The sequence below is a fragment of the Podarcis muralis genome, chromosome 1 (assembly GCF_964188315.1).
Source record: "Podarcis muralis chromosome 1, rPodMur119.hap1.1, whole genome shotgun sequence".
In the NCBI taxonomy this organism is placed as follows: Eukaryota; Metazoa; Chordata; class Lepidosauria; order Squamata; family Lacertidae; genus Podarcis; species Podarcis muralis.
Genome location: NC_135655.1, coordinates 126,540,220 through 126,684,010, shown reverse-complemented (window position 1 = coordinate 126,684,010; position 143,791 = coordinate 126,540,220). Strand labels below are relative to the sequence as shown.

At 45.2% G+C, this 143,791-nt stretch overlaps 2 protein-coding genes across 4 annotated transcripts; one reads left to right on the top strand and one right to left on the bottom strand.

Annotated features, from left to right (window-relative positions):
- Nucleotides 1-23,529: 23,529 nt before the first annotated feature.
- On the bottom strand, nt 23,530-87,880 carry CDK15 (cyclin dependent kinase 15). Of its 2 annotated transcripts, XM_028701549.2 has the most exons (13): nt 86,801-87,880; nt 86,189-86,338; nt 85,090-85,187; nt 82,467-82,546; nt 77,193-77,287; nt 75,417-75,479; nt 73,417-73,540; nt 70,102-70,222; nt 66,807-66,900; nt 65,178-65,241; nt 46,153-46,201; nt 39,855-39,994; nt 23,532-25,140 (listed from the first exon to the last, which is right to left on the bottom strand). In XM_028701549.2, exons 1-13 carry the CDS (start codon nt 87,047-87,049, stop codon nt 25,031-25,033), a joined length of 1,437 nt encoding a protein of 478 aa, XP_028557382.2. In that variant the 5' UTR covers nt 87,050-87,880; the 3' UTR covers nt 23,532-25,030. The 2 variants fall into 2 exon arrangements, 1 of the variants encoding a protein (XP_028557382.2); XR_013390552.1 differs by lacking the exon at nt 46,153-46,201 and having other exon boundaries at nt 23,530-25,140.
- A 3,776-nt stretch (nt 87,881-91,656) lies between these two features.
- ALS2 (alsin Rho guanine nucleotide exchange factor ALS2) lies at nt 91,657-140,291 on the top strand. Of its 2 annotated transcripts, XM_077918029.1 has the most exons (35): nt 91,657-91,807; nt 95,772-95,841; nt 96,698-96,852; nt 97,927-98,837; nt 104,182-104,542; nt 106,245-106,413; nt 106,774-106,870; nt 108,242-108,319; nt 110,405-110,587; nt 111,721-111,892; nt 113,844-114,024; nt 115,278-115,343; nt 118,445-118,607; nt 118,961-119,092; nt 119,385-119,513; nt 120,691-120,761; nt 122,582-122,648; nt 123,819-124,021; nt 124,564-124,629; nt 125,780-125,878; nt 126,370-126,534; nt 127,175-127,286; nt 127,845-127,922; nt 128,035-128,168; nt 130,228-130,395; nt 131,617-131,734; nt 132,449-132,606; nt 132,888-133,010; nt 134,648-134,824; nt 135,845-135,890; nt 136,050-136,085; nt 137,424-137,485; nt 138,112-138,261; nt 138,770-138,866; nt 139,250-140,291. In XM_077918029.1, exons 2-35 carry the CDS (start codon nt 95,822-95,824, stop codon nt 139,286-139,288), a joined length of 4,986 nt encoding a protein of 1,661 aa, XP_077774155.1. In that variant the 5' UTR covers nt 91,657-91,807; nt 95,772-95,821; the 3' UTR covers nt 139,289-140,291. The 2 variants fall into 2 exon arrangements, with proteins under 2 accessions (XP_077774155.1, XP_028557359.2); XM_028701526.2 differs by lacking the exon at nt 136,050-136,085.
- The last annotated feature ends 3,500 nt before the right edge of the window (nt 140,292-143,791 follow it).

Genomic DNA, 143,791 nt, shown 5'->3' with positions numbered 1-143,791 from the left:
TTCCAGTGAGCACTCAGGGCTGATTTCCTTCAGAATGGAGAGGTTTGATCTTCTTGCAGTCTATGGGACTCTCAAGAGTCTCCTCCAGCACCATAATTCAAAAGCATCAATTCTTCAGCGATCAGCTTTCTTTATGGTCCAGCTCTCACTTCCATACATCACTACTGGGAAAACCATGTGAAATACACCCTTGACTCGATTTCACGGTGAGTCTGCAAGTGACTGTGGAGGCCAATTCTGGATCCACACGTCTTTCCACAGTGGGGACATAGGTTTCTGGGTGGGAGTTGATCACGGTGAGAGTTTGCCAAGCATGCCTTTCTCTTAGCACATCTTAGCACCTCTTCCTTTCGTCCTAAGTTGGAGCATCTTTGGTAAAGGCTGTTCTCCGATTGGAGCACTCGCATGCCAGTGTTTCCCAGTTGTCAGTGTTTATACTACATTTTTAAAGATTTGCCTTGAGACAGTCTTTAAACCTCTTTTGTTGACCACCAGCATTACGCTTTCCATTTTCAAGTTCGGAATAGAGTAGTTGCTTTGGAAGACGATAATCAGTCATCCTCACAAACAACCAGTCCAACAAAGTTGGTGTTGAAGAATCATTGCTTCAACACTGGTGATCTTTGCTTCTTCCAGTACACTGGCATTAGTTCGCCTGTATTCCCCAGTGATCTGTAAAAAACTGCTTGGCAAAAATGGGAAGTGGCCTACATCTAGAGACTTGCTGAGGGATCACGAAGGGAAATGGAAATTAAAAGATTATGAGGAAATTAAAGATCATTTTCAGAGTTGGTTACACTATAGACAATTACATGAGATGTATAAGGAAGATATCAAGAAAGGGTTCAGTTACACAACTTCCAGATTTCAGAAGGAAGTTATAGAAGAAGTGAAGCTGTTGAAGAAAGCATATAGTATTCTGCTAGAATGGGAAACAAAAGATGAGGACGTCAAATCAGTCATGATCAAATGGGCACAAGATATAGGACATAATATACAATTTGAGGACTGGGGAAAACTGTGAAAGGTAGATCTGAAATTTACAGAATGTTCTGTCTTGAAAGAAAATTATATGAAAATGATGTACAGATGGCATACCACACCAGTACAAATAGCAAAAATGTACAAAACTGGATCAAATATATGTTGGAAATGTAAAGAAAAAGAAGTTACCTTTTATCATATGTGGTGGGAATGTAGAGAAGTTTAAAAAAATAATTGGGAAATGATATATAATGAATTGAAAAAAATGTTTAAAATGACTTTTGTAAAAAAACCAGAAGCATTTTTATTGGGGATTGTAGGACAAGACCTGCTAAGAAAAAAAAAGAACAGTGGTGCCCCGCAAGACGAATGCCTCGCAAGACGAAAAACTCGCTAGACGAAAGAGTTTTCTGTTTTTTGAGTCGTTCCGCAAGACGAATTTCCCTATGGGCTTGCTTCGCAAGATGAAACGTCTTGCGAGTTTGTTTCCTTTTTCTTAAAGCCGCTAAGCCGTTAACAGCTGCTAAGACGCTAAGCCGTTAATAGCCGCTAAGCCGCTAATAGCCGCTAAGCCGCTAATAGCCGCTAAGCCGCTAACAGCCATGCTTCGCAAGACGAAAAAACCGCAAGACGAAGAGACTCGCGGAACGGATTAATTTCGTCTTGCGAGGCACCACTGAACTTATTTATGTATGCTACAACAGCGGCAAGAGTCTTGCTAGCACAAGGATGGAAGAATGAGGAAATCCCAACGAAAGAACAGTGGCAAGAAAAACTGATGAACTATGCAAAATTGGCTAGATTGACATACAAACAGCATGATAAGAACAATTGTGACTTCAAGGAAGAATGGGAACTTTTTACAAACTACCTAAGAAGACAACAAAATGATCTGGACTCCTTGGCAGGTTTTGAATAAACATCGACAAATTTATTAGTTGAACATATGGTGGACAAAGCAAGGGTATGTACAATTTTATAACATGCAGAGAACAATATGTGTTAAAGAAACCAGAAAAGGGAGCTGAGGGAAGTCGGGGGGGGGGGGGAGGGAGGGATGGGAGGAAGGGGGAAAATAATGTAATTGATAATTTGGACGGATAATTTGTTATGTTGAAATAAAAATATTTATAAAATAAAATAATAATATATTTTTTGAGACACCGTTGATGGAAACTTGGGGGAGCTGGAGGTGGGGTTGGAGTGGTCCATATATCACAAGCATACAGTAAGGCTGGTAGTACAATAGATTTGTAAACAAGCATTTTGTGGTATTGCTGAGTACCACAGCCATAGCTCCTAACAACTGCTTGCAATATCAGATCCTAAGTCAGGTTTCATGAGCGTTTGGGACAGGGGGTGTCTGCTGAAAAATGTTGTCATTCTTCTTTTTCCTTAATCGCCATTGTCTTCAGAAAGCAAACAAATAGATGTCAAAGAGAACCACAACTACCAGACTTTTAGAAGACATCTGAAGGCAGCCCTGTTTAGGGAAGCTTTGAATGTTTGATGTATTACAGTATTTTAATATTTTTTTGGGAAGCCGCCCAGAGTGGCTGGGGAAGCCCAGCCAGATGGGTGGGGTATAAATAATAAATTATTATTATTATTATTATTATTATTATTATTATTATTATTATTATTATTATTATTTATTATTATTATTATTATTATTATTATTATTAAAAAATACCTCACCGTTGCAAATATCTGCCTGGAATGATGCGTCTACTGTTTTGGCTTTATCCATTTCTCCTTCCGTAGAGTGTACAGACTGATTCTCCCCTATCCACATTCTTCTGATTCTCTAAAATGATACAACAGCAATATTTATCAAAGGTCAAGAATGACCTGAGATTCATTTACGGAGCAGCCTTGCAAAAACGCTTCTCCTCTTGATTACTGCGTGCCAGGTATTTTAAAAAGCAACAAGTTGCAGGAGAATATAGAATGTGGCGGTCGTTTGTTCTTTTCCTTTGATGGCGGTGGGAGAAGAAACAGGAACCAGCGTCCTTTGTGAAAGTGCAAGCTTATCATTTGCCCCAGCACATTTCCCAATATCCCTTTTAAAAAAGCCCTGCTATTCCAGAGTAAAGGAAACTTTCAGCAATGCATCTGTCAAATGTGGCATCTTGTTTATTGCGTTATTTCCAAATGCTGTTCTCAAAGGGGAGAGAGAAAGCTTGGACTTCCATGGGTGGGCAGTGTATTTATTTAAAATATTTGTTGGCCGTCTTTCAGCAATGCTCTCAGAGGGCCTACAGCAGGAAAGAAAAACATTTTTTTAAAAGGTCCAGTTGTACCTTGGATCCCAAACGCTCTGGAACTCGGACGTTTTGGCTCCCGAATGCCGAAAACCTGGAAGTGATTGTTCTGGTTTGAGAACGGTCTCTTGGAACCCGAACATCCGATGGGGCTTCCGCAGCTTCTGATTGGCTGCAGGAGTTTCCTGCAGCCAATCAGAAGCCGCAATTTGGTTTACGAACGTTTTGGAAGTCAAACGGACTTTGGAATGGATTCTGTTTGACTTCCAAGGTATGACTGTATTATAAAAATTTGAATACAACATGACACTGCAGAAACTGAGCAAATAAATTGTTTTCACCTAGCGGTCTCAGGGCAGGTCTGAATATTACTTTCTGCAACAAAATCCAAATGTCAGGATTTATAGACTATGCCAGGTGTGAGGGACATTTTGGCTCTCGAGGCGTTGCTGAACTACAACTCCCATCATCCCTTGCAAGCATGGCCAAAGGCATGGGGAAATGGGACTTGTTCTCCAAAGGTTGTCCACACCTGAGATGGTTGCTGCTGGGTTTAAAATTATGTTTGCATCTTAATAAAGTTGGATGCCCCATGAATAATAATAATAATAACAATAATTTATTATTTATACCCCACCCATCTGGCTGAGTTTCCCAGCCACTCTGGGCGGCTTCCAATCAAGTGTTAAAAACAATACAGCATTAACTATTAAAAACTAATAATAATAATAATGAAGTTATACATTGCCAGTAGGAGGCAATTCAGGAGCAGAAGAGGTTGTGGCCTTAGCAAAAAAGTGTGCAGAACAATGGGTGCCGGCTATATCCCATCAACAGAGGTTTCTGCACACAAACACCTCTCCATTCATCGAGGCAAGCGAGAGACATGATCACAGTTCAACTCCTCCCACTGAAATGATTGTCCAAACATCAGCCTTCTATAACTCTTAAAGGTAAAGGGTAAAGGGACCCCTGACCATTAGGTCCAGTCGTGACCGACTCTGGGGTTGCGGCGCTCATCTCGCTTTATTGGCCGAGGGAGGCGTTAAACAATCAAAATAAGTAGCATTGTAAGAGTTATAGAACAGGGACGCGGGTGGCGCTGTGGGTTAAATCACAGAGCCTAGGACTTGCCGATCAGAAGGTCAGCGGTTCAAATCCCCGCGACGGGGTGAGCTCCCGCTGCTCGGTCCCTGCTCCTGCCAACCTAGCAGTTCGAAAACACGTCCAAGTGCAAGTAGATAAATAGGTACCACTCTGGCGGGAAGGTAAACGGCGTTTCCGTGCGCTGCTCTGGTTTGCCAGAAGCGGCTTAGTCATGCTGGTCACATGACCCGGAAGCTGTATGCCGGCTCCCTCGGCCAGTAAAGTGAGATGAGTGCCCAACCCAAGAGTCGTCCGCGACTGGACCTAATGGTCAGGGGTCCCTTTACCTTTACCTTTTGATGAACTCAGATGAAGAAAAGGAGGAGAAGCACTTGTTTTTTAACTAAGCAGCCGAAGTTCTTCACTGCCTTCTGGTTCTGAAACCAAACAGGATGGTGTCAGGCCAACTCTTTCTCCCCATCCACCCAAAGTGGAAAGAAATGCTGTATTGAAATTAAAAGTGACCATTTGATGTTATTCAGAGGAGCCTGTTCTTCATTTAGGGGGCATTAGTCGTAGTAACAGAAGCCTTAATATTTCAACAACAGTCCTGATTAAGAACATAAGGAGCAAAGTGGCAGCTAATCTCCATCTAAAAAGAACTATAACTAGTCCATCCTTCCCCCCCCCCCAACCCACCCTACTATGCTGTCGCATTTAAATACCATGAATATTCACTGCTTGGCACCCAGCTGGCAGCTGAGCTGTTTTGATACAAAAAAGCCCCTTCAAACTCAAAAGAGTTTTTAATCAGCTGCAAGAGAAAGAAGAAGAAAGTAAAAGAAAGGAATAGGAACAGAGAGAGGGGGTGGAAACACCCCTGAATCAATGAGTTCAACAGAAAAGATAGGCAGAATCCAGTTAACCCCTTTGAGACCCTCTTGGTTAATGCGCCCTGAATTCCTGGCGACAAGCTGCCCTCTCTCTAAACCGGGCAGGGCATGCAAAGGGTGCTTCCTGCCATATTTTTTTACATCAGTACACCAGCTCCCTGCTGCGCCGCCAGTGCTCAAGGTCACTTGCGCAGAACTTCCTTTTCTGTGGCTGTCTGAACCATCGGGAGCTCACTGTCATTTCGCAAAAGGCGAGACAGGCGCCGCTTGCCTTCTGGGATCCAAAACGTGTCAGATTCTACATGGAAGCTGATCTCTGGCACCGAATCTGGAGGCCACAAGGGTTTCGCTTTCTATAAAACAGCCACCACAAAGCGTCCCGCCTCTTCACGCGTTTGAAATCAGGCCACTTCACATTGCGATGGAGTGCAGAGGCAGCTGTGCTTATCTTGAGACAGGGCTGAAGTTGGGCTGTTTGTGAATGGCCTCCGATCCAACAAAAGCTCAAATGTGCCCAGGGTGTCTGCAATAGCTCCCCAAAAATCTATGGCATGTGAGAGACTCTTCCCTCTTCCCGCTCAGTTCCTATTTGCCTTGGTTCTGCCTATCCCTCCAACATTTCTCCGATGAAAATAGGGATGTCCCATTCCATAATGATAATTTTGTTATTTATACTCCACACATCTTACTAGGTTGCCCCAGTATATGTGGGGCAGCTTCCAACATATATAAAAACATAATAAAACATTAAACAATTTTTAAAAAACTTTCCCTATACAGGATTGCCTTCAGACGACACAGCGATTCTTCAAACAGCTCTTGTTTATTCACAGGCCAGAACAGAACTGAACTGAAGGGTTCAGCCAACCTGCTTATATAGAGCTCCACTACAACGCAACAGTAACCACTTTCTGTAGCTATCCAATCACTGAACGTCACTTTCAATCCCCTATTTGCATATGTGGACCTGAGTGAAAACTATCTACAGTATCCCCCTGCTGGCCCAGGGTGAGAACTTCAGTACATAACAGCCAGGCACCTGAAGGGCAACAGGGAGGAGAGCCTGTCAAATTTGAGCTAGGAGAGAGCAACACCCGCAAAGATCTCCATGATCCGGCCGAGATATAAGGGATTGGATGGTTTTAAAGTAGTAATATGGACCAATACATTACTGTTCTGGAAAGTAATTGAAAGTAACTCCATTCTAAACGTTAGTATTTCGTTTCAGCCGCACGCACGCACGTCAGAAGTCTACCAATACAACCAGAAAAAGTAACACGAGAAACTATCAGTTCATTTTTAATTAAATACAAGTATTTTTTCTGAATAGCTCAGCTGCCCTGAGTCCTGGCAACCTTCTGCAGCAAATTCCCTCCCCAAACTAAATTAATTGAGAGCAGAAACTTTAAGACAACAAGGTGAACTAGCCTTGCTGTTCCCTTTAAAAGCTGCTTTCCTGACTTGGGCTGTTTTGTAGCCCTTTCTTGGTTTGTGTTTAAGGTACTGGTTTTGACCTTTAAAGCCTTTTGACCTTTAAAGGCCTCGTATTTATGGGACCACCTCTCCTGGTATGCCCTGCAGAGGACCTTAATCATAATGAATAATCCATGAATAATCATAATTTAGAGGTCCCGGGCCCTAAGGAAGTCAGATTATCCTCCACCAGGGCCAGGGCCTTCTCAGTGATGGCTCCGACCTGGTGGAATGGTCTGCCCCATGAGACCAGGGCCCTGGAGGATTCAACTTCCTTCTGCAGGGCCTGTAAGACAGAGCTATTCTGCCTGGCTTTCAATTTGAACTTAGCCTGATCTTTTATTCCCCTTCCTTCCCTCCCCCTCCCCTTTTTATGAAGATTACCCACTCTGGGATCCCACAGCTAATTCTCCCCTGGTCTCCTCGCTGGCCCAAATAGGACTAATTTAGCCAGCTAGCCCTGGGGATCATCTAATGTTTATTGGATGGATTTCCCCCCTAAATTGATTTTTGAATTCTGAATTTATTGTTATTCGCGTTTTATACTGTATTCAATGCTGTTTTTTGTCGCATCCATTAAGCGTTTTAAATTTGTTGTTAGCCGCCCTGAGCCCGGTTTTCTGAACCAGGAAGGGCGGGTGTCAGAGTTGCTTCAAGATCCTAGCTCACAGAGGATCACGCTAGCCAACGGTCATTAAGTAAAAGTCTTTATTGAGTTACAGTTTCCATTCTCAAGCTGCTGCGTGCAACTCTACGTCTAGTAGCTAGATCGGCGAAGCTCCGTCTGAATCTCCGCCCCTTGTACACCAACTTAATATCCTAGCCCTGCTCCACCTTTTCCGCCTGACTGTTCTTCTCTGGGTCCCTCTGCCCCCCTGGGTCTCTTCCTTCCGGGATTCTTCTGACGCTGACCCCCCGGACCCTCCTGTCTCCTTGCGCCGGGCTTTAGGACCTGGCTCCCTTTCCGGGCTGCCTACTGCGCCGCCTTCCTGTGCATTTGAACTTGGCGCGCGCGCCCAACCTTCCACCTTCCGTCTGACCGTCTCTTCGCTCCCAGATGGAGGTGTGGCCACCCCTGACTCGTGCCCTCCCTCCTGTTGTGAGCTGCCAGCGCTTGCCCCCTGGCTCCCTTTCTCTTCCCTGTTCTCTGGCGGTGACGCTGGTCCCGATCTCCAACTGCTCTCCTCTGAGTCCCCTCTGGCTCTATCTTCCTGGGGTGCCCCCCTAAACTCCCCCCTTGCCTTGGCCACTGGTGCTCCTTTCTGTGAATCCTCCGATTCACTGGAAAGACTCGGAGATCTCGGGTCGTCGTCATCACTCATCTTTTCTTCTGCCTCCTCCCCTTCGCTCTCTGTTTCCTCCCTTGCCCTTGCCTCTGCTCCTGAACCCCTGACATCCATCCCCCCCTCGAAGCCCCCCACTCCCCCTTCCCCTCCTTCCGGTGCTGGAGCTGGGTGCTGCTGTGTCAAGGGGACGAATGTCGGGTACCGTTCGCTTCCCGTAGCGGGCCTCCATCCGAAGTCTTCCGGTTCTTCCTCCCTGCTCTCGTCGACGACGGTCACCTCTGCTTCCATCTCTGTGCCGTCGTGCTCGAAACCTGGGTCGTCCCCGAAAACGTCCATGTCCGTCTCTCCCTCACTTCCTCCTGGCGGCGTTGCTCGTCCTGGACCTTCTTGCCACTTCCTGCGCCACTGCTCCTCTGGTCTGTCGTCCCACCAATACGAGGGTTCTGAGGCAGATCCCGAGGGTGACCCCTCCGGGGAACGGACGTCTCGTGTCGGGTCCTCGTCCGAGTCGAACCCCCGGAACGTGCTGGCCGAAAGCGTGGGCGTGAAAAGCCAGTCGTTGAAAAAGTCTGCTGGCATCGGTCTATGTGGGAAGAGGGCATGAAACTCGTCTTTGAGCAGAGGTTCGTCCAAGGCGTAGCCCGGCACCCAGCTGTTCGCACTGGCCGGGGTGCCCTCCTTGGCGAGAAAGTATTCTACCCCTTCTTCCCCCCATCTGGAATCCAAAATTTCTGTGACTTCGTTGATGCGCTCCTTCTGTGCCACTCCTGCGTGCCCTGTTCTGTCTCTGACCGGACTCGGCGCCGTTCCGGGTTCCTGAAACCTGTGCGGTGCCTTGTAGGGAGTGAGCACCGATCTGTGGAACACCGGATGCATTCTGGAACCCTCCGGAAGCGCCAGCCTGAAGGCCACCGGGTTGACCTGCTCTTCGACTTGATAGGGCCCCAGTTGCTTATGCCCTAGTTTCTTCTTGGCCAACGACCTGGCCGGCACTGCGTGGGCTGCTAACCAGACCCAGTCTCCCACGTGGAGCTCTTCGCCAACCCTTCTGCGTTTGTCCGCTTGTACCTTGTATGCGTGCTTGGCCAGCTCCAGGTGGCGCCTCAGCTGATCGTGGACTTCCTGCAGCTCCGACGCGAACGCATCTGCCGTCTGCGGCTCCCCCTCCCCCAGCCTTTCCAGTCCCGGGAAGGTTCTGGGGTGCCTCCCGTTGTTGGCGAAGAACGGCGTGACCCCCGTGGACACGTGCTTCGTGTTGTTGTAGGCGAACTCGGCGAGCGGCAGGTAATCCACCCACGTCGCAGGCTGTTGATTTGCATAACACCTCAAGTACTGCTGCATGATGGCATTGACCCGCTCCGCTTGCCCGTTGGTCTGCGGGTGTCTCGCCGACGCCAGGTTGATCTTGACGTTCAGGAAGCCCATCAGCCTCTGCCAGAAATTCGAGATGAACTGCCGCCCCCGGTCGGACAGAATAGACCGTGGCAGACCGTGAACCTTGAACACGTGGTCTATGAACAGTTTGGCGGTTTGCTCCGCCGTGGCCACCTTCGCACACGGAATGAAATGTGCCATCTTGGAGAACAAGTCCACCACCACCAGCACTGCCGTCTTGCCCCTCGAGCTGGGCAGATCCGTGACAAAGTCCAGGGCCACTCTCTCCCAAGGTTCGACCGGAGTTTGCAGCGGTTCCAACAGTCCGGCCGGCGGTCTAAGCACTGGCTTCGCCCTCTGGCAGGTGTCACACCTCGCCACGTAGTCCGCGACTTCCCCTCTCATTCCAGGCCACCAGAAATCCCTGGCGACTAATTCCACTGTCTTCTCCTTGCCGAAGTGCCCTGCAGTGGGCGCGTCGTGCAGCTGCTGCAGCACCTTGGCGCGAAGTTCGTCTCCCGGCACGTAGATGGCCCCTTTACGGATGAGCAATCCATCTCTTAGCTGGAAACCGTCGGCCGCTGCCTTGCCCCTTTGCACCTCTGCCATCTTTGCTTGCGCGAAGGAGTCCCCCTGCAACGCTCGTCGCACCGCCTCCAGATCCACGGTTGCCGCGGCGCACGCCCACACTGTTGGTGCGAAGATGTGCATGGCGGCCGCTGGCGTTGCGTCCTCCAGATACTGTGGCTTGCGAGAGAGAGCGTCCGCCATGATGTTGGTGTCCCCCGGGACATACTCTATTCGGAAGTCGAAGTTCGCAAAGAACTCAGCCCAACGTATCTGCCTTTGGTTCAGGAACTGTGCCGTGCGCCAGTGCTCTAGGTTCTTGTGGTCCGTGCAAACCTGCACCGTGTGCTTGGCGCCGATCAGAAAGTGCCTCCACGCCTTGAACGCTGCATGAATGGCCAGCAACTCCCTGTCCCATATGGTGTAGTTCTGCTCGGACTTGCTGAGCTTCCTGGAGTAAAACGCTCCCGGTCGCCACACCCCCTGCGGGTCTTTCTGCAGCAGGACCGCCCCCACGGCTCTGTCCGAGGCGTCTGTCTCCACCCTCATCGGCTTGCTGGGGTTGACATGAAGCAGCTGCTCTTCCGACGCGAAGAGACGCTTGAGTGCCTGAAAGGACTGTTCCGCCTGCTCTGTCCAAATGAACTTCTTTTTCTTGGAGCTAAGCGTGTCAGTGATGGCCGCCGTCTGCATAGCGAAGCTCTTGATAAACTTGCGATAGAAGTTCGCAAAGCCGACAAACCGTTGGACCTCCTTCCGGTTGCGCGGGCTCTTCCAATCCAACACCGCTCGAACCTTGGCGCTGTCCATGGCGAGCCCCTTGTCAGACAGCTTGTAGCCCAGAAAATCCACCTCCGTCACGTCAAATTGGCACTTCTCCAGCTTGGCGTAGAGCCTATGTTGCTTTAGCCTGTTCAGCACTTCCTTGACGTGTTTGTCATGCTCCTGTTGCGACTCCGAAAAGATCAGGATGTCATCTAAGAAACAGACGCACGTCTTGTAGAGAAGTCCCGCCAACACGTGATGCATGAATGCTTGAAAAACGTGGGAGCCATTTTGCAATCCAAAAGGCATAACTCTATATTCGTAGGTCCCCAGTGGCGTGAACATGGCTGTTTTCCACTCATCTCCCTCCCGCATGCGAATGAGGTTGTACGCCCCTCGCAGGTCCAACTTGGTGAACACTCTGCCCTTCCGCACCTTTGCGAGGAGGTCGTCAATTCGGGGCATGGGGAAGTCCGACGGCTTAGTCACACTGTTCAAGATCCTGTAATCCACTACGAGTCTCTTTTGGGGCGTATCCCGCTTCTTAACGAAGAACACCGGGCTGCCTCCCGCCGCCTCGGACTCTCGGATGAAACCGCGCTCCAAATTATGATCTATGAACTCTTTGAGTTCTTGCAGTTCGTCCTCTGACATGGAATACAGTCTCCCCTTAGGCAGCGCCGCCCCTGGCAGCAGGTCAATCTTGCAGTCATATGGCCTGTGAGGGGGTAGCCTGTCTGCCTCCTTCTCGCAGAAAACTTCCAAAAATTCTGTGTACTTGTGGGGAATCGCTTGCAGCGTGCCTAGCAGCAGCTGTGACTCTTCTTCCTCTCCTTCCTGCCTGGGCACGATGCAGTGTTCAGCACAAAAGGAAGAGCCGAAGGTCAGCTGCCTCTGGTACCAAGCCAGCGTTGGGCTGTGCTTGTCCAGCCAACTCATGCCCAACACAATGGGCGTGTCCGACAATTGAGTGACGTTGAAGCTGATGACTTCTTTGTGATTCCCAAGTCGCATCACCATTGGGGGCGTCTGCTGCACCACTTGCCCCCCTAGCAGCTCCCTGCCATCCACCGTGACAACCTGCAGGGGCAGTGTGGCCGGCAGCAACTGTATAGCATGCTTGTTGACAAAGTCCTGCCCTATAAAGTCCGCATTGCTGCCTGAGTCAATGGTGATTGGCACGTCCATGGTGATGCCATTGGGCAGCTGGAGCGATGCGGTGAGCCTCACCACTGGTTTGGGCGGGAGGGGGTTCACGGGCTGTAAAATCTCTGGGGACTGCATCATTAATACGTCTGGCTGGGCCCCAGTGCCTCTTCCTCCAGCCAGACTGCGTCGTTTCCCTGCTGTGGTTCTCCTTGCTGCGTTGCTGCAGTCGCCATTGCTGAGGCTGCAGTGAGCTTGCGGAGCCTCTGGGGACACTCTTTCGCCATATGCCCTGGCTCCTCACAGACATAACACTTCCTGTTCCCTCTAGGAGGCTTCGCTTTCACTGCTGCTGGTGCTAGGGCTCTGGTTGCTGACTGAGCCCTGGCACCTCCAACCTCCATCGGTTCAGCTCCTCCTCCTGGCGGAGGCGTGGATTGCGTACGTGCTGCTTCTCTGGGAAAGAAGGAGGAGCCCCTGGCTGGTTCGCGCCCTCCACGCCCTTCGTCCCTGCTCCACGGACGTCCTTCCAGCCGTACCCCCACTGCCAGCGCCCTCTGCACGACCTCCTGGGTGGTCCGGGGTCTCTCCCCCCTCGCAATTTCATCTTTCACAGAGCTGTTTAATCCCTCCCAGAACAGGTCTCTTACAGGAGTCGCATCTCTGTCCCATTCTAGGGCACTGGCCAAGGCGAAAAAGCGGGCATGGTACTGCCGTACGCTGGCCCTTCCCTGCTTCAGTCCATGAATCTGTTGCCGAGCAAGATCCACGTCAATGCTTGATAAAAAACACCCATCCATCGCTTTAATAAAGGCATTCGCATTTTGGAGCGCCGGATCGTTATCCCTCCACAAATTGCGCAGCCATGCCCTGGCATCCCCATGCAAATAGGACATGATGAATCCCACTTTCTCCTGCTCATCTCTAAAATCTTTATTCAGCAGTTGCAGTGCACACAGCACGTCTGCTCTAAAATTGGGATACTGTTGCAGGTTCCCATCGAAGTGAGAGACCAGACCGCCTGTGCGTCTCCCCAAACCAATCCCCTCTGGTTTGGGTGTCTGTTGCCCTTGCTTCGTAAGCACTTCCAACCTGACCTGGAGATCCCTGTAGGCGGCAGCTGCGTCCTCCTCTCTCTTCCTGGATGCGAGAGCCTCGGCATTCAGCTGTGACACTGCTTCTCTGAGTTCCGCTATCTGCTGTTCAGCCGTCATGTCGGCTGCCGTTCGTGAGCTCGCTAGTAGGCACCTGCTTCTCTCCTCTCCTCGAGGCTGTATATGCCCACAATTCTGAGAGACGGAGCTTACTGTCAGAGTTGCTTCAAGATCCTAGCTCACAGAGGATCACGCTAGCCAACGGTCATTAAGTAAAAGTCTTTATTGAGTTACAGTTTCCATTCTCAAGCTGCTGAGTGCAACTCTACGTCTAGTAGCTAGATCGGCGAAGCTCCGTCTGAATCTCCGCCCCTTGTACACCAACTTAATATCCTAGCCCTGCTCCACCTTTTCCGCCTGACTGTTCTTCTCTGGGTCCCTCTGCCCCCCTGGGTCTCTTCCTTCCGGGATTCTTCTGACGCTGACCCCCCGGACCCTCCTGTCTCCTTGCGCCGGGCTTTAGGACCTGGCTCCCTTTCCGGGCTGCCTACTGCGCCGCCTTCCTGTGCATTTGAACTTGGCGCGCGCGCCCAACCTTCCACCTTCCGTCTGACCGTCTCTTCGCTCCCAGATGGAGGTGTGGCCACCCCTGACTCGTGCCCTCCCTCCTGTTGTGAGCTGCCAGCGCTTGCCCCCTGGCTCCCTTTCTCTTCCCTGTTCTCTGGCGGTGACGCTGGTCCCGATCTCCAACTGCTCTCCTCTGAGTCCCCTCTGGCTCTATCTTCCTGGGGTGCCCCCCTAAACTCCCCCCTTGCCTTGGCCACTGGTGCTCCTTTCTGTGAATCCTCCGATTCACTGGAAAGACTCGGAGATCTCGGGTCGTCGTCATCACTGATCTTTTCTTCTGCCTCCTCCCCTTCGCTCTCTGTTTCCTCCCTTGCCCTTGCCTCTGCTCCTGAACCCCTGACAGCGGGGTATAAATAAAAATTTATTTATTATTAATCGCTAAAGGACCCCAGCTTCAGGCCCCTCCAGAACTTTGTGGGCGAGGCATGCAAATTGTGTGAAATTAACTTTGTAATCAACTCCTACCATCGAGGGTAGTATTCTCCCTTCGCCCCTCCCTCACCAAACATAAATTAATACTTAGGCTGTTCGGGAGGATAATTACTTTGAACAGAGTATTCCCTGTGAAGCATGCCTGGAGCAGGATCAAACCTCACATGCCATACTGTCAGACTGCATATTGGAGGAGACTCACAGCTGGATTCCTCATTTCCCCTCCATGCTACAAAAATAAAAAGGCAGTGTCCTCACCTCTTGTCTCTTCTACCTTAGCTTTGTCTGCCGTTGCACTGCATTTTCTGTTTCCCTTCCAAAAGAGCAAAGAATTCATTCCCCTAAGAAACAAGGGCTTCGGTGGAATTGAAATAAGAATTCACTGTGGGCCAAAGATTTGGGGTATAATATACAGCTGAGCGATTGGGTGGAATTATGGAAGGAAGGTTTAAAATTTACTGCATGCAATGCCCTAAAAGAAAATGTGATGAAAATGATGTATAGATGGTATATTACACCTGTTAAGTTAGCGAAAATGTATAAAGTTAGTAATAAATGTTGGAAATGTAAAGAAAAAGAGGGAACATTTGATCACATGTGGTGGGAATGTAAAAAGGTGAAATACTTCTGGGAGATGATATATAATGAGTTGAAAAAAATGTTGAAATATACATTTATAAAGAAACCAGAAGCATTTCTATTGGGCATTGTGGGAAGTGATATAAAGAGAAAGGAATGTAAGCTCTTTTTATATGCAATAACAGCAACAAGAATATTATTGGCCCAAAAATGGAAGCAAGAAGAGTTACCGCCAATTGAAGAATGGAGGATGAAGTTAATGGACTATGCAGAATTAGAGTCATACCTCGCGCTGAAGTAGCTTCAGGATAAGTATTTTCGGGTTGCGCACTGTGGCGACCCGGAAGTAACGGTGTGCGTTGCTTCTGGGTTTCGCTGCTCACGCATGCGCAGGCGGTCAAAATGACGTCACGCGCATGCGCGGAAGCGGCAAGTTGCAACCCGCGCACACGTAGATGTGGGTTGCGTTCGCTTCTGGATGTGAACGGGGCTCCAGAATGGATCCCGTTCGCATCCAGAGGTACCACTGTATATATATGATAGTAGCATTGATGCATAAGAACTGTGTGGCTTCTGTTTGTTTGGGTCCACAGAGCTATCATATTTTCAACCGTCCTTAAACATACAGGTGAGAAACTTGAAACCTTACATCCATTCCCCTCCCTCCCCTCCCTTCCGCGTGGCCCCAGGCCCTGGCAACACACGCTACACCACCAACCAAAACAGATTTCGGAGGGATTAAATTGAAAGTGCTCGTGCGTATATGAAAGCACACAAACGTGCACATGGAAACAGTCAGCCATGTATACACAGTCATGCCCTAGTGTGGACGCAGCCTAGGATTACACGGTCAGCATATGTCCAGTGAATTCTTATTTTTTTTTAATAATATTTTTTATTAATTTTAACATATAAATTATAAAATGTACCACAAAACTTATCACTTATACAATCTTTTTGGACTTCCATCAGCACCTCTGATGATCCACCGCTTTAACCACTTCTTATGCATTTCTTAACTTTATATTGCCTTTACATCTCTTAACAAATCATCCTCCCCCTTCTCCATTTTTGCAATACTTCTAATAATACTCCTCACAAAACTTCTTGCAACCCTACAAACGTTGTCTGTTCTTCACAATTACTTTTCAAATCGTCCGTAAATTTACTCCAGTCTTCCGTGAATTTCTGGTCTCGCCGGTTTCGAATCCTTCCTGTTAGTTTATCTAATTCTGCATAGCCCATTAACTTCACCCTCCATTCTTCAATCGTCGGTAACTCTTCTTGCTTCCATTTTTGGGCCCCAGCTGGGCCTTCTCACAGGAGAGACAAGAAGGGAAAAAACAATAATCCCACTTCTTTTCTCTCACTCTGAGGGAGATTGGGTTGCCCACCACCCTCCACACCAAGCTGGGCTTCAGTCTGGCTAGAACCCCCCCCCCCCGCCTCTTCAGCAGCAAGATCCATATCAAAGGCCCAGACCCCACAGAGTTCATTAGAGAGCATTGATAATTTCTGCATTTTCTTAGAGAGTGGGTAGCTTTTATTCACAATGCAAATAGGTTGGCCTTAATTTCAACCCTCCTTCCAAGCTAGATATTTGGGGGGGGGGCAGTTATTAAAACATATTTTTTTTCTTCTACAATAATAAATCATTAAATGCTTTTGCATGGTGTACAGTTTCTGTTACATCCAGCTTCTAGGAAAGCATACTGATATAAGGAAAAACAGAGTATGGGGGGGGGACACCCAACCCCCCTGGTTAATTCCAGAATCCTCATTTTGCTCTTTCCCTTGCTGATTAAATTGTGTGCAAATATTGAGCCACATCGGACAAGAAGGCTAACCAACAGTTTCTCACAAGGATGTAAGAGTCGCTTATACAGTGGTACCTCGGGTTACATACGCTTCAGGTTACAGACGCTTCAGGTTACAGACTCCGCTAACCCAGAAATAGTGCTTCAGGTTAAGAACTTTGCTTCAGGATGAGAACAGAAATCGTGCTCCGGCGGTGCGGCGGCAGCAGGAGGCCCCATTAGCTAAAGTGGTGCTTCAGGTTAAGAACAGTTTCAGGTTAAGTACGGACCTCCGGAACGAATTAAGTACTTAACCTGAGGTACCACTGTACAGAAAGCTGCCATGTTGACATTCCCTTTGGAAGGAGAAAAGCAGAGAAGGAAAAGATGCAAATGGCCGGGAACGAAAGAGGAACTTTTAGGCTGTGAGCATGTTCCTCCGGGAGGGTATGATAGCTGGGAAACCTTTTCTAAGACTGTGAAAATTTGTCCAGCTGCCAAATGCCTGGCTTGATCAGAGATCAGTTTTGGTGTCATGAGTCACTTGCTTCTTTCAAACGTTTGTGTGCCGCACTCTTAAGCCGCTGCCCTCGGGGGCCGAGAGGAAGAGGCTGGGGTTCAATTTCTTAAGCAACCTTCCCTGCAGTTGGCCTATTCATGCTTGTTACAGTTGTGAACAGATTAATTTGCTGCCAAGCTTATTCCAGGTAATCGCAAAAGAATGCCTCTTGTCAGTGACGCTAGGGCTTCATATATTTGGATAGAGCTGTATATCGAAAGCTGTCGGTACTCCAAAAGTATGAAAGCATTTAAACCTGAACGGGAGCAATGCCGGTTAGGTTAGTGCAAAGTCACTGCACCAAGCAAGGGGGGGTGGGGGACTTTCACAGCTCAAGGGCCGCATTTCTTTCTGAGAAGCTTTCTGAGGGCCACATGCAATTGTGGGCAGGGCCAGAGGGAAATGCAAGTGGAGCAAGGTGTTAAGTCGTGGGTGAACATATCAGACGACACAGCGATTCTTCAAACAGCTCTTGTTTATTCAAAGGCCAGAACAGAACAGAACTGAAGGGTTCAGCCAGCCTGCTTATATAGAGCTCCACTAGAACGCTACAGTAACCATTTCCTGTAACTATCCAATCACTGAACGTCACTTTCGATCCCTTATTTGCATATGTGGACCTGAACTATCTACAGTATCCCCCTGCTGGCCCAGGGTGAGACCTTCAGTACATAACACAAGGAAATTAAACTTTACATTTGTACATTTGTACAGAAGGCTAGTTTCTATGCTCTCACCCACCCCTCCCGATCCTTCATCCACGAATCTGATCAAGTAGCCTCCAGAAATAACATGTTTCACTCAGAGTTTGTTAATGAATGTATTATTTATTTAACATAATTGAAACCCCCGGCCTTTCCCGTTAATAAACAACGTACAGTCATACCTTGGGATAAATATGCTTCAGGATGAGTATTTTTGGGTTGTGCTCCGCGGCGACCCGGAAGTAACGGAGTGCGTTACTTCCGGGTTTCGCCTCTCGCGCATGCGCAGATGGTCAAAATGACGTCACATGCATGCGCGGAAGCGGCGAAACGCAATCTGCAGATATGCAGACGCACAGTCACATCTTACGTTCTGTTCAGGATGCGAACAGGGCTCCGGAATGGATCTTGTTCGCATCCCGAGGTACCACTGTACTCAGAGCGGCCTGGAATAAAGTCATACAACAAAAATTTTAAATATATTAAAACAACAGCAATAGGTGAGTGTATCTGAGATGCGATCCATTTGATCACTGCATGCTCATGTGAAAATATCCTTAAGGTAAGCGGACCTCCCCAGTCTACCGCGCTTTGTAAAATCTTGCAACTGAGCAGATTATATGAGAAATACAAAAGGTAAAGAGGTAAAGGACCCCTGACAGTTAAGTCCAGTCGCGAATGACTCTGGGGTGGCAGAGCTCATCTCGCTTTACTGGCCGAGGGAGCCGATGTTTGTCCCCAGACAGTTTTTCCGGGTCATGTGGCCAGCATGACTGAGCCGCTTCTGGTGAAACCAGAGCAGCGCATGGAAATGCCGTTTACCTTCCCGCCGGAGCGGTACCTATTTATCTACTTGCACTTTGACGTGCTTTTGAACTGCTAGGTTGGCAGGAGCTGGGACCGAACAACGGGAGCTCACCCTGTCGTGGGGATTCGAACCGCCGACCTTCTGATCGGCAAGCCCTAGGCTCTGTGGTTTAGACCACAGCGCCAATTGCGTCCCCGAGAAATACGTAGACAGGTGTAAATCATGTTTCATCTGGGGTATTATATATAAAAGGACACCTGGTTTGTAAAATGTTCTTCATACAACAGATTTTTATATTGAACTGCGCCGCAACTCCCCATTATTTTTTCTGCACCCCACTGATTCAGAGGCTCACACAGAGGGAGGTGCCGAAACTGAGCCTCAAAATGTTGGTGTGCGGTGAAATCTCCGAAATCGCAGGCTCTTTTTACCAAAAGCACACAATAAAGGGCATTCCCCCCCCCCGCCCATTTGCTATTCCCCATCTCCGAGTCAATCAGCTACTTTGACATGGCTCCATCACTCCCAGCACTAACAGTGTGCAAACAAATAGAAAATTATTTCCCACTGGCAAACATGCTGTTTACTTTCCCGGAAAAATTGCACTTTTCAGCCTGACAGCTGATCAAGGGCTCTCCCTGCCGCTGTCAGCAGGAAGAAGTGTTTAAACACAGGGATGGGAGTTTAAACATTTTCTCATTATCAGAGAATAAAAAAATAATAATAATAAAAAAAATGCAAGCGTTGAGAGCCACAGGACCACCCGCTGTGCGAGTAATGAAGCTGTGTCTCATGACCAGAGCCAGGGGACTTTTATCTCTGTCCCTGGTATCATTACTGAGGTGACACCTTCCCATGATCCAAGACGGGGCTTTTTTTTTTAATCTGCGTTTCCCAAACGCAGTCGCAGGTTGTGTGAGGCATTTTTTGCTGGGTTTCTGAGAGAATATTGCCCATTGTTTGCCGTTCTGGCTACAGTTGTGTCAGTGTTTAGACAAGAGATCTGTGGCTTAGTTCTCCTTTGGGTTGGTTGTGTTTTTTTTCTAAGAAATGGCCATGAAATTTACTTTGTGGAAGAGGAGGAGGAAACGAAGAAGAATTTCATTTATTTTATTTTATTTTTAAAAAACCACATACTTGTAAAAATAAATAATAATGATTTTTTTTTGTAAATAATACGATAGTCAATTTGTTTGTTACTCACGTATGCTACTTTAGCACACAGTCCAATGGTCTAGGGGTGGGGGAACCCAAAGGATATTGCAGTATTTTGCTTCCACAAGCCAGTACTTGAATTGACTGAGGAAAAATATGCCCCCCTCCTTTCCCCAAAATGTTAGCATTGCTCTGATAAAGGCCTTTTTTAAAACGGAAGAAAACCCTATTTTGGTACATCTTAACGCATACTTTCTCTCTCCTTCGCCACAATTTCGCTCCCCACACCCTCCATCTTCATGCATGACATAGTTCCTCATGTTGGTATATTCTCAAATTATTTGAAGGTGCCACGAAGTTGTCAGAGGATGGGTTTGCTGTGATCCCGTTGTGAGGTTTTTGTGAATGACCTGTACCAAAAAAATGTCTCTATGAAAGGCTGGGGTTTGGATTAATCCTGATGAGAAAATGAGAAATGAGAAAATGGCATGATAAAGTCAACGATCAGGTGGCTTTACCTCACACAGCCCACAATAGCATAAAATAATATACAAGGTAGCTAGACAGCATCTTAAAAAGTAGAGACATCACCTTGCCAACAAAGGTTCGTATAGTAAAAGCCATGGTTTTCCCAGTAGTGATGTATGGAAGTGAGAGCTGGACCATAAAGAAGGCTGATCGCTGAAGAATTGATGCTTTTGAATTGTGGTGCTGGAGGAGACTCTTGAGAGTCCCATGGACTGCAAGAAGATCAAACCTCTCCATTCTGAAGGAAATCAGCCCTGAGTGCTCACTGCAAGGACAGATCCTGAAGCTGAGGCTCCAAGACTTTGGCCACCTCATGAGAAGAGAAGACTCCCTGGAAAAGACCCTGATGTTGGGAAAGATGGAGGGCACAAGGAGAAGGGGACGACAGAGGATGAGATGGTGGGACAGCGTTCTCGAAGCTACCAGCATGAGTTTGACCAAACTGCGAGAGGCAGTGGAAGACAGGAGTGCCTGGCGTGCTCTGGTCCATGGGGTCACAAAGAGTCGGACACAACTAAATGACTAAACAACAACAACAAAGCTAAATTACCGGTAAAACTGGAGCACGGACCCTAATTTTCCCTAGCACTTTCTCTAGGTATTCATGGTTCCTTGTGTGCATTATGATTTAATGTATGGATATCTATGGTTAATTTGTAAGGCACAGGGCTATCTAGTTCAGACTTTGCAGAATAATCCTTTTGACTAATTGTGGCATGATTTAGGAGCGTACTCATGCAAACAGGCTGGGGTTCTTAGTTGTCTAGCCAGCTGTGGTGAGTAAGAATCACCTCAAGGCAATCTTTTTTTTAAAAAAAAATTGTTTCTTTTAGGCCACAAATGACTAATACAGATCTGTGTGGGCAGATGGGCAATTAACTTTCATGGACTTAGTTATATAATTGCTAATGACTTTTATCATCTCTATATTTATTTCCCTCAGTTGTGGGCCTGATTATTTGGAGATAAGCAAGTTTGCCTTGGCTGACTGGAGGAAAACACAAGAGCAAGCCTTGAGTTTTCTTCTTCTCTCTGGAAACGAATTCTGATGAGAAACGCTGTGAGAATGCGCTGTCTATGAAAGAACTCAAAAGATGCTCCCACCACATCAGAAGTCGCTTAAGAGCACCTTTCCTATTGACATTCTGTCATTCTGTCAAGAATGGCGAGATCAAGGAGATTAAATATGTGCTTCTGACTCACTCCGCTGAAAACTTCCACCACCAAAATTCCTTGGCTGGATCCATATAAGCTCACTTGCCATCCTTTCCTTTTTCAAAAACAGACATATTTAGGATGGAACAGTTGAATTTAGCAAAGTCATCCACCCACTCAGCACGTTTTGAATACTCCGTTGAACTGGTATAATGATAATCCCATTAGCGATGGTGGAAGGTCTCTCTAGGACAGTGTAACAAATATTAAACAATTCCTTTTGTTGACTTCATCCAATGAGCCATCTTTCCCCGGAGACTTGACTTTAATCTAATCCTCTCCTTCCTCCAGGAATCCCTTTGTTGGGAAAGATCGGAAACCAACCCCAGGAATGACAAGTCTGTCCCTAAGCCTTGGATCAGTCAATACATTCTTGAAATTATCGGCTCCCATCTGTTCTGTTTGTCCACCCAGACCCTGGTCTGGCGATCTCTTTATCAAGGGACAGTCAGATTTATCCTAAGGGTCCAGAAATCAGACCGCACTGTTAACATCTCAGTTGCCAAGTCAATCTTACTGACACTGCTTTCTAAACAAAAGATAATACACAACTCGAGACATCTATTTCCTCTGTTACTGCTGAGATGTGTCGTCAGAGAAGGAAGACATGGCCTGTAACCAGATTCTGTTAGCATCTATGCTGGTGTAAGTCAGCCATAGATTGATGTAAACATCAGAGATCCGCTAATTACAAAGCCCAGCCAAATTCAATTTATTTTTGTGATAGAAAATGTCTTTTCTCTTTTAAAAATGGAAAAAAGCTTGGCTTTGGCTTGACCCAAATGAACTTGCAGCTCAAACTATCCTTCACTGTTGCTTTTGCTGTGTGAGTGTTGTTTGTACTGTGAAAACTTTTGCTGTAGCACTCAGTAAGTGCGTCCAGTAAGGGACGCGGGTGGCGCTGTGGGTAAAAGCCTCAGCGCCTAGGGCTTGCCGATCGAAAGGTCGGCGGTTTGAATCCCCGTGGCGGGGTGTGCTCCCGTTGTTCGGTCCCAGCGCCTGCCAACCTAGCAGTTCGAAAGCACCCCCGGGTGCAAGTAGATAAATAGGGACCGCTTACTAGCGGGAAGGTAAACGGCGTTTCCGTGTGCGGCTCTGGCTCACCAGAGCAGCGATGTCACACTGGCCACGTGACCCGGAAGTGTCTCCGGACAGCGCTGGCCCCCGGCCTCTTGAGTGAGATGGGCGCACAACCCTAGAGTCTGTCAAGACTGGCCCGTACGGGCAGGGGTACCTTTACCTTTACCTTTAGAACTCAGTAAAAATAAAGTTGAGAGTGGTGAGCCTCTTCAAAACAAAGGGAAAATGTCCTCCTTATAACTCATAGCTAACACAAAGTGCAGACCTTGGACTTAGGAGCTGTGGGCTTGCTCCAGTGTTGCGACAGTGTGGCCAAAGCCCTTTCCCCAGCAAGATTAGCTCTCTTGGATCACTACAACCACAGTCCCTTATCCACCTCCTTTCTTGGTCTTCTGAACAATGAAAGAGCACCGGATTATGATTCAGGCTGGATCTGAGGCCCAGCTCTGTAGGCCTTCATATATACATCCAGTCTCGCCGACCTTGATTGGTGTTGGTGCCAGCTGGCCTCGGTCCAGTATACCTGAAGGAGCGTCTCCACCTCCATCGTTCTGCCCGGACACTGAGGTCCAGCACCAAGGGCCTTCTGGCAGTTCCCTCACTGTGAGAAGCCAAGTTACAGGGAACCAGGCAGAGGGCCTTCTCGGTAGTGGCACCTGCCCTGTGGAATGCCCTCCCACCAGATGTCAAAGAGAAAAATAACTACCAAACTTTTAGAAGACATTTAAAGGCAGCCCTGTTTAGGGAAGCTTTAAATGTTTAATAGGTTATAGTATTTTAGTGTTTTGTTGAAAGCCGCCCAGAGTGGCTGGGGAAACCCAGCCAGATGGGTGGGGTATAAATAATAAATTCATTATTCTTATTCTTATTCTTCTTCTTATTATTATTATTATTAGTCCCCACCCTGCACTCGGCTCCCACCTGTGGCTCTTAGCATCTGGCCATGGGATCTTAAGATGGCATTAAGAAAGTGGCAGAGGGCCACCTGCCCAGCTGTCTTGAGCCAAAGTGGCAGCAGTAACAATGGGTGCTGTTTCCTTCACTTCGGTCCATTGTGGGCAAGAGCAGCTTCCACCACTGGGATAGAGAAACATTCACTGAAAGACTTTCATCCGGTTATATGCTGGTAGAATGCAGCTGCTGGAGTAACACAGCAGTCGGGAAAGCATGCTTTGTAGTGTCATTATGCTGACTACGTCTGGAGAGCTTAGTATTGCTAGTAGAGTGTTGGTGCTATTTTATTGTTACAAAAGTTGAGTGTCACCCCCCACTCTCTGCAAGATTCCAGGGGATTCCAGGGTCTGTTTTCCTTTGGAGAACTGAGACATGCTGGAGACTGTTGTAGATTTAAGAACTATGGTTTATTCACCCACTGTATTTACACCTTCAGTCTGCATGGAGGGGGTCCAGATCTTACAGCATGGTCATTTCAAGAGGGGCATGTCTCCCACAGCAGTGCAGCCAGCCTTCAGCCAGCCTGCCCAAGATGGATCCCAGTCTTTCTTCTTCTACCCAGAACACCTGCTTAAAACTCTATTTTCCTGTTGCCTCACACCCAGTTACCCTGGCAACCTTCCAACTCCCCAGGCTCTGTTCACACCTCAGGCAAGCGGGGAGGACAGTTCTCTTGCATTGCCAATGGTCCTGTTTTGTTTCTTAATGGCCTTAGCTTGGCCAGGTCATTTTGCATGGGCTAGCCCAGGAGTTCCTCTGCAGCTTGTATTTCTCCCTTCACATTCCAGATAATCAAAATCCTACCATTTATTAAGGAAACCAGACCTGAGTGCTCACTGGAAGGACAGATCCTGGAGCTAAGGCTCCAATACTTTGGCCACCTCATGAGAAGAGAAGACTCCCTGGAAAAGACCCTGATGTTGGGAAAGATGGAGGGCACAAGGAGAAGGGGATGACAGAGGACGAGATGTTTGGACAGTGTTCTCGAAGCTACCAGCATGGGTTTGACCAAACTGCGGGAGGCAGTGGAAGACAGGAGTGCCTTGCGTGCTCTGGTCCATGGGGTCACGAAGAGTCGGACACGACTAAATGACTAAACAACAACAAACCATTTATTAATGTCTAGGATTTAGGAGGGGCTCCCCCCAATCTATTACATTATTATCTGTTCGTATAAAGGTAAAGGGACCCCTGACGATTAGGTCCAGTCGTGACTGACTCTGGGGTTGCGGTGCTCATCTCACTTTATTGGCCGAGGGAGCCGGCGTACAGCTTCCGGGTCATGTGGCCAACATGACAAAGCCGCTTCTGGCGAACCAGAGCAGCGCACGGAAACGTCGTTTACCTTCCCGCCAGTGTGGTACCTATTTATCTACTTGCACTTTGACGTGCTTTTGAACTGCTAGGTTGGCAGGAATCTGTTCGTATCGCCCACCCTTAATCAAATGGTCCCAGGACACATTGATAGTTGCACTTAATCCTGAAACCTAAAGGGGGAAAATATTTGGCTCCTTTTACTTATGCCTATAATACAGCCTGCTCCTATTTTCTATGATCACTTCTTAGTTTTAATGGCAAGCCCAGACTCAAATAGTGACGATGAACTACATCCGTTGACTTCCTCGCCCCAGAAAAGAAGTCCACACTTGCGTTTGTTCTTTTCACCAAAACTTGCTAGAGCTGATTTTGTGATGACCCTTCTCGTATGGAGCAAAGAGATCACACATTTCTGGTTTCAGCTTCACTCCGGGAACCGTGAAGATGGACTGTGCTATGAAGGAAACAAAGAAGCCAAGTATCAGTTACAGGGGAGCAATACAGGGGAGCCTGCACTGGGTCAAATCTGTCCTTGATGGTGACCCACATTGCTTATCTTGAAAGAAAACTGCTCCTATATGATGCTGCTTGACACAGAAGTAAGGTTATTCCTGGATGAGCTTCCCCAGATTTCTTGGAGAGCCTCTACACCAGTGCAAGTGGGATGGATAACCCACCGCTCTCCAAATATTGTTGGGCTCCAACTCCCATCAGCGTCAGCCAATACAGTGGTACCTCGGGTTACATACGCTTCAGGTTACATATGCTTCAGGTTACAGACTCCGTTAACCCAGAAATAGTACCTGGGGTTAAGAACTTTGCTTCAGGATGAGAACAGAAATCGTGCTCTGGCGGCGCGGCAGCAACAGGAGGCCCCATTAGCTAAAGTGGTGCTTCAGGTTAAGAACGGACCTCCGGAACGAATTAAGTACTTAACCCGAGGTACCACTGTATAGCCAATGGCCGAGGATGATGGGCACTTGAGTCCAACAACATCTGTAGGTTCTCAACCCCTCTTCTAGTGGAATCTATCATTTTAATAACATTTATGATAACTTAAAAAAAAAAAAAAAAACCAGTAGCTATGCCTTTGCAAGCCAGCAACTCTCCAGATATTTTGGACAACAACTCCTATCTGCTGTGGTAGCTGGGACTGGTGGGAGTTCTACTCCAAAGAATCTGGGAAACACCAGGTTAATGAAGGGAGTCAGGCAATCTGCCCCAGAAATTCATTCACAGACTGAAACATGCCATAGGGACCAGCAGCAAACTATTCTTGGACTCCTTCCCAAAGTAATTTTAACACGAAACCACCACTGGAAACGACAACCGTAGAAAGAAACATGTTCACTCTGCGGTTTTAGTAGTAAACCGGCAATCAGTTGATTTACTGGCAAAAAGTCACACATCCCTATTATTTAGCAAGCAAGCAGTGGGATAGCTTTGCGCGTTACAACAAGTGTCAAAAAGCCAACGTCCCAGTGACTAATGAATCCACTTTTTTGTAATCTTGAGGTTGTGTATGTGTGCATCCCTGTGAGATGTGCAAGATCTGATTGTGGGCACAGATTAGACATGTTCCCTGATCCTACATGAGCCTGGAAGCACACAAAGTGGATGAGTCAGTTGCTTCTTATCGCTGCACAGCAGGGAATGGTTCCTGAGCCATTATCCTTGGCTCCAGTTAGCCAGTTGCTTATCAGACTAAACTGATGGGGTCCCCCCCCAGTCTTCCAGGTCACTTCTTTTGATGGCTTTTTTGATGGGATGCTGGGGGATTAAAAAACAACAACTAGTCACACCTAGACTTTGTCTGACCATCAGCCTTGGCTTGGCACTCCATCTCTCTCTCAGACCATACTTTGCAGCCTGGATTCCTAACCTGTCCCAATTATGGAGCTGTTTCCCAGCCTCTTTCTTTTGGCTTAAGGGCTGGGAGAGATCCCTGTCTGAAATCCTGGAGACTTGCTCCAAGTCACTGTAGACAATATTGAGCCCAATGCAATGGGCTATAGGTCCGACACAGTACAAGACAGCCTTCCTATGTTCTTCCTGTGTGTGTGTCAAGCAAAGCCTGTCCTCCAACATCTTGCCACCGGTCCCAGTTCCCCCCAGCATCTGCTGCCTGAGATGGGTGCCTCACTCTTCCCAATGATAGAGCCGGCCCTCCTTATGCTTGTGCTTTTACTGTGCAGCACTTCGGGCAATATGTGAAGTTGGCCAGCATTTCTACATTTCAGTCCCAGTAATCCTCCCAGGGAGGAGGATGGCGCTGTGGGTTAAACCACAGAGCCTAGGACTTGCCGATCAGAAGGTCGGTGGTTCGAATCCCCGCGACGGGGTGAGCTCCCGTTGCTCGGTCCCAGTTCCTGCCCACCTAGCAGTTCGAAAGCACGTCAAAGTGCAAGTAGATAAATAGGTACCACTCTGGCGGGAAGGTAAACGGCGTTTCCATGCGCTGCTCTGGTTCGCCAGAAGCGGCTTAGTCATGCTGGCCACATGACCCGGAAGCTGTATGCCAGCTCCCTTGGCCAGTAAAGCGAGATGAGCGCTGCAACCCCAGAGTCGGTCACGACTGGACCTAATGGTCAGGGGTCCCTTTACCTTTACCTAATCCTCCCAGAAAAACAACAACCCAATTCTCTTTATAGTTACAGTGGTACCTCGGGTTACATACCCTTCAGGTTACATACGCTTCAGGTTACAGACTCCGCTAACCCAGAAATAGTACCTCAGGTTAAGAACTTTGCTTCAGGATGAGAACAGAAATCGTGCTCTGGCGGCACGGCGGCAGCAGGAGGCCCCATTAGCTAAAGTGGTGCTTCAGGTTAAGAACAGTTTCGGGTTAAGAACGGACCTCCAGAGCGAATTAAGTACTTAACCCGAAGTACCACTGTACTTTGTTTCTTTAAAAAAATGTAAAGAGGAAGAAACGCTCGTTAGTATTTTCCTAATATCATAATAAAAAGAAGCCCAGAAACTTCCACAAGTTTCCCTTTTCCATCTGGAGGGTGTGTGGAGTGAAGCTAGGATTCTCCTGCCCTCCTAGGATTCTTATCTGGAAATTCTTTTTTTTTTTAATGCCAGGAGCCCCAGAAAAGAAATAATTTGGCATAACAGTAGTGGGAATGCAGCCTGCTAATCAAAAGGATTCAAATCTTCCTATGTGCTGCCAAGCTCTCTTCTTCCCAACCAGTGGAGGGTGGGAGGGAAGGAGAGAGAGAGAGAGAGGGAGGGAGAGAAAAGGAGAGAGACAAAAAGACAGAGCAAAACCAAAAGCATGGTGGTTCCCTTCTTCAGCAATCTTAACAAATGCAAACGCTTCCACTCCACTGACTCCTCATTAACTTACCGAATCTGACAGTCTAATTATCGCAGCTGCTTTGCGCTTAGAATAAATAAATATGAAAGTGGATGTTTAAAGGAAAACGAGAAGGGAAAGGGCCGTCATCCAGGCAGTCAATAGAGAGAGAGAGAGAGATAGTTTGTTTTAAATTTTTATATCCGTGCGTATTTAGAGCATTTTGGGGGGGGGAAAGACAGTGCCATAGTTGTCTTTCAGACTAATTGAGTTCCTCACTTGGTGGATGATGGCTTGTTGTTGTCACCATTTCCAGCTTTAACTTTTAAACTTTTGTTCCCTGCGAAACCTGCATCTCTATTTTGCTCCTCTCTCTTCCTCTCCTCTGAGATTGTGGGTGGCAGCAGGGTTCAGCTCTGGCTAGCTCCCACAGCACCCCTGGCTGCAAAGCAATCCAGCCAGCAAAATGCAGTGGTGGCACATGGCAGAGCACAGTTACTCTTTAAATTATTTCTGTCCTGGGGAGGGGGGCACAAGTATAGTGGGATGGGGGGGGAATTACAAGCGCTCCGGTTTAAATATTGCCTCTGCCGCTGGAACAACAAACACAATCTATGTAGTCCTTTGAGTCTTTTTCAATTTCCCTTTTCTACAGCGTAGCTGCTTTAGAGGCGGTAATTTGAGGAAGAGGACCAGTTTGGAGGGCGGGAGAGGAATTTCTGTGCCCTTCCTCCTCACACTGTTTTTTCTGCTGGAAATCCCCTCCCCTGCAGATGCTTCTACTTCCACTGCAAAAATATATATCATCTGTATGAGTAGCTTAGGAATGGGATTCTTAGGTTGTGTAAAAATTACCACTTACTCTGGCTCTGGCACACTCCCACTGGTGGTGTTTAAAGCTAAGTACAGTGGTACCTCGGGTTAAGAACTTGATTCGTTCCGGAGGTCGGTTCTTAACCGGAAACTGTTCTTAACCTGAGGTACTACTTTAGCTAATGGGGCCTCCCGCTGCCGCCGCACGATTTCTGTTCTCATCCTGAAGCAAAGTTCGTAACCCGAGGTACTATTTCTGGGTTAGCGGAGTCTGTAACCTGAAGCGTCTGTAATCTGAAGCGTCTGTAACCCGAGGTACCACTGTAAACAAGATGTTAACCACAATCTACAGGTACAGTGGACGCTCGGGTTGCGAATGTGATTCATGCGAGATGCACGTTCGCAACCCACAGTGTCGCATCTGCGCATGCGCGGATTGCGATTTGGAACTTCTGATCATGCCCAAAGCACGATTTAGTGGTTCTCTGCATGCACGAGCGCCGAAACCCTGAAGTAATCCGTTCCGGTACTTCCGGGTTTCGGTGGTCCGTAACCCGAAAAAACACAACCTGAAGCATCTGTAACCCGAGGTATGACTGTATTCCTGTAGCTCAGTGGTCCCCAGTTAGCGAAGTACTGCAGATCCCATGCTTTTCAAAAGCCAAGCCATGGAACCCCTATTTTTGAAAATGTTGACATCTATGTGGTGAGGTTTTTGTTATGCAAATGCTGCCACCATACCCTCCAACATGTCCCAACACAAAACCAGAACATGCGTCTTCCGGGCTGCACTCCCACATGACTCACATGACCTGCGCAAGAGCACAGAAACTTTACAATGGATAGATCAGATTAGTCCTTTTTAGGGCCCCACAGCTATGTGAAAGGTTTGAAGCTTGCTCAACAGCGATCACACCAAGTGAACAGACGGACAGCTCCCTGTGCTGTTAGCGCACAAGGGGAGGTGTGCTTGTTTGCACACTGACATAGATCAAAATGGATGAGAGAGGGGTCAGGGAGGCATGTTTCCTTCCTTTAGCAAGTGCCCAAGCCACTTTAGGGGGGAACTGTCTCTCTTGGGGGACGCGGGTGGCGCTGTGAGTTAAACCACAGAGCCTAGAACTTGTCGATCAGAAGGTTGGCGGTTCAAATCCCCGCAACGGGGTGAGCTCCCATTGCTCGGTCCCTGCTCCTGCCAACCTAGCAGTTCGAAAGCACGACAAAGTGCAAGTAGATAAATAGGTACCACTCTGGCGGGAAGGTAAACGGCGTTTCCGTGCGCTGCTCTGGTTCGCCAGAAGCGGCTTAGTCATGCTGGCCACATGACCCGGAAGCTGCATGCCGGCTCCCTCGGCCAATAAAGCGAGATGAGCACCGCAACCCCAGAGTCAGTCACGACTGGACCTAATGGTCAGGGGTCTCTTTACCTTTACCTGTCTCTCTCGGAGGAGACTTCCAGACTGTTGCTATTTTGGAGTGAGATTCAATCCTGTACCAACAAATTCAAGCCGCACCATTAAAGCTGATTCTGTGCGACAAAGTCTTGTGCGACAAACCTGCTTCCCTCAAAGACCGGACTTTCCGTGACAGAAAAATGCACTGGAAAGTGTGCCATAACACTTGCTTTGAAATGGCATCTAATCTCACTGCAGGATGAATGTGGTCATTCAGAAGAGCCCAGGGTTGGTCTACATGTTACACCCAACACCTACCATGTATGTTAATCTTGGCCACCGAGTGGAGTGGAGATGGGAAGCTTCAGGTCCAGGGTCTGAATCCAGCCCCCCCAAGTCTCTCTATCTGCCCCCAGGCAACATCCCTCACCAGCCCTGTTCCGAACTCCTTGAATGTTTATGCCTGGCTGAAATCATAGAATTCCAGTATACCTGAAGGAGCGTCTCCCATCACCCAGCCCGGACACTGAGGTCCAGCTCCAAGGACCTTCTGGCGGTTCCCTCACTGTGAGAAGTGACATTACAAGGAACCAGGAAGAGGGCCTTCTCGGTAGTGGCGCCCGCCCTGTGGAATGCCCTCCCATCCGATGTCAAGAAAATAAACAACTACAGTGGTATCTCGGGTTACATACGCTTCAGGTTACAGACTACGCTAACCCAGAAATAGTACCTCGGGTTAAGAACTTTGCTTCAGGATGAGAACAGAAATCGTGCTTCGGGGGTGCGGCGGCAGCAGGAGGCCCCGTTAACTAAAGTGGTGCTTCAGGTTAAGAACAGTTTCAGGTTAAGAACGGACCTCTAGAACAAATTAAGTTCTTAACCTGAGGAACCACTGTACCTGACTTTTAGAAGACATCCGAAGGCAGCCCTGTTTAGGGAAGTTCTTAATGTTTGATGTTTTATCGTGTTTTTAATATTATGTTGGGCGCCGACCAGAGTGGCTGGGGAAACCCAGCCAGATGGGCGGGGTATAAACAATAACATTATTATTAATAATTGTAGAGTTGGAAGGGACCACGAGAATTATCTAGCCCAGCTCTCTGCGATGCAGGAATCTTTCACCCAATGTGGGGCTCAAACCCACGACCTTGAGATTAAGAGTCTCGTGCTCTACCAATTGAGCTATTCCTCAGGGGTAATATGCTCTCGGACACTGATAATGCTTCTTGCTTGCCCAGGTGAAGGATAGAAAGGGCTGGGTGTGCATATAGAAACTAGATAAAGTTGACATTTGTTGCTTTGCCCACTTTTGCCTGTGACCTTGCCCACCATTGGCATGTGACTTTGAGTAGGTTACTTAAAAGAAGAAGAGGAGGAGTTTGGATTTGATATCCCGCTTTATCACTACCCAAAGGAGTCTCAAAGCGGCTAACATTCTCCTTTCCCTTCCTCCCCCACAACAAACACTCTGTGAGGTGAGTGGGGCTGAGAGACTTCAGAGAAGTGTGACTGGCCCAAGGTCATCCAGCAGCTGCATGTGGAGGAGCGGGGAAGCGAACCCGGTTCACCAGATTACGAGTCCACCACTCTTAACCACTACACCACACTGGCTCTCCAGGGAATACTGCTCCCCACCTGTGACATAGTGAGTCTTCTGCCCATGACATAGTGAGTCTTCTGTTCTGACATGAAGCAGGGATGACAGCACTCAGTGGTCGGTGACCAGGATCCACACAGTGGTGTTAAAAACAATAGATTTGGAATGCTCGCCACAGAAAGGCCAATCTGCATTGGAAGTGGAAAATTAGGTGGGGGTGGCGCTGTGGGTTAAACCACAGAGCCTAGGACTTGCCGATCAGAAGGTCGGCGGTTCAAATCCCCACGACAGGGTGCACTCCCGTTGCTCGGTCCCTGCTCCTGCCAACCTAGCAGTTCAAAAGCACGTCAAAGTGCAAGTAGATAAATAGGTACCGCTCTGGCGGGAAGGTAAACGGCGTTTCCGTGCGCTGCTCTGGTTCGCCAGAAGCGGCTTACTCATGCTGGCCACGTACACTGTACGCCGGCTCCCTCGGCCAATAAAGCAAGATGAGCTCCGCAACCTCAGAGTCGGCCACGGCTGGACCTAATGGTCAGGGGTCCCTTTACCCTTTACCTTTAACCAACCACAGCTCCAAAATCTTTAAAGCGGTGGCAGGGATGGGAGTGCGGATCTCATGGATGAAATTCAAAGCACTTTTCTGCAAGTTAACGCTGCAATCGCCCCAAAGAGTAAGAGGATTCTTAAGTATGCAATATCAACAGCTCTAGCTCACAGCCACAATTTACTGTTTTCCCCGGTCTTTACTTAAGGAAATCTCACATCAAAGTCAGCTACTTTGGTGAACAGACTACTTGGGGTCAGCTTAAATTCTGACAGGGAGTGGAATTAATTACGGTTCGAAGAACTATTCAAGAAGGGATAGAAGGGACCCTTGTTATCACTAAACTATTGTGCTCCAGCACCAATGTGGTCTGGCAATACGAGACTGGACTTACCAAATGAAAGTAACTTTCCCCAGGGTTCATATAGTTCCATTAATATGTATGGGAAAGTGCAGCAACCTTGCCTTATAGACCTGGGTTGCACATCATGCTAAACCATGGTGTACTGAGCTAACGCTTATGAAATGCTAAACCACAATGTATTATTATTATTTGAATTTATGTACCGCCCTATACCCAGCGGTCTCAGGGCGGCTCACAGAAAAGATCAACATAAAAACCACAATATATATAATCAAAATCAAAACAACAACCCAATAATGTGGCTAAACCATGGTGTATTAAACTATTGTTTATTAAACTGTGGCTTAGTGTTATGTGTGAAGCCTGCTTAGCAGTTTAACTATAGTTTGCTTGCTGCCAAAAAAACAAACAAACAAAAAACCCTCAATTTGTAGCCATGGTTTACTGTTGGTTTACAAACCTTGGTTTTCTTTAACTGCCTTTGGTTCCAACTCTATGTGCCCAGCAGTGTGCATGAGGCCCAATGTGTTTTGTATCTGTACCGTTGGATCTGTACTTTGCTTAGCAGCTGTTAGAATTTAGCCTTCAGTGGGCCAATCTATATATGGAAGTCATTTTTCCACAAACGTAGTTATTTTAATAATTTTTAACCTGCCTCTTCGGCCAACAAGGGCTCCCCGAGTGGCTTACAGGCAAACTGGAATTTATGGGTGAAAAGCATGGTGATTGGTATGGTCTGAGGGTGATTTGTGGGCTATGCAGATTAAACAGCTAGACACACGCAGTAAACTTCAGTATGGACAAGCCACCATCCCTGGAGATGCCAAAACCTTAAGAGATGTCCAGTGCAATCTTTATACAAGTATGCTCAGAAGTAAGCCCCACTATAGTTGAGTTTGTGTATAGGATTGCAGCCCCAGTGGTTCTCTGAACACCAGATACAAGTTGCATGCTGAGTGCCTACTGCTTTTATTAGTCACAGATTATAGTAATAGTACAGTCGTACCTCGGAAGTCGAACGGAATCCGTTCCGGAAGTCCGTTTGACTTCCAAAATGTTTGGAAACCAAGGCGCGGCTTCCAATTGGCTGCAGGAAGCTCCTGCAGCCAATCGGAACCTGCATTGGACGTTCGGGTTCCAAAGAACATTGGCAAACTGGAACACTCACTTCTGGGTTTGTGGTGTTCAGGAGCCAAAACGTTCGACTCGCAAGGCGTTTGACTTCCGAGGTACGATTGTATTGCAATTAGTAGCAGACTCTTGACTGAATTCTACGATTGTGGGCTATTTGTTGAAGTCAACTTTTTCCAATCATTTTTAATTTGTTGGACTTATTGATTGTCAGATGAATTTTACTTTTCTACAAAAATATATATGCATCCCTCGCCACGTTTAGGCCATAGCTACTCAAAGCAGTAGGTCGCCGATCAGAAAGTTGGCGGTTCAAATCCCCGCAACGGGGTGAGCTCCCGTTGTTCGGTCCCAGCTCCTGCCAACCTAGCAGTTTGAAAGCACGTCAAAGTGCAAGTAGATAAATAGGTACCACTCCGGCGGGAAGGTAAACGGCGTTTCCATGCGCTGCTCTGGTTCGCCAGAAGCGGCTTAGTCATGCTGGCCACATGACCCAGAAGCTGTACCGGAAGCAAGATGGTCAGGGGTCCCTTTACCTTTACTCAAAGCAGTGGCCAGGGAGAGGTCACGAGATTCTCCCTTGCAGCAGCAGAGCAGCAGCCACAATCGCTTGGGACAAGCGCCTGCTCACCCTCTTCCCTGAGCTCAGTAGCAGCGGCACTGGCGTGGAAAATCGGGACATTTCGGGATCAAATCAGAAGCTGGGATGGCTTTCGTAATTCCGGGACTGTCCCTGGAAAATCGGGACACTTGGAACGTATGCATTTGTAGCTCCACCTGCTTCTGCCATTGACCCTGCCCAACAAGAAGTTTGGCCAGAGGAGAATGTGGCCCTTCCGTTTGAAAAAAGTTTCCCACCCGTGTTACAAGGGGACAAGAAGCCCCCCACCCTTCCTGCAAACCTCCCTCCCACCTCCTTTTTGCTGAACCAAAGCAAAACAGCCTCCTCTGCCGGCAATTCACAATCCGACGCAGTTAACATCTGATCCTTCGCATTCTTTTTAATAATCGTTAAAATCTTGTTGTTCTTGTTGTCATCATCAAAACTCATTTTTTAAATAAAAAAGCGATCTTTGCATTGTTCATTTATCTCCCTCCCACCCACCTAGTCACCCCCCTGTGGCAATTTACAGGAAAGAGTGGTCCCTGCTATAACAATTTCATAACAATGTCTGGGGGGGAGGGGATCTCTCTTTTCGTATCCTTTCAGATGAAGATAACAAGCTGATTCTTTTACCCACTGCCACTTCAAATTTGTGCTTGAGCATACGAAAGCTAATCACCAGCATCCCCTAGACTAGGCTACAGCCAGAACACACAATCTTGTATGCACTCAGAATGCTAAATTTTATGTAATTCAATTAAATTAGCTGCAGTGACCCTGGAACCCAAATGTCTTGCTTGATTGTGAAAGTACAGGCAGTTGTTTGTCAGGAGTCTTTTGTTGTTGTTTTTTTGAAATCACATTGCTGTCGTTGGGTGATATCCAATATTAGCTATATTCTGAGTAGACCCACGGAAATCAATCAGCTTCAGTAACTTCAGCCCATTTATTTTATTGGTTATGATTAGCATTAGCAAACGTAAAGGGACCCCTGACCATTAGGTCCAGTCGTGGCCGACTCTGGGGTTGCGGCGCTCATCTCGCTTTATTGGCCGAGGGAGCCGGTGTACAGCTTCCAGGTCATGTGGCCAGCATGACTAAGCCGCTTCTGGCGAACCAGAGCAGCGCACGGAAACGCTGTTTACCTTCCCGCCAGAGCGGTACCTATTTATCTATTTGCACATTGACGTGCTTTCAAACTGCTAGGTTGGCAGGAGCAGGGACCGAGGAACGGGAGCTCACCCCGTCGCGGGGATTCGAACCGCCGACCTTCTGATCAGCAAGTCCTAGGCTCTGTGGTTTAACCCCCAGCGCCACCCGCGTCCCATGACTAGCATTGGGTATCACCTATTATCGTCATTGCAATCGTAGTGAATTCCCTTGAGAATACGAGCTTGCTGGATCGCAAACTGCAACGATTTCTGCCTGAAAGACCCTGGTTGGCTTCCCAACACGTTGGGTTGCCATGATGACATCATGGACTTGCCCCCAATCCACAAAGGCGCCACGGGCTGCAATTGGGGTGAAATATCAGCCATTGTAAGAAACACTCCCAATATACCGACCCAGGGGACTGGGAAATGCATTTCTCATATGGAAATGATCCATCTCGTCTCCAGGAGTGACATGTTGTGTTCGCCAATCTGTTGCCTCCCTCCTTCCCTCCCCACCTTTTTCCCTCCTGCATTTCTGTCTCTTTGCTCTCCCCCTCCCCCACACACCTCTCCCCTCCACACACACACACACATTCTCTCTCTCTCCTTCTTTTCCTGTCTTTTGGCAGGGGCACTTTCATCTCCTCCCTCGGGGATTTGAGATGTCACTGCAGGAAGTGCTTGTCTGCCTCTCAGGCAGCGGCAGAGCCCTGTGGCTTTGACAAACCTCATTTAATTGGGAGGAAGCCAGGAGGGTTTGAAAGAACTGAAACATCCACGAAACTCCTTTTATCAGGCATAATTTAAACTCTGCATGGAAAAAAACCTATATGTATAAAGAAAAGTCAACTCCCCCCCCCCACCCTGCTGAGAGTCCTCCCCTCCTCCTCCTCCTCAGCCTCCCCATCCCCCGGCAAAGGCAGGCTCCTACGAGATTCCATCTTTTCAATTTTCTAAAAGTGTCAAAGTAGATTTGTGCTCTGTGGCTGGTTGGGTAGAAAGGGGATGCAGTTCTCTCCCTTGCTCTATACACAGAGAGAGAGGGGGGAGAGAGAGAGAGGAGGCGGGGGGGGGGGGAGTCCCATCGCACATGTGGACCTTGTTCTGTGCATGCAACAACTTCGTTTAATTCCGCCGATGAATCTCGTGGTCTTTGGTGGCGTCTGCTCAGCCTGCGACATGCCTCCAAAGTCAAAATCATTTATTTCCCACCCGCCAACCCACCCACAACCTGGGGCCGATAACAAGACGGGAAAGGCTGTCAAGAGTCGTTTTCGTACGCAAAGAATATTGCGTCCCCGTCTGTGAGGTCCAGCTTTAATTCGCTCTGAGGTATTTCTACTGCTGTCAGTTATCACGTTAATGGAGGCAGAGGAGTCCTAGGCTCCCTTGGTGGTCCTGATCATGGCCCTGAGAGGGACCCCTTCCGAGGTGGCCAAGACTGGAGTGATGGTAGAGAAAATAGGGGCGTGCCAGACAGAAGGGGACCTCATCCAGAGTTCCATGGTGACTGAATTTCGTGAAGACTTCCATCCAGACAAGAGATTTGGCTATTGCTTACATGAATTTGAGGGACAGGGAGGCCCACCCCAAGAAGAGAAGTGGAGACGAGGTGGTCTAGGCCCACCTTTCTCCCCTGACCCCAGAGAATTCAATGAGGGAGATAGCAGAGGTCCAAACCGTGGGCCTCCTGGGCCTTGGGAGGGATGGAGACCTTCAGACGAGAAATTTCCTCATGAGCCTGAGGACTATGGACCAAACAAAGATGGCGATCAAAACGATAAAACTGAAATTCTAGGAGTCAATTGTAGGAGTCAAATTTCAGACTACGGACTGGAAATTCAAAAACTTTGCTTCTTGTCGCCTTTCGCTGGCCCTGGAGGGGGCCCTGGAGGGCCGCCGAAAATAATGAATAGAGTTGGGGCGATAATGCAACCCTTATTAACACCTGATCCCACTGTGAATGTTTCACTTTGAGAGCCATTGTTATCTGCGATTGTTGCTGTCATATTATCAGAGAAACATGCAACAACAACAACAACAACAACAACAACAACAACAACAATTTATTATTTGTACCCCGCCCATCTGGCTGGGTTTCCCCAGCAACTCTGGGTGGCTTCCACAAAAATGAAAAATACACTAATATGCCATACATTAAAACTTCCCTGAACAGGGCTGCCTTAAGATGTCTTCTACAAGTCTGGTAGTTGTTTATCTCTTTAATAATAATAATAATAATAATAATAATAATAATAATAATTTATTATTTATACCCCGCCCATCTGGCTGAGTTTCCCCAGCCACTCTGGGCGGCTCCCAATCAGTGTTAAAAACAGTACAGTGTTACATATTAAAAACTTCCCTGAACAGGGCTGCCTTAAGATGTCTTCTGAATGTCAGGTAATTATTTATCTCTTTGACATCTGATGGGATGGCGTTCCACAGGGCGGGCGCTACTACCGAGAAGGCCCTTTGCAACAACTACTACCAGACTTTTAGAAGTCATCTGAAGGCAGCCCTGTTTAGGAAAGCTTTTAATGTTCAATGTGCAGTGGTACCTGAAACTGTTCTTAACCTGAAGCACCACTTTCGCTAATGGGGCTTCCAGCTGCTGCCGTGCAGCCGGAGCACGCTTTCTGTTCTCATCCTGAAGCAAAGTTCTTAACCTGAAGCACTATTTCTGGGTTAGCGGAGTCTGTAACCTGAAGCGTATGTAACCTGAAGCATATGTAACCCGAGGTACCACTGTATTACAGTATTTAATATTTTGTTGGAAGCCGCCCAGAGTGGCTGGGGAAGCCCAGCCAGATGGGCGGGGTATAAATAATAATAATAATAATAATAATAATAATAATAATAATAATAATTATTATTATTATTATTATTATTATCCCATGCGCAGGGATATTTTTTTTAGCCCTGGATACTTTTTGGTGCCTTCCCCAGCTTGGTGCCCTCCAGATGTTGCTGAACTCCAACTTCCATCAGCCCCAGCCAGCATTGTCAGTGGTCATGGATGCTAGGAGTTGTAGTCAGTGGTTTTTTCCCCAGCTGGAGTGAAGGTAGGCGCCATTGCAGGCATTGTCCCCCCCCCCCCCCCCCCCCGCTTCTTGCCTTTATGAAGCCCAAAATGAACATTTCAAGTCAAAATGGAAGCTAGCCAGCATGTGCGAGTCTACACTTTTTTTTTTTTAGATCAATGACTCCACCTAGCTCCTACCCATGCTGTCTAGGTTTGTCATTGCTTCTTGGGAGAAAAGCAATGACAAACCTAGACAGCATCTTAAAAAATAGAGACATCACCTTGCCAACAGAGGTCCGTATAGTAAAAGCTATGGTTTTACCAGTAGTGATGTATGGAAGTGAAAGCTGGACCATAAAGAAGGCTGATTGCCAAAGAATTGATGCTTTTGAATTATGGTGCTGGAGGAGACTCTTGAGAGTCCCATGGACTGCAAGAAGATCAAACGCATCCATTCTGAAGGAAATCAGCCCTGAGTGCTCACTGGAAGGACAGATCGTGAAGCTGAGGCTCCAATACTTTGGCCACCTCGTGAGAAGAGAAGACTCCCTGGAGAAGACACTGATGCTGGGAAAGATGGAGGGCACAAGGAGAAGGGGACGACAGAGGACGAGATGGTAGGGCAGTGTTCTCGAAGCTACCAGCATGAGTTTGACCAAACTCCGGGAGGCAGTGGAAGACAGGAGGGACTGGCGTGCTCTGGTCCATGGGGTCAAGAAGAGTCGGACACAATTAAACGACTAAACAACAACAACAACAAAAGCTCCTACCCACTCCTAGCCATGACTGGTCAATCCACAGGGCAGGGCCAATTCTTATTTCGTTTTCCTCAGTCCATCTCCCACCATCTCCCACGTAGTGGCGGCGAGCTTTAAGCTTTCCAGTCAGGCCTCTACCGCTGCATGTGCGAGGACCCTTATAAGCTGCCCTAGCCATCTGCCTGAATCTAGGAGAACGAGGGTGCTAGGGCGCATTTATTTGACCTGTACCAAAACCAGGGGCAACCCCCAAACCAGCTAGGGAGACAGTTTGCTGTAGTTTTTCACACTTCTGCGGGTGGTGACGGTGGCTGTTGTCAAACTGGCATCTGCTGAGGGCTGCCCCAAGCCGCCTGGTGACTTACTTTAACAACGTCATGGTGAATTCCGGCACCTATTTTTCTAGCGAGAAAAGCACTGGTTGTAGTTCAACAACGTCTGAAGTGCAGCTTGTTGAGGCAGTTAGAATATAGAATGACGTACCATCAGAAAGCTGGTGCAGCTGAGAAGGTAAAGAGTTGAAAAAAGGATGGAGACATGCTTTCTGTGCTGAGATCCTGTCCCGTGGACAAAGTTTTAGCATTCTTGTTGCCAAGTCTTCAGCTTCAGATTCTCTGCCCAGCCTAAAATAAAAAAAAAACAGAGAGAAATAACCAACACCAAAACAAGGCCTTGAGCCATAGGTTTAGCCACAGGAGAGACTCTGCCAACCTGGTGCCCACCAGATGTTTTGCACTACAACTTCCACCAGCCCCAGACATCATGACTGTGTCAGCTTGGGCTGAATAAAGCTGTAGTTCAAGGTATCAGCTTGAGGAAGGCTATCATAGCGAACTGGCCAAAGCTGGGCGAAGGTAAAAGGCAAAGGTAAAGGGACCCCTAACCATTAGGTCTAGTCGTGGCTGACTTTGGGGTTGTGGCGCTCATCTTTACTGGCCGAGGGAGCCGGCGTACAGCTTCCAGGTCATGTGGCCAGCATGACTAAGCCGCTTCTGGCGAACCAGAGCAGCGCACGGAAACAGTGTTTACCTTCCTGCCTGAGTGGTACCTATTTATCTACTTGCACTTTGACGTGCTTTCAAACTACTAGGTTAGCAGGAGCAGGGACCGAGCAACAGGAGCTCACACCGTCATGGGGATTTGAACCGCCGACCTTCTGATCAGCAAGTCCTAGGCTCTGTGGTTTAACCCACAGCGCCACCCGCGTCCCTTTGGGTGAAGGTATAGACAGAGAAATTTGAAAAATTGTGTGTTAACAACTCAGCTACAGAATTATGCCAGTTAAAGGTATATAAATGGGTCAATGGGATTTTGCATCTCCTCCAAATTTATTCCAAGTTAGGGACCTAACTGCTGGAGAATGCTTTAGACTCGTTTCCAGAGAAAGCTTTTTCCCCCCTCCTCCAAAGCCATCCATTGTGAAGCAAAATCACTACTTTGCAAGCAAAGGATTTAAATGCATGGGAAGGACCAATAGCAGACTAATGCAATGCATATTGCTTTTGTTACCATTAAATTTTGGCTTGAAATTGCAATGGTCATACTTGGGTCCAGTCCAACATTGTCCCCACTCACCCCAAACCTAAGAATAAATGTATACATTGGATTGAACAGCCAGGATTCTTTCCAAGCTGCACACAATTCTTTTACTAAATTTCTGGTTATGAAATGAAGACCCAGACCGAAAAGTATAATGTTCTGGTAAGAATAGACTATACGGAGTATTCTGAAGGTAAAGACCAACGAGGGTAGTGATAGGTTATCCGACCTCTCCTTAATAATTGGGTGACAAACAGCTTGTTTTGCTTTGAGTCAAATGCTGAACTTAGGAAATTGATTACATCATTGGGGGGAATGATGAAGTAGGAAAGGCACAATAACCTGGGGGTAGGGGAGTTGAGGGTCACGGGTGGTGCTGTGGGTTAAACCACAGAGCCTAGGACTTGCCGATCAGAAGGTCAGCAGTTCGAATCCCCGCGACGGGGTGAGCTCCCGTTGCTCGGTCCCTGCTCCTGCCCACCTAGCAGTTTGAAAGCACGTCAAAGTGCAAGTAGATAAATAGGTACCACTATGGCGGGAAGGTAAATGGCGTTTCCGTGCACTGCTCTGGTTCGCCAGAAGCGGCTTAGTCATGCTGGCCACATGACCCGGAAGCTCCCTCGGCCAATAAAGCGAGATGAGCGCCCCAACCCCAGAGTCGTCCGCGACTGAACTTAATGGTCAGGGGTCCCTTTACCTTTACCTTTAGGGGAGTTGAATGATTGTTGAATAGGAGGTGAACTGGAGCAACTGGAAGCGGCAAAGAGGGAAATCCCAGGCCGCCCCTGCGTTAAATGGAGCAGGCCACGCCCCCCAGGCCAGCCGATTGGCTGCCCAGGGGATGGATGCAATCAGGATTCCCTCAATCGCGTGGAGGCCCGCAACCCCACCTCCTTCTATGTCGGAAGTGGCTTTGTTGAATAGGAGGTGGCAGACTTAATACTTAATACCCCAAGTAAAATCTCTACACCAAAGTGAGGACACATACAGTGGTGCCTTGCAAGACGAAATTAATCCGTTCCGCGAGTCTCTTCGTCTTGCGGTTTTTTCGTCTTGCGAAGCACGGCTATTAGCGGCTTAGCGGCTATTAACGGCTTAGCGGCTTAGCAGCTTTAAGAAAAAGGAAACAAAGTCGCAAGAACTCGCAAGACGTTTCGTCTTGCGAAGCAAGCCCATAGGGAAATTTGTCTTGCGGAACGACTCAAAAAACGGAAAACCCTTTCGTCTAGTGAGTTTTTCGTCTTGCGAGGCATTCGTCTTGCGGGGCACCACTGTACTAGTAAGGGTTTGTAGAGAGAGACAACCACTTATATTAAATCAGTTGGTGCCCTTTAACTGAAAAGGGTATTCCTGATATTCTTCATTGCCTTGCTCCTTGCAATGAGAGGGCCAGTCCTGGCCAACGCACAAGTACATGCAACTCCAAATAATCCTGCAAGAGAGTGGAGGCATTTATCTGTCTACCAAAGCTAAGCCAAAGCCTCCCTGGGGAGGCTTATAAGGGAGCAAAGTCACCCTGGGTTGGGTTTTTTGGCGCGGGGAGGAGTGGAGGGGCAAACCTGTGAAATTTGTGACATGTTCCATTAACTTTGCCAGAAAAGTTAAGCATGGAAACTTTGTTGTGTCATTAGGGCATTAAAAGGGGAGCGGGGTGTTTTTAACCGCCCCGTTAATCACTTCATCATACGCGAAGAATGTTCTTCAGATGCTCCATAGATCTGACATCAGAACGTTTTATTATATAAGCGCTCTGACTTCCTAGCCGAAACCCTGTTGAGCCCCTGACATTCAGCGTGGACAGAGTTAGACAGGCCAATGGTCTGATGTAAATCACTTTCATGTCACAAAGTTGTGCGGTTCCCTTCTCTACTCCCCACAGCTATGTCTGGGCGGGCGGGGGGGACTTCAATGCCAAGTGGCTGACTCCTGGGAAACAGGACAGTTTGGAGTGTAGGAAGCAAAACAGAAGAAGAAGACGAAAACGCCGCCAAGCAAACAAAAACAGTGCCCTGAGTTTTATAGCATTTAATTTGCTTGCTTATTTAGCATTTAATTTGCTTGCTTATTCAGAGCGTCAGGTGGCCTGTTAGCCCCGGCTGCTGCGTCTCTCCTCACACCCTCCCCAGCCGGGCATTTCCCTTCCAAATGACATCACACCGCTGGGATCTGCTCACTTTCATTCTCAGCCTGGAGCCCCAACCAAAACATACCCATAAAACGAACTGGGCTCGGAGCGTGAATATCTCATGTCAGCTGCCAACGCCTTTTGAGGAGAGGGGAGGTAGTGGGGGGGGGCGCGAAAAGAAGCGGGAGCCATTTACACGCACAGAACTGAGGGCCGAATTCTACCAGAACTGCCACGGGGTGCAGATAGGAATGCCTTATTACTGAGGTTCCATCTGCCCTATACAGTGGTACTTCGGGTTACATACGCTTCAGGTTACATACGCTTCAGGTTACAGACTCTGCTAACCCAGAAATAGTACCTCAGGTTAAGAACTTTGCTTCAGGATGAGAACAGAAATCGTGCTCCGGCGGCGCGGCAGCAGCGGGAGGCCCCATTAGCTAAAGTGGTGCTTCAGGTTAAGAACAGTTTCAGGTTAAGTACGGACCTCCGGAACGAATTAAGTACTTAACCTGAGGTACCACTGTTCATTCAAAGCAGCATCATGCAGCACTACTATTCCCAGAGAGTGCTGGGAAGAGGCATTGACTGTTAAACCACTCTGAGAATTGTGGAATGCTGTCCCCTGGGGCTTTTGGACGCCTTTTGGCACCAGGCAAAAAAAAATGTTCCTCTTAAACCAGGTCTTTGGTTGATTGACATCCAATGCCCTTTTAAAATGTGTTGGGAGGGAGGGTTATTGGGTTGTTTTCATTTTTATTTTACGTATTTTGTGTTTTTATCTTGTGAACCACCCTGAGATCTGTGGGTATAGGACGATGTACAAATTTTAACAACAACGCCGCCACTTTTTAGTTCTCTGTGGGCAACGCTTCGCCCCACCTGCCCTGGGAATATGCTTCATTCTGGGATCTCTCTCTCTCTTTTAAATAATTTTTTATTGGAATTTTATTTGCAACATAACATAAAGCCCCACCCCAATACACAAATCCACCCTCATTAAACGTGAACATAACATACAGTGAGCATAACATACAACAATACAAACAACCAAATAAAAGACTTCCTTAATCGTGTATCTGGCCTCCTTATTTACTCCTTATAAACTGTTTCCTTTATGAATAATTATTCAGACTTTTTCTAACTATAACGTAAATATCCACAAAGTCTCCTGCAGACATTAATTGAAACAAGTCCAGGTATGTATTTTAGGGCAGTGTTTTGTGAAGTATTCTCTGCATTTCCCCCATGCTTTTTGAAACTCTTGTCTAGTGAGATCTCTGTTAATCTAGCCAGTTCAACATACTCTAACAGTTTGTCTTGCCATTCCTTTTTGGTTGGCACAGTTTCTTTTTTCCAGTTTTTAGCAATTAGGATCCTTGCCGCTCCTGAGGCATAGGGGAATATTTTCTGATCTTCTCATGAACCGGGTGCCTTCTCCACTTCAAATGCTTTTATGCGTGTCTACATACTTGTGCATGCGTATGGGACGCGGGTGGCGCTGTGGGTTAAACCACAGAGCCTAGGACTTGCCGATCAGAAGGTCGGCGGTTTGAATACCCGCGACGGGGTGAGCTCCCGTTGCTCGGTCCCTGCTCCTGCCAACCTAGCAGTTCGAAAGCACGCCAGTGCAAGTAGATAAATAGGTACTGCTCCGGCAGGAAGGTAAACTGTGTTTCCGTGCGCTGCTCTGGTTCGCCAGAAGTGGCTTAGTCATGCTGGCCACATGACCCGGAAGCTGTACACCGGCTCCCTAGGCCAATAAAGCGAGACGAGTGCCGCAACCCCAGAGTCGGTCACGACTGGACCTAATGGTCAGGGGTCCTTTTACCTTTACCTTACGTACTTGCGCAAAAGGTAGAAACATGTGGGGGGTGTAAATCAAGGCTGCCTCCGTTCTTCAACCGTCCAACAAACATGGGTGAAAGTTCGTGGGTGGGCATGAAAAAAAGACAAACATCCCTGGACTTGAGCGGTCGCCGGCCAAGCAGCATGGTCCCAATGCACAAGGCTGAAGGAAGTTCCCATGTCCAGACACACAACCTGGAACCTAGGAAGTTGCCTTGATATGAGTCAGTCCATTGGCCCATCTACTTGAGGTCTGTCCACACTGACTGGCAGGATTTTGTGCAGAAGTTTTGTTTGCAAACTATTGTCAACAAACGGGACGTGGGTGGCGCTGTGGGTTCAACCACAGAGCCTAGGACTTGCCGATCAGAAGGTCGGCGGTTCGAATCCCCCACGACGGGATGAGCTCCCGTTGCTCAGTCCCTGCTCCTGCCAACCTAGCAGTTTGAAAGCACCTCAAAGTGCAAGTAGATAAATAGGTACTGCTCTGGCAGGAAGGTACACGGTGTTTCCGTGCGCAGCTCTGGTTCGCCAGAAGCGGCTTAGTCCTGCTGGCCACATGACCTGGAAGCTGTATGCCGGCTCCCTCGGCCAATAAAGCGAGATGAGCGCCGAGATGAGAGTCGGTCACGACTGGACCTAATGGTCAGGGGTCCCTTTACCTTTTTTAATATATATATATATATATATATATATATATATATATATATATATATATATATATATTGCTGAGCCTGCACTAAAGATACCAGGAACTTGGGACCTTCTCAAATGCAGTTATCCCTACTTTAGAGTAGGCATGGAGGGGCCTTAGCCTTTCATTCGGAGCTCAGGAAGAACCCAGCTCATCACAGAGACCCTGTCTGATAGTAGTTATCACAGAATTGTAGAGTTGTAAGGGAAATTGAGGGTCATCCCAACCATCTGCAATGCAGGAATTTCTGACCCCAACCCCTTGAGATGTGTGTATTTAGTAAGCATTGGGCAAGCTGGTAAGTATTTCAGCCTGGGTTTTTACAGAGTGACTACTATAAGCTCAGAGACCTCTTGCTTCATACTGATGACTTGTCGTGAAATGGTTCACTTGCGGCTGCTTAGGTAGTTCATGCAAATAGCCCAATAATGATGCCTTTTTTCTTGGAATCTGCTGCTTCCACAGACTACTTTGGAGTTGCCTTATTCTGACTCCAAGTCTGGAGTTAAAAGCTTGCATATAAAAACAAACAGACCCTAAGGGAAAGCATGATAATGCTGTCATAGGTAGTTTACCTGTCACAGATCATTCCGAGCCTCCGAGGGTTGCTGGCGAAGAGCCTCTCTGGAAAGTTAATATGCAATCACCAGATTAAACAAAACCCAAGGAAACAGTCCAAACCATGCACTTAGCTTTTCAAATCCTGCTATAAAATTTGCTGTTGGTGTATTTATAAAGCTACATTGCTTCTATAAAGCATGAGTACTGGTATAAAGCGATTCTGTAGAGCTCTTTACCCATTTGCTAAAGAATATAGGCACCGATGCTTGAATTTTCTTTTTCTTTTTTTCTTTTTTTAAGAATACAGATTCTGCAACCAGGACTCCCAAATACTGCAACTGAAACAGGGTATGTGGGTACAAGTGACTGGGTTGGGATTGCTGAAATAGTGGAAGGCAGACAGGGAGATGTAACAGGAGTCATGAAAACCAGCTGATATCTATGTGTGACCATCTGTTTTCTCACATGACCTGCTACAACTGTACAGGAAGGCACAAAATCCGCAATCTGTCACTGCCTTACAGTGTCTCATTGATGAGATACAACTTTTCCTAGATTAAGATAGGCAGGAGTCTTAAGCCCTCTCTTTTTCTTGGCCGTTGCTCTGTCCTCTCTTCTGAATAACTGGAGTCTCACCCACCCCTTTATCCTTTTGGCACTGCTCCTGTGGACTAGATACACCACTCAGAGATTTTAAAAATACTTCACAGGGTTGTTGAGCTCCCTGGGAGAAAAATATGGCATATAAATGAACAATAAGTAAATAATCAGTAATAAAATACAGTGGTACCTCGGGTTACATACACTTCAGGCTACATACGCTTCAGGTTACAGACTCCGCTAATCCAGAAATAGTGCTTCAGGTTAAGAACTTTGCTTCAGGATGAGAACAGAAAGCGTGCTCCGGCAGTGCGGCAGCAGCAGGAGGCCCCATTAGCTAAAGTGGTGCTTCAGGTTAAGAACAGTTTCAGGTTAAGTACGGACCTCTGGAACGAATTAAATACTTAACCAGAGATACCACTGTACAGTAATATTAAGTGTTTTTGTATACCAGTTAGAAATTTTAAAATCTTAAGTGGTTTAGAAATTCTGATCAAGAGATGTCATGTTGTCCTGGGCTAGACATTGCCCTTGCCATCGGTTACCAACATCTTTGCGGCGAGTTTTGTGCACACTCAAACACGCTCACACACGGCGCTCTATTACAACTCAAAGTGTCAATCAAGGGTATCATGGTGAGTTTCCCTGTCAGCAATCCACATCAATGGCAGTTGCAGCGATAGAGAGGAGAATTCACAGCGTGTAACAACACTTAGGCAGGCTTTAAAGACTTTCCTAGACAATTTGAAAAGGATTCTTTTCCCTAAACTACACTTGCGCTAACCTCAACCCCGGTACCAGCGGAAAACATTCCACTTCTGTATCATGCTACTGTGGAAAACCTTGCTGACACTGTTTGTTCTCCACCGGTCCAGTCAGTCAGGGCAAACACTGCGGAGGAGGTGGAAAGCCTTCAAAGAACTTCCCCACCCCACCCCAAGGCCCAGAAAAATAGCCTTTGGGTGAAGGGATAAAGGGAAGTTTTCCTTCTGCCCATACCTGCTGCATTTTGGGGAAGCCTTGCACCTTTTCTCTTGCATTCTGGAAAGTCTTGCTTATAATCTTTTCCCTGCTTTTGCACACACTGTACAGTCCTGTTCTAAACACCAAGACATTCCCTTCTTGCTCAGCTCACCCTAAGTTCATGATGACTTGTTCTTTATGCCTAGCTGACCACATCTACAGAACTTGATTGTTATATTGTTTCGTGCCATATTAATCTCTAGTTACAATTTACCGTATTTTTCGCTCTATAACACGCACCGGACCATAACACGCACGTAGTTTTTAGAGGAAAACAAGAAAAAAAATATTCTAAACGAAATAGTGGATATATGATTTTTGTGGTTCATGCTGTGGCCACAGACATGTGATCTGACAGTGAGTTTGGAGTAGCCCAATGCAAAAATCCTGAGGATCCATGTGGATCCATGCTTTGTAACTACGGAGGAGGGAAGAAGAAGAAGAAGAAGAAGAAGAAGAAGAAGAAGAAGAAGAAGAAGAAGAAGAAGAGTTTGGATTTGATATCCCGCCTTTCACTCCCTTTAAGGAGTCTCAAAGTGGCTAACAATCTCCTTTCCCTTCCTCCCCCACAACAAACACTCTGTGAGGTGAGTGGGGCTGAGAGACTTCAAAGAAGTGTGAGTAGCCCAAGGTCACCCAGCAGCTGCATGTGGAGGAGCGGAGACGCGAACCCGGTTCCCCAGATTACGAGACTACCGCTCTTAACCACTACACCACACTGGAAGGGGAACCATGGATCCTCTGCTCACGACTGCAGCAGATCCCCCTGCCACCTGCAGGCATTCGCTCCATAACACGCACAGACATTTCCCCTTACTTTCTAGGAGGAAAAAAGTGAGTGTTATGGTGCAAAAAATACGGTAATTAGGAGGCTTCATGCCTGTCTAGTTCCAGCTTCGATTCCCAGCCTTTAATCCATCGATGATAAATGATCACATGTAATCCCCACCTCTCACATGTAATTCCCGCCTTAGTACTTATGTTAACCAATCAGCAACAAGTTTCTTTGTGTATCAACCAATCAGCCACAGGCCCACCTGTGGCAATGTTTGTAATATTCAATAAAGGAGGCTCCCAGGGTCCGCCCAGACAGACGCCTCATGTTACACCTGCCTCTCTCGTCTCCTGTGATTTTTCATTCCTACAAAGGGTGGCATAGGAATTTCATGAGCAAATAAGAAAATAAATAAATAGTCTCCTTGCCTTTGTCAGTATTTACAATATATAGGTAAAAGGTAAAGGACTCCTGGACAGCTAAGTCCAGCCAAAGGCGACTATGGGGTTGTGGCGCTCATCTCGCTTTCAGGCTGAGGGAGCCGGTGTTTGTCCACAGACAGCTTTCTGGGTCATGTGGCCAGCAGGACTAAACCACTTCTGGCGCAACAGGACATCATTACGGAAACCAGAGCGCACAGAAACGCCATTGACCTTCCCGCCGCAGCAGTACCTATTTATCTACTTGCACTGGTGTGATTTCAAACTGCTAGGTTGACAGAAGCTGGGACAAAGCAATGGGAGTTCACCCCATCACGGGGATTCGAACCGCTGAGCTTCTGATGGGCAAGCCCAAGAGGCTCAGTGGTTTAGACCCCAGCACCACCATTTACTTTTTACAATTTATAAATAATTGCAGTAAATAAACTGTTGGTTTCCCTCCCAAAGCCTATCTGGGTGTTTCTGCACTCCATTCAAGCCAAGGCTGGCCCAATACATTTTGCCACCTGAGGCCCCCCTCTCCACATACTGAAGCCAGCTGGACTGGCAGCTGAATTGTCCTTCCGTCTTGGCAACGCTGGCATCCTCCACTTCACCTGAAGGCATCAGACTAACTTAGGAAGCACACACCAAGCTACATGGCACACATGTCTCTCTGTCCTCTGACATCTCACAAACCCCAGCATGCGCAGTCTCACTTTACCTAATAGGACAGTGGCCTTGATTCATATTTTCACCACTCTGGATTCTTGCTTAAATTTTTTTTTTAAAGAGATGTTAATAATTGTCACCATGCCCATGCCTTTCTGTAATTTCAGTGCCAATAAACATGTTGATTTGCAGTATAAGAACATGTGTGTATGAGGGGAGGAGGGACAAGAGAGAACTGGTACTTTGATTACAATGACAACAAGATTCCCTTGGAGCTCTCTAATGTAATTGAAGTAGCTCTTTCGTAACCGCCAGAATGCAAGACGCTGTGACTACTGATTAGAGATAAGTGATAAAAATAATAATTCCCAGACTGGGTGGATGACTTAAAGCTGTAAGTTGAAAATGACTGATATGAAAGCACATCACACCTCTGGCATTTGTAAATATTCGCTGGAATGGGGCGGAGGTGTGCCAATAGTTCCCTCTGTGTGTGTAAAGCATGGATCTTCAACGGGTAAGGTTCATTACTGACAACTCCTGACCTAGGATTAAAAGAAGAGTCGTGTAAGGTCGCTGAGCACCACAGTGCTCACGGAGATGGGCAAACACGTAGATATCTAAATAATCCTGTCGATTGTTCAGGAAATAGTTGTTGCATATTAGGCGCAGGTGTCTGGTAGGGTGTTTGGTCTGATGGACATTTGGTGGCATGGGCTCCTATCCCCCTTTGCATTTGGGAACCTTGAAAAGGAACCCCTCTGCATTCCCAGCTCTCTTGCATGTTACTTGCCCTTCTTTCCTGTGGGGCAGGGTCTGTGTAGGCATAGCACAGCATAGGCAGGGACCCTGAACTTAATCTTGAGGGACTTGGTGCAAGATGCAAGTGTTGTTGAGTCAATTGGGAGCAGTGGCCATAGTGCTTTTAAACAAAATGTACATGTAAACAGCCACTTGCCCAGAAACCCCAGCATGGTCAGATTTGACTTCAAAAGAGGAAACTTCTCAAAAATTAGGGGATTAGTTAAAAAGGAAATTGAAAGGTAAAGTCAGGAGAGTTAAATCATTCCAAAATATGTGAGAGCTGTTTTAAGAACAATATTAGAAGCTCAAGTGGAGTTTATAAATGCAGATCAGGACAGGTACCACAAGAGTCAAGAGCAGTGATGACCAAACTCGGCCCTCCAGCTGTTTTGGGACTACAACTCCCATCATCCCTAGCTAACAGGACCAAGTGGTCAGGGATGATGGGAATTGTAGTCCCAAAACAGCTGGAGGGCCAAATTTGGCCATCACTGGTCAAGAGGATGCCAGCATTGTTAGCTAGCCCAGTCAAAGAAACTATCAGAGGCAAGAAGTCTTCCTTTGAAAAATTAAAAAGACAAAAAAGAACAGGAATTTTGGCAAAAGATGTGCAAGCAGACAGAAAGGCATGCTAAAAAATATATATTGAGGAATACATTGCTAAAAGCATTAAGATCAACAACAAGAAGCTCTCTAAAAAATTAGTAGCAGGGAGGCAGTTGGGCCCTGGATGAGGAGAGTCAAAGGTATGCTAAAGGAAGATAAGGAGACTGCAGAGAATCTAAACAAATTCTTTACATCTGTCTTCACAATGGATGATATAGGGCAGATCTCAGTGTCTGAACTAACTCTTGCAGGAAGGGAGTTTGAGAAACCTATGAAGGAGGTAGTGAGGAGAGACGAAGTTCTAGGCCTAATAGACAAAATAAAAACTGACAAATCACCAGGTTCATATGGTATCCACATCCACCTGAGAGTTCTCAAATAACTCAAATGTGAAATTGCTAAAAATATGTGACTTGTCCCTAAGCTCAATTTCCATGCCCAAGGACTAGAAAATAACCAAAGCAATGCCTATTCTTAAAAGGGGATCTGGGGGGGGGGGGTTCCTTAATGAGAAACTTGGGGGGGATGTATTGTTAAAGATAAAAGTAACCAAGTAGAAAAACAATGACAAACCTAGACAGCATCTTAAAAAGCAGAGACATCACCTTGCCAACAAAGGTCCGTATAGTTAAAGCTATTGGTTTTCCCAGTAGTGATGTATGAAAGTGAGAGCTGGACCATAAAGAAGGCTGATCGCCGAAGAATTTATGCTTTTGAATTATGGTGCCAGAGGAGACTCTTGAGAGTCCCATGGACTGCAAGAAGATCACACCTATGCATTCTTAAGGAAATCAGCCCTGAGTGCTCACTGGAAGGACAGATCCTGAAGCTGAGGCTCCAAGACTTTGGCCACCTCATGAGAAGAGAAGACTCCCTGGAAAAGACCCTGATGTTGGGAAAGATGGAGGGCACAAGGAGAAGGGGACGACAGAGGACGAGATGGCTGTACAGTGTTCTTGAAGCTACCAGCATGAGTTTGACCAAACTGCGGGAGGCAGTGGAAGACAGAAGTGCCTGGTGTGCTCTGGTCCATGGGGTCACGAAGAGTCGGACACGACTAAACTACTAAACAACAACAAAGATATATGAGAACAAGCCTTGCTGAAGCAAAGTCAGCATGGTTTCTGCAAGGGGCAGTCCTTTCTCATGAACCTTTAAGAGTTCCTTGAGACTGTCAATCAACACACAGAGGTGATCAGTTTGACATTGTGTACTTGAATGCCTTAAGCACCATTTGAACCCAATGGAATTCAAACAGCCCACCTATTCTCAGGATTGCAGATGCAAACATTTACACACCAGGTGACAGATCCAAAGTCTTGCAGTAGCATTGGGAGTGATTACTTGGCTACGCATCTACACTGATCTGCCTATCTGTCTGTCACATTTGCAGCCCAACCTTCCGTCAAGGTGAGCCTGCCATTTGTCAAATCTGCAAAGCTGCTGGATGTGAGTTGGGATTGATCTGATTTATGGCTTGGGTGCATGTTTGAGCAATCACTTGGCTGCTTCGGTGCTAAGTGTCAAATGCTGCATGGCTCTATTAAGTCCACATATATTGCGTGAACTCCCTTAATCAGATCCTGTTTACATAGCACAAACTTGGCTAATTTTTGCCTTAAGAAGGACTGTGTAAGGAGATTAGAGTTGGCGTACAATGACTTGCCCCACAATGGGTTTCATGGCTGAGTGGGAAGGGAACTGACCCTGAATTTCCCACATCTGAACTTTGAACTATTTATCTTAAATTACAGAGGCTGAAGGCACTCTCAGTTTGTCAGTGCAGAAGACGACTCTGCCAATAAGAGTTCCTTCAGGCCATGGTGGAGACAGCAAACTCCCTTGTTGATCCACACACACACAGCAGCTATGATTACTTTTAGATCTGAAAGCTCCTATGACAAGGAAGATTTGCCTTCATTTTAGAATTCTGTTTCTTTCAGCCCCGTAGAGATTTACTTTTTTAAAGGAATCAACCAAACTGGGAAAGGGAAGAAAAAGCTTTCAAAATATTAAAATACACATTCCAGATCTTGGACGTCATTTATCGAACAAATGCATTCTGTTGTTTGGCGAGACTGCGCTTGTTGTTTCTTGCTTCCATCTGCTGGCAGAAAGTGAAAAAGCAAGAGGCCCTAGAAATAAAATTAAAATAAAGCTCCTGTGCTTTAGAATAAGGGACAGGGTCTTCCCATTTTCCGAAGGCTGTTTCCACACACGGTATATATTCAAACTGTTAAGTTGTGGGTGAACATATCAGACGACACAGCGATTCTTCAAACAGCTCTTGTTTATTCACAGGCCCAGAACAGAACTGGGCTGAAGGGTTCAGCCAACCTGCTTATATAGAGCTCAACAACAAAGCCACAGTAACCACTTTCTGTAGCTATCCAATCACTGAACGTCACTTTCAATTCCTTATTTGCATATGTGGACCTGAGTGAAAACTATCTACAGTATCCCGCTGCTGGCCCAGGGTGAGAACTTCAGTACATAACACAAACCATGCCTGCAAATGGACATTTTGCAGGCAGTGTTTTGAATGCATATGAAGTCTGCGTGTGGACTTCAGAGGGGCACTCTCACAGTGCCCATCAACTGAGCAGCGCTGAGAATAAGCCCTTTTGAAGTCACCACCGGATGTCATAATGACAACAATTGACAAGTGATTGTTGGCTCATGGGTGGCTGACTGAGGTAAAGATCTGGCCCATCAACCAACTCTAGCTCCCCATCCCTAGGAAGAGGGGACCTGAGGGACTTCCATAGGGAGAGTCTCAGCAGAAGGACCCAGCTCCAAGCTTGGGTGGGAGAGCTCTGATCCATGGGCTCTTCCTTGGCCTCCTTGTGCTCATCTATCCTCACAGAAGGCCATGACAGGTCTTGGTTCAGTGTCACTACGTTGGGGCTGAGGCCTACAGGCATGGGAGCGGGGGGAAGATGGCGCTAGCTGCAGCCACCCAGCTCCACACAAACACACATCCATACTTCATTTTGCATTATGCTTTCCAGCCACAGGTTCCACATCTTTGAAGTTCCTTGTCCAAGAGGGTTTTTTGCCCCAACGCTTTACCTGGGGAAACCCGCGTTTTACCGCTCAATTGGAGCAAATGTCGATCCGCAGAAAACCCGACTGCCATTTGCTCTAATTCAACGATAAAACATGGGCTTTCCCGAGGGACGCGCCAAAACAAAACACCTACAATAGGACGCATAGCATTAAAGTTTGGACATGTGCCTAGAAACACGGGTGAAAAGGAAGTCTGGGTGACCCCTATGTCAGATGTTGACACTGGGCCCGATCATGTTGCATCATTCCCAGGGGTCATTCTGAGGTGGGGAAATAGTGTCCCCTATGGTGATCAGTAGGGACGCGGGTGGCGCTGTGGGTTAAACCACAGAGCCTAGGACTTGCCGATTAGAAGGTTGGCGGTTCGAATCCCCGCAACAGGGTGAGCTCCCGTTGCTCGGTCCCTGCTCCTGCCCACCTAGCAGTTCGAAAGCACGTCAAAGTGCAAGTAGATAAATAGGTACCGCTCCAGCGGGAAGGTAACGGCGTTTCCGTGCGCTGCTCTGGTTCGCCAGAAGCGGCTTAGTCATGCTGGCCACACGACCCAGAAGCTGTACGCCAGCTCCCTCGGCCAATAAAGCGAGATGAGCACCGCAACCCCAGAGTCGGTCACGACTGGACCTAATGGTCAGGGGGCCTTTACCTATGGCTATCAGTTGAATTCTGAAGAAGAAGAAGAAGAAGAAGAAGAAGAAGAAGAAGAAGAAGAGGAGGAAGAGGAAGAGGAAGAAGAAGAATTACCACCAGTAAATTCTGCCTTCACACATCTCCTACACCAAAGAAACTGGTGACATTTTTGCCGCCTGTGAATGGGATAGTGAAATGGGGAAGGACCACTTTAGCTCTGCTTAAGTAACTATGATTATATTTTCATATTTTCAAAACCTTTCTACCTTCAGGGACCTCTTATTTATTTATTTGTCTGCCAAGAAGTTCTACTACATTCCACATGGGAGAGAGGGAGAGAGAGCACCCAAGTGATTCACATGAGACACTGACCAGGTCTATGAAGCCTCATCATACCACAGAACCAGAGCACATCCTGTTTTTGTTTTTGTTGTTGTTGTTGTTAGTATGCATGGCCTTTGCTTTTAGAATGTACAGTATATGCAATGGTTTGGGGGGGGGATACCAAGAAAATAAAATTAAAAATGAATGTGCTGCCACATCGCTTCAAAATGAAAAAGAATAAAAACAGTGCTTAGAGGCAACTCAGTCGCCTGTGGGGATGCAGGTTTCAGTGTGATGCAAGTTTTAAACTAAGTGACCCCCAAACCCCTCAACGCAGCAGGAAGCAATTTCATTTTGGCTAGAGCTGTCCTGTCATCCCTAATCCTTTCCTATCCTTGAACTCAGGATGTATCTAGAGTCCAACTGCCTCATTCTCACATATCTAGAAAAAGATCAGGCTGCTGGCCTTTAGGTGCACAAGCGGAATTGAGAGAGGATTTACATGTCTTGCTTTTCAGCATGGTGAAACAAACACAGCAGTGGATTAATGCGAGGATTTAAGCTCACCCAGCATGGGATGTGGGGTGGGGTGGGGGGTAGCATTGTATTAAAGGAGTTTACAACTTCCTCGTTGGAAGCAGCAAAATAAGACAGCCCAAGCAAATGAACAGGCACAAGGCAAAACTCTTGCTAAAGCATTAGCAGCAGGTAGGCAGAGGAACCAGAGACCAAATTGCAAACATGCGCTGGATTATGGAGAAAGCTAGAGAGTTCCAGAAAGACATCTACTTCTGCTTCATTGACTATGCAAAAGCCTTTGACTGTGTCGACCACAGCAAACTATGTCAAGTTCTTAAAGAAATGGGAGTGCCATCCCGGGGATCGGGGCGGTGGGGGAGGCAGAGGACATTTTCCACTGCCCCTTCCCTTGTTTTGGAGTTACCGGGGGGGGGGGGGGCGCCGGGGGGATCTTTGCACGCCAGAGCCTGTCTTTGCATACAGGAGAAGTCCCTAACCCACTGAGGGTTTGAGACCCGTTGGCTGCTCTCACCTGGTTTAGCTGGCCAGTTGAAGTTGTTCCTGGGCTGTGGCTACTGTCAAAATGCTGACAGCTTCTAAGAGCCACAGGTGGGAGCCGAGTGCAAGGTGGGCACTAATAATAATAATAATAATAATAATAATAATAATAATAATAATTTATTATTTATACCCCACCCATCTGGCTGGGTCCCCCCAGCCACTCTGGGAGGCTTCCAACAAAACACTAAAATACAATAACCTATTAAACATTAAAAGCTTCCCTGAACAGGGCTGCCTTTAGATGTCTTCTAAAGGTTTGGTAGTTATTTTTCTCTTTGACATCTGGTGGGAGGGCATTCCACAGAGTGGGCGCCACTACCGAGAAGGCCCTCTGCCTGGTTCCCTGTAACTTGGCTTCTCGCAGTGAGGGAACCGCCAGAAGGCACTCGGAGCTGGACCTCAGTGTCCGGGTAGAACGATGGGGGTGGAGACGCTCCTTCAGGTATACTGGACCGAGGCCGTTTAGGGCTTTAAAGGTCAGCACTAACACTTTGAATTGTGCTTGGAAACGTAATGGGAGCTAGTGTAGGCCTTTCAAGATCGGTGTTATATGGTCTCAGCAGCCGCTCCCAGTCACCAGTCTAGCTGCCGCATTCTGGATTACAGTGGTACCCCGCAAGACGAATGCCTCGCAAGACGGAAAACCCGCAAGACGAAAGGGTTTTCTGTTTTGGAGGCGCTTCGCAAGACGAATTTCCCTATGGGCTTGCATCGCAAGACGAAAGCCCATAGGGAAATGCTGGGGGTCGGGAGCAAAGACTTTCGCCCACAGCCGGCCTTCAGAAGAGGACCTCTTCTGAAGGCCGGCGGGGGGCAAAAGTCTTTGCTCCCCCCCCCGCCTGCCTTCCCCCCGCCTGCCGGGGGCGATCTTAAAATGCTGGCGGGCGGGAGCGAAGCGTTCGCTGCCGACCCCCAGCATTTTAAAATCTCCAAGGGACAGCAGAGAAGTCTCTGTCCCGGGGAGGTTTTAAAATGCTGGGGGTCGGGAGCGAAGCGCTGCCGACCCCCAGCATTTTAAAATCTCCCCGTGTCCCGGGAAGGTTTTAAAATGCTGGGGGTCGGGAGCGAAGCGCTGCCGACCCCCAGCATTTTAAAATCTCCCCGTGTCCCGGGGAGGTTTTAAAATGCTGGGGGTCGGGAGCGAAGCGCTGCCGACCCCCTGCATTTTAAAATCTCCCCGTGTCCCGGGAAGGTTTTAAAATGCTGGGGGTCGGCAGCCCGACCCCCAGCATTTTAAAATCTTCCCGGGACACGGGGAGATTTTAAAATGCTGGGGGTCGGCAGCGCTTCGCTCCCGACCCCCAGCATTTTAAAACGCTGTTCCGAAGGGGGGGGTGGGGACACCTGCCCCAGCCGCCCCACTTCGGAAAGCTGTTCCGAAGCGGGGAGGGAGGGCGGGGACATCTGCCCCAGCCGCCCCACTTCGGAAAGCTGTTCCGAAGTGGGGAGGGGGGGCGGGGACATCTGCCCCAGCCGCCCCACTTCGGAAAGCTGTTCCGAAGCGGGGAGGGGGGGCGGGGACACCTGCCCCAGCCGCCCCACTTCGGAAAGCTGTTCCGAAGCGGGGAGGGGGGGGCGGGGACATCTGCCCCAGCTGCCCCACTTCGGAAAGCGGGGAGGGGGGGGCGGGGACATCTGCCCCAGCCGCCCCACTTCGGAAAGCTGTTCCGAAGCGGGGAGGGGGGGCGGGGACATCTGCCCCAGCCGCCCCACTTCGGAAAGCTGTTCCGAAGCGGGGAGGGGGGGCGGGGACATCTGCCCCAGCCGCCCCACTTCGGAAAGCTGTTCCGAAGCGGGGAGGGGGGCGGGGACATCTGCCCCAGCCGCCCCACTTCGGAAAGCTGTTCCGAAGCGGGGAGGGGGGGCGGGGACATCTGCCCCAGCCGCCCCACTTCGGAAAGCTGTTCCGAAGCGGGGAGGGGGGGTGGGGACATCTGCCCCAGCCGCCCCACTTCGGAAAGCTGTTCCAAAGCGGGGAGGGGGGGCGGGGACATCTGCCCCAGCCGCCCCACTTCGGAAAGCTGTTCCGAAGTGGGGAGGGGGGACGGGGACATCTGCCCCAGCCGCCCCACTTCGGAAAGCTGTTCCGAAGTGGGGAGGGGGGGCGGGGACATCTGCCCCAGCCGCCCCACTTTGGAAAGCTGTTCCGAAGTGGGGAGGGGGGGCGGGGACACCTGCCCCAGCCGCCCCACTTCGGAAAGCTGTTCCGAAGCGGGGCGGGGGCGGGAACACCTTCTGAAGGCGGGCGGGGGGCAAAAGTCTTTGTCCCCCCTGCCTGCCTTCCCAGGGGCTTTTAAATCGCCTCGGAGAGCGGAGAAGTCCTCCGCTGTCCCGGGGTTTTTTAAAATGCTGGGGGTGGGAAGAAAAGCCCTTGTTCCCCCCCCCCCCAGCCTTCAGAAGAGGTCCGGGGACAGACTGTCCCCGGACCTGGTCTGAAGGCGGTTTCCCTAGGAACGCATTAATTGATTTTCAATGCATTCCTATGGGAAACCGTGCATCGCAAGACGAAAAAACCGCAAGACGAAGAGACTTGCGGAACGAATTAATTTCGTCTTGCGAGGCACCACTGTAATTGTAGTTTCCGGGTCACCTTCAAAGGTAGCCCACATAGAGTGCATTGCAGTAGTCCAAGCGAGTGATAACCAGAGCATGCACCACTCTGGTGAGACAGTCAGCTGGCAGATAGGGTCTCAGCCTGCGTACCAGATGGAGCTGGTAGAGAGCCACCCTGGACACAGAATTAACCTGCGCCTCCACGGACAGCTGTGAGTCCAGAATGACTCCCAGGCTGCGCACCTGGTCCTTCAGGGGCACAGTTACCCCATTCAGGACCAGGAAGTCCTCCACACCCACCCGCCTCCTGTCCCCCCAAAACAGTACTTCTGTCTTGTCAGGATTCAGCCTCAATCTGTTAGCCGCCATCCATCCTCCAACCGCCTCCAGACACAAAGGTGGACAAACTACCCCAGAAGGAGCACAATGTGTCCCTCCACCAGAGGTGCTACTCCTCCTCTCCTAACACCACACACACTCCAAATTTTATATATAAATCCCCCGAAATGCCTGCGGAACTACTTCACACAACGTGCAGCGGATGTGCTTTAAATGTATGGATCTCCCCAACCAATCAAAAGAGGAAGGAAAACTGGCAGGTTTTGACAGAGTGTTGATTTCAGTGTGGGGGCTGTGCTCAGTTCCTTTTTGTGTGAGCAAAAGTGTAACGCTGTATCTGCCATGTGTCTCAGGAAACGAACTTAAAACCAGTGAATTTGGAAGCATCTCTGTCAATGATTCACTTGGTCTTACGGCGTTTTATAGCCCAGGTCAGGTTAACACCGAGCAGCAGTTGATCTTGTGTAAATGTGCCAACCACCATGTAAAAAGGGACGATAGCTTGAGAGTATCAAGTGGTGACTAATTGAGAACAGTAGGGGTGAAAGCAGAGAATCCAATCTTAAATCATGCATTTATATTGCTCTTGCCAGGCAGAGTCTTTGTTCTCAGTAGCCTTTGGAGCGTAATGTTCTCCATACTGTGAACACAGCACGTAAGTGTACACTTGAATGTGAAATAACTATATTGCAAGGCAGCTGTCAAGGAACTCTATTGATAACGTTGCTCTGGAACGCAGGAGATGCCGGCTAATTAAACCATGATTGATACTCACTGCCTGGGCAGATTTATACATTCATCAAACCGGCAAAGCCTTCATATGATGGGAGTAGTGGACATGTCGCCCTGAATTCGGCATGAATTCGGCATTAGACAGCATCTTAAAAAGCAGAGACATCACCTTGCCAACAAAGGTCCGTATAGTTAAAGCTATGGTTTTCCCAGTAGTGATGTATGGAAGTGAGAGCTGGACCATAAAGAAGGCTGATCGCCGAAGAATTGATGCTTTTGAATTGTGGTGCTGGAGGAGACTCTTGAGAGTCCCATGGACTGCAAGAAGATCCAACCTCTCCATTCTGAAGGAAATCAGCCCTGAGTGCTCACTGGAAGGACAGATCATGAAGCTGAGACTTTGGCCACCTCATGAGAAGAGAAGACTCCCTGGAAAAGACCCTGATGTTGGGAAAGATGGAGGGCACAAGGAGAAGGGGACGACAGAGGACGAGATGGTTGGACAGTGTTCTCGAAGTACCAACAGGAGTTTGACTAAACTGCGGGAGGCAGTGGAAGACAGGAGTGCCTGGCGTGCTCTGGTCCATGGGATCACGAAGAGTCGGACACGACTAAACGACTAAACAACAACAACAAAGGTCCCATGGGATCACCTTGTTGTGTCCAATTCACAAGCTTCTACCTCTATGTATTAGTGGGGATGGGGAGGACCTGCATCTCCACCATATAACAACTCTCACCTGTCCACTCACCTGTGCATCTACAACACAGGTGGGCAGTCCATGGCCCCAACCTCATTTTATGTAGCATCTGGCAACTCATGAACCTGCCCCATTCCCTCCATCCCATCAGAGTGCTTTCCTTCCTATCTGTGGTTTTTCTTGGCTTTTTAAAAGTTTCCTCCTTCTTTCTACATCGTTTCAGAACAATTGGAATGTACGGTGTTTTATTTGACATTCCAAAAAACAACAACACAAATTTTCCCTTTGCTTTTTTCCTGGTTGTATGGCTTGGGAGGAAAAAAAATTCCCCTACGCAGATTTCTGGGTAGGTTTATGCCATGTCTGTATAAAGCACACTGAAGTCAGAAATGAATTGCTTTCACTTGCTTTCCAGAACTGTATTATTCTGCTATATTAAAAAAAATAAAAAATCAGCAACCCAGCTCATGCCTCTCAGACTCACAAGATTTTGTGGTCTTTTAAAAAGCTTGTTATTCAGACATTTAGATCATTCCCATCTATAGAACTCATCAAGGTCTCTCTTAAAAGCAACAACAAATATGAGCAATGACTATCCACCACTGGTGAATATTTCGCTTACCAAAAAGAAAAAAAATGTTCCTTAGTTCTTTTGTAGTGATCTGCTCTCTCGTCCCAATGTCAGAATGTGCATCTTCTCCAATTTTGTTTTAAAGTACTTCGCTAGAGTAAGTACAGCTACCCCTGCTAGCAAACTTACTTGCCCTTCGCACCCCCGGTTATTATGTGGGGAAGATGGGACGCCGACCCTTACGTCTGCAGAGGAAGGCGACACATTCTCATTTCACGCCAGTTTGATTAATGAGACTCGGCTAATTGTGTGAAAAATTCCAGACCTTTACAATGCAAGTTTGGGTTATTGTTTAGCCAATCACGGCTAGCATGTGAAAATAAGGAGGTGTTTAGTTTTCGAGCACTGGAGCCAGAGAAAGGGCAGTTTGGAGCAAGTCACAGAACAACACCCACTTCTTTGAAGAGATGTTACTATGCTCTGCTAAACCTGCAAACCTCTGGCTGAAAGCGTTCCCCCCCCCACCGCCATCACAATTCTTGCTACTCCTGGTTTTCAAACAGCTCCCACCTCATTTCTCCAAGAGGCACACCAGCTAACACGCAGATGGATGGATTTCACATTTCAGGCTTTTAAATATTTCACTTTTAGATATATATATATATTTCCAAAAGAATGATCCTGCTGAGAGGTAGAGAATTGGTGTTGATCATTTCCCAACCCCAGCCCTCTCTGGCACCTGGGTATAGTGCTCTGAAAGATATCCCACGAGAAAACATTAAACAAAAAAAGAGGAGGGGGGAAGGAAAGGAAAACCGGGAGGTGGGGGCGGGGGGAGCCTTCTTTTCAAAGCGCACTTCTCAATCTGCCCACATCAAAATAAGAGACAACTGGCCCTTTGAAGTTCAGGACACAGAAGTCTCACCCAGTCTGCATGGGAATAAAAGAAACTTGCTTTATAAATCACATGTGCGGCTGTGCATGCGCTCTCTCTCTCTTTCTCGCTCACATTCTCTCTCACACATGCTTCTTGCCTTGCCCACATGCAAATCAGAGACAGAAAGGCAGAGGGGACCCTCCGACCCATCTCAAGAAAAACTGAACAATACAGTGATACCTCAGTTTACGAACTTAATCCGTTCTGGAAGCCCATTCTCAAACCGAACCCATTCTTAAACCGAGGCGTGCTTTCCCTAATGAGGCCTCCCGCCGCCAGTGCCCTTCCACCATTCGGATTACATTCTTAGACCGAAGTAAAGTTCTCAAACCAGGACACTATTTGCGATTTTGCGGAGTTTGTAAACTGAATCGTTCTTAAACCGGACTGTTCTTAAACCAAGGGTACCACTTTATAGGGACGCGGGTGGCTCTGTGGTTTAAACCACAGAGCCTAGGACTTGCCAATCAGAAGGTCGGTGGTTCGAATCCCTGCTATGGGGTGAGCTCCCGTTGCTTGTTCCCTGCTCCTGCCAACCTAGCAGTTCGAAAGCACGTCAAAGTGCAAGTAGATAAATAGGTACCGCTCCAGCGGGAAGGTAAACGGCGTTTCCGTGCACTGCTCTGGTTCGCCAGAAGCGGCTTAGTCATGCTGGCCACATGACCCGAAAGCTGTACTCCCTTGGCCAATAAAGCGAGATGAGCGCCGCAGCCCCAGATTCGGCCACGACTGGACCTAACGGTCAGGGGTCCCTTTACATTTACCTTTACCACTGTATAGCCACAATCTGTTTTATAGCACCAAAGCCAAAATATAATACCAGCCAGTGTATTTCAAATTTGACAAGCCAACATGATTAGCATACACAGGGATCTCTTTAGGCTGATCAGAGATCATGTCACTATTCAGTCTGTGGCCTCCACCTGTCGCCACCTCTTGCAGACTCTGCAGAGGAAGGACTGTGCGTGTTTGATGCACATGTACAGGGTCTAGCACAATGGCTGCATGGCTGACGGAAGGGGCAGACCGCACGTATCCATCCTGCTGGTGCCCCCCCCTCCAGACTTCCCTAGCCTGTGCTGTCCCACACTGCCACCATGTGGCAATGCACCCGAAGGCCTGCCATACCGAGTGGGGAAAAAGAAAGACGGAACGAACTGTAGAGGTGAGCTTTGGAAAGCTGCTTATGCAGGGCCATGGGCATAGCCAGGGGGGGCAGGGAGGGGCAGCTGCCCCCCTTAAATTAAAAAATCAATAAAAATACATAGCAAACTGAGGTTCTGCCCCCCCCACCAAAAATCCTGGCTACGCCCATGCGCAGAGCACATTTTAAACACCTTTTAATCACCTGGGAAATGGCTGTTTCCCCCTCTCAGAGCTACAATTCCTTTTTCTTTTTTCTTTTTAAAAAAGTTTTTATTGTTAAAACAATTCAGCATTAATACACACATATTGCAAATATACCAACATACAAACATACATTTTATATAGTCCTTAAAAATGTTCAAACATACCTACACTCACTCCCACAGATAATTCCTTTTCCCAACACCATCCACCACCCCTCACCCCACCTTTGTGTTAGACTTCCAATCTACTCAATTGCAATTTCTTTCCACTTCTATTACTTTCTTTCACACACCTTTAACCTAATTTCATGCTTCTTTTTCTATTACACATTGTTATCCATCTTATTTAGTATTTCAGCATTTAAAACGGAACTTGTTTATTCTAATAGGAGTTCTGATTTTTCGATATGGCTTTGCAAGTATCCTTTAAACACCTTCCAGTCCCTGTCTATCTTCTCTTTTGAGATCCTTCCAATTTCTCCCATTGTTTTGGATATATTGTAGTACTGCAATAATTTGGAAAGCCACTCTATTTTTGTCGGTATAATACCACTTTTCCAAGCACCCTCATCCTCAGGATTTTTGGGGGGGAAATGGAGCCCTGAGTGCGAATTCCTGCAGGAAGGCAACAAAGTGGACTGAGAGGCAGAGGAAACCCCAAGAAGGAGGCTTCCGTCAAACAGCAAAGGGGCTTTTGAGGGAAAGGGTGTTTAAATAAGGAACGGCAGAAGACGCCTGGGGAGCCCAGAAATGTAGGAGAGGAGAAAGGGGGAACTGGGCCAGAGAGGAGTCCAAGGAGGGGACAGAAGTAGAAACCTTAGAAAAGGGAAGCAGAGAAAACGAGAGTAAAATACATGATTAAGTAGAGGGACAGAGGAAACCAGGAGCATAAGAGAGAAAGGAAATAATGTAGGATATGCTGGAAGCCGCCTACAGTGGCTGGGGCAGCCCAGTCAGATGGGTGGGGTACTATTTATTATTATTATTATTATTACAGAAAAGAGAGGGCAACCAGGGAACCAGGCAGAGGGCCTTCTCGGTAGTGGCGCCCGCCCTGTGGAACGCCCTCCCATCAGATGTCAAAGAGATTAACAACTGCCTAACATTTAGAATGGGACGCGGGTGGCTCTGTGGGTAAAAGCCTCAGCGCCTAGGGCTTGCCGATCGAAAGTCGGCGGTTCGAATCCCCACGGCGGGGTGCGCTCCCGTTGTTCGGTCCCAGCGCCTGCCAACCTAGCAGTTCGAAAGCACCCCCGGGTGCAAGTAGATAAATAGGGACCGCTTACTAGCGGGAAGGTAAACGGCGTTTCCGTGTGCGGCTCTGGCTCTCCAGAGCAGCGATGTCACGCTGGCCACGTGACCCGGAAGTGTCTCCGGACAGCGCTGGCCCCCGGCCTCTTAAGTGAGATGGGCGCACAACCCTAGAGTCTGTCAAGACTGGCCCGTACAGGCAGGGGTACCTTTACCTTTAACATTTAGAAGACATCTGAAGGCAGCCCTGTTCAGGGAAGTTTTTAATGTGTGACATTTTAATGTATTTTTAATCTTTGTGGGAAGCCGCCCAGAGTGGCTGGGGAAACTCAGCCAGATGGGCGGGGTACAAATAATAAATTATTATTATTATTATATTATTATAACCAGAGAGTATAGCCAGAAGGGAGAAAGCCTATACCTTCCATAGCGTTATTCATCAGTCATAGTATTGTCAATCTTTCTCTGGTTCTTGTTTAACACTGAACTGTTTTATGGATGAGCCAAAAGCTCTTAAAAGTGTTGCTACCTTCATGGATTTTGCTCATATGAAAAGCAGCTTCACATAGCATTTGTGGCATATTTGCCATCTGAAGAGAGATCATACCTGGCTTATAAAGGGGAAGCTTTGAAACCCCTGGCCATGTTCCTTCGGTTGGGACTCCCAGTACCTGCATAAAGCAAGAGACAAACCAGAAACAAAAGAACAACTCAGCACACATCCAATGTCTTTTCCAAAATACATGTATGCAGACTAGATTCTAGTCTCGGTTTTGCTCCTGGAAAAGGGTGCCCAGCAAGGTTTTCTTACGAGGATGTAGCCAGGAATACAAATGTGCTTTAGCGACTGCAAAGACAGGTGCCATTTCAAATATATCAGCAGCAGTCAGGATCATGGTACCGTCTTTTTTTTACACCCAAGGTGCTCCCCTAGAGACCAGGATTGCATTGATGAGTGACTCCTGATGGTAGTAGCTCCCCCCAAATGATAGGCATTCAGAAGCCGTACACTGGCTGCGATGGAGATCCCTGCTGCTTTGAGATGAAAAGGAATAGATAGCAAACGAATCTTCTGACAGGTGTTCAAAAACCCCATCCGGGGCACAATTCAAAGACATTCTGGGCCTCAAGTATGCTGTATCTTGATGAGGTGGTCTGAGTCCACCTTAGGATTCTGCCCGCAAGCAAACAAATCTGTGCCAATGAACATGTGATACGTCCTCCCCACCAAAGCAAGCTTTTTGTTACTGGCTGAGCGAGCAATACTTCTGAATCCTTATTTGCCTTTGCAATTGGAGCAGCTACATAGCTCTGTTTTAAAAGCATCAGAAAATGCTAATAATGAAATGAATATTCATCCTATCACACTTTCTCTTTTCGCCTGGTATCTTTTGAAATTTCAAGTTCACAAAAAAAAAAACAACTCCAAATGTATAGATATCCCCCTTTGTGGCAAATTTGTGGTTCCAAACTTGAACAGATTCACAAGCAAAGCTCAAACTGATTCAAAGCTTGTGACTTGGACCAATACTTTGAAGAGTTGGCTTAGAAAATGCTAAGGATTTTTAAAATTAATATTTATCCTCTCAGTTTCTTTTGAGCATTTACACCAAGCATAGGCAAACTCGGCCCTCCAGATGATTTGGGACTACAATTCCCATCATCCCTGACCACTGGTCCTGTGAGCTAGGGATGATGGGAGTTGTAGTCCCAAAACATCTGGAGGGCCGAGTTTGCCTATGCCTGCGGTACGCCATACCATCGAGTACCACCACAAAAAAGCACTGCTCCTGTTCCCAACATAGGGCTGCAGCTTTGGATAATCTTCCCAAAACAACCCCAAAACACACACACACAAGAATGCTGTTTTACACGACACAAAGAAATACAAGAGTTTAACAAGAGGGAGCAGAAAGTGCAGCAACTCCATTTTTGTGTGCCTCCTTCAACCTGCTATCCGTTTAATTGGCTTTAAATTTTTGATGAGACAAGAGAGGCATCAAAGGGAAGTCACTTTGATTTATCTTAGTGTTTGTGGGGAAATTGCCAAATATAGACCAGCCTATTGGCTACAACCCCAAACTTAACACACTGGGAGTGAGTGAGACTTTCAATCAAATTGCCTTTTTTCTGTTGCATCCATCATTGGGGCTAGATAGATAGACGGATAGAAGCTGACCCTTTTGAGATGCTAATGATCTTTGTTCCAGTTTCCCAGATGTATCATTACACTTACCACCCAGATCTTCTCCAACTGTTCAAAGGTGTTGCAAACCCCTGGAAACAGAGGCTGACCCTTAAGCATCTCAGCAAATATGCAGCCTGCACCCCTGGAGAAAAGGTATACATTCTCTTCATTCACCCAGTCTCACACTGCGGATATTAAATACACAGATAAATATGCCTAAGTCCAGATCGAGGTGGAAGAAAACCACATGCACTACGTCCTCAGTTACATTTTCTATTCAAAGTATGAAGTGTTTCCCCAAAACATCAAACCCTCTGGCCTGATTTGGACAGTCAATGGCTCTCCCAATTAAAGACAGTTGCTAAATAGGATTGCTCAATAGGGTTTGAGCAGTGGGGTGCCCAGCTCTTTGCTGCTCCCAACACATGCACCACGTTATGCTCCTAATCAGAATCTCTTCTCCAAAGCTGCTATATTGGCCATTGGGGCGGGCAGGAGGGAGACAGGTGCAATGCAACTACCCGTATTTTTCGCTCCATAAGACGCACCGTATTTTTCGCTCCATGAGACGCACCTGACCATAAGACGGATCTAGTTTTTAGAGGAGGAAAGGGGGAAAGCCCCATTTTTTGAGGATCAGCTCACAGTTGTGCAGCTTCTTTTGCAAAGGGGGAAAGCCCCATTTTTTTGAGGATCAGACCACAGTTTTGCAGCTTCTTTTCCAAAGGGAAAAAGCCCCCGTTTTTTGAGGATCAGCTCACAGTTGTGCAGCTTCTTTTGCAAAGGGGAAAAGCCCCTTCTTTTGAGGATCAGCTCAAAGTTGTTGAGCTTACTTTGCAAGGGGAAAATCCTGTTTTTATGGGGTTCAACTCACAGTTCTGCAGCTTCTTTAGGAAAGGAAAGGGAGCCCTTTCTACAGTTTCCATCAGCAATGTCTAGGCAACACGATGACCATGTACATACGCAATAGACAATCTTTATAGAATTCCTTCAAACCATAACAAGTACAAAATGAAATCTTTAGTCTCAAAGTCTATGAAAATCTTTAAATGAAGCGAGGTACCAGACTTTGTATGATGAAAGACAAGCTGTGAAGCTTTGTATATTCAGCAAATATGATGTCCAACACTGAACAGTGATTCCGGATATTGACTACAGTTTCGCAGAATACTTCGTCAGCGTGGTGGGAGGATATAGAATTGCTTCATAAACCCAAACCCATCTTATTTCAAATGAATGTATGTAAATGAAAATATCAAATGCTGTGGAACAGTGCTCATGTAATAATGTAGCCTAGTTTCCAGACAGATAATCTAATCAGCCAGTCACATGTCACTGGGGGAAAAAACAGCCTCCATCTGCAGAACATTCAACAATGGAGGCCTGGGCAAAGGGGCGAGGCCAGAAAGGGAGCCAGCGATGGACCACACATTTGCTCCATAAGACTCACAGACATTTCCCCTTACTTTTTAGGAGGAAAAAAGTGTGTCTTATGGAGCGAAAAATACGGTATATGAGCAGCTTCCGGAATAAGGAGGGGTTTTTGGGATGGCACTGGCCTAGGCTGCGGTACAGGTTTCTCCCATATGCCCCCGGCTGTATCACGTTTCAGTGGTGACCTGGGCAGGAGCTACTCTGCAATGGCTCCCACTCAGTGAGCATAATGCAAGAAAGTACCTGGCATCAGAGGTCAAGGAGATAAATAGCTATACAACTTTTAGAAGACACCTGAAGGCAGCCCTGTATCGGGAGTTTTTAATGTTTAATGTTTTATTATGTTTTCATATGTGTCAGAAGCTGCCCAGAGTGGCTGGAGCAACCTGGTCAGATGGGCGGGGTATAAATAAAATAAAATAAAATAATAAAATACAGATAATAATTACAGGGCTTTTTTTCAGCCAGAACTTGCTGAACTTGTTTTCATATGTGTCGGAAGCTGCCCAGAGTGGCTGGAGCAACCTGGTCAGATGGGCGGGGTATAAATAAATAAAATAAAATAAAATAAAATAAAAATAAAAATAAATAAAATAAAATAAAATAAATAAAATAAAATAAAATAAAATAAAATAAAATAAAATAAAATAAAATAAAATAAAATAAAATAAAATAAAATAAAATACAGATAATAATTACAGGGCTTTTTTTCAGCCAGAACTTGCTGAAACTCAGTTTCTGGCACCTCTCAGGTGGACCCATTATAAGAGAACAAGGTGTTAATGGTGAGTTCCGCACCTCTTTTCCTAGAAAAAATAGCACTGACAGGTCTTAAATAACTAAAACGGACAGGAACTAATCATGAACAGAAGTGATCACCCGCACTGTTTCAAGTATGTTAAGTTTGTCTCTCTCTTTGCCTCACAAGAAGAAAAGCAGCAGCAATGTCAAAAATAATTCAGAAATAAAATGCTATGTGGATCGGACGTATGTGTGATTGCCTTGAAGTGGACGTAATGTCTAGCCCTCCTGCCGTCATCACTAAAGGGACTTTGTATATTAGTTGAAGAGAGAGAAAAACTCCTCTCAGCATCCTGTCAGGTGTGCATTTACCATGCTGAGATGGAGTGAGTCTTGGCATGTGTGGTGCTCCTCACCACGAACACAAGGGCATGGTAAAATATCTCACTTCTGCTTCTATGTTCTTCTGGACCTGTCTCAGTAAGAAAGAGGGAAGAATCTCCGTATCTATTCTGATAGGGACTCAAGTCCAATTCAAGTCTAGAAATTGGTGGTATCAGTTGGCTTGGGGGTAGGCATCTAGGTTCCACAAACCCCACTTCTGTGTCAGCCTTGAAAGTCGAGGAAAGTTCTTCCTTTTATTATGCTTGCAAATTTACTTTTTATGTAAAGGTAAAGGGACCCCTGACCATCATTAGGTCCAGTCATGACTGACTCTGGGGTTGCAACGCTCATCTCGCTTTATTGGCCGAGGGAACCGGTGTACAGCTTCCGGGTCATGCAGCCATCATGATTAAGCCGCTTCTGGTGAACCAAAGCAGCACACGGAAACGCCGTTTACCTTCCCGCCAGAGGGGGGATACCTATTTATCTACTTGCACTTTGATATGCTTTCGAACTGCTAGGTTGGCAGGAGCAGGGACCGAGGAACGGGAGCTCACCCCGTCGCGGGGATTCGAACTGCCAACCTTCTGATTGGCAAATCCTAGGCTCTGTGGTTTAACCCACAGCGCCACCCGCATCCCTAATTTTTATGTAGTTCAAGTGATTTTTAATGATGGTCTCAAAAAGCGCTCTTATTGCACCCTGCCAACGTTCTGTATATGCTTGAAAGGGGAAGATTGCTACGCTCATCATGATTTATAGCCTCTCCAAAGCTGGCTCTCACCAGATATCCACATCAGCAGAATAGTCAGTGGCCCCCAGCAGCACATCAGGAGGTCGGTACCCCAATGTCACCACTTCAGCAGAGTACGTTTGACTGGGAAGGGACTTGGCACGAGCAAGACCTGCCAAGAAACAAGTCCTTTAAAACCATGCATGAAATTATAATTCCAATCCACTCTCTATAGCATAAATATCACGGCCATTTCTATCAAGGTTAGGCTGCAATCCTAAGTGATATGCAATCCCGTCAATTTTGGTTTCTCTCAGTTTCTAATTATTCAAATTTCAAAATCAGTTCCACATCAGCTTGCAGAATTTTTGAAAAATCATTCATCAGCAATTTAGTGCTAACGTCTAATGTTTTACCATGTAATTTTGCCTAATATACACATTTAATAGTGTGATTTTTCCTAATGCAATGCACTCATATATACATTTAATGCATACTTTACCCCAGTACATGCCTTTTGTGGACATCACTTAGTGGGAGAAATGCATTGTAAAATGTGAATTATAAAGGATGACTGTTTCGGTTCACACATTTTTTCAGAAAGTGAAAATTAGGTAGGTTAGCCTTTAAATGCAAATAGAGCCAAATTTCTCCTGCATTCCTACCTGGAGATAAGCCTCAGTAAATTAAAAAAACAACTACAACACTTTCTTACTTCTTAATAGACAGGATTAGGGTTTTAGCCTTTATGAAGTTTTCCTTTACAATTAACTGCAACATCAACCCATTACTATTATTTTGCATCTTTTTGATGTGAATGATATCAAATGAGTTTCCAGTATAGATAGCCATGCAAGGCCTGGAACATACAGCCACTTTTTGGTGCCTTTTCAGTTTCTGAATAACCTAGAGACCCAAATATCTAAACTCTCAATATCTTACACTTATTGGCCGATGTCAGCACTGTATTCACATCGTGATGAGAAGCCTGTAGATTCTCCTCTGCAGCAAGTTTGAGCATAAGCCTAATTCCTGCTGATTTATTGTCCAAGGTTGTTCCAAGGGATCAACACTGTACCTATGTACAGAAACTGGGTTTGTACTGAGATTGTACTGACACACTGCCCAGTGGTGTTCACAGAAAGGGGGAGGATGTTGGATTTCTGTTATGCCACTGTGCAGTTTTTGGAGTCACAAGACTCTGTTGACATTCCAGACCGTTGGAAGTCTCACTGGAGATGGGAGACGGATGTTGAAGTTACTGGTTTCCTGTTTCTTTTGTTCCCTGTTGTTCTCTGTCTCTCACAGAGAGCAGATGCATGTTCTTTTCTGTCCTGCATTGTTGTTGTTGTTTAGTCGTTTCCGACTCTTCGTGAGCCCATGGACCAGAGCACGCCAGGCACTCCTGTCTTCCACTGCCTCTCGCAGTTGGGTCAAACTCATGCTGGTACCTTCGAGAACACTGTCCAACCATCTCGTCCTCTGTCGTCCCCTTCTCCTTGTGCCCTCAGTCTTTCCCAACATCAGGGTCTTTTCCAGGGAGTCTTCTCTTCTCATGAGGTGGCCAAAGTATTGGAGTCTCAGCTTCAGGATCTGTTCTTCCAGTGAGCACTCAGGGCTGATTTCCTTAAGAATGGATAGGTTTGATCTTCTTGCAGTCCATGGGACTCTCAAGAGTCTCCTCCAGCACCATAATTCAAAAGCATCAATTCTTTGGTGATCAGCCTTCTTTATGGTCCAGTTCTCACTTCCATATATCACTACTGGGAAAACCATAGCTTTTACTATATGGACCTTTGTTGGCATAGTTAGAAATAAAAGCAGCAATGTAGCACATATTTCTGGCTCCTTCTGCTGTCTGGGTACTCTGCGTAATGGGGAGCGTGCCTGAAGCCTCATTCAAAGGCTTAAGTCGTTAATCACCGTCGGAGAAGAGCCTAGATGGATTCCAAAGATACGACGAGGAGGAGAGCCATTTCAGCTCGGTTGTACAGAGGCTCCGACAGCTAACTCATCCACTGTGTATTTTGGAAAGAAAGTGGTTTGTCTGTTTGATCACTAGGCGTTCAGCCGCCTCTTGAGATATCATCGCCAAAGGGTTCCCAAAATGGGGGCGGCAGCCTTCTTCAACGTTTGGATACAAGGCGCCATTTTGAATTAAAATGGTGAACCAAAACATGACTTTGGTGTGACTTCACCCAATTGTTATTGTGACGGGTCCAAGCTTACAAATTATAACATCTATTTTGAAATCATTGGGTTTGGGGGGGGGGGGGTTCTACAAAATCCTGGGCAGCAGTGGGCACTTCCCACTAGTGTCAATATAAAGTGAGCAGCCAACCCCAACTCCTCAATTCATCTTAAGTCAAAGCACTTGGATTTAAGATAATTTCCCCCAGTAGCTTCATGGGCATTAAACTAGATTATTTCCAAGTGCTGCCACTTAATTGGTTCATTACCGGGAGTTTAAATGCCCAACGTTATGGTTCAGTTTGAACATTCTGGATGTCTCTGAGCCATTTTAATAGACAAGGACATTACATGAAGGGGCCTTAAAGTGTACATAATTGCCACCGCAGTACAAAGAGCCCAAGGGCCTTTGTACATGGAACAGCAGACTCATTTAACTCTTATTAGTTAGGGAGCTAAATTTATTACATTTATTTTATGCTACTTTCCTGTAGATTTTACATTAATGACCTCTCCAGAAACGTACTCGTCCCTGTGCAAAGATGGAAACCCAAGATACAAGGCCAGCTATGAAAATGTAGCCAAACAGATGCCAATGAAATAAATAATTGCAATAAATGAAACAACAACAACAACAACAACAACAACAATAATAATAATAATAATAATAATAATAATAATAATAATAATAATTTATTATTTGTACCCCGCCCATATGGCTGGGTTTCCCAAGCCACGCACACAAGATGTGTCATGTCTGTGTGCAGTCAACTGTTTTCACTGAGGGCTATTCCATACATACAAAAAGGCATTTTTTAACCTTAGTATTGAATGCAATGCTGACGGCTGTACAATATGCCCTGCCAATGAACTATGGATCTCTGCCCCTTACTTTTAATTTTCAACTGTTGGCAGGCATGTGTTCCCTATGGAGCTGGAGAGAATTCTCATTTGAAGTCAATTGGTTTCACCAGGGATATTTTCTAAATTCTTTGTTTATTTTATGTTATACGTAGGAGAGGGATGATGACAAAAGACATTGTACAGCAATGTGCTCCTCCAAAAGGTCAGTGAAAGCAAAAAAAACCCTGTCAATGTGGGATTCATAAAGATGGGAAAGCTGGCCTTTGCCAGAAGGTCTGGCTATTGTCCAGCAGTCTGACTATGATGGCTTACCAAAATCAGCTAGCTTAAGCTCTCCAAGGCAACTGAGGAGCAGGTTCTGAGGTTTCAGGTCCCGGTGAAGGATGCGGTGTTCGTGGATGAAAGCCAAGGCTCGCAGAAGCTGGAACATAAAGAGCTGGCAGACAGAAACAGGACATAATTGGTTAATGACTGATCAGTTTTACTGCTGCATTTCAAGCAAAAGAATAAACCCTTGATAGAAAAGTAAGCAAATACATATACCGTATTTTTCGCTCTATAGGACACAGTTTTTCCCCTCCAAAAATTAAGGGGAAATGTGTGTGCGTCCTATAGAGCAAATGCAGGCTGCGCGGCTAAGCCCAAAGCCAGAACAGGGAGACGGAGCGCTGCGCAGCGCTCCGTCTCGCTGTTCTAGCTTGGGGTTAGCTGCGCAAAGTCTCCGCAGGGCAGTGGGGTGAAGGCACCCCGCTGCCCTGCGGAGGCTTTCAAAGGCTGTCCCCGAAGCCAGAACAGCGAGACGGAGCACTGCTGTCGCTTGGGGATGGCTGCGCAAAGCTTTCCCGGCTGGAGAGGTTGCATGCGGCTAAAGAGGAAGCCAAGACAGCCAGCAGGATGGATCCCGCTCGCTGTCTTGGCTTCTTTGCTCTTTGGGGCTGGGGGGGGGGGTAAGATTTTTTTTCTTGATCCCCCCCCCAAAAAAAAAACTAGGTGCGCCCTATGGTCCGGTGCGCCTTATGGAGCGAAAAATATGGTAACCCTTGAAAGCCGCTTATAATCAACAGCACAGGCTGAGGCAGTAGACTATTATGGGGTGCTTTGCTTCAGAGCAAATCAAATTATTTATGTTTGGCACCAATGGACATACCTGTCTACAGCTTCAAAAAAACCATTTCAAGGTTTCATTTATTGCAAGACCTCTGCAAGATAGGTACAGCTGCAAGAGAGAGACTTGCTAAATGAGCTTCGTAGTTGTATTTATGTATGAATGGAACTGATTTCTTTGAAAAAGAAGAAGAAAAAACCAAACCTCGTTTTATTGCAACTGATAATTTTTGAGCACCCATGCCTGGGCTTAGAAGCAGGACAGAAGCTGTAAAATAAATATATAGCCAACTAACCAACCAACCAACCAACCAACCAGAGATTTGAACCAAGGCTGGATCTACACAGATATATATATTAAAAAAAACGCTATGAAAATATATATAGCTGATTTACAAATACCTAAGTACAGACACCCCTTTACCCTGGCCAGATTTAATGTTCTGCCCTCTGCCCTGCTGCTAGGCAGATATGAGGGCAAACCATATGAGTCACGTGTTTGCCCATGTGGCTCATCGGAAGTGGAAACAAGTCTGCATGTATTGCTGCACTGTAGTTACTACGGATCTACGCCTGACCTTTATTGCCCCAGTTCTATAAAAGCTTAAAAATGTACCAGAACCCCAACGTATGAGAGCCTTGGTAGAAGATAAGGTTCCTGAAATTACGATCAATGTTGCCAAATTCTGTGTAGCCGCTATTAGGCGCCGGAAACAAGAGCTTTCCAATGTCAATATGCAGGCGAAGGCAAATACTTAATTTTATTTATGCTGTCTAATTTCAAATTGCTGTTATGGCCTAATCTGTATTGAAATTGTCCTTTGTTTTTTCCGGTGTTATGCTTCGCTGACTAGATGTACGAGTTAACCTGGTCTGTGACCGTTTAATAAAATTTGATTTGATTTATATATAGCTCACAATGCAGTTTACCATTGACTTCGGATTGCTGCTCTACAGCGCCATCTGGTGTCACATTTTTAATGTTATAATTGACCTGTGTAGCTGAGTCCCAAGTCTCCTCAGTTCAGTGAAACAATCTATCCAATAACCAGAGCTGCTCTTGGCATATGACCTTTAGGCTACAATCCCATGTCCACTCACTTGGGAGCGCCTCCTATTGAACCCAATGGGACTTACTTCTGAGTGGACATGCATAGGATTGAACTGTTGCACACTTAAGAACAGCACATTTTTCTTCAAGAACTTACCTTAACATTATAAAGATGAAGCCCACCAGGATGCTGGGACATGTACTGTGCCAAGTCTGTTTGCTAAATAAATAGACAGGAAATGGAATTGAGGGCAGTGAACCCAATTTTCTTAGATACTTTCTGCAAAATCCATGCGACCACCTGTTGTGTGCTTTGCACAAGCCTCCCGCCAGCCCCTTGTTGATGAAACTAGTAGGGCATTGTATGGGGAGATGGAATCTCTCCTCCTGGAGCTTTGTGTGTGCCTTGGGGACACACAAATACCGTATTTTTCGCTCCATAAGACGCACTTTTTTCCTCCTAGAAAGTAAGGGGAAATGTGAGTGCATCTAATGGAGCAAATTGTGCTTCGCAGAGAGGGAGAGCTGCGCAGCGCCCCTTCAGTGAAGCGGAAGGAGGAACGGAGCCCCTTCTGTTCCTCCTTCTGCTTCACTGAAGGGGCGCTGCACAGCTCTCCCTCTCTGTGCAGCGCCCCTTCAGCGAAGCGCCTCTTCTGGTTTCTGCCTTAGCCGCAGCAGCCTCTTCCGGGCAGGGGGAGCCTTCATCCTGCTGCCCTGAAGAGGCTTCGCGCGGCTATCCCAGAAGTCAGAACAGCCAGAGACTATCCTAGAAGCCAGATCCCTCTTGCTGTTCTGGCTTCTGGGATTCAGAATATTTCTTTTCTTGTTTTCCTCCTCCAAAAACTAGGTGCGCCTTATGGTCTGGTGCGTCTTATAGAGCGAAAAATACGGTGCTACACTGATCGATGCCAGTTCCTTGTACTATGCTGAGCCGAAAGAGAATGATCTGAATCCATCTTTACTTTCAATACACAGCCATTTAAAAGCATGTTGACCATGCGAGCAAGATATCACAATATAAAAAGATAAAGGGACCCCTGACCATTAGGTCCAGTTGTGACCAACTCTGGGGTTGTGGTGCTCATCTCGCTTTATTGGCCGAGGGAGCCAGTGTACAGCTTCCGGGTCATGTGGCCAGCATGACTAAGCCACTTCTGGTGAACCAGAGCAGCGCACAGAAATGCCGTTTACCTTCCCGCCGGAGCGGCACCTATTTATCTACTTGCATTTTGACGTGCTTTCGAACTGCTAGGTTGGCAGGAGCAGGGACCGAGCAACAGGAGCTCACCCCGTCACGGGGATTCGAACCGCCGACCTTCTGATCGGCAAGTCCTAGGCTTATTATTATTATTATTATTATTATTATTATTATTATTATTATTACCTGAGGTACCACTTTAGCTAATGGGGCCTCCTGCTGCCGCCACGCCGCTGCTGCATGATTTCTGTTCTCATCCTGAAGCAAAGTTCTTAACCCGAGGTACTATTTCAGGATTAGTCTGTAACCTGTTACCTGAAGTGTTTGTAACCCAAGGTACCACTGTATTTCTCTGGTTGTGTTGCTTTTACAAGGATCATTACTCAAATGGTGAGGGAAGGAAAGGTTTTTGCATGTGTGCTTGTGAACGAACAAACCAGTGGTTTTACGAGTCTGTTGTCATGGCAGCTGCAAGAGTAATCAGTTCCTACCAGCTTTTCTGCAAATGAAGCATGTTTTTAAAACGCAGCTGTTACTTAAGAGAAGTTGGGGATCTGAGAAGATAGCTCTCAAAGGCAATTAGGGAAAGCAAGCAAGAAACATATGTCACCATGATGGACTGTTACACATTGCTATAAAACGCTTTGTAGCACTGCAAAAATAGGACCCAGGGTTTGTTTACCGGCTCGTGAGAAAGCTCACAAACCCTAAATAAACCTGAGAAAATCAACTCACCAAATACTCAAAGACTAACGTCAGGGTCTCCTTGGTCTGGATGATGTCATGAAGGAGTACAATATTGGCATGCTTCAAGCTCTTGAGGAGAGATGCTAAAGAAGGACACATAAATAGGGGTCAGCCTGCTGTCAGTGAGAGGGGGAAACAATTTAACAGTACAGAAAGCAAGGCAAGGCGGCCTTGTCAAATTTAACTACCCATCATTTCCACACCTGGAATTTTGAGCAGGAGCTGGTCTCAATTTGTGTTCTTCTTAAACAGGAGGAATGCCTCAGAAGCTATAGAACAGTTGAAATTAGAAAATTTCCCACCATGGTTTTCTTATTAGAGGTGAACCAAGATGCCAAAGGGACGCGGGTGGCGCTGTGGGTTAAACCACAGAGCCTAGGACTTGCTGATCAGAAGGTCAGAGGTTCAAATCCCCGTGACGGGGTGAGCTCACGTTGCTCGGTCCCTGCTCCTGCCAACCTAGCAGTTCAAAAGCACGTCAAAGTGCAAGTAGATAAATAGGTACCGCTCCGGTGGGAAGGTAAACGGCGTTTCCGTGCGCTGCTCTGGTTCGCCAGAAGTGGCTTAGTCATGCTGGCCACATGACCCGGAAGCTGTACGCCGGCTCCCTAGGCCAATAAAGCGAGATGAGCGCTGCAACCCCATAGTCGGTCATGACTGGACCTAAAGGTCAGGGGTCCCTTTACCATTACCTTTAAGATGCCAAAACAGCCTAGATATTGGGCTCTCTCAATGACAGCACAGGGCAAAGCCCCAGGTGCTGGCATAAAAGAACACTACCCTCTCCTACTAATTTCGGGTTGTATGCGACTCTGGATATGTTCACATTACTGCTTATTTCACATTTAGTACATTCCCACTTCTTCCATATTTATGCGAATCAACGAAGGCTGATCGCCGAAGAATTGATGCTTTTGAATTCTGGTGCTGGAGGAGACTTTTGAGAGTCCTGTGGACTGCAAGGAGATCAAACCTATCCATTCTGAAGGAAATCAGCCCTGAGTGCTTACTGGAAGGACAGATCATGAAGCTGAGGCTCCAATACTTTGGCCACCTCGTGAGAAGAGAAGACTCCCTGGAAAAGACCCTGATGCTGGGAAAGATTGAGGGAACAAGAAGAAGGGGACGACAGAGGACGAGATGGTTGGACAGTGTTCTCGAAGCTATGAACATGAGTTTGACCAAACTGCGGGAGGCAGTGGAAGAGAGGAGTGCCTGGCGTGCTCTGGTCCATGGGGTCACGAAGAGGCGGACACGACTAAACAACAACAAATGCACCATTGAATCTAATGCGCACCTCAATTTTCAAAACTTTGAAACCCAGAAAGCTTTTGCTGGCGAATGTAAATGTGCCATCAAATCTAATGCGCACCCTAATTTTTGCGATGTAATTTGGCCAATAAAGGTGCGCATTACATTCAAGTAAATGTGGTAATTTTTGAAGCCTCACTCACACGATGTCAGCAACAATCCGTATTAGTCCTGTAGTTTCTTGACAAATGAGGGGTTTTTTTTTTCTCAGACACATTTCAATCCCATGAGAGTAAGAGCATAATGTGAGCATACTTTGACAGTCCTCGTGCAAGCACAGATGACAGAAACCGTAAAGGACATGTACATCGGGTGAAGACATCACTGCCCCTTCTCTGATGTGAACAACTCAAGCCACTAATGCAGGTATGGCCAAACTTGGCCCTCCAGCTGTTTTGGGACTACAATTCCCATCATCCCTGACCACTGGTCATGCTAGCTTGGGATGATGGGAGTTGTAGTCCCAAAACAGCTGGAGGGCCGAGTTTGGCCATGCCGGCACTAATGTGAACGTACCCAAGTCATACTCAAGGAAGAGCCACTAAAAGCAATGAAATTGTTAATCATCATGACTTAAAAGTCTGTGGATTGCACTGCCTCTGTTCTGAGTATGACTTAGCTCAGTGATTCCCAAATTTGGGTCTTCAGCTGTTTTTGGACTACAACTCCCATCATCCCTGACCACTGGTCTTGCTAGCAAGGGATGATGGGAGTTGTGGTCCAAAACAGCTGGAAACCCAAGTTTGGGAAATACTGACTTAGCTGGACAAAATCTAGTCTTTTTCATTTATCCCAATGCACAATTTCATTCAGGATGAGTTAGGATGGGGGTGGGCAGACTTCAGACTTGTTGTGGGATCTCTATACCTTGCTTTTTCACTAGCACCCCAAGAGCTACAAATGGAGACAGGTGCAAAATAGTGATTAGGTGTCATATACCTAGATATAAGAAACTGAGTGCCTCTTAGTACGTGCTCATATTATATGCCAGAAATATATGTTCAGAACTTCAACTGAACAGATAACCCTTCACAAAAAAATCCACTGTAAGTCCTTTCTCCCTCCCCGCAAACTTTTTAAATCACAGCAACTAAATTTAGAAAAGAAAACCTTTTTCAATTGTGACTATTGTTAAATCCCCCAGAGATCTACCTGTCAATCTTGATCATTTATTTATTTTTGCTCAAACCTATTAGGAAATGCAGAGCTGAGTGGGGGAAAGAACAAAAAATTAGGAGCACCATGAGAAATGATTTCTGCAGCCCTTGTTCTTTCTAGAGGCTGGCATTAAATTGTTTATCTACCCCTTAGCAGGGGAAAATAATATGTTTCCACTGGGACTTAGAGGCAGACTAAAGCAACAGTCTTAATGGAAAATTAAACAAGCTGCTTTTGGATGTTATATCAGTGGGAGCATCTAAAGGCCTGAAGGCAATAATTAAAATCTTAATCTAATGCATCAACTCAGAGACACCAAGAAAACTCTGGACATTTTGCCCAGTACAAGATCAACGAAAACAATTATGGCGGGAGAACACTCTCAAAATAGGTATTGGTACCACACCAACAAAAAGAGTAACTTTTTGCCCTTGAGTAACTTGCAATTTCGGTGGTTCAAATCCCTGTGATGGGGTGGGCTCCCGTTGTTCGGTCCCAGTTCCTACCAACCTAGCAGTTTGAAAGCATGTCAAAGTGCAAGTAGATAAATAGGTACCACTGTGGCGGGAAGGTAAATGGCATTTCCATGTGCTGCTCTGGTTTCACCAGAAGCGGCATAGTCATGCTGGCTCCATGACCCAGAAAAACTGTCTGCAGACAAACGCCGGCTCCTTCGGCCAGTAAAGCGAGATGAGCACTGCAACCCCAGATTCGTTCGTGACTGGACTGAACTGTCAGGGGTCCTTCACCTTTACCTTTTAACTTGCTACTTCTTTGGTTTATTAGAATTCCCAAGCAGCTCCAGTCACTTCTAGAGAGAATATACCAAGGATATCCAACAGGTCAATTGGGATCGACTGATCGCTCCCCAGGAGGTTAAGGTAGATCACGGTAGATCGCTGACTCCTCCATCCGGCCCTGCCCCCTTGCCCCATTGTCTAGATCAGTGTTTCCCAACCGGTGTTCCGCGGCACACTAGTGTGCCGCGAGACGTTGCCTGGTGTGCCGCGAGATGTTGCCTGGAGGGAGGCGGGCGAATCGGGCGGCGAGAGGCGGGGCGGCGGCGGCGAGGAGAGGCCGCCCAGCGCGGGGCTCTCGCCGTCTGCCTGCCTGGCTGCCTGCGTGGCGCTGACGTCACGGGGCTGTAACGTGCCCCACATAGGCACACGCGGGGCGGCGAGCTCCCTCCCTCCCACATCCCATCGCCGCTCGCTTCGGCCGGCCTACTGGGCTGTCGCAGGCGGAAGGCCTGCGCATGCGCAAGGTTTTCGCGCCTTCGGGATTCCCTTCATGCCTTCCTCCTCCCGGGTCCTTGAGAGCGCGGGAAGCGGCAGCGCGAGACCGGCGTTGAGCCTGGTAGGTATTGCGCTTGCCAAGGCAGTCATTTGGGAAATGAAAACTTGCAAAGCAAGCAACCAGTTCAATCTGAAGTACGTGTATGCTTAATATCCTGTATCTGAAACCTGTTCTGCCCCCTCCCCCACACTTGGTGCTATTTTCATCTACACATGCAGCAGAGTAAGTTGACCCAGAATAGTACCAATTCAGATGGCAGATGGGAGAATGACAGTGCTGAATGCTTTCCCATGTAGAACAGTCCCTGCAAATAAAAACCTAGCATATTTGGAAGAGGGATGCTAGCCTAACCATTACCTTCTATGCTGTTACTATTTATTTATTTATTTTACATAAGTAAAAAGGGACCTTTCCCCATCTGGCATGGTGGTGTGCCTCGAGATTTTTTTCATGAAACAAGTGTGCCTTTGCCCAAAAAAGGTTGGGAAACACTGGTCTAGATTGCTAGAGTGGAAGCTGGAGTTTCCTCTGCATAACAGACTGTCATTATCGATCTGTTTGTGAGCGTTTTTTATTTTATTTTAATCCCTAAATAAACGGATATTCCCTATGACCTGAACCTTCCCCCCCCCCCCAAATCGGGTTGTTCCTCCCTAAAACGTGACGTCAGGTCAACAACCTTGACCTGAAACAGATTTTAATTGTGTGAGCAGATCGCAGTCTCTTGGAAGTTGGACGTCCATGGAATATACTATTGTCATTTATGCTAAGTAAAGGTAAAGGGACCCCTGTCCATTAGGTCCAGTCGTGGCCGACTCTGGGGTTGCGGCACTCATCTCGATTTATTGGCTGAGGGAGCCGGCGTACAGCTTCCGGGTCATGTGGCCAGCATGACTAAGCCACTTCTGGCAAACCAGAGCAGCGCATGGAAATGCCGTTTACCTTCCCGCCAGAGCAGTACCTATTTATCTACTTGCACTTTGACCTGCTTTTGAACTGCTAGGTGGGCAGGAGCAGGGACCGAGCAACAGGAGCTCACCCTGTCGCGGGGATTCGAACCGCCGACCTTCTGATTGGCAAGTCCTAGGCTCTGTGGTTTAACCCACAGTGCCACCCGCGTCCCATTTATGCTAGGAGCCCTCCTTAATTGTATGTATGTGCCAGGAATTGCCAGATATAATTTGCTGCCTGAGACACAGCAGGAAATTGTTTCCTTTCCTAAAGTCAAGGTGCATAGTACTGCTGATGAGGATTATTTAGGCAACTGAGACAGAAAATCCCACATGCCTCTCTCTCTCCCCCCACCCCCCAAATCAGATGCCCGAGGCAGCCTGGCCCTGCTAGATGAGATAGTTTGGCAGCAAGGAACTGGTACACTGCATGTATGTCGACGCACTTTTATTAGTTCCTATATTGTAGGGCTCGGCCCTGGTACAGAAAGTGGATTCAGGCACTGAGCCCTGCTGCCAGAGATGGTGTCCACTTTGAATATCTTACCTTCTCTAATGGTTGTACAAGGGACTCCTTCCTCAGTCTTCAGGCTGATGACTTTCAATGCTACTAGCTGTCCATATATCCTAAAGGGACAGAGCACAACTAATGAAACCCCGTACATAACAACTGAATCCACAATTTAAGGCACACACAAAACTGCTTCAACCTAGTTCTGCCACTGGTTTAGTTCGGTCAACATATTTAGTACCATTGAAGAAGCAAGTTGTGCATTACATACTAATGAGTGTAACATTTTAAAAAAATTCTTTTTATTTAATTTTACATAAACAGAACGGTGTATTTGGTATACCTGTAAACAAAAAACAACGAATAAAATTTAAAATACAGTGGTGCCTCGCAAGACGAAATTAATTCATTCCGCGAGTTTTGTCGTCTTGCGATTTTTTTCGTCTTGCGAAGCACGGTGTCGGGAAAGTTTTGGAAAAGCTTCAAAAATCACCAAAGTCTTTAAAAACCTCAAAAAAGGCTACCACACATAATTTGTGTGCGTTCTATGAGTTGCTCCTCGAAGTCAAGTCGCAACTGTATTAACGGTGTTAAGAAAAAGGAAACAAACTTGCAAGACGTTTCCGTCTTGCGAAGCAAGCCCATAGGGAAAATCGTCTTGCGAAGCAGCTCAAAAAACAAAAAACCCTTTCGTCTAGCGAGTTTTTTGTCTTGCGAGGCATTCGTCTTGCGAGGTACCACTGTAATAGAAAGAGAAAAGAAAAAGAACAATCAGTGACTACTGTGTCAGGGAAATATGATGCTGTTGTGTTGCCATAAATTAAAAGTTGTTTTACTCTTTTGTAGAGTTTTGCAGGAGGTCCACATTTCTCTTTTTTTTACTCTTTTGTAGAGTTTTGCAGGAGGTCCACATTTCTCATACCAGTTTCCTATTATTATTGCAAAAGAAGTCATGGAAACTCAACAACATTGTAGTGCAAATTTCTTCTAACACACATTTTTCTGCAAAGCAATTTTGTTTAATATTATTCATTTTTGCAAGCTACTTCTACTGATAGATGCACTGAAAGTGCAAATGTTGTTGGTTTGTTTGTTTTTTTGCATTTTGGTTCGTGTATTATTTCAGAAAGTGTGATTTAGGTTGGTTGTCCTTTAAATGCAAATTGAATCAAACTTCTCCCGCAACCCAATGTTCTGTGAGTTTTGAGAATACAGGATAAAAAACTTTCCCCTGTTCTCCACATTGTGGTCATATAGTATTACAGTGGTACCTCGGGTTACATATGCTTCAGGTTACAGACTTCGCTAACCCAGAAATAGTGCTTCAAGTTAAGAACTTTGCTTCAGGATGAGAACAGAAATTGTGCTTTGGCGGCGCGGTGGCAGCAGGAGGCCCCATTAGCTAAAGTGGTGCTTCAGGTTAAGAACAGTTTCAGGTTAAGAACGGACCTCTGGAACGAGTTAAATACTTAACCTGTATATGGCATGTAGTTTTACAGACACATGAAAACAGTACCTGCATGGAGCACCTACTACTTTTAATGGTTTCCCAATATATTTATATGTGCTTTAATAACATATATCCACAGTTTTCCAGCAGGGAAGCAGTGGAGTTAAACAGTGATTCTGTTAGGTAATGTTAGAGCCTGAACTTAATGGTCGTATTTGTAGAGAGTTAGAATTCTCCATATGGTCATGTGCATTACTTCCCTTAATTCAAAATATATGTCATCAGCCCTGCTCCAATTGTGCTCTGTGTGTGTGTGTGTGTGTGTGTGTGTGTGTGTGTGTGTGTGTACTTTTGCTCCAAAGCTCTGCCCTGATGGCCCAGCTGGTACACCTTTGTCTATGTGCCACCTTCAACTCACAAACAAATCTTCCCTCCCAGTGTCTGGAGGTGAAACATGTCCTCTGATCCAAGTCAGGCAAACTTTGCTGTATGCATCATATTCAGATAATTGTGTAAGAAAACTTTTTAAAAAAAATATTACAAAAATAATATAAACATTCAGAAAACATTTTGCAAATGTTTAAAAGGGTAAAAGGACCCCTGACCATTAGGTCCAGTCGTGGCCGACTCTGGGGTTGCGGCGCTCATCTCGCTTTATTGGCCGAGGGAGCCGGCGTACAGCTTCCGGGTCATGTGGCCAGCAGGACTAAGCCGCTTCTGGCGAACCAGAGCAGCGCACGGAAACGCCGTTTACCTTCCCGCCGGAGCGGTCCCTATTTATCTACTTGCACTTTGAGGTGCTTTCGACCTGCTTAGGTGAGCAGGAGCAGGGACTGAGCAACGGGAGCTCACCCCGTCACGGGGATTCGAACCACCGACCTTCCGATCAGCAAGTCCTAGGCTCTGTGGTTTAACCCACAGCACCACCCACGTCAAATGATTACAAATGCCTAAAATTAGACCCAAAACTACTTATCTTCAGTATGACTATTTCAAGCTACCTTTTTTTAAAGCCTAGAACAGACGCACAAAGATCAGACTTTTCATTTCCTCTGCAAACATTTTCTTTGCATTCTGGAATGTTTCTTGTAATGCTTCATCTACCATGTGATGCTTAAGTTGATGGTGCTCAATTAATCTGATGCATTTTAATCATTATAGGTTCGACTAATGCAAGAGTACCCAAGGTTTCCCCTGTAAATCACTCACCTGCTGATTCCTTTGTATACTGTGGAATGAGAACTCCCACTCAGCTTCTCCAGATTCAGGTAGGATGAAGCATTTCCAAACGGGAGACCTCTTCTTTGCTTAGATGAGGGTGAGAACAGAGAAAGCCTGTATTCAGTACTAGATTTAACAAAGGAGTTTCAAACCCAGCAGAAACACAGGCTATATTGTCAATGAATGGAAAACGGATGATACTTATTACTGGATTGATTTGGAATGGTATTGAAGTGAACACGCTTTTGAAGTTACCCAAAATTATTCATCGGACAAACTGGATAAGCAGCTGATCTTCAGCTGATTACATGATGTGGAACAAATCCGCAGCTGTTCGTTTCCAAAAAGAGAGGTGATGGGATTCAAGATGGCCGGGAACGAACACAGTCTGACTTGCATGTCACCAACAAGTGACAGTAAGAGCTGTTTGACAGCGGAATGCTTTCTCTTGGGAGGTTGTGGACTGTCCTTTCTTGGGGGGTTTTAAACAGAGGTTGGATGACCATCTGTCATGGATGCTTTAGCTGAGATTCCTGCATTGCAGGGGTTGGACTGGATGACCTTTGGGGTCCCTTCCAACTCTACATTTCTATGATTCATCATTGGCTCATCTATTACACTTATTGTCAAATTTATTTACAATGGGTTGGACTGCTCATTTAAACGCACAGGTAAAGGTAAGGGGACCCCTGACCATTAGGTCCAGTCGTGACCGACTCTGGGGTTACGGCGCTCATCTCGCTTTATTGGCCGAGGGAGCCGGCATACAGCTTCCGACTCATGTGGCCAGCATGACTAAGCCGCTTCTGGCGAACCAGAGCAGAGCATGGAAACGCCGTTTACCTTCCCGCCGGAGTGGTACCTATTTATCTACTTGCACTTTGACGTGTTTTCAAACTGCTAGGTTGGCAGGAGCAGGGACCAAGCAACGGGAGCTCACTCCGTTGCGGGGATTCGAACCGCCGACCTTCTGATCGGCAAATCCTAGGCTCTCTGGTTTAACCCACAGAGCCACCCGCATCCCTATTTAAACGCATACATGACAATAAATGCCTTTTATTGATCACTTTATGCAGTGCAAACTTACCCACTGGAACCTTGCAGCAAAATCCAGCTCCTGAGAAGGATCACTGAGACGGCGTTGCCGTCGTCTTCCAGCTTTTTGGACCGGAAGTGTCTGGAACCACTGTGGCTGCGTTGAATCCATTGGCTTTGGCATCTCTTTTGGCTCTCTTGCCTGGCCAGGGCAAAAAGGCAAAAGATAAGGCACCCAAATATAAATATTCCTGCCCACATCTTTCATTCCTTCACAATTTCTTACACTGGTGCTGTGTGCATACGTGGCTGTGTTGAGTAGAATGCACGTAAGTCGACCGTTATTAGTCGAGCCAATGAATTTACATCATCTTGCTTTCTCTCATGCTTTTTTTTGCAACACAGCTACATAGGATTATTGCTATTGAGAGTCCTACTCAGAGCCATTAAAAATAATTACTAACCCTAACCACTTTGAGGGGTTTTTATATATAAACAGATGGTATTAAAAAAATGTGAAATAAATAAACTTGGATCAATTAATTTTAATGGGTGTACCCTGAGACCCTACTCCAGAGATTTCCGTATACATCCCATGGAAAATATGATCCCTTTTCCTTCTCCCATATATGTAACTCCAAAGCCTGGCTGGAATACCACTTACCTTCAAAACACAATCTGCTCCATTAGGCTGAATAGTGTCTTGTGATGAGTCTTCTATCTCTTCATGGCAACATCTGCAATTAGACTTGAAAGCGTTTCCGCATAGTACCTCTCCCATGTTCTCCTGTCTTCCGACGGTTTGATCTTCTTTCTTTCTCTTGTTATCCGTTTCCCCTTCAGTTTGCCAGAGCTTGGAAAGGCATGAATGTTCATATGACTTGCATAAGGTCTCGGCCACAATTGGTCTCATGACTTCAGAAACCTTTTATCTCCCACCTACCACCCAGTATGTCGGATTCATTCTTGGTGCAGCTCTCTTGATTTAATAAACATGGCTTCTGAAAGCAAGCGTGCTCAGGTAATTTCCAGGTGATCTACTTATTATTGATCTGTTTGCAACAAAATTAAACACCAGCTATTCATTAAGCATTTGTGTTTGTTAGGTTAGACAACATGTCAAAGCAAGTGTTGTCCCACATTTTCTATTGCATTTTCGTGTTACAGTGGTACCTCGGGTTACATATGCTTCAGGTTGCATGCGCTTCAGGTTACAGACTCCGCTAACCCAGAAATAGTGCTTCAGGTTAAGAACTTTGCTTCAGGATGAGAACAGAAATCGTGCTCTGGCAGCGCAGCGGCAGCTGGAGGCCCCATTAGCTAAAGTGATGCTTCAGGTTAAGAACAGTTTCAGGTTAAGAACGGACCTCTGGAACGAATTAAGTACTTAACCCGAGGTACCACTGTACTTGCATGATCAGAAAAAGACTGTTCTTTTGAGGCTATGTTGTGCAAGCCTTCCAAATCAATTTTTACAGAGCTACCTGAATTCTCTGTCATGTGATTGAATTCCACTTGGAAAATGGCAATGGGCTGGAACAAAGTCTGTGGTCTGCCAAGGCAGGAGAAGAGACAGCTCTTCTCTTCTAGGGATAGCAGAGATATTTACATTCGATGTCGTTTGCATTTAAAGGCAAATCTACCTAATTCATACTTTCCAAAAGAATACATGAACTGAAATACAGTGGTACCTTGGGTTAAGTACTTAATTTGTTCCGGAGGTCCGTTCTTAACCTGAAACTGTTCTTAACCTGAAGCACCACTTTAGCTAATGGGGCCTCCTGCTGCTGCTGCGCCGCCAGAGCAAGATTTCTGTTCTCATCCTGAAGCAAAGTTCTTAACCCGAGGTAATATTTCTGGGTTAGCAGAGTCTGTAACCTGAAGCGTCTGTAACCTGAAGCGTCTGTAACCTGAGGTACCACTGTAAAGCCATTCTTTGAAATCTGTAGTCTTTCAAATGCTGCAGTGTATAAATGAGTACAAAAATGCACACACTAGAGTGAAGTGTGTATAAAAATGCATATATTTGTGAAAATAACACATAATGCACTTTTTAATTGGGGGAAAACCATTTTGCAACAATGTGTATATTGGATAGAATTGCATACAAAAAAATGTGTATTTTAGGAGAGACTCATACTAAAATGCTGATGAATTTTCACAAAGCTTTTTTTTTAAAAAAAGGAAACTGATGCAGAAATATGGAGAACTGAACTGTAAATTGGAAAAGGAAGAAACTGTACAGCATTAGTGGACTGGGAATGTGGGCTTTGGGGTCTGTGGTTGCACGTAGAAGTCCCCAACCTGGAACTCAGCTATACAGCTGCAAATAAAAGGTTTTAAGTGCAATATTGCACTTAAAGAGGATGGATGGCGGCTAACAGATTGAGGTTGAATCCTGACAAGACAGAAGTACTGTTTTTTGGGGGACAGGGGCTGGGCCGGTGTGGGGGATTCCCTGGTCCTGAATGGGGTAACTGTGCCCCTGAAGGACCAGGTGTGCAGCCTGGGAGTCATTTTGGACTCGCAGCTGTCCATGGAGTCGCAGGTTAATTCTGTGTCCAGGGCGGCTGCCTACCAGCTCCACCTGGTACGCAGGCTGAGACCCTACCTGCCTGCGGACTGTCTTGCCAGAGTGGTGCATGCTCTAGTTATCTCCCGCTTGGACTACTGCAATGAGCTCTACGTGGGGCTACCTTTGAAGGTGACCCGGAAACTGCAATTAATCTAGAATGCGGCAGCTAGACTGGTGACTGGGAGCGGCTGCCGAGACCATATAACACCGGTCCTGAGAGATCTGCATTGGCTCCCAGTACGTTTCCGAGCACAATTCAAAGTGTTGGTGCTGACCTTTAAAGCCCTAAACGGCCTCAGTCCTGTATTCCTGAAGGAGCGTCTCCACCCCCATCATTCAGCCCAGACACTAAGATCCAGGACCGAGGGCCTTCTGGCGGTTCCCTCATCGCGAGAAGTGAAGTTACAGGGAACCAGACAGAGGGCCTTCTTGGTAGTGGTGCCCGCCCTGTGGAACGCCCTCCCTTCAGATGTGAAGGAAATAAGCAGCTATCTTCTTTTTAAAAGACATCTGAAGGCAGCCTTGTTTAGGGAAGTTTTTTATATTTAATGTTGTATTGTTTTTAACACTTGATTGGAAGCCGCCCAGAGTGGCTGGGGAAACTCAGCCAGATGGGCGGGGTATAAAAAATAAATTATTATTATTGTTGTTGTTGTTGTTGTTGTTGTTAATACACAAGATAACACCAAATAGTGATGGTGAACCTTATGGAAAATTCAATGTATTTTTAAAAACTTTATTAAAAAAATTCAGAACGTTTTTTTTTATGTGTATGTAGATTCCACCCAGGATAGCACTTGGATTTATTGTGGTGCACTACCTGTCAGACAGAGTGAACAATCCTTTGGCCTACTGGACAGCCTGAAGCCACGTGTGCTAGGACCTAGGTTAGGTTACCCACAAGCTGCTGTCTTGCATACTGACCCAAATCCCAAGTGAGAGGGTGTTTTTGAAGATGGGTAGTTATAATTTCACCTATCACAGCCACTTAAGAGGCTGAGTTGGTGGAGCAGGTGGTGTTTTTAAAAGTCAGTCACCTGCTGCCGGCATTCCCCAAACTCGGTTTCTGAGTGAGTGCCAGCTTCACACTCCTGGCTTACCGCACCCTTTGTTTAAAGTTAATTTTAAATCTGGGCTTTTTCACGGCAGTGCCTCAACTCTGACTGCTTCAACGGTTTTCAACTCTGAACTCGGGACAGTCTTTGGTGTTCAGCACAGTGCCCAGGTGGGTTCTGCAGCCAGCTTAATTTCTCCTGCTTCAGAGGGTCGGTTAAGGTAAAGGACCCCTGGACGGTTAAGCCCAGTCAAAGGCGACTATGGGGTTGCGGCGCTCATCTCACTTTCAGGTCAAGGAAGCCGACACTTGTCCACAGAAAAGTGTCGGCTTCAGCACCATAATTCAAAAGTATCAATTCTTTGGCGATCAGCCTTCTTTATGGTCCAGCTCTCACTTCCATACATCACTACTGGGAAAACCATAGCTTTAACTATACGGACCTTTGTTGGCAAGGTGATGTCTCTGCTTTTTAAGATGCTGTCTAGGTTTGTCATTGCTTTTCTCCCAAGAAGCAGGCGTCTCTTAATTTCGTGGCTGCTGTCACCATCTGCAGTGATTATGGAGCCCAAGAAAGTAAAATCTCTCACTGCCTCCATCTCTTCCCCTTCTATTTGCCAGGAGGTGATGGGACCAGTGGCCATGATCTTTGTTTTTTTGATGTTGAGCTTCAGACCATATTTTGCGCTCTCCTCTTTCACCCTCATTAAAAGGTTCTTTAATTCTTCCTCACTTTCTGCCATCAAGGTTGTGTCATCTGCATATCTGAGGTTGTTGATATTTCTTCTGGTGATCTTAATTCCGGCTTGGGATTCATCCAGCCCAGCCTTTCGCATGATGAATTCCTGCATATAAGTTAAATAAGCAGGGAGACAATATACAGCTTTGTCATACTCCTTTCCCAATTTTGAACCAATCAGTTGTTCCATATCCAGTTCTAACTGTAGCTTCTTATCCCACATAGAGATTTCTCAGGAGACAGATGAGGTGGTCAGGCACTCCCATTTCTTTAAGAACTTGCCATAGTTTGCTGTGGTCGACACAGTCAGAGGCTTTTGCATAGTCAATGAAGCAGAAGTACAGTGGTACCTCGGGTTAAGTACTTAATTCGTTCCGGAGGTCCGTTCTTAACCTGAAACTGTTCTTAACCTGAAGCACCACTTTAGCTAATGGGGCCTGCTGCTGCTGCCACGCTACCAGAGCACGATTTCTGTTCTTATCCTGAAGCAAAGTTCTTAACCTGAAGCACTATTTCTGGACAAAAAAAATTCCTTCCAGTAGCACCTTAAAGACCAACTAAGTTAGTTCTTGGTATGAGCTTTTGTGTGCATGCAGACTTCTTCAGCTTTCGTGTGCATGCACACTTCTTCAGAAAGCTCATACCAAGAACTAACTTAGTTGGTCTTTAAGGTGCTACTGGAAGGAATTTTTTTTGTTTTGACTATGGCAGACCAACACGGCTACCCACTATTTCTGGGTTAGCAGAGTCTGTAACCTGAAGCATATGTAACCTGAAGCGTATGTAACCCAAGGTACCACTGTAGATGTCTTTCTGGGCAACAACTTATACTGTACGTAAATCCGGCACTGGATAATAGAATGGTCGAGTTGGGAGGGACCCCAAGGGTCATCTATCCCAACCCTCTGCAATGCAGGAATCTCAGCTAAAGCATTCACCTCACATGTGCGTATAAAATATCTGTGTGTGTGTGTGTGTGGTGTGGGAACGGTGCTCCGCCGCGCGTGAGGAAAAACCCAGGTTGGCCGAAGTTGACTTTCTTAGCGCCCCTCGCACTAGTTTGTCCCACTCGAGGCCCCGTTCCCAAGCGCTCTCTCCGCCCGGCCTACCGCCCCCGCCTTTGCTTTCCCAGCCTCTTTTCCTAATCTTCCCTCAGCAGAGGCCGAAAGGCTGGCCCCGCCCCCAGGGCCCCCAGGCCCCGCCCCTCCCGCCCGCCTGCTCTTTACGTGAATCAGCTGGTTTGAGCGTCCCTAGAAGCCGGCGGGGAGCTCGGCGGCTTACAGCGTAAGGCGCGCGGTTGCAGGTGAGAAGGGGGGGGGGGGCACGCCACACACGCACGCACGAGAGGGGGGGGGGAGAGAGGGAGAGGGGTGGTTAGTTAGGGAGGACGACGGCGGCGGCGACGCCGAGTTCCGAGCGGCTCGCGCGCGCCAACTCCCAACCGCCGCTTTAGCCCCCTTTCCCTCCTCCTCCTCTACCCCACCCCACCCCTCAGCGCGCGAGGGGTGAGTGAAACTTAAGTCACGTGCTTAGCGCGCGGGGGGGGGGGGGAAGAGGGATGAGAGAAAAGGGACGTCGCCCGCCTCACCTGCCTGTCGTCATTTCTCTCATTGGCATCGTTGCTGTGGGCTGCTTGTCCTTTAATAAATCAGCATTTTATTTATTTTCTTTTTTCTGTAGTGGGGGGGGGGCGGGCAAGGCACCTCCATCTATCTGTTTTCGTTTCCACAATATATATATATATATATATGCGCTTACGAGGTGAGGTGAGGGACTATATATATATATATATATATATAGTCCCTCACCTCGTAAGCACTGTGGCCTTTTCCCGTTGTGAAGGGAAAGGGATGTTGTTTCCACTCCCTTCCTTCCTCCATAAACGTGAAGAGACTTAAAACTAGCATCAAGTGTGAACCTGTTGAGTTTTGGAGTTTGGTCCTTTTCCCCTCTGCCACTCAGAATACAGCTTTTGCCTGCCTCTTAGAAGGGCTAGATAATGTTTCATTCTGTGCCTTGCGCAGGTCTTTTGTGTGTGTGGAAAAACAACTATCTGGCAAGGTATCAATGTGTGATGGCATTGGTCCCTCTGACCAGCTGTGGCTTAGGGCCTTTCCAAACAGCTTGCTTCTCCAGGGGGAGATTGTTTGCAGTTTGCTGCTGCTACTGCTTTGCTCTCCGTAGTCTCGGCTAGTGATATCTCTGTTCCTGCTTAAATAAATGGAACAAGGCCCCCCTCCTCCTTTAAATATATTTTTGCAAACGCTAGCACCAAGCAGATGACTGATGAGGCCCCCACGGGACAACTGTATTTTGAAGGAACAGGGACAAAGATTTGCAATTATTTTAAAATGGAATGGAGCATCCCTGAAGAATGCATGGAACCCTGAACAGGAGCCTACTATGCTGCAACATTTTGATGCAGATCTCACAGTATTACATTCGAAAGTTGCTTCGGTCCTGCCTCACATACAATAAGAACAATACACTGTTCCAGAGGCATTCCTGCAGCACCGTGGGTGTAATAGTCCTGTCTGCTGGGAAAGAAGCATTTTTCTGCAACTGCAGCTACTGGAGAAACTGATTCCTTCCCACTCCCCATGGAAGCATATGCTGGTCTGATGTCTTGACTGATGCCATTCTCTTCAAGGGCAGCCATATTGTTTTGGGAATGAATGCCATACAGACCTGGGAGCCATTAAAACTAAACATTAAGTATATCCAATCTTACCTTCAAGGGAATGAAAACTGGGATTGGAAGTGTTTACAAGCTTCTTAAATTGTCTGCAGTTGCCATCAAATTGCCTTAAGAATAAGAGTTCTGATTTTCAAGATTGTCTCCCATAATGGAAAATGTGACACCTTTTTTTATTTAAGGGAGGCTAGTGGCACCTTCATGTTGTATCCTATTTTCTTTTATATTGCTGAATGAGATGTTCATGGGAATAAAGACATGGTTAAATGACCAGTCAGCAGTTTTTGCTTAGTTTTTATTTCGGTCTGAAGACAGGGATGGGAGGCAATTTCCTTGCGCAGCATTTTAAAAAAGTGTATAGGGAAGTGGCCAGGAAATGGTGAAGTCTTGCATCTTTAATTCTGGAATAGTGTTACACAACTGCAACATTTGAAGATCTTCCAGTAGTTTACATGTCTTGCTCTAATTGGTCTAATGTTTGGTTACATTTTCTTCCTATAACTTTTTTTAAAAATCTGCATTAATTGTTCCTTTAATCCTGAATGCTGTTAAGTTTTCAGTCTTCCTACTCTCATTTGCCATGGGTTTTGCATTCTCCAATGTCAATGTAACATCAATCAAATTTACTCATCTATGGGTTCAGCGGGGCTTAACTTCGAAAATGTATACTTCAGGGGTCCAACTGGGCATTCATCCCAAGGAAATCTCTTCTGTGGGAGAGGAACAAGATCTTGTGGTGGCCATGAACACAAGTGGGAACCCCTGGAGCCAACAAAACTTGTGCTAGCAGCCTTGTGTGGCACCCCGTTTGAGGAAGTGGAAATATTGGATGATTCTGCAGCCTCCTTCTGGATTCTCCCACAACTTCCCCAAGAGTGGTGTGTGAAATTGGAAGCCCAGAGCTAGCTACTTGGGAGGAAGTGAAGCAAGTGCAGGCACTTGAACTAGATTAAGAACCTAGGAGAGCTAGGAGGAGTGGAGTAAAGCTACTATGAGAACCCTTTAGTTTTTCCTGAGAGTCACAAGTAATTGAACCGGTGCACTGTGCACTTATTAGGTATGCCAGTTGGTTCCTGCTTGTTGTCTTTATTCTTTTTATAATGTGGTACTGGAAGTTTTTAAAAGGCCTTAGGGGAATATGACACAATTTCAATGTTCAGGTGATGGTTCTGTGTCCATTACTTCTTTTATCATCAAAGCAGTAAGCCAGCATGAAAGAAAATAACCAAACATTCTCTTACAAAACAAAACTAAAATCGGGTTTAAAATACAGCTTCACAAATGTAATGATGGTCACTAGTGTGTATCTTGCCAGAGGCAGCAGAATATAGAAGTACTGGGAATAGTAGACTGTAATCTATATAAGCTTTATGCCAGGCATGGCCAAACTCGGCCCTCCAGCTGTTTTGGGACTACAATTCCCATCATCCCTGACCACTGGTCCTGTTGGCTAGGGATGATGGGAGTTGTAGTCCCAAAACAGCTGGAAGGCCGAGTTTGGCCATGCCTGCTTTATGCCATACTAAATTTGTTAGTCTTTATGGTGCTACAAGAGTCTTTGTTTGGGGTAATATATACTTAAGCAGCTAAATTATATATGCAAGGCAATGTGATATCATTAGTAAATAGATTTTTTTGTTTTTAACCATCCAGTAGAATTGTTTCTCATATCAGATTTTTCTAAATGTTAGTGTTCTCACAAGTAAGGAAACAGAGATGCTGAACTATAGGGGAATTCTGTTGCTTCTTGGCATGGCATGTGTTTATGGCTGCCCAGCAGCAGGATATGTGTATCATGAGGGAAGAGATAACACTTGTATGATTTTCTTACTTGTACGAACCCCCTCCCCAGCTCCTTGCCATGATACAATACACACACAGTTCCAGCTTTGTAAGTATAGTCTTGTATATGGAAGTGTGAGAAGCAGCCATGGTTGTTGTTCTGCAACTGTGTATGCAAGAGATCTCTTGAAACTGAAAATGTATGTTCAAAACTTGCATTTCCTAAGGAAAGAAAGTGTTGAATAATCACAACTTTCTCCTGAGGGCTGTGACTGTCCTAATTGGACACTTTAACAGCTGGTCATAAGAGTGGTGCTAGCTGAAAAGGTCTGTTTTGAAGGAGCGTTCTTTTAAAAAACTTGCAGTGAAAAGGCCTTTCATGAAATCTGTGGGCAGAGTAATTCTGTTGAGCTTTTGTTTCTAATTTTTTTAAAATGGCATAGCATAGAAACTTTTACGCATTCCAGTCTTCTGTAGATGTTCAAAGCTGAGATGCCTTTTTTTTGCACTTTTTTGCACCCTGTAGGACAGTGGTGTCCAAACTTTTTTCAAAGAGGGCCAGATTTGATGAAGTGAAGGGCCATGAGGGCCGACCAAAGGGCCAAACAAGGTTATTAAATATTAAACTTTTATTTAGGATTGAAGTTGTTAAGCTTTTTTGGGCATTTTTTAGGATTTTTACCCCAGGAAATAAACTGCCACAGAGTCCAGATTAAACCAACCGGTGGGCCAGATGCTTTTCCACATGTACTTCAGCTGCTAAACTTGTGTTTCACTTTCGTCTTAACAGTTCCTATCTCAAAGAGGAATGATTTGGTAATGGCCTGTTCTTGCTGACTGATGGACCCTAAAGAAGAAAGGTAAGCCTATTTGTATTTGATACTACATCTAGACAGGTGGTGCAAAAAAATTCAAACTCATAGAATTTTGGATCCACTTGCCTGTGACAAGGAAGAATCGCCTTTGATCCAGTAGGTATGGGGCATCTTACAAATTGGAAACAAGTGAATATTTCAGACTGTTGAGGTGGCAAAAATGGCTACCTGTATATAGGCAGGCAGAGTAAAAGCCTTTTGCAGGCTAGTAAGGTTTCTGAACTTATTCACAAATCTCATTTAATATGCTTTTAAACCTGTATAACATATTAAGCCAAGGAAATAATAATTGATGGTATTCCAGCACACCTATTTAAACTCTGACTCTTTTTCTTTGGAACCAGAGGATAGGGGAAAAGGAAAACAAATAGCCATTTTTGGTTCACAGCATTTTAAAGTATAAAAGTTTGTTTCTAATTGTTCCCAGTAGTGAACAGACAGACAGAGATACTGGCCCAAAGCCATCCATTGAGCTTAATGTTTGAGTGGGAGTTTGAACCTATGTCTCCCTGGTTATTGTCCAGTCACTATCATATAATTCGCGCTGCACTGCTTCCCTGTCTTATCTGTACAAGGGATACTGAGAATAGGCATGCTTTAAACTTGTGCAGACCGATGTTGAGGGTGTGCAAACATGCTCTTAAGATTTCCTTCTACTGGTGTTTGGTATTTAACAATGAGTTGCCCTCCTGGATATTACATATGGATAAAACCTGCATTCTGAGAATGAAGTGCAGCTGAATTATCATGCATATGTGCAAAACAATTTCCTCTGAATTAAACTTGTGTAGACTTTAAATTCATCTTACATTATCAGCATTTTATTTATTTTGCTACATAGTTCAGCAGACCAAGAGGGAGCGCGAGAAAGAGGCCTGGTCTATACGTGGCAGGCTGGTTGCTGTTATCCAGATCCTGAAAGACTTCCAGGTTGGAGTGGAAAGATAGTGTTGCAGGCAGCAGTTGGCATAAACCATGGTGTGCTTCTCTCAGAAGGTATGGAATGTTGGTCCTAAGAGCATTATTTAATATTTAAGATGATGATGATGATAGCATTTTTGTAAAATGAAATTTCAAAGTTATTGATTTTTCACAATTGCATTTTATGAGGATGGAAACAGTGGTTTTCAGTATTTAAAAAAATGTATTTATAATTGCGGAGGGACGTGGGTGGCGCTGTGGGTAAAACCTCAGCGCCTAGGACTTGCCGATTGCATGGTCGGCGGTTTGAATCCCCGCGGCGGGGTGCGCTCCCGTCGTTCGGTCCCAGCGCCTGCCAACCTAGCAGTTCGAAAGCACCCCCGGGTGCAAGTGCAAGTAGATAAATAGGGACCGCTTACCAGCGGGAAGGTAAACGGCGTTTCCGTGTGCTGCGCTGGCTCGCCAGATGCAGCTTGTCATGCTGGCCACGTGACCCGGAAGTGTCTGCGGACAGCGCTGGCTCCCGGCCTCTAGAGTGAGATGAGCGCACAACCCTAGAGTCTGTCAAGACTGGCCCGTACGGGCAGGGGTACCTTTACCTTTACCTTTTTATTTATAATTGCACATTTGGATTATACCTTTGTACCTCTTTTTAATGAATTTGGTATAGCCAGAGAAAGGCAAGAACTGAGCCATGCATGTTCTCGTGAAGAAAGATGATGTCAAACTCTTTAAAATTTTATTCAAGATTTTTGTCCTAGATCAATTCTTTCATATGTAGGACCTTGCTTTGTGGGCAGATGTCTCTGAGCCACTGTGGTGTAGTGGTTAAGAGTGGTAGACTCGTAATCTGGTGAACCAGGTTCGCGTCTCTGCTCCTCCACATGCAGCTGCTGGGTGGACTAGTCACACTTCTTTGAAGTCTCTCAGCCCCACTCACCTCACAGTATTTGTTGTGAGGGAAGAAGGGAAAGGAGAATGTTAGCCGCTTTGAGACTCCTTAGGGTAGTGATAAAGCGGGATATCAAATCCAAACTCCTCTTCTTCTTCTGTAAATTTGCCTTCAGAACCAATGAAAACTAGCCTATTAATAGACTGATTCTCTAGTAATTGTACTGTATTTCCACTGTGTGTGTCTATTTGTTTCAGATGGTGAGGTTTACAGTTTTGGAAAGCTTCCCTGGAGGGTTGAATTGGAAGATGCTTATATCAGCTGTCCCGTCTTGGAAAAGGCTTTGAATGGACAACATGTTGTTACAGTTGCAGCTGGCAGCTTCCATTGTGGAGCAGTGACTGAAGGTGGCGACGTGTACATGTGGGGTGGAAATTCTGCCGGCCAGTGTGCAGTGGCCAACCAGGCCTTTGTGCCGGAACCCAAACCCATCAGTATTTCTGACTCTGAAGCTAGCCATCCCTTGCCAATACGGATTTTGCAGCTGGCATGTGGAGAGGAGCACACCCTGGCGCTCTCCCTAAGCAGGGAGATATGGGCATGGGGAAGTGGCTGCCAGCTGGGGCTCATAACCAACACTTTCCCAGTTACCAAACCACAAAAGGTCGAGTACCTGGCAGGCCGCGTTGTGCTTCAGATTGCTTGCGGAGCCTCTCACAGCCTGGCTCTTGTGCAGTGCCTCCCTACTCAAGACATCAAGCCTATTCCAGAGAGATGCAATCACTGCAGCCAACTCCTGATCACCATGACCGACAAAGAAGACCATGTCATTATCTCTGATAGCCATTGCTGTCCCTTAGGGGTGGTTCTGGCTGACTCCCACTCGGAATGCCACATCTCTTGCTCCTCGTTAGAAACTCTAGAGAGGAAGAGTATAACAAGCAGCCAAGGTGACGATTGTCAGAAAACGCTTACAGAAGACCAGACACTCGCTGCCGCAGAGTATGATGCAGCAAGTGTGTTTTCAAACAGCGATGCCCAGGAAGACAGTGGCATTTCTAGTCCAGGAAATCTCCTGATAATGGACAAGGTGACAACAAAGCAGCACTTGGCAAGTCTTCCGGATCATCCGTTAAATGAGAAGCCTATGGATCAGCAACCTGAGCAGGTACCCACAGTCACTAGGCTGTGCTTTCATTGCTGTATGATCACCCTGTCCTGCAAAGTTCTGATGATTCTTGAGAATGTGACTTTAAATGAGAGCTATGGTTCTGAAGGAGGCATAGCTTCCGTCTTCCCCTTAAGCTGCGGTCAAAAGCCTGCACAATTTAAACAGTAGAAAAAATTCAAAAGAAAAGCAAGATTAGCAGAAAAATAAATTCTTCTTCCCCCAGGCTTTTGACAAATTAAACAATATATGGCCTTTTAAACTGTGTGGGGTTTGGGGATTTTTGTTTTGTTTATTAAAACAAAAGATCCTTCACCTGGCACTCAAAATGTAGACTTGGTGTCAAATGAGCCTTTTTGGTAAGTGCATTCCAGAGTCAAGGTGCCATAACTCAGAAGACCCTGTTAGTTGTTTTCATCAAACTCACTTGCAGAGGCAGACTTGGAGAGGGGTCTCCCAGAAACATCTTATTAGACAGATGGATTCATGCAGCGTTTAGTATTGGTTCTTTTATTATGATCTGACAGCAGTTAGCGTTATGGATGTGTTCTATAGATTTGTGCGGAATTTTTAACTCTGGTTGTTTGGTGTAAAGCAGGAAAATAAAGGATAAAGTTCCCCACAACTTAACTTGGGCTTTACAGAGGTTTAATGGCAGAACCTGTTCTCAGTACTGTTACTGAATTCTGGGAAAATGGGGAGTGCCTTTCCCTCACCTCTAAGGGGAAATGGCTTCATGTTATAAATTAAACAGATCGTGAAACATACTGTAGTTTCTTTTCTCTTGCTTTGTATTTTGAATGCTGCTGAACACTATGCAAGACTAAGCAGTGAATCTTGCATATGCCTAACACATGCTTTGTGTCTACCAAGAGAGACAGATTGTTCTGTGGATGTGAAGCAAAGATTTAATTCATTCTTTGTACATTAGCATTGTTTTCAGTGTCGGGAAACTTCTGTTCTGTGGATAGCTTATACCAAAGAAGCATTTGTTGTAGACACTTCCCTCATGTCTGTTTATTAAAGAAACTGCGCAGTATCGAAGAAGATCTATATACACTGCACATTTATTCAGCATTTTTCAGTAATACTTCTGGTTACGTACCGTCCTCCTTGCAAATGCTTTGAGTAATGATCTCCGCTAACCCGGAAGTAGGTCTCCTGGAAGCGAACTTTGCCCTGGGATGCGAGCGGAAGTCGTGCACAGCGGAAGGCCCATTAGTGAAAGCACACCTTAGGTTAAGAATGGTTTCATGTTAAGAACGGACCTCCGGAACGAATTAAGTTCATAACCGGAGGTACCACTATATAATCTTTACAGGACATTTTATAATCTTTACGGATTCCTACTAATGGGAAGTAATTGCCTGTTCTGTAAGCATTAAGAAGTATTTGTTTACAAGAGTTCTTACTTCTTTACCATAAGGTCCCAGTGCAGGTTACGACAATTTCATATACAATTATAAAAACAGATGCAACCTTTACTATGATAAAACAAGTAAAACCATTCCAAATGGAAATAATTGCATACATTTAACAAAGGAGGTTAGTCTCACAATAAAGAGTAACATCTTCAGTCTACTGCGTAAGCAGTACAATGAAGCTGCACCTCTGTCGGGAGGCAATTCCCCCATTTAGCAGCTTCCACAGAAAGTCCTCTTCCACTCTCGTAAGGGTGGTGGAATCACCAGGAGTTCATTTAGTGCCAAAAGTGGGAGAAGCAGAATCGATTCCTCATCTAAATTGGCCTGTGTCATTTGGTTGCTACTCAGTATCATGGGAGGTTAAGATGATCTGATTGTTTCCTTTCTTGATAATGAACAAAAACCCAGGAGTTCAGTAGTAATGCTCAAAACTACAGTGGTGCCTCGCAAGACGAACGCCTCGCAAAATGAAAAACTCGCAAGACGAAAGAGTTTTCCGTTTTTGAGTCGTTCTGCAAGACGAATTTCCCTATGGGCTTGCTTCGCAAGAAGAAAGCCCATAGGGAAATCTCCGGGGACCTCTTTTAAATGCTGGCGGTGGGGAGCAAAGCCTTTCGCCCCCCTCCGGCCTTCAGAAGACACCCAGGAAGGCCGGCGGGGGCTGAAAGGCTTTGCTCCCCACCGCCAGCATTTTAAAAGCGGTCCGGGATAGCAGGGAATTGCGCTGCGCTTTCCCGCTATCCTGGACCGCTTTTAAAATGCTGGCCGTCGGGAGCAAAGACTTTCGCCCACCGCCGCCCTTCAGAAGAGGTCTTTTCTCCCCCCTTTGCTTCAGAAGAGTCTTTGCTCCCCCCCGCCTGCCTTCCCGGGACCGCCAGCATTTTAAAATGCTGCCGACCGCCAGCATTTTAAAAGCCCCCGGGACAGCGGAGAGGGAGAGCGGAGACTTCTCCGCTGTCCCGGGCGATCTTAAAATGCTGGCGGGTGGCAGCGAAGCCTTCGCTGCCGCCCACCAGCATTTTAAAATCGCCCTGGGACAGCGGAGGCTTTGCTGCCGCCCGCCAGCATTTTAAAATCGCCCCAGGACAGCGGAGAAGTCTCCGCTGTCCCGGGGGCTTTTAAAATGCTGGCGGTCGGCAGCAAAGCCCTCCTGTCCCCGGAGCTTGCGGGGCGATAGGTGGGGAGAAGGGCTTTTCTTCCCACCGCCAGCCTTCAGAACAGCCTTCTGAAGGCTGGCGGTGGGAAGAAAAGCCCTTGTCCCCCCCCCCCCCCAGCCTTCAGAAGAGGTCGGGGGACAGACTGTCCCCGGACCTGGTCTGAAGGCGGTTTCCATAGGAACGCATTGATTGATTTTCAATGCATTCCTATGGGAAACCGTGCTTCGCAAGACGAAAAACTCGCAAGAAGAAAAAACTTGCGGAACGAATTAATTTCATCTTGCGAGGCACCACTGTAGTTTTTTTGTATTCTGGATACTTTTGTGCTGCAGTGTTAGGTGGCGTGCCAATCTTGATTTTTCTGTAATGAAAAGATCACTGTCCAAGCAGTCTGTGTCTAAATATTTCCCGTTTGGCTGTAACAAATAAAATTATGCTGACTTTTCCTGTGACTATGGTCAGAACAGCCCTGCTTTGTGACCAAGGCATTTACCCCTTTTTCAGTTCATACTACACAGTCTTGAACTGCTGTTCTGTGTGCAGTTGAGAGCTTTTTCAGGTCAGGGCTGCACATGTGCAGTTGACTATACATAAAGGGCACTGAAGTTCAGTCCCCAGCAGTTCTTGTTTTTCAGCTTTGGCATCCAGCTGAGAATTGAGACCTCAGTGTTCCTTAGCACTTTATTCTGGGTGGGGTGGGGGGTTGGAATTGCACACGTGTACTTAAGAAATTGTTGAGAGGTTGTTGTTTTGTACTTTTATAATCACTTGAATCAACCACCAGAAATTGTTTGTGATTTTTATCCTGTAACCTAGATGTATGGAGCCTTTGGCCCTCCAGATGTTGCTGGACTACAACTCCCATCATTCCCTGGCCATGGTTCAGGTTTTCTGGGGCTGATGGGAGTTGGAGTTCAGCAACATCTGGAGGGCCAAAGGTTCCACACACCAGCTGTATCTAAAAACCTTGAAAACACATCTAAAACATTTCTCTATTAGAAAAAAGAAAAATCTTTCAGGATACGATGTACATGTGTCTATGTCAGGCTTGGCCTGAGTGCCAAGCCTTGAAAAACCTCTCAAAATCCCTAGCTAAGCCCAGTCATAGTCCAGCCATGGTTACCTTCTATGTGTAATATATACTCCTGGAAATGGGCTGACCCTACCATTAGCCATAATGAAGTGACTGCCTCAGGCAGCTGATTGATAGAGCAATGGAAGGGACAGCCAAATCTTAGTTAATGCATCATTGTATTTTTAATGCCAGAGGGGTAGAGGAGTGCTTCTGAGACTTTTTGCCTTGGGTGCCAGAATAGCTTACTTGATCTTGGATGCTGCACACCTTGACTTAGGGAGAGGGGATGTTTACTGCTCTGCCTCAGGCAGCAAAAGATCTTTCGGCAGCCCCGTTCTAGAGAAAGTGCTAAAACTGCATTCCTAAAAGCAGCCCAAGACTCTCTTAAATGGAAAGCTATCAGGGAGTGCAATCTCATGAAAATGAGCATTAGATAGCCTTTCCCCCTGTCTCAGATTAGTTATGAGGAAATAACCCACTTTACCTAGAATATCCTTGGAAGATATATTTCCTAACCCAGTTGTTAGGAAACCTAGTTGTTTTTTAACCTAATCTCCCTTGAAACATAAGATACAGCATCCTTCGATTCCTAACACATCATATTAACACACACTCTGTCCAAAACAAATGAGGTAAACAAGCATAGCATGTGAGTACTAAGAAATAGGAGCCCTGCAGTGAGTCAAGAACTGCATACAAAAGTAATGCTACTCTTTGGAGAGTGTGGAAGAATGCTTCACAATTGCTCTGAAACTAATTCAGAGACATAATTTCACAGTTGTTGTTTTTTCCTAATTAAACTTGTGCCATATTTTCTTCTAACCTGGGTCTGAATCTTGTACAACCCTTGAAGTATTGATCCTTGGCTAACTCACTTCATTACTGTTGTTATTAATGTCTTAAATAAGCTAGTGACTGCAGTAGCTGGCTTTCTAATATAATTGCATTTATTATATTTATAACCTGCCCTTCAGCCACAAGGCTTTCAGTGTGGTGCACATTTCATTAAAAATATAAAATAAAACCATTAGACACCCTAAAGCAGTAATTCAGCAGCAGAGAAACAGATTCTTTCAACTGACCGCTTCCATAGGCCTGAAGGAAAAGCTGTCTTAAACTGAGGTCAAAAAAATAAATGTTGGGGGTGACCATATCTCCAGCGAACAGACCTTTACTCCAACCAAATATGTAATGTTATAAACAATGTAAGTCAAATAACCAATCCTCGATTCAGGCTTGAATAAAATTATGAAAAGTACACATGCTCAATATGATTTTGGCCTGGTTTGCATTGCACAGTCAGCCAAACAATGGCTTACTGGAACTGCGTGAACATGCAAGCTCTTAGAAAGGAACTTGCTTTCATTTTGCTCTTCCTGGTTCTACTTGCTCCCACACTGAACCTAAGTCCCTCCTCACTATGAGCTGTAGCCTTTTGGCCAAAACCTTGTCTTAGCTCCTTTCGGGACCAAAAAGAACCAGGGAGGAGCGAAACAAACTACTTCCCAAGAGCCCTCATGTTTGCACAGTCCCTGTAAGCCATAGTTTGGTTTACCTTGTCATGCAAAGCAGGTTTGGATGGTAATCAAGCAGAAGAGTAGAGGTTGTGATCTTATTTTAAAGCTTCCTTACTCTGGGTTTGCTTGTTCTAATTAGATTTTGTGGGGTTTCTGTTACTGTATTTCCAGCACTCTCAAGAAGAGGACCTCACCGCTTGCCTACCCAGTCCACCAGGTCCAGGCACATCTGCCCTTAACAGCCTGGTAGTTTCTTGTGCATCAGCAGTTGGCGTAAGAGTTGCTGCTACGTGTGAAGCTGGGGCCTTGTCCCTGAAGAAGGTAATGAACTTCTATGGCACAGTTCCAGGTGACACAGTATCCCCACCTAGTGCTGGCTCTCCAAGCCTGGATGGGGTGAAGGACAGCCGAGAGGAGCAGGTCAGGCAGGAGTCAATGCAGGGAAAGAAGAGTTCCAGCTTGGTGGATATTCGAGAAGAGGAATCCGAAGGAGTATGTCGAAGGCTTTCCTTACCTGGTTTGCTCTCCCAAGGTGAGATGCTCACAGGTGGTTCCAGCGTTATGCATCTTGGGGATTTGGGTTCTTTCTTGATGTGTAATTTCTGTGTGTGACAGGGCACACATATTTTTCCTTACATTGATTGTCCATCAATTTTTTAAAAATGCATAGTGTTACTTTGTTCTTGTTTATTAAGCTTGTTAAACATTTTACACAAGCACCTCAAAGCTGTTCACAAATATAGTAAAATACACAGTGCAGTATGTAAAAGCCAAAATAATTAAAAGCAAAGTGCAATGCAAGGCAATAAAATCATATAAACAACTCATCCATCCCCTGAAATAGGTCTAATCACCACATTGAGCTCCCAAAGATACATAAACACACACAAAACAGCAATTGTTGCAACCTGCACATCTTTCATATAGCTGTAGAAAAATCACAAAAGCTCCTCTTTAGGGGCTGCAAGTGCAAATACTGTCACTGTTAAGAGAACTGTTGATCTCAAAAATGTGGTGCACTAATAACAGCAGTGCATGCATTTTTTAGATCAGCAGTTGTCTTAACAGTAAGAGTCTTTTCACTTGCACCCCTAAAGAGGAGTTTCCCTAACTTAAGGAACTCTTGGGACAGGTGCAGTCTAAGGGCAGGGGGCCAGGAACTGCCCTCCTGTATTCTTCACACGATTATTCATTTATGCAGCACTTTTAATTTACAGAGTGCTTTAAAATACTTACCCAAGTGCATTGCCTTGCTTTATGAATTGCTAAGGCAGGTTGACAATCAATTTGGTAATCCATCTTGTGCCGGAAATGAAAGAGGAAGGAAGAAAGCTACTTAACATTATCCCTTTCCTACCTAAAGCAAGTTTTTATGTAAAGCAGAGGTTGCTGTAAAAGTATTGATGCAGTCCCCTGTGTTTGCAACGTTCCTTAATGTTTCCCTTTAGTCTTAAGCATGTAGTAGGTAAACAAGAGGTCTAATAATACACTACTGCCCTGACTCTTGTCTCTGAATTCTTTTTCCGCAAACAAGGAGTGGCATTTCAAACCTAGGATAACCTTAAGGCAAGGTTTCCCATACTTGGCTCCAGCTGCTGTTGGACTAGAACTCCCATCATCCAGTGGTCAGGGATGATGAGAATTGTAGTCCAAAAACAGCTGGAGACCCAAGTTTGAGAAACCCTGCCTTAAGGTATTATCTAGGTTAGAATTCTTTTTCAGACACAGAGCTAACTACCATGGAAAATGACCAGCCGTCATCTTCCCTGAAATTTGTAGAAGACTAGATTGTTGTTAAGCTGCAGCTTCTTCCTCCTTATGTGGCACTTAGGAAGTGTGGTGCACCTTCTGTCCTCCCAATCACATTCCATTCTCTGAGAACAAAATGACAGATCTCATTCAAATTAACTACCCAGTGTGCTCTGAACTACAGGTGTGAGTTGCCCTTAAGTGTATGTGTCTGTGTTAATCTTGGAGTTTATTTTGGGTTTGTTGACCTGGATTGACAGGGTGACAACGTGAAGGTGCTGCAAGGTGACATATTGCCTTTTCAGTTTAAAATGAAACGGCACTGTTTGACCAAGCCATACTTGTTGCATATTGCTTAGTCAACATCTTCATAACATCCTCATGTTCCCAAATGACTTTGTGAATCAGCCTTCTTTGTTTGACTGAAATATTTTATTTTGGTGTCTGTACACTTAAGGATTTATTTTTGTTTCCCGTGTTAAAAGTTTCTCCAAGGCTCTTGAGGAAAGTTGGACGAGCCAAGATGAGGACTGTGGCCCTCACACCAACCTACAGTGGTGAAGCTGACGCCCTTCTCCCATCTCTGCGAACAGAGGTGTGGAGCTGGGGTAAAGGAAAAGAAGGGCAGCTAGGACATGGTGATACTCTGCCAAGGTAAGCTTTCACTGAGGAAATCTGTTCCATGCCAATAAGCAGCGATATTTGGGGTTGATCTTCTATAGCTGTTTGTTTATGTTCTGTTGAATGCTTCATTATATCATAGAATCATAGAGTTGGAAGGGACCCCCATGGGGCCATCTAGTCCAACCCTCTGCAATCATTAGATGACAAACCTCTAACAACATAACAACTTGGGATCAAGATTTGCTTGATATTTTCCTCTGTATTGCTACTGATACCTTAGATGCATTGAAATATTTCTCCTTATTAAGCCTATGGAATATATCATTTGCTGTGTGTAGATTTCATATGTGCTTACCTTGTGGGTCCTGATTCTGTTTTGTGGGTTCATAGGCTCCAACCACTTTGTGTAAAAAGTCTTGATGGGAAGGAAGTAATTCATTTGTCTGCTGGTGGCCACCATTCCTTGGCACTCACTGCCAAATCACAGGTATGAGGGTGAAATACTGTTTGCTTCTTTTCCAAGGGGTTATAGTGGGATCTGCTTGTTTTTCCTGGGTCAAACTCTCATTTCACTTTTCGGAAAAGGAAACTTGAGCAGCACGCATAATGGACTTCAGGGCCTTTTTACATAGGTGTATATATTTTGTATGAATGTGTGCATCTGAGCTTAAACTTTTTAAAAAAGCATGCACGTCTGTTTCAATACTTCTCCTGAAATGTAGAAAAAGATTGGTGTACACCTCTTCAAAAGCAGAGGTAACTAGCTAGTGAATTGTGTGTAGGATATGAACTACCAGATGACATTTGTTCTGGCTTGTCCTCATGCCTCAATGTTTTTTGGGATCAGCGCTGGTATAATTCTTCCCCTGTATGAATGGGCAGCAGCAAGGAACTTGGAAATGACAGGCAGATGAGGAATAGTGGCAGAAATGCCAGGAAATAGAGTGGCAGTAGTTTAAAGGAGGGGGAGGAAGAGAAGGAAAGGGAGAAAATGTATAATAAGGAGAGGCTGGACGTGCACAAGAATTTCCCCCAACACCTATAATAATGAAGGGCAGGGTGGGAAGAGATGGAGACAGAAAGTCAAACATTTGCAATATATCTGGTGGGAGAGACTAAGGAATCTGATCCTACTTTGCTCCCGCTAACTAGAGGTTTAAACCAGGGATGGGAAACTTGTGACCCACCAGATGCTGCAGCGTCCCCAATCCCTGTCCGTTAGCCATGCTGGCCTGGAAGTTGAGAGTTCAACAGCATCTGGAAGGTTCAGGTTCCTCAGCCCTGGTGTGACCGTGGTTTGCTTTAAAATCAAAATCAAAAGTGGAAGCTTTGAGTCAAAATCAAAAGTGGAAACATGAGTCCACAACTTGCTGAGGTTTGCACATGTTTATTAATGAGAAGCTAATAGTTTCCTATTGCATCTGAACCAAGCCAGACAGTTTTAGTGTTCCTCCTCCTCCTCCTCCTCCTCCTCCTCCTCCTCCTCCTCCTCCTCCTCCTTCTTCTTCTTCTTCTTCTTCCAAAAATGGGGGCTCCAGAACTCAGTCCTGCCACTGAAGCACTGGTTGAGGCTACAGTACTGGGTGGTGAGAGAAGGGTATTCTGCCCATGGCTCCTGTGGGCAATAGGTAATTAAAATGAACTGGCCTCTGATCTATAGGGTGCTGAACTGTACAGCTTCATGCATTTACCATCCTGCTCCTAAAAGGAGATTTGCTTCTGCAAAAGGTAGGAAATAATATCTGGATGACTTCTGTTCATTCATATAATACTGTAGTCTCCTAACATACTGTAATCTTAATTATTTGAAAATGACTATCCTTTGCCACCACCCCTTCCCCTTGATCTTTCTACACAGGTATATTCATGGGGCAGCAATACCTTTGGGCAGCTTAGTCACTTAAGTTCTCCAACCACAGTCCCTCGCCTTGCAAAGGTACTATATGTGTCTTTAAAAAAACAAAAATCAGTACTATTTGTGACATAGCTTCCTCCTAGAGCAATGGTGGTTATTTATGTGGACTTCAATCTTAACTAGCAGTTTTTCCTCTTTGCATTGTTTATATTGGTAGGGGTGTTGGCTCATCTTTGTGGACAGAAAAAATTGTAGGCTCTAGGACCCTGTGATAGGGATTGAGGTTTTCCCTGCTCCCAAACAGTGCAAATTGGGAACGACCCCCAACTTCAAGCATCAAGCTGAGCAAAAGAAGGTGCAGAATCTTCCCTACCGCTTCTGCCAGCTTGCAGCTATAGTGAGTTTGAAATGACCCTGCAGTTGCATTGCAGTTCAGAGGGCCTTGGAAGTGTAATAATAATAATAATAATAATAATACCCTGCCCATCTGGCTGAGTTTCCCCAGCCACTCTGGGCGGCTTCCAATCAAGTGTTAAAAACGATACAGCATTAAATATTAAAACTTCCCTAAACAGGGCTGCCTTCAAATGTCTTTTAAAAAGAAGATAGCTGCTTATTTCCTTCACAACTGAAGGGAGGGCGTTCCACAGGGCGGGCACCACTACCGAGAAGGCCCTCTGTCTGGTTCCCTGTAACCTCACTTCTCGCAATGAGGGAACTGCCAGAAGGCCCTTGGTGCTGGATCTCAGTGTCCGGGCTGAACAATGGAGGTGGAGACGCTCCTGCAGGTATACAGGACTGAGGCCGTTTAGGGCTTTAAAGGTCAGCACCAACACTTTGAATTGTGCTCGGAAACGTACTGGGAGCCAATGCAGATCTCTCAGGACCGGTGTTATGTGGTCCCGGCGGCCACTCCCAGTCACTAGTCTAGCTGCCACATTCTGGATTAATTGCACTTTCCGGGTCACCTTCAAAGGTAGCCCCATGTAGAGCGTATTGCAGTAGTCCAAGCGGGAGATAACTAGAGCATGCACCACTCTGGCAAGACAGTCTGTGGGCAGGTAGGGTCTCAGCCTGCATACCAGATGGAGCTGGTAGACAGCTGCCCTGGACACAGAATTAACCTGCGCCTCCATGGACAGCTGTGAGTCCAAAATGACTCCCAGGTTGCACACCTGGTCCTTCAGGGGCACAGTTACCCCGTTCAGGACCAGGGAGTCCCCCACCCCCGCCCACCCCCTGTCCCCCCAAAACAGTACTTCTGTCTTCTCAGGATTCAACCTCAAACCTCAATCTGTTAGCCGCCGTCCATCCTCCAACCGCCTCCAGGCACTCACACAGGACCTTCACCGCCTTCACTGGTTCTGATTTAAAAGAGAGGTAGAGCTGGGTATCATCTGCAAGGCAAATGTGGGGATGATCCTTGCCCTCCTGCTGCAGCTTTGGTTTCATAAAGAAGCTGGGACTTGAAGCACAGGACTAAAAATAAGCCCCAGCCCTCTTGAGCTCTAAAAAAGAAAGGCTGGGGTTTGTTTGGGTTCAGCATTTGCCAGGTATTTGAGTGTCTGAGAAACGCGGCAGCCAAACAAGTCTTTACCACTCTTTCTAATTCCGGAGCCAGAAAGGAGAAGCTTTTGTGTTTTTGACCCTATACCTCCACAGCAGCCAAATAACCCCCAGATTTCCTCCTACCCAAAACTAGGGATCATCCCCATAGTTGCTCTGAGCTTCTGAGAGCCTCAAAAGGTCTGTGCAACTGAGGTGATGATCTCCAGACACCTTTGGAGCTCCCAAAGTTGGGAAGAAGGCTGGAATTCCATCATCATGCTTATCAGACTACGGTGGTGCACTCACCATGACCACTGAAAATGTTGGAAGGCTGGATATAGGCAAAATAAGCCTGAAAACTGAAATCATACAGGCTGCTAAAATCCCATCTATTGAAACTGTACAGGGTTACATTTTAAATTCTTCCCAAATTCTTGCACAGCCAAGAGCATCTTAATTGATTGAAACCTGTCACTGCTGCTTTAAGCAGGTGTCAAATTTCCGCATGTAAAACACTAAAGACCTTTGATGAAAGCCCCTTAGAAGCCCATTTTCGATTGTCAACAAGGATTTCCCTTTTTTATTATTATGTCTTTTTTTTTTTTTACTTGCTTCTAGGTGTGCGATGACAAAGGCATCTGGAACATAGCAGCCGGTCCAGATTATTCATTATTCCTAGTAGATGGAGAAGAGTTTCAACCTTCGTTATACTATAGTGGTCGAGAAGAAAAGAAAGAGAGTGATGTTTTACCTGAAGATAGCTGCTTTAAAAATTCAACACTGTTGCTAAACTGTAGTAAGGTATGAATTAAGTTCTGTGTCCTAGAAAACTTTAGGGCCTAGCAGTGGCATCTTAATTGGTAGGGTTTGGAAAAGTGTAAGCCGGAGTTCATCTCCCCAGTGAGCCCAAGCCCCTTTCCCCAAAAAAATTCAAATTCTCCTGCAAAAGTCCTCTCTGCTCCTGCTGCTCCCTTCTCTCTCCTGCTCAAACCAACCTTACAGCAGCAGGAAGGCCTTGAGAAGGGGCTCTTGTTAGCCCCTCAACCCTGCTGCAGGCACAACAAATGATGGAAATTGCATTTCCCATAGTTCCTTGTACCTGGGGTGCTGCTACTAGCCTTCCTGTTCCTTTTAATAGGTATGGGGGGTTTAAAATAAAAAAAGAAAGGTGATGAAGTCTCTGGACTTTTGCTGAACTCCTGGTCTTGTCAGTGAGACCATGACATGGCAAACTTTGAAATTAGCTGGGATAACATGATGCTGAGGAACAGGTGTTGTCCATCACTAGTCAAGTTTTAGGCTTAGTTACAGCCTATGTTATAGTACAGTAAGAGAGGAGACTTCATAAAGTTGTTCTAGGAGGCTGCAGGGCAATAAGAAAAGGAGGGCAGCAATTTGAAGGAGCTGGTGTGATCACACTGGATATCACAGGAAACTGTGGTATAACGAGTCAGGATATCGGTGCCCAAACTGAGTATGTGTTGCAGGGGTGGGGGAAGAGTGTTTAGGCAGAGACATCAGCTTGTTCTTGGACTGATAAAGCATATTTTATCAGTCCAAGATTGTGGCATATGTATTGGGCCAATCTAATAAGTCATTTGACTGTTATATTTATTTTTATATCTTGATTTCTGGCTATACAACAAGGTTTCCGATTAGACTGCAGAATGTATACATAGCCCATGTTAATAATAATAATAATAATAATTTATTAATACCCCACCCATCTGGCTGAGTCTCCCCAGCCACTCTGGGCTGCTCCCAATCAAGTGTTAAAAACAGTACAGCGTTAAATAATGAAACCTATCAGCATTTTGTGAGTGTTCCATTGTGTAAAGTGTGTAACACAGAAGAGCTTGATTTCGATATTAAGTCATGGTTATTTGTAAACCCCTTACCTAGGGGATTTTTAATACAGTCTGTCTTCCCTCCAGCTAGGGTACATTAGCAGTGTGATGGCTGGTGGGAATAACTGTTTGGCTTTAGTGGACAAAAACATTATGGGCTACATTGCAAGTCTGCATGAGTTGGCTTCGATGGAGAGACAGTTCTATTCCAAACTGAGTGCTATAAAATCTCAAGTTCTCAGACCCCTCTTGGGATTAGGTAAGCAGTCTATGCACAGCATCCCTTTTCTGATTGTGACTTCTTTAGAAACACAGCCTCTTGATGTTTGTATGTTCCTGGAAGGCAGTACCTGCCATGATCTTGTCTTCTGCTTCATTATGCACCCAAACCTCTGTAATCAGATATCTCTCCCCTCTCTGCCCATATGCATGATGTTTTGCTGAGAGGTTCAGATAAGGAAAGCACTGCAAGCTGTCTTTGTGCTAAAATGAATCTCCTGCTGTTTCTCAAGGCACAGCACTGCTCTTTTGATACTTAATACACCACAAGCCCCCTTCCAGGTGAGCCTCAGCCGGCAGCCCTGACTGTACAGTCATACCTCAGGTTGAATGTGCTTCGGGATGAACGCGTTCGAGTTGTGCTCCGCGGCAACCCGGAAGTAACAGAGCGTGTTACTTCCGGGTTTCGTCGCTTGTGCATGCGCAGACACTCAAAATGACATCATGCGCAGAAGCGCCAAAACGTGACCCGCGGACATGGGTTACGTTTGCTTCTAGATGCGAACAGGGCTCCCGAATGGATCCCGTTCGCATCTAGAGGTACCACTGTATCTATAAAGCAGCAGTCCTATCTTTTGACTGCCTTCCATGATGTTGCAGTTGCGCAGAAGCGCCAAAACGTGACCCGCGGACACGGGTACGTTTGCTTCTAGATGCGAACAGTGCTCCCGAACGGATCCCGTTCGCATCTAGAGATACCACTGTATCTATAAAGCAGCAATCCTATCTTTTGACTGCCTTCCATCATGTTGCAGTTGCCGCCCACCTACCCTTGCCTCAGGCCAGGCTTGTCTGCATCTAATTTTGACATCATCCAATTGGCCTTCTAGAAAATTCAGAAATGAATAGAGGAATCTATTCCTAGGCAAGTTGAATAATGGTCATTCACTCATCCACCAGCTGAGCACACCTGCCCTAGCAAGCTTGCGCAAGATTTAAAACATGATACAATGCACAATGTCTTTGATCTGGTCTGATCCACATTTACAAAGGCAATCGTTTGTTGGCTTCTTAAAAAAAAAATCAAGTCACATATTTGGTGGGTGTAGTTTGAACATTAAGCTGCGTAAATGCTTGTGTAATGGGGGGCGGGTTAATTTCCACAAGTAAGTAGTCCTTTTATGGTCAGATAACTTTGAATATATGGAGAATACAATGTCCATTTTGGCATCTTCAGCAAAATGGATCCTATATCAGAAATATCCTGTAATAACATTGAGAGAAGAAATGGAACAATGTGGACATAGTACACCGGATGCATTACTCAGAACTGTAATAGATCTCTCTTCTTTAAGAGTACACATTCATAAACCCATGATTCCATAGTGGGAAAAACTTGCCTAATGTCAGACCAACATTTGGCAAACTTAGAGGGAAGACTGGACACAAGGTTGTGGCTGCTTGATGTTGAGCTTGTGTAAGTAGCGCAATGGTTATCAATACTGGTGGTGGCCATTTTGTGCAGGGATTCTGTTCCCCATTCGCATTGGCAGAGCATGCACAAGCCTTCTACGCCCCGTTACACCCAGGTCTGACCTCTTCCAGGTCCAAAAGTACCCATGCATCGACGGTCATGCGTCAGCTGGTCGTGCACAAAATTGTCGCTGCCTGTAATTCTAATCCTAATTGACAACAGCACAGTCCTAACCATGTCTGCTCAGAAGCAAGTCCTATTGAATTTAGTAAGGCTTAATTTCAGGTAAAGGGGGTTAGGAATCGCAGCCTTGAAAGTTGTGTGGTTTTGTTTTGCAAGGAGAGTGGGAAAATTGTTAATGACATTTGTTGGCATCTCCTTTAAAATGACTGCATGTATTGATAGCCTGGATTAATTCTTGTTCATGATGTGTTGAACTAAAAAAAGTTTCCACTCCTTAGTGCACACCCCGGCCTCAAATAGCTCACTGCATATTGTTTGCCCATCTCCTCTGCAGATAATTTAGGTGCTTCATCGACAGTGCAGCTGTTGCAGGAAATGGCTAGTATGTTCAGCAAGCTGTGTTACCTAATCGGTCAGCATGGAGCCTCTTTGACAAGCTTTATTCAAGGGTCAAAAGAGGCAAAGAACTTGGCTGTCCTGAAGCATTCAAGCCTCTTTTTGGAAAGTTACACTGAGCAAGTATCTCATTTTTATTCTCTGGAGATTTATTGTTTCAGGCACAACGCGTTACAAGGAAAAACTAAGATGAAACAAAGAAAGAAAGACTTGAAACAGCACACTTGCTATCACCTGAATTATTGACTTGTACTGTAGGGCTGAACTTTGCACATTCAGTAAAGTTGGCAAGTGTTTGTTCTGGACTGTATCACTTCAGATTGCAAGCCTCCTTGAATTCTCCCTCATGTAAAATTTCAAGAGAAAAGTCACACAGCCACATTTGTGGCTGAGTTGACACTGAACGCGGTGTCATAGGGACGCGGGTGGCGCTGTGGGTAAAACCTCAGCGCCTAGGACTTGCCGATCGCATGGTCGGCGGTTCGAATCCCCGCGGCGGGGTGCACTCCCGCTGCTCGGTCCCAGCGCCTGCCAACCTAGCAGTTCGAAAGCACCCCCGGGTGCAAATAGATAAATAGGGACCGCTTACCAGTGGGAAGGTAAACGGCGTTCCGTGTGCTGCGCTGGCTCGCCAGATGCAGCTTGTCACGCTGGCCACGTGACCCGGAAGTGTCTGCGGACAGCGCTGGCTCCCGGCCTCTAGAGTGAGATGAGCGCACAACCCTAGAGTCTGTCAAGACTGGCCCGTACGGGCAGGGGTACCTTTACTGACACTGACACTGAAATGGAACGATTGGGCATTTTAAATGTCCAGGCATTATTGATGTACTATTGTGGATATAGTGGAACCTTAAAGCTGCCAGTCATTTAATCTTTAAGGTGCAATCCACCAGAACTCGTGGTGTGAAATTGCTGTTCATTTTGATGCATTGTGGCAGATGCTCACTGTGCAAGCCCTGTTGAAATGGGCATTGTGCAAAACATTCTTGGAAGGCTGCATCCTATAAGCTAACACCATTATTTCAAAGGGGGCACATTGTGTGTTCTTGTGTTACCCCTGTAGTCCCACATTGTGAGTCTTCCTATAATAGGAATTTTCACCCATTTTTTGTGGTGTATGTGGCAACACTAGTGTGGAAGGAAGCTGCAGTGTGGACAAGGTGTTAATGGTTATTGAAGCAACTATTCTGCAGAGAAAGATCATGCTGCAAACACAATGTGAGTGTAGGGTGGTGGTGTAAATTTTCCATTAATCAAAAAGAGGTTGTTCACACTCGCTCCTTAGGTCCTTCATCCAGTAAATTCATCAGGCTGATTTCCATTTGAAATGCCTAGGCTTTCTCACTTTTCTTCATTAATGTCTCTGATTTAGGTACTGCACTTCCTTGACAAACTTTCTGGTGATGGGAGGATTTACGCTTCTCTCCAAACCAGCAATGTAAGTTAGTCCTTCTGGATGTTGAGTCTGGTGATTTGATGTTATGGTAATGTCTGCAAATCCTGGTGTATTACCAATGTACCCATGTGTGAATCTGGTAGCTCTGCTTACTGTGACTGCTAAGATAATGGTTAGTAGTGCAGCTGCATAGAATCTTGTACAATCCTTAGCCAGGGGTTCTACAGAAAGAGAGAGAGAGAGAGAGAGAGAAAGGAAGAGAGGTAGGTAGGTAGGGGTGGTCTGTTAGTGTCTGAGGTTGGTGTCTCTTGCAGTACCTGAAAATGCACCTGTTCAGACTGACTTTTGGCTCTTGAGGTGTATATTTTTAAAGACCCACCTTAGTTTTGCCATTTTAAGTTGTTTTAGACTGTTTTTAGTATTGTGTAATACTGTGTTTTAATGTTAATGTTATGTTATAATTGTTATAACACACCCAGGAATCATAGGGTGAAGGACAGGAAACAAATTGTAATAATAATACCCATCCCACCTTCCCAGCTTCCTAGTTTTTTTCATTATTATGAAAGTTGCTTGCTTACTGTTTGTTCCTTCCCTTTGTCAGAAATAATCCCAGAAATAAAGTTTCTTACCCTTTAGAATAATGAAAACCCTTTTAGGATGTCATTCTGAGCTATCAGTGCTTTGCTCACAGGAAAGGATCCTGCCCCTTAACAGGTGAAATGAGACAAATTTAGTAGAAATCCAAGTTTCATCCCAAATTCTGACCCAAACAGCCAGCCTGTAATAAGCATATATAACATTTGGATCCTAATGTCAGGTATTGTGTGGAGTAATAAGGGCCTTATATGGTGGTCAGGATCTATTAGGTAGCTCTATTCTTATTATCTGTGTTGAAAACCATTGAAGCATTAGTCATTTCTTCCATTATGGGTATCAAAGGATGTAGGACTGTGTCTCTCCAGATAACGGTTATATGCTTAGAATGACTGATTCAGGAAATGAGATCTTTGCAGCAAGATACCAATGTCAGTGGCTAATGATATGAGATGGTCTTCTGTGACTATTCCTTTGTACAGCCTTTTAAGTAATTCATCATAAAAGGGAAGCAGCAGCTCACCAGGACTCCTCATTGTCAGGCAACTTAGCAGCGTTTCCTTTGAGACATTAGCCGAGACTTGGTCTTACGATAGTTCTGATACTCCTTGATGCTTGTGTATTGTGACTTCCAAGTGTTGCTCTCAAAGCACTTTAAAAATGCAAACCATCCAGATGGTTAGTCTGGTGGCTGAGAAAAAGAGCTTCCTGATTAAAAAAGAGAGAGAGAGAGCACTTTCCCCCCCTTGAAGCTCGTTCGAAAATGAGAAGTCGCGGAACTAGGCAAGGTAGATGCGTTTGATGCTTCTGTGGCAGCACCTCGTTAATCATGTAGAGTGGCCCTGCTGTTTAGTTCACTAAGCTACTCCTTTGTTCCCAAAGCTTTGATGTGTCGCTCTTCTCTGCCTTGCAAGCCTTCCTTTCCAAATTTCCACCTTAACTTATTTTGTAGCTGTGCAAATTCATTGCAAGTTCAGTGTTTCATTGCAGACAGCAACACAGAAGAAGTCAAAAGCAGTAAATGGTTGCGTTCACCAATGCAGTTTTGTGTAATATTTGACTAGATTTTCCACCACCTTTAATTTAGCACTTAAAATTTGCATTGGAAAACTTGAAAGGCACTATTTTTGGAGGCACTATACAGCTGATAGGCAAAGGGCGTATCAACTTCCTTCGGTGATGCAGGAAATAAACTTGGCTAGTGGTCAGCAGCAGTCAGCTCTGGAACTCTCTGCCCACTGAATTTGGTTGAGCATGGTCTCTGATGGTATTCAGATGCCAACTCAATCATGGCTTTTGACCTAGGCTTTTGGGTATTGTTACTGATACTTATTCATATGTCCATGGTAGAGGCTTTGCTTATGATGACACTATGATATTTATGTATGGATATAACATTTTATTGACTTTTGCTGTTACCGCTCTGTGATCTTTGGATGAAGGGATGGCTTAAATCTAAAAAATAAATTTCAAAGACATGCCACAGAGTGGGGCAGGGGACACCCAGAACGTATTGCGGGGGTGGTATATGGTCCACAGGTTAGATACCTCTAGTTTAAATAAAGAAACTAGTCTTGTTACTAAGTAGTAATTTATGTATTTGATTCCCAGTAAATCCGTATCACTTCTAACAAGAGATAGCAAAATACACAGGCTGCGTTCTCAAGCAGCTGTAAACCAAGAAGCTTGGTGTAATAAACCACACTGTGCCTGAACTGTGTGCAAGCTGGAAACAAGCCAGGAAAGTGATAGCTTAGTGTTACATTTGGGCTCAGGTATGTGGTTTGCTGCTCCCTAAACAGGCTGTGATCCGTAGCCCAGCCGTAAGTCATGGTTTGCTGTTTACATACGGATCATGGCCTGTTTTAGAGAGAAACAAACCACAGTTTTGGGTTGGAACCTAGCACTTAAGTCATCTTCTTGCTAGTTTGTTTATGCAGAGTAGGGATGTTCAGGTGCTTGCACAAACAATGCAGCTTTTGCACAGTATAGTTTATTAAGCCAAGCTTCTTGGCTTACCTTTTATGCGTGAATGCAACTGTAGGATTTTATACAAGTGAAGCTTGATGCTCTAAGGACTCCTTGAAATTAATGCAAAACATTAGCCTTGAGTATTTAAGTGCAGTAGTCCTGGGGTAGGTCTAACTCAGGCTTCCTCAACTTCGGCCCTCCAGATGTTTTTGGCCTACAACTCCCATGATCCCTAGCTAGCAGGACCAGTGGCTAGGAATGATGGGAAATGTAGTCTCAAAACATCTGGAGGGCCAAGGTTGAGGAAGCCTGGTCTAACTCATACTGTCTGACCTCTGTATCAGTGAAAGTGTAGGTAAGCCTGTATACCTGGGCTCAAAGTCACATGGTGGTGTTCCGCAGCCGAAGCTAAGCAGATCTAAACCAGTTTGCAAGCTGCCTGGGTGGAAGGACACCTGGAAACCATATATAAATATGTTCTGAGTTCCACAGAAGAAGAGTCAGTCATAAGTATAGTAAGTGTTGCACTGAAAGCGTTGTCAAAACATTAACACACATCTGTCTTTATACTGCAGGGATTTCTTAACTAAAAGCCAGGCATTACTTCAGGATCTATCAGAGACAAATGAGGAGGCTTTCCCATTGGTAGAAGTGTTAAATACTCTGTTTTTCTTGCCAATCCGACGACTTCATAATTACGCCAGAACTTTACTAAAGCTTGCTACGTGTTTTGAAGTGGTAAGTTGTTGGATAAGAAAGTTTCACTAAACAGGAGACATTTTGTGTTTGTTTTTTTGATCTCATTGTTAACATAATCATTCCAGGTGGCGTAATATTTTTAATCAGTTCAAAAAAAAAGTACAAATGCAGTTGCATTTGTTATAATAACTAAACGGTTTATTCTTCATTGTATTAGTGTTCTTTTTAGTTACTTAAATATTATTCATAGTGTTCAATCACAGGAGAAGTTGTTTCAGTTGATTTAAATATAACATTTTGAGAAACTGCAACTACTGTAATGAAATATTGCAATAGGTCTCTGGAAGCAAGTGTCAATTGCTAGCCTTGTTTTGTTTGTTCCTTCTCTGTAGGCATCTCCAGAATACCAGAGCCTTCAGGATGCCAGTTCTTGTTATGAAACCCTTGCTGTCCATCTTAGCAGGAAAAGGAAGGAAGCTGAATACACGCTGGGCTTCTGGAAGACCTTTCCTGGCAAAATGACAGTACGTGGGCATTGCTGTAGTCTCTGCTAACTCTTTCCACTGTAGGATTCCATTTTTCCCACAGTGATGTCACCGTAGTTCCCTTCCCTTCCCTTCCCTTCCCCTCTCTTCACGGCTGCGGTGCTTCCAATTTCAGAAAGTATTGTATTTAGCAAATAATCCTAATTTCCCGTTACGGCTGAGATGCATGCAGACTCCATCTGTGACGAGTGCGCACTACTGTTAATGACACAGGGGTGATAATATGCATAGTCGACCTAATTTGTGTGCCTGCCTCACTCCTCAATTCTAGGATTCCTTGAGGAAACCCGAACGGCGACTAATCTGTGAGAGCAGCAATCGGGGGCTGTCACTGCAGCATGCTGGGAGATTCTCAGTAAACTGGTTCATCCTCTTTAATGATGCCTTGGTCCATGCTCAGGTAAGGGCATACTGGGGATTAGAGCTGAATTGTTCCCGTTATACCTGAATGGATGGGGCACCTCACAGTAAAAAGATATTTTCAGAGTTCTGTAGCAGTCAGATCTCTCCCCACGCTCTTCAGAAGAGCACACACAAAGATGACCTGAGATCCATATGGGTTGTCACTAGGTCTAGTCAGTGGCGGAGGAAGGGGGCAGGTCACCCTGGGTGCCAGCCTGGGGGGGTGACATCGCCGCGGGCAGGCACCTCCCCCTTGGGACACTCGCACGGGCGACGTACCACGCCCCTGGGTGCCACACCCCCACAGGCGACATGCCACGCCCCCACTGCCCTGGGTACCGAAGCCCCTTCCTCCGCGACTGGGTCTCATATGAGTGACAAGAGCCTTGGATACTAAGCCTGTTCTGTCTTCCGTGCAATGTAGATCACTCCCCACCTCTCTTTATTGGGGTTCCGAAACACAATATAATAGTAGTAGTAGTAGTAGTAATAATAATAATAATTTATTATTTATACCCCGCCCATCTGGCTGGGCTTCCCCAGCCACTCTGGGTGGCTTCCAAAAAAATATTAAAATACTGTAATACATCAAACATTAAAAGCTTCCCTAAACAGGGCGGCCTTCAGATGTCTTCTAAAGGTCTGGTAGTTGTTGTTCAGAACTGGGTCTATTCCACCTGCCCAGCCACCACCTCATTAGTGCCATTGATACTGCAGGCATTAGGTTTTGGAACATTATGTATTGGGTCTTTGAACAGCATTGCCTCTCACTTGCAAAAAAATGTTGAAAGACAAAAAATAGTTGTGCACAGTTTCTCTCTGTCTTCTGGCGAGACTGGGAAATATCTTCCATCACTAGCATACAGCAGCACAATCATTTGCTTCCCCTTAAACAAACAGTAGGAACAGGGTATCCTATGCACTGAGTTCTGGTTCATAGAGCCCGCTATTTGGCATAAATATGGTTGCAGCTTTGCAAGCTGTGCAATTTGAACTTATCAAATTGGGGGTGGTTCAGAACTCGTTAAGAGATATAGCAGTTGCATTTCAGCAGTGTGGCTTAACGTCATTCCGTTTCCAAAGGGGAAGAAACACTGAAGAAGGAACACCCACTAAGAGTGAATCTAATCCTAATAGGAAGGTTGATGCTTTTCCTCTTTTGCTTTTCTTTGCAGTTTTCAACTCATCATATTTTTTCCTTGTCCACATTGTGGGTAGAGCCTGTTTCAGAAGAGTCTGGTAATACGTAAGTATGTCAAGGCCATCCCTCAAATAGAAATTATTTTGTTGCTGTTGTCGATGAATGAGTTTTTCTTTTGAAACGTCTTGGGTACTCCAGGCCTTTTGTGCTCTTTGTCTCTGAAGTGATACTCGACTTGCATCCCTTAAAGGCAGTGGTGGGGAACCTTGTGGCCTGTCCAGCTGCTTTTTGACTCCAACTCCCATCAGTCTCAGCCAGCCAATGGCCAGGGATGATGTTCATCATAATCCAGAAGCAGCTGGAAGGACCACAGGTTCTCCATCCCCATATTAATGCGATTATCATGCTTGTGGTTAGTGAGATAAAGTTATCACAGGTGTACATGTTGCTCATTTTAAGCATGCATTTGACGCGCAGCGTAAATTAATAATGCAGAGTTTCAAAGAATAAAAGCTTTACTGAGTTAAAATAAACTTCTTCATAAACAACATGGTTCCAAACAGTTTGACTGAGATTACATACTGCTCACAACTGAAGCAGACAGACACTCACTGACATCTTACAGAGAGCACAAAAGAGAAACTGGCTATGAAGTCACATGCCAGAGTGACTCAACAGTTAGCAGTTAGGCCTGAATAACTTTAGTCGGCCCAAATGATTGTGCAGTCCCAGCACTTCCCAGCCTGCTTTGCTGCTTCTGCTCTCATGTGTCTTTGTCACATGACACTCCCCCAAAGACCTAGAGAGCAGAAGTATAAACATGAAAAATTAAGTTATTCAGTATTGGCTGGACATTAAGTCTTGTAAATGCAGATATGATGAAATCATCCAAACCAGTGCAGTCGAATCTGCATTATTATTATTATTATCATCATCATCATCATCATCATCATTTTTTTATTTATTAATTGCCTTCTAGATTACCATCTCAAGTCATTTTACATATAAGATAATTAAAAACAAAAACATAGAACAGTCAATACATTTAAAACTAGACTAAACCCCTAAGAAGTATTCCAGTGTCACTTTTGTAAGGAAGAATGCCGTGGCATTTCTTGTGTTTAGACAGGGAAGAATATTTATGCAATGCAATATTGGTGCAGAATTCAGCTTCCTACAACCTTTTTTCTTAGCTTGAAGCAGCATTTCCAGTCCATATGGATATGAGTACAGTCGTACCTTGTTTTGCAGCCGGGATCCGTTCCGGAGCCCCGGCCGCTAGCCGAAAAGGACGCAGGGCAAAGCGCCATGTCTGCGCACATGTGTGGAGCGGTTTGTGCTTCTGCGCATGCGCGAGCGGCAAACCTGGAAATAACCCGTTCCGGTACTTCCAGGTTTGCCGTGGACATTCACTGGAATGGACGCTAGACAAGGCGGACGTTCGCGGAGGTATTCCTGTGTAGGCTTGGCAGCTTGGTAATTTCTTATGAAACAAAAGGATGGCTGAATAAATCTAGTGGTTTGAGGATCTGGCATAGGTAAAGTAAAAGATGCCAGATAAGCATTAATACTTTACTTAACTTGCATAACTTGGAACTTCTTCATTTTATTTTGGTACAGAGTACAGTTATAATCACTAGTGATAAGAGACTGAAATAGGATGGAAGGTGTTAGATTACGTGGCACTTTACTGTTGCAGATGGAGATTCTCCATTTCTCATGAATTTAGGGAAAGGGGGAACATTTCTTTAAGCCAGAGGCTAGAAGGAAAAGGACAGAAATTAGAATGCGTCTCTGCCCCTTTGCTTTGGTATTAATTTTTGCCTTGCTAGCTACAGTTATCTGTTCCATTATTTTTCTTTTTTCTTTCCTTATGTTATTTTTACATGAACCTTTTTTTCTTTTTTCTTTGGTCTTCATACTAGGAATGGTTTGAGAGTCACTACACCAGAAGAACAGTTCATTCTTGTTTCATCAACACCACAGGAAAAGGTAGGCAGGCACAGAGACGGCATTCTCTCTTCTCCTCCCCTGTTTGCACCACTTGCCGGGTAGGTTAACGGCAGGAACATAGGAAGACCATTGGTCCGTTTAACTCTATTGTGTACACTGACCAGCAGCGTTTCTTAGGGCTCCAGTCAGCAGACATTCCCAGTCCTGTTCGGAGATGCAAGAGATTATACTTAGTGCATGCAAAACGGATGCTGGGTCACTGAGTTGTGGTCTTCCTCCATTACTTCCCCACAAGGAATGTGGGCTTGGCTTACTTGTTAGAGCCATCTTAAGTGCCTTAGCTACTTTGAACATGGAGTACTTTGTAAGCTTATTTTCTCTGCTTATTTCACTCTGCAACCTAAGGGAAATCAACATACAATGACCCTGCTTGCACAGCACGGCAAACCATAGTTAATGGTATACCGCAAACATGCCTATCTGGGTTGTTCACCTCCTTGCTGGTTGTATGTGGATGAAACAAGCCACAATTTAGTGTTGCATCCAAATCGGAGATGGTGGTTCATTTTGCAACACAATCTGTAAGCCGAGGTTTGTTCTTGGCTTGTACTGATCATAGTTTGTTGGGAGTTAAATCATCCGTGGATCAGATGTAACACTAAGACAGGAGTTGTGGTCTGTTTCCTGTCTGGGAGGAGCAAAACTAACATTGTTTGCTCGTCGACCATGGTATAGAAGACATGCAAGTATGGTCCACATTGCTGTAGCTGAGTATGTAGCATCTTGGTTTAGAAGGAGACTTGGATTAGATCATTGGTCTTCAAGTAGTGACTTGTGATCCATAGTTGGCCTATAGATGGTTCATGACAGTGCATTCATTGCTAATTATTATTTTTAAAATTAAGTTTAGTTTGTTGTTAAGTGACGTAGAGAATGATGACCATAAAATGGTGGTGTATTAAAAACTCACCCTTTGTTCCCGGCAGATGGTAAATGGGGCCCCAAGTCTGAAAAGGTTAAGATTCCTGGAGCGGATGAACTTTTGCAGTTCCGTGATTTTTATCATTTATTGACTCTGTGGCACCAACAAGTCTTATCAGACTAACTCCAAGAGATTCCTTCAGTATTCCCATAAAAGTAGTTATGAATAGAGAGGAGGAACACAAAGGGTAGGCAAAACCTTGAATACTTTTACTGTAATTCTTTCAGACTAAATGGCTGAGAGCGATAAGCCAAGCAGTGGATCAGGCCTTGAAAGGGACGACTGACTTGCCCCCTTATGGAGTTAGCGGAAACATTCAGAGGCAAGAGCCCCCTATCTCACGGAGTGCCAAATACACCTTTTACAAAGATCCTCGGCTTAAGGACGCCACTTACAATGGTCGATGGCTTTCTGGGAAACCACACGGCAGGTGAAACTGTGCAAATGTTCTTATGTACATGTTCACTAGTTAAGAGGCTGTCCTGTTTACTTAAAACCAAGCAGAAAAGCACCAATAAATAACAGGCCAAAAAAGAGAGAGATTTTCACTAATTGCATGGAAAATGTGCTGACTTCTGTTGTTACAGCATCGCTTGCATTTGGTGAAAATTGCTGCTAAAAACACGCCTCACGAGGAAGGATTTTTTCTTTAACATATTGGACTCGCAATAAATCATTTCAAGCACCTGAAGTTTCCCCCTGTTCTCTTCTTTTACATCTTCTTCTCTTTCTTTCTTTTTGCTTAAAGCTAGGTGACGAGTGAAAAAAGGCATGTGAAAAGTATTTAAATCTGAATAAAGCAGAGTACAATAAATGAAAAGCCGCCTACTCTATGACCACTTAACCCTGAGCGCTAAAACCTAGCCAGAAAAAATGCAGTAGTCCTTTGAACAATGTAATAGTCTTGCATAAAACGTGTTATGCTAATTCAAATGAGGAACTGGTCTAATTATGGCACTCTGTATATTTCAGGGGAGTTTTGAAATGGGCAGATGGTAGAATGTATTCTGGCATGTTCAGAAGTGGCCTGGAAGATGGGTAAGTACAAAGAATTAAACCAAATTTGGAGTTGGAGAAAGAGAAGTCTGTTTATTACTTAAAATTTCCTTACCACCAGCAAGGTGTTAGATAACCTCCCTTTGGCTGATGGATTTATTTAGCTGTCAAAATAGTTTTTAGAAGTTTTGTGAAACTAACTTAAGTTGTCACATCATATATTGGGTTATATCCAGTGTTGATCTTACTCGTAGTAGAACCATTGAAATATAGTGGGCATGACTAACTTATATCCATTAATTTCAATGGATCTGCACAAAGTGCAACTTGGATGCAACCCATGCTTACCTGGGAGTAAGTCTCAGGTACTCAGGATTTCATTTTTAATCACTGTAACAAGCAGCTTGCAATGTAAAATTAAACACTCTCCTTCACCCCCCCCCCCCCGTGTCCTTTTTTCTGTTCAAACACCTTGCCAGATTTGTGTGCATGTTAGAAATCTGGATGGTGCTAAAATAAAAGTATGTCCATACAGTGCTTGTGCACCTGTTGCAGCTGAAGCTCCTGAACATGAAAGATTGTAGCTGTGCACTGCTGGGCGGGGGGGATTTGGGTCTGAGACAGCCACAGTGTTAAAACTGAAGAATTCTATTATGTAGTAGTGTGCTTTTTTAAAACAGTGTATTAGGGATTTGTCTGTAAGACACTTTCCTAAAACTTCTATTTAGCCTTCTAAAATACCAGTGCTGTTTCTCAAGTGATTTTCATCACTTTACCTTCAATTCAAAATTTGTATGAAATTCTGGAGAGCTAAACTTGTTCTCTCATGAAGTCAATGCAGTGTCAAAAATAAAGCAGTCAAAGTTTGAACTGCATGCTAGGAATTGTTGGCTGAATCTATTACGTGTGCTTAAATTTCTATAGCTACTGCTTCAGATATACATGTATAGAAAAGTGATATATGGGTGTTTTATAATTGCATATCATATAATTCATTAACCATTACTCCTTTACACATAATTCACAGATACAGAGTACATTTTTAGTATTTACTCAGAAGTACCGTAAATCTTATAATGTTCAGTGGGTCTTACTGCCAAGTAGATGTGTATGGGATTGCTGCTCTTTGTATTATATTCTTGTTTTCTTGTTTTCTAGTTGCTCAGGACTGTTGTTGTTTTCATATTGGCAGGCACGGTGAATACAAAATACCAAGCAAAATACTGAACAAGAGTGACCGCTATGTTGGATATTGGAAGGAGGGCAAAATGTGTGGACAAGGCATCTACAGGTAGTATACAAAACAACATGTGGATTGTTTTAAAGGTCATCGTGTGTGGTCCAAAAGAGAGCAGCATTTAACCCACAATGCACTTCAAAGGGCCACTTAAGACACACACAAACCATTTCTTTCTATGCAAAACCTTTCCAGGTAGGAACAGCATGAAACCCCTATTAAGATCACCATGTGTGACAGTTTTCACTCACAAACACATTTCATTGTGTGAACACCTCCTGGGGAGTTGCATTTTGCCTTGTGTCCATGCAGTGAAATACACATGTGCCCATATTGCTTCACACGACAATCTGTGCACAGATGTGATACCATATCCATTCATGCTCTTTTTGCACAGAACTACATAATCCACAATACGACACATCTCCATTCCCCCCCTCCCCTTAAACTCATCACTGGAAATAATTGTCCTGTTTTCACATTCCTGCCAAAAATGTCGTTTTCTGTGTGCAGAGGGGGAGAGAGATAACACTCTTTTATTCCAGCTATGCCACTGGAGAAGTATATGAAGGGAGCTTTCAGGATAACATGCGTCATGGTCATGGTCTCCTGCGCAGTGGGAAACTGACATCTACCTCTCCCAGTATGTTCATTGGCCAGTGGGTGATGGATAAGAAGACTGGATATGGAGTATTTGACGATATAACAAGGTAAATAGATTCTGAGCATTCTAAAAACTTATGCTAAGTAGTTGCTTATCCCTCTAGTTTACTTGAATAAAATCACTAACAGGATGACATGGAATGCAATCTAAAACTTGTATGTCAGCAATCAATCACCTGCCTTTGTTTAACTCATGAGCTATTGCTTTAACTCATGAGCTATTGCTGCAATCTGCTCTGATTGTATATTTTATCTTTATGAGCGCTGTTTTTATTGTGTTATGTGAGCTGGTCTTTGACCGTAATAAATTATCTCAATTATCTCTCACCTGCCTTTGAACTTGCTTTTTTATTTTAGCTCAGCGTTCATGTTTCATAAACCTTAATATAAGTCCTCTTTGGAAATACTGAAAAGTGTGATAACATACAATTAAAAATAATAATGGCAAACATACGAAAATGATACATAAACTGCAGTTAAGATGTACACTAGTTTGTGCCCTCCCCCCAACCCCATTATAGAGCTCTGATGTGACCCTATTAATTGCTGAAAAGGCTTCTCAACTGGTAGGGTAGTATGTCTGTTGTTTAGTTGTTGTCAGAGTGTCGCAGAACATGAAATGGTATGGTGAGCCTTATTTCTTAAAATTTAGATTGCTTTGGCCCTTAATCCTTCTTGTCTCTTCAGGGGAGAAAAATATATGGGAATGTGGCAAGATGACCTTGGCCAGGGCAATGGTGTTGTGGTTACACAGTTTGGACTGTATTATGAAGGAGCCTTTAGCAGCAATAAAATGATGGTGAGTACTGTGCAAACCAGTGTCTTACGGTTGAAGGAGCATTCCCAGCAGTCCCTAACCTTACTCTGTTTTTTGGTGCTCAATGTATAAAAATAAAAATTCACTCCCTTTTTTCAAAGTAGCGTTTATGCCAGATTGGATCCAGACTACCTGTGAGCAGTTCCTCTCTTGGGGTGCTCCCAATGGTAGACGAGCAGAGGAGGCAATTTTTGCTAATTACCCCTCCTCTTCCTGCAACCCCCTATACCCCAATGAAAATCTGCTCTGGAGGGTTGGGGGACTGAGGAGGACAGTGCTGTGAGGTGCAGAAGGAAAGAGGAATAGGTTAAAATTGCCTTCTTCCTTCCTCCACCTTTTTCCATCGTGAGTCTCCACTGGATCTCTGCCCTTCGCACTAAGGACAAGTTTGGATCCAGCACATTGACTGTTCTGTATCTTTGTGTTACGGCTACTGTAAAAATATACATCTTCCTACATTTTTCTTCCCCAATACTACTCTGTGTTTATGTGAACTATTCAGAACAGGGCTTGTAATGATTGTGATTCTGCTTTATGCAGGGGACTGGTGTCTTGCTTTCGGAAGATGACACAGTGTATGAAGGAGAGTTTTCAGATAATTGGACTCTTAATGGAAAGGTTGGTAAATCATATTTTGGGGGATTGCTTTTTTTGAATAGAGCAGTTTTTCAAAATGAGTGATTTCATTCTTTTTTTACTCTCTTCCCTCCCCTCCATCCCTTCTTCAAAGGGAAGACTGACTTTGCCAAATGGAGACACTATTGAAGGTATTTTCAGTGGCGAGTGGGGATCTGGGATAAAGATTGCTGGAACCTACTTCAAACCCAGTTTGTACGATCATGAGAAGGAGCGACCCAAAACCCTGTGAGTGAATGGAAGTTGGCTTCTATTTAGACTGTATTGTGTCTTTGTCTGTAGCTAGCCATGGTACCTGAGCCCTACCACTGATCTGAATGCAAAGTAGGTTTTAGATCACAGCCTGTATTGCCTTGTTTGCCCAACTCTGGTTGTTTATTTCCAGCTCCTCTGCTTGGTTAGGCAATGGGGAATAGTACAGCGTCATTGCCAAGTCCTCATGCGGATTTCAGATTTGAGCGGAACACTGCAGGTTTTGTCTGAGGTGCTTGGAAGACAATGGGGTCAAGAGATATAATGCTTGTTCTTTAGAAAAGGCTAAAAGTGGTGGAAATTCTGTAAGTCATATGATATCTGAGCAGCTGGTGACCATTGTGATGAAAGTGAAAACGTAGCAGCTGTATTTTGGGGGCTGCAATCGGTCACTGGCACTTAAAGAGTGAGGGCCCCTAAGCAGTAGAAATAGAGGTTCCTATAAACAGAATGTGGGACACAGGTGGCGCTGTGGTCTAAACCACTGAGCCTCTTGGGCTTGCCGATCGGAAGGTCGGCGGTGAGCTCCTATTGCTCGGTCCCAGCTCCAGCCAACCTAGCAGTTCAAAAGCACACCAAAAAGTGCAGGTACAGTGGTACCTCTGGTTACGTACTTAATTCATTCCGGAGGTCCGTTCTTAACCTGAAACTGTTCTTAACCTGAAGCACCACTTTAGCTAATGGGGCCTCCCGCCATCGCAGCACGATTTCTGTTCTCATCCTGAAGCAAAGTTCTTAACCCAAGGTACTATTTCTGGGTTAGCGGAGTCTGTAACCTGAAGCGTATGTAACCCGAGGTACCACTGTAGATAAATAGGTACCGCTCCGGCAGGAAGGTAAAGGGCATTTCCGTGCCCTGCTCTGGTTTCGGTGTTCCGTTGCGCCAGAAGTGGCTTAGTCATACTGGCCACATGACCTGGGAAAACTGTCTGCAGACAAACTCCGGCTCCCTCGGCCTGTAAAGCGAGATGACCGTGGCAAATCCAGAGTCGTCCACGACTGAACTTAACTTTACCTTTTTATATATATATACACACACACACACACATAAACAGAACTGGAAATGCATCTGTGCGGTGGTTGGACTGTACAACCCATTTTGATTCATAATGGATGTTTTCAGGCATTTTTATAAGTCATCAGAGAGATGCTGTTGGGGAATAGGTGCCTGTCAGACTTGTGCAACCGTGCAGGACTGTCATCTCTGAAGAGCACTGGTGTGGCTGTCAGTTTTAAGTCATACAGTACCCATTATACATAGCTGTGGTTGTTTTTAAATTGTTAAACAAAATGAATGTCTATTTTATATTTATGGACAGCATAAGACTCAATTTCTCCCTGCCCCACCCGCTTTGGCTTTTATTTATGATGCTGTTAATTACTTTTGACATCACTGATGCCCAAATCTGACTTTGAATCAGGCTTCCCTGCCAAACTTAACAAACTTCTTAGGGAGCTGCTTTTTACCTCACTAGGGGGTCTATGAATAAATGTATGCAGGTGCCTCTGAAGCGAGGATTGTTGGCTGTCTTAAGTTCAGAATTTATTGGGTGATTTTTTTCTAAGAAATAGTTAATGCTGCTCACTTGTCTAATGCAGCACAGAGAGAATCAGATTCTCTGCTTTTAAGCAAAGGCCTTGAAGTTACCGTAAGTTATTATTAAAATAATGCTTCTGGTCTTCATCCCACAATCCTTTGATCCTTACCACCTCATCTTTTCAGCTTGGGCACTATTAACTGTCCTGGTTATTGATATAATAAATAGCAATTCATTTATGAATCATCTCCCATGAAACGCCCCCAAGTGATTGACAATAAAAACCATTTCAGCAATTGTCAGACGGCCCAACATTAGCTAATGTGTCTTATCAATTAACAGCAAGCTTGAGATGTTGAAGAGTGGAGGGAATGTTTCTGCCCTGCGCCACCCCATAATGCTCTAGATCTGCATGCTCTTAGGAGAAATTGCTGATCCACACCTCTCTTAAGGCGTTTCATTGAGAATTGCGATTCTTGTGGTTAAAATGTCCCCAGGCGGAAGCTTGGAAACCTTGCTGTTCCGGCTGATGAAAAATGGAAGGCGGTGTTTGAGGAATGCTGGCATCAGCTAGGCTGTGAGCAACCAGGCCAGGGGGACAGGTGGAAGGCTTGGGATAACATTGCTGTTGCCCTGACAACCAATCGGCGTCAACACAAAGACAGGTTAGTAGTGAGGGACACTTGTACTTCAAGAAACAGCAGGAAAAAAATATCAAGTGAAGTTCGGCCATCATTTTAAATTTACATTGAGATTTTTAAAAACAGCTTACTGGAAGTTTGCTATGGATATATATTGTAATATATGTAGTTTCACTACGGGTGGTGCTGTGGGTTAAACCACAGAGCCTAGGACTTGCCAATCAGAAGGTCGACGAATTTAATCCCTGCAACAGGGTGAGCTCCCGTTGCTCGGTCCCTGCTCCTGCCAACCTAGCAGTTCGAAAGCACGTCAAAGTGCAAGTAGATAAATAGGTACCGCTCCGGCGGGAAGGTAAACGGCATTTCTGTGTGCTGCTCTGGTTCGCCAGAAGCGGCTTAGTCATGCTGGCCACATGACCCGGAAGCTGTACGCCGGCTCCCTCGGCCAATAAAGCGAGATGAGCGCCGCAACCCCAGAGTCGGCCACCACTGGACCTAACAGTCAGGGGTCCCTTTACCTTTACCTATGTCGTTTCACAGCATTTGTATGCCTAAGCAAAGTGTGCATTTAAAAAATCTGCCATTTTGTGGGTGGAAACTTTTGCAATTCTAGTGTTTTATGAATCTATTAGGTACTGACAGGATGTTAGTGTGGTAGCAAGAGCCTTTAGTTAGCACAGTTGATCACATACTGCCCAGGATTATTTTTAAATTAGTAAATGATAGGAAAAAAGTCTTAAGAGAGGAGACGGATGTAGAAAAGGAGGAAATGTTTCAGAGCAGATATGAAGGTTATCAGCAGGTTAGAACAAATGGCTAGAAAGAGCCATTTCAATTGGCAAGAATTAAGGGCAAGTACATTATACAGTGGCATACTTTAAATAGGGAAGGGAGATATCCACATGAGCAGCCCTTTGACAGAAGCAGAAAAGTATTATTTTTGTACACGTAAGAAAATCTATACCTGTGGGAAATTGGGAAACAATAGTGTAGTTATTGGAGAGTGAGGAAGGAATGAGTGCGGCAAATATAATGAGTCCTGTAATAGCAAGATGACAGAAAGAGCTAAGAACATTTTGCTAGTATAATTTATTGCATTTTTCAATATTTCTGGTTTTCAGGATTTGTAATTATTTTTTATTTTCTCGTGTGTTTTTTTAGACTTGCTTGTTGGTTGGTTTGTAGCTACTTGACCCATGTGTGTTTCCTATATAGCTTATAACTGTATCTCTTCCATTGTTGCAGCCCAGAACTGTTAAGTAGATCTCATGCGCAAACTTTGGAGAGCTTGGAGTTCATTCCAAAACACGTTGGTGCCTTCACACTCGAAAAATACGACAACATTAAGAAATATCTCATAAAGGTATTGTGACTGTTGTTAAATAAGTTCTTATCTATAAGCTGGGATGCAAGCAGGGAACACACTGTGTTCAGTAAACGGGACCTGCATGCATTCCTACTATAAAGTGAGGATTTTGTCACAAATAATAAATTTGTAAGAACACTATTTCCAGTTCTGCTATAAACTCCTACAGATTGCAGTCTGTGGTATAATTTTTAGATGATACTAGAGCAGGGGTCAGCAAACTTTTTCAGCAGGGGGCTAGTCCACTGTCCCTCAGACCTTGTGGGGGGGCGGACTATATTTTGAAGCAAAATAATGAACGAATTCCTATGCCTCACAAATAACCCAGAGATGCATTTTAAATAAAAGCACATATTCTACTCATGTAAATACACCAGGCAGGCCCCACAAATAACGCAGAGATGCATTTTAAATAAAAGGACACATTCTACTCATGTAAAAACACGCTGATTCCCGGACCGTCCGCAGGCCGGATTTAGAAGGAGATTGCGCGGGATCCGGCCCCCGGGCCTTAGGTTGCCTACCCATGTACTAGACTAGAGCACTGATATTGTAGAGTAAATGTTCTTCTTTTCTATGAGATGGGTAGGTTATATATATTGTTTGAACTGCCATTGCTTTAAATGAAGAGCCTTAAATAAATATGAGTGTTAGAATCAAGACTCTGCTTCTTTATGTAGCTGCCTAATTCCCTGACCCTTTTCTTTTTAGGCGTGTGATACTCCCCTGCATCCTTTGGGAAAACTTGTTGAGACCCTAGTTGCTGTATATCGAATGACGTATGTAGGCGTGGGAGCTAATCGGCGGCTGTTGCAGGAAGCAGTCAGGGAAATTAAATCCTACCTCAAACGCATCTTCCAGCTAGTCAGGTAAGAAAAAAAACCAATGAACTTTGTCTCTCATTTAGTGTAAAACCTTTATACTTCCACCTTTCTCTTTTAACAAACATGCCTAAAGAAATGCATTTGTGCAGAAAAGCTGATCGTCCAGCAGTTGTTGACTTGTTGCTAGGTTCCCCTGCAAGAAAGAAAACCGAAGAAAATTATTCGAAGAGAATTATATTTGAAAAAAAATGTTTGCAACCCTTGTTAAGAATTTTTGACACAGTTTGGTGAGTTGTGCTTAATTTTACACATGTTTTGATTTTAAGATTCCTGTTCCCTGATCTTCCTGAAGAGGGCAGTTCAATCCCACTTTTGGTGACAGAGACCAAAGGAAGGAGATCATTCTGTAGTGGAAAAAATGACTCCAGGCCAGAATCTCCGGAACCAGGGTATGTAGATAAAAATCTGTTTAGAAATGCTTGACATGGGATAGTAGGATCAGGGAGGAAGATCTCCACAGCTGCTCCTTCTCTCATCAATGGCTAGGGCCAGACTAGTCCTCCCCTTTTTTTCTCTTTTCCCCCAAATAATATTTATTATTTTCAGTAAATAAGCATAATACAAAAGAATTAACAGTAACAAAAACAAACAAAAAATAGAACAGAAAAAAGATAGAAAAAAGGAAAAAAATAAGAACACACAATACAGCATAATGCCACTTAATTAATTACAATCAGGTATCATCCATCTTCATAAACATAGTATTTGACTTCCTCGAGTCTCTTCCGTCTGAATTTCTTAGTAATTATCTGTAGCAGTTTCCAGTATCAATATTTCAAAAAACCAAATCATAGTCATAATCATATTACATCACTTTCCTTATCGTGCATTTTCTTATTTATAAATTTAATCCCAATTTAATCCTAGGCCTAATTGATTCTTTCAATTAAAAACTTGGCAGACTAGTCCTCCCCTTTCTGTGATGATATTCCTGAGCTCAGTGTGTGCATATGCACACCTCATAGTGTCAGTTGTTCCTCACACACAAATATGGAACACAATTGTTCCAGATTTAGGTGCTGTGATGCCATCCAACATGGACAAACATTTAAGCTGCTCAGGAGCTTAAGAACTGAACAGGGGATTGCTCTTTGAGCAGAAAGTTTGGGGAGTGAATTTCCTATCACGCCCACCCACCTTTCCTTGGACTGGTTGCCTTTCTTCCTCAACATGTGTTGTTGATAGGACAGGTTGATAATTATCAGGTTGATCTGTTGTGACCTTGACGGAAGCATACAATAGATGAGCCTTCTTGTTTTGGCTCATCTTCCTCTCTTTTCCCCCTTCTTTTTTCCTTTTTTCTTTCCTCATTCTTCTTCTTTCCTTTTTCTTTTCTCTTTCCCATATGCCATGTACTTTGATATTTTTTGTAGATTTTTAGCTTTTTTCATCATTATTATTTCTAAGGAATTTTCTTTTGTAATTTTGGTTGTCTATATTTGTGTCAGGGAACTGCCATCGGCTCAGGGGGGAGAGGGGAAAAGCCGGATGGATTACAGAGAGCCCCCAAAGATCGTGGGAAGCAGCTCCTCCTCAGTGGAGGAGACTAACCACGCCTCCAGTGGAGAGGAGCTTCAGGGCTCGGAAGAGGCAAGGCGATGCCAGGACACCTTGCCTGGGCAAAGCGGGGAGGAGAGAGGTCCTCCGTTAGTCACGCCCTCCTTGCGCAGTAAGCTTTCGCGCCGAGAGGGAAGGCGCAGACTGGGCATCAAGAAACTACTTTGCTGGGGAAGGTTTAAGGACCGCCCACTCACGGATTCTGTCAGTGAATGAGTGGCGCTCTGGACAGATAAAGTTTATTTTGGCATCAAAAGCAAGGCTTCACAGCCGAGCAGGGAGGCATTTGCCTGCTTGCTCTCGAGCAACCCCTTGGAACCCCAACAATTTGTTTAAAGCAAAATAAAAGTATTTTAAAAAAAGAAAAAGGAAGATAGGACAGGTTGAGGAGAGCCGAGCCGTATAATAAAGATTTCTGTGAGCTGACCCTCGTTCATCCAAAGCTCTTCCTTCATTTTGTGTTTTTCAGCTATGTGGTCACAAGCTCTGGGTTGCTGCTTCCTGTGTTGCTACCGCGACTCTACCCTCCTTTGTTCATGCTGTACGCCTTAGACAATGAGCGAGAGGAAGATGTTTACTGGGAGTGCGTCCTGCGTCTGAACAAACAACCAGACATGGCTCTGTTGAGCTTTTTGGGGGTGCAAATGTAAGCATGCTTCAATGTGTTTCTCCTGGCTAGAGAATGCAGTACAGTGGTAACTCGGGTTAAGTACTTAATTCGTTCCGGAGGTCCGTTCTTAACCTGAAACTGTTCTTAACCTGAAGCACCACTTTAGCTAATGTGGCCTCCTGCTGCTGCTGCACTGCCGGAGCACAATTTATGTTCTCATCCTGAAGCAAAGTTCTTAACGCGAGGTACTATTTCTGGGTTAGCGGAGTCTGTAACCTGAAGCGTATATAACCCGAGGTACCACTGTACTTATTTCCTGTTTGTTACTGTCGGGGGATTAATTGTCACCCCTCACAAATGAGATTTAGAGCTCTCCAAAGTCTTTGGGGCAGAAGGCTGAGATTTCCTTGCTCCGCTGGTTTTCATATCGTCATGCCACAAAGAAATGTCCATTCTTCACTTAACTCATCTATGCTCTTAAGCCAACCTTTCCCAACCTGGTGTCCTCCCAGATGTTTCAGACAGCAACTCCCAACAGCATCAGTGGAAGTTCCAGTCCAATGGCATCTGGAGGGCACCAGGTCCAGGAAGCTCGCATTAAGATGAGCCAAAAAGTTTTTGCTTAGATCCCCTCAGTTGACTGATCCAGATACATGAGGAAATTCCACTATGCTAAGAACTCGGTCCCTGCTCCTGCCAACCTAACAGTTCGAAAGCGCGTCAAGGTGTAAGTAGATAAATAGGTACCGCTCCAGCAGGAAGGTAAATGGCGTTTCCGTGCGCTGCTCTGGTTCGCCAGAAGTGGCTTAGTCATGCTGGCCACATGACCCGGAAGCTGTATGCCAGCTCACTTGGCCAATAAAGCGAGATGAGCGCCGCAACCCCAGAGTCGGCCACGACTGGACCTAATGGTCAGGGGTCCCTTTACCTTTACTAAGAACCTGAAAGCTCAATTATATATTGTAAGGAAGTGTGTTAGAAAACAAATTCTTCTGTTTTACATCCTTTCTTCCATGGTAGGAAAATAATTAACTATACTCATGGTACTTCTTTCAGGAAATTTTGGCCAACGAAAACCTGTATTCTTGGTGAAAATAAAAAGGTATGCTATATTTCATTTGGAGTTCTCTTAACTCTGTATCTTTGATAGCCTTTGAATTGAATAAAGCTAGACTGCAGTCACTGTGTGTGTCAGTTTTAATACATTGCTGTTTTGGTTAGCACTTGACATTTATATGTCAATCATTTTTACAATTTACAGTGTACAGTTCTTCTAGATGCATGGCTCCAAGGACATGTAATATTTATTGTTATCTTTTCTGTCATTATTTCACTTAAGTGATTTTTTTTTAAATGATCCCCAAATCATTTATTCATTTAAAGATACAGTACAATCTAATTATTCATTGATTTGGGTGGAGGCTTTCTGTGGTTTCCTTTTAGATGTTCATATTCTGCATGTGGTTAAGCTGCACTTTCTCTATTAAAGCAAAAGCAATAATCCTTCCATATGGAATTTATAAAGTGCAGGTGTCCAGTTGGTTCATTCTGCACGCCAGTGGCAGGCCACAGTTTTGTTGCTAAACAGGGGGAAAGTGAGAAAACTTTGCGTTTTGCAGACTAGGCGCCTTTGGGCCAGCACAGCCTGATGATATCATTTTGTGCCCATCCTGACTGCTAGCATCTATAGAGCACAAGTGTGCAACCATGATGAAGCTGAGATTTTTGGACATGGCTCAGAAAGAACAGTGCAGCAGCATGTCGCCAACTTGATATTCCCAGCCTCAGTTATGTCTTGGCTTGGTTCTCATGGGACCCAAAGTATTTTGTAAGATGATAATATTCACTGAAGGATTTTCAGAGTTGCATTTCTCACGCGCAGATGTCTATCACTAACTAGATAATTGTTCAAGTTGATCATCGTCTTTCATTTTAATGGCCAGAATCACAACTTTAATTCTGTTTTTAATATAGTGACGATATACAAGTAGGGATGGGCAGAGCAATCAAACTCCCTGTCAATTTTGCATGTGTTCATTCATAAGTCTGTTCTGTCTTGTTTTCACGTTACGCACGTTTTTAAAAACCCCCACAAACAATCCGTTTGAATACAGTACATATTTTATCATAAAATAAAATTTTAAAAACTCTCACAATGTACCCATGGCTAAAATATGTTTTATCCCAACCTATGCATGTGAAAACACTCCCCTCCCCCCGAAACCAAGAATTGAGTCACTAAATTCAGAGGTGTTCAGAATTGAAACTTTACTTATGTCACATATAATAACATTCTAATCGGAACTTTAATCTGGGAGGTGAGGATCGGGTCTGTTTGCACTGCAGTTCACAGAAATCAAATTCCTCAAGCATCCCTAAACGTAAGACAAACTAAAGCATAAAGCTCACAGCCCTGATGTGCACTGTTGAAAATATCATCTCCCCACCCCCATTTGAAGTAGCCTTCTCGAACTGGAATTCATGCAGAAACTGAACTATTGTGGTGCTCTAGAAGTTGAGATTTATTGCAGTCTTAATCCAGCATCTCTGATTACTTCTGAAATTGGTGTGATGAATTATTCTATCCAGTACACTGTTAGAAATCATAATCATAGGTTTTCATTCTTATGCTTAGGTATTGCCAAATACAAAAGATGCCTGTTTTGCTTCAGCAGTGGAGTGCTTACAACAGATCAGGTAATCTTGAACATTGACTCCTTATTGTCCTGTCCTTCTGGTCCTAGTCAGTAGCGCTACTTCCACTTGGTGATCTGAGGATTTTGGTCTTAGACTTTGGTGGTAACGCATTTGCTAGGAAGCAAGCCCCATTGTATACAGGGAGACTTACTGCCGAGTGAGCTGGAAGCATATAATGTATCACAATTTAATGTGTCACTGTGTAGAGCAGCCTTCTCCAACTGAAGCCCTCTAGATATTTTGGACTGCCACTTCCAACACCCCTGATCATTGACCACTATGGTTAAGGTTGATGGGAGTTGTAGTCCAAAGCGTATGAAAAGCACCAGAGTTTTGTTCTTCAGCCTATTTCTTGCTTTCATTTATGTGCCAAATTAAAAGGTGCAGTTCTCTTTTATTGGCTTTTTGACAGCTTCGTCTCTGTATAGGTAAATCCTTTGTCTGCATCAAGTTATCAGAAACTACTGTTTTCTTCAAAGTGGAAACTTGGGTTGTGCGTTTGATTTTCTTGTTAGAGAACGGGGTAAAACGGAATTCGCTCGCAACTACTTTACTGCCTTATTGAAATCTTTCAGGAATTTGCCTTGCTCTAATTTTGCTTTTTTTAAAAAATGTCTTCCTAATAGTACAACTTTTACACCTGCTGACAAACTGAAGGTGATCCAGCAGACTTTTGAGGAGATCTCACAGAGCGTCCTCGAGAGTCTTCATGAGGATTTCCTTTGGTCGATGGATGATTTGTTTCCTGTTTTTCTGTATGTGGTGCTACGAGCCAGGTGGGCAGCTGTTTAATTTTTGCAAATGCAGTGAATCTTGTCATTTGCAATTGCAATGAATACTCATAGAATCGTAGAATTGGAAGGGACCACAAGGGACATCTAGTCCAAACCCCTGTAATACAGAAATCTTTTGCCCAAAGTCGGGCTCTAACCCATAACCCTGAGATTAAGAATCTTATGTTCTGGCAACTGAACCAAGATAGGTGGAATGCTTAATTAAACAAAGTTCTGGGTCTAAGTGGACTAAATCAGTGTGTCCCACTCACATTTTATTGATTACATGGGGCTGAGATAACACCACTGTTGGCTCTGATCCATTGGCAGTAGCACAAAACTTCTTCATCTGTTACATGAGGGGGATGGTATACCTTTGCTCTGGGGAATAGCTATCTTGTTACCCTGCCTTTTGTATTTCAATGTTGATAGGTGTGCACTCTGTACTCTTGGTGAAGTCTTGTGAAATAGTGGCTGGTTGACTTAAACAGCTGTTCCCTTTTTGTGGCAGGATCAGGAATTTGGGTTCTGAAGTGCATTTGATTGAGGACCTCATGGATCCATATCTCCAACATGGGGAGCAAGGCATTATGTTCACTACTCTGAAGGCAAGCCTATAAATAATATCCTTATTGAAGACATTAATTGTTTATCTGTTTTTTCCTGTATACACATTTATATTTAGACTTGTTTGAACTATCAGTCAGATCTCTCACCTGCTTTGATCGCAAATACAATCTCCTTACCTTTAGTCCTTAATCTTTGTAATCAGCAATAGCTGGAACTAGGAAATCTGAAAACCGCAAAGCTGTTCTAACTTGCTGATAACTGATATTATTGGTAATATTGTATTTCATGTAAACACTGTAGAAGGTTTTGATTATTAAGATGTATATATATCCTGTAAATAAAAATAATAAAGTAGCTTAATCTGGATCCAACCCACATAAAAGAATGCTAATTGTCATTTTTTAAAAACCCTTATTTGCAGGCATGTTATTACCAGATTCAACACGAGAAGCTCACCTAAACAATTCACCTAAATATAGAAGACACCGATGAACACAGCTTTAGCCTTCTTCACAGAAATGCACTTACGGTGGACTGAGAATCTTTATGCGGTGGATGCAGTTCTGAGGCCTTTAAAAAAGAGAAAAAGCAGAGGCCAATATCAGTGGGGGAAAAGAAAATCTATAAGAAGCAAAAATAAGGTTTTCAAGGCAGCTTTCGGAGAAAAAATATTTGCCCTTCAAAGTGGCAAAGTGTTTTTTCCCATCTCTTCACAAAAGCAATGTGTAGTGTGCCATCTACCTGGAATTCATATAAAAGCATAGTCCGGAAATATGTTGCTTGTTATTCTGAAGAGACCGTCTGAGCTTCCCGAGGATTGAAGTGCACTATGGAACCACACAGTGTCTTTCTAAGTTAAACTGCCTGGGTCTGCGTATCCACTAAGATCTGTCTACAGAACTCATGGCTTTCCTACTTCTTCTGATCCATGGCAATCCAAGACTTAAGATGTACTGAATATACAATTCATAAGACTGGAGCAGTTTTGTTACACAGATTACAGAAGGCTAGCAATGTGGTCTGTCGGAATAAGTATTTGCTTGGTCATGCCTGAGATGCTGGCTTAGCATGCAGGGATCTTGAGTCTTCTGTTTTGCCTGCTTGGTGGAAGGAAACACTTTTTTTTTGTTCAAACTTTATTTTTTGTCGAAGTATTGTTTAAAGAACAATACTTAAAGAACAAAACAGTCATGCCATTGTTTTTGTGACTTTTCCTTTGGTGTATGTGGATAATGTTAGCTGACATCTTGGATAAAAACAGGTGCTGTCCTTCACTATGTCTGTCACAGATGTAGGAGATATGAAAAATATTCTAGTTGAATTAACAAGTTAATACAGACAATGCCGATAACTTCTGGAAATCTGAATCATGGCTTTTGTGTAGCTCCTTTATTTAAAAAAATATATGGTGGGATCAGTGGATGTAAATGGAGCAATTTTCATAATAAATAATAATTCTGTGATTTCTTTGGTGGCAATTAATACAAATTCCATTTGGGTGCTATTCGCTAATCACTCCAAGGTGGTTTTTCTGTTAAAAAATTGTGAGTTACAGCTCTGTGGAAGGTACCATACATACTTAAAAGTTATTGGTTCCCATCAACTTCCCCTATTACCTCCATTTTATTCCACCCACAATTTAATAAAAATGGTACTGTAAGTTGATTCTCCAGTTGGCATTGATATTTACGGACTGGATTTCTAACAACCAGGTTAAATCTCTGGCTCGAATGAGAGAGGAGTGGGTTCTGCTTGTGCATTTCCAAGACTTTTTAAACAGCTGGAAAGCTCACCCAGAAGGCTTGAGACAGAGAAACGATCTTGAATAATTAATTTGAGAAAAACTCAAATGTCAAAATTGTACCAAGAAATCTCTCATGAGAGAGATTAAGCATAATTTTGACATTTTGTTTTCATTTTTCTCAAATTGTTTTTTCAAGATTATTTCTCTGTCTCAAACCTTCTGAGCGAGATCCTAACCAGCTACTTAAAAAGTCTTGGAAACACACAAAATTGGACACATTGGTTGAAGCTTCTATTTCAAATGATACATGGCCCCTACATCAGACATGCCATACACAGATACACAATCTGGAAATGGGCATTTAGCACTGTCCTACATATAAAAGGAGGGAGGGAATTAAAAGGGTGAGGAATCTCATTGTAGACAAAATATTTTTTTAAAAAGTATATTATGTATGCGTTTATAATTGTAAGTTGCTTTGAGAAGAAAATACAACATAAATATAGATCATATTTGCTGGATTGCTATTCATTCCACACATGGGACGAAAAAGCAGCAATTGGTCGTTTCCACTACTATTTCTGTTTCCATCAGAATTCTCTGACATTCCTGGTGTTGAATATCGGATTGCTTTACCCTCAGTATGAACACTGATCCCCAGCCATGCCATCAGGATAAGCCTTTGGGTCAGAAGCCCAGATTCCCACTTACCAGTATCTTAGCACATTTTGAAGCAATGCAGCTTACAATCTTGTATAGCTGTTGCATCTTAAAATGTCTGAACCCTAAAATATTTTTACCCTGCTTTCCTCATAACTCCTTTGCAGAATGCTATGCTTTAATTGTCTTTCGATCAGCAATTGCTAGAAGCCCCTTGCGTGTCTTGAGTTGGATTATTCCTAGGCCATTTCATTATGAGGTAATGATTAGCTAAAGAGAATCCCATAATTAAACGGGCATAGATTTGTTCCAGTAACCTGAGCTGCGTTTGAAAGCTCTGTAGCAGCTTTAATGTTCTTGCTGGTTAACAAAGAAATGGATTGCCTTACTTTCTTTGGATTCTGAACTTGAATAGCTTCTATTCGCCTATATGGGTGTATTGCCAAAGGAGAGCTACCTAAATATAAATATCTTTATTCATTGCCTCATGCTACTGATTTGGAAAAACAAACAAACAAAGGAGATCAGATCTATCCATATGAAAGAATGGGTTTGCAAATGAAGAAATACAATATAATTAGACAAAAATAATAATGTTTCAAGCCAAGTTTTCAGTGAGAAAACAGTTAAGAAGCTTTGTTGTCTCCTTGATAAAAAGAGTCGTCCTGGTTACGTTTCTGCGGATTAAAAAGGAAAGGATGTCCCTAGATTAGCTAGAGCAGTGAGGTGATTTAAGTTACTAATATCCAGCCAATGTTTTCCTTCTAGGCAATTCCTTCTAGGCAATTCTAGGAGACTGGACTGTTGTAAATTCTGATGGGAACTTCTGGTCCCTTTCAGAATCGGCAAGGCATCCTGTAGAAGAATTTCTCAGCAGCAGCTGCGAAATTGAACTGCAGTTTAATACTTGGTAAGTGGGTTTTTTTTCCTTGTGAGACTTGATGATAAACGAATCAGGTCCATAGTTCAACTAATCCTCCTGCTAGATTAAAAAAAGGGGGGGTGTCTAGAAGCCGTAAAAATAAAGGACGATCATAATTTTCAAAGGAGTTGAACTCCTTTAGGTAGAAAAGGGGAGTTAATCCTTTTCCATTTGTAACTGGGTGACTGTCAGTAAACGTACAGTCATTTCCCTGTCATTGGGCCTTACTATGTCCTTCAACCGCCTGCCAACCTAGCAGTTCGAAAGCACCCCCGGGTGCAAGTAGATAAATAGGGACCGCTTTATAGCGGGAAGGTAAACGGCGTTTCCGTGTGCGGCTCTGGCTCGCCAGAGCAGCTTTGTCACACTGGCCATGTGACCCGGAAGTGTCTCCGGACAGCGCTGGCCCACGGCCTCTTGAGTGAGATGGGCGCACAACCCGAGTCTGTCAAGACTGGCCAGTACGGGCAGGGGTACCTTTACCTTTACCTTTTATGTCCTTCAAATGTCTTCAAATAATTATTAACGGTTCCATCGATAACTCATAACCAGGAATCAATTTGGTTTTGTATACTATTGAAATCCAGGTGTTTCTGGTTATGGGACAAGCCCAGATGAAACAAATCAGCGCAGGTGGAATCATGTCTCTGGCATTTGTCTGTTTTAGTGGCAAACATTCAGCTTAATCTCCGTGGTTTAAAGTCCTACCTGAATATTAATTTATACAAATTTTCATTAAGGTTCATGCAGATTGTGAAGTGTGCAATATTTTTCCACTTCTGTGTCATTTGTGAAATGTTCACATGTCTCTCCTCCCATTTATAATGATGGGAAGCAGATTCACAAATGATCTACATTTAATAAGGCTTGGTTTCCTTTGCAAAATAGAATTTTCTTTTGTGTGTTGGGGTTAGAGGCTTACTTTGTCTCTCTTCCTTGTTTCATGACACCGGCAAGTGTTCTTCTTAGAAATGTGCGCATAAGGAAAACTCTTTGTCTGTAGCATGATGTGCTGATAGCTTCAGGGACTGTATTGCGTTGTTGATACCTGAGCATGCTTTTTCCTATCTACTTGGCACTGCAAACTACCAGGCATTTTTGTTTCATTTCTATTTATTTGGGCATATATGTCAATCAATCAATCAATCAATCAATCAATCAATCAATCTTTATTATGGTCCAGAGACCCAACAAATCATTATAAAGCAATACACAATTCATACAGCCCACCTCCAGGTCAAACAAGCATTTTGTTCAGAATATAGGGATCATTTGTTCTTGCAACCACCGATAAAAACTTTGCCACTGCTAATGTTCTAGCATTTGTCCGGTCTTCCAATAGGAACCTTACATAGTGAGCCTCTGATTTTCCTGGGAAAAGGTATCAGCAAGGGTAGTATCAGTTCAGCCCTGGCTTGCTCATATTTTGCACAATGCAACAAAATATGTTTTATGGCATATATGTACAAATCGCAGCCAGCTTCAGACTCCCTTCTACATAGCTATGATTTGTTGAAAAAAGCCAGGGTCATGGTTCGATGATGTCCTTTTCAAATATAACAATAAACTATACTTATGTAAAAATAGAAAGCAGATGCTTCTAATCTCCTCACACCATGGAAAGGACAGGAAAGGGT

What these genes read in the sequence shown, in the direction of transcription:
- CDK15 (XM_028701549.2), bottom strand. Translation starts at nt 87,049, where the DNA reads ATGAGACCAATTGTGGCCGAGACCTTATGCAAGTCATATGAACATTCA. An exon ending in GAGCAGATTGTGTTTTGAAG is followed by an intron (nt 86,339 to 86,800) that starts GTAAGTGGTATT and finishes TGCCCTGGCCAG; the next exon opens with GCAAGAGAGCCAAAAGAGAT. An exon ending in GCTTCCCCTTTATAAGCCAG is followed by an intron (nt 46,202 to 65,177) that starts GTATGATCTCTC and finishes TTAACTTTCCAG; the next exon opens with AGAGGCTCTTCGCCAGCAAC.
- ALS2 (XM_077918029.1), top strand. Translation starts at nt 95,822, where the DNA reads ATGGACCCTAAAGAAGAAAG. An exon ending in ACCTGGTTTGCTCTCCCAAG is followed by an intron (nt 104,543 to 106,244) that starts GTGAGATGCTCA and finishes CCGTGTTAAAAG; the next exon opens with TTTCTCCAAGGCTCTTGAGG. An exon ending in AGAAGTGGCCTGGAAGATGG is followed by an intron (nt 124,630 to 125,779) that starts GTAAGTACAAAG and finishes TCATATTGGCAG; the next exon opens with GCACGGTGAATACAAAATAC.